General features: G+C 40.2%; 10 protein-coding genes and 1 long non-coding RNA gene across 31 annotated transcripts in view; 3 read left to right on the top strand and 8 right to left on the bottom strand.

Annotated features, from left to right (window-relative positions):
• wdr83os (WD repeat domain 83 opposite strand) overlaps positions 1-3,137 on the bottom strand; it is a 4,577-nt gene extending 1,440 nt beyond the window's left edge. The window contains exon 1 of the mRNA XM_062989697.1: positions 2,959-3,137. Within this exon, the coding sequence (XP_062845767.1) occupies positions 2,959-3,008 (50 nt within the window). The 5' untranslated portion in view covers positions 3,009-3,137. The remainder of the gene's footprint in view (positions 1-2,958) is intronic.
• Positions 3,138-5,481: 2,344 nt separating this feature from the next.
• On the bottom strand, positions 5,482-25,563 carry ttbk1a (tau tubulin kinase 1a). Its single transcript, XM_062989292.1, has 17 exons — positions 25,501-25,563; positions 23,118-23,270; positions 21,952-22,099; positions 21,785-21,858; positions 21,212-21,352; positions 20,761-20,865; positions 18,582-18,647; positions 18,221-18,313; positions 17,620-17,745; positions 16,803-16,927; positions 16,443-16,647; positions 16,194-16,282; positions 14,922-15,366; positions 11,336-11,621; positions 11,036-11,091; positions 6,027-7,786; positions 5,482-5,777 (listed from the first exon to the last, which is right to left on the bottom strand). The coding sequence occupies exons 1-17, from the start codon at positions 25,507-25,509 to the stop codon at positions 5,498-5,500; spliced, it is 4,161 nt and encodes a 1,386-aa protein (XP_062845362.1). The 5' UTR covers positions 25,510-25,563; the 3' UTR covers positions 5,482-5,497.
• Positions 25,564-31,219: 5,656 nt separating this feature from the next.
• On the bottom strand, positions 31,220-42,828 carry tpcn3 (two pore segment channel 3). Its single transcript, XM_062989753.1, has 19 exons — positions 42,528-42,828; positions 41,189-41,271; positions 40,659-40,773; positions 40,389-40,517; positions 38,436-38,552; positions 37,637-37,755; positions 36,851-36,952; positions 36,636-36,762; positions 35,783-35,990; positions 35,433-35,577; positions 34,636-34,821; positions 33,913-33,977; positions 33,508-33,595; positions 33,352-33,421; positions 32,948-33,167; positions 32,520-32,610; positions 32,314-32,427; positions 31,681-31,793; positions 31,220-31,597 (listed from the first exon to the last, which is right to left on the bottom strand). Exons 1-19 carry the CDS (start codon positions 42,633-42,635, stop codon positions 31,473-31,475), a joined length of 2,325 nt encoding a protein of 774 aa, XP_062845823.1. The 5' UTR covers positions 42,636-42,828; the 3' UTR covers positions 31,220-31,472.
• Positions 42,829-45,664: 2,836 nt separating this feature from the next.
• On the bottom strand, positions 45,665-49,609 carry pgap4 (post-GPI attachment to proteins GalNAc transferase 4). The gene is made up of 2 exons (XM_062989737.1): positions 49,525-49,609; positions 45,665-47,048 (listed from the first exon to the last, which is right to left on the bottom strand). Exon 2 carries the CDS (start codon positions 46,980-46,982, stop codon positions 45,825-45,827), a length of 1,158 nt encoding a protein of 385 aa, XP_062845807.1. The 5' UTR covers positions 46,983-47,048; positions 49,525-49,609; the 3' UTR covers positions 45,665-45,824.
• Positions 49,610-59,747: 10,138 nt separating this feature from the next.
• On the bottom strand, positions 59,748-64,916 carry LOC134304358 (uncharacterized). Its single transcript, XR_010007831.1, has 3 exons — positions 64,756-64,916; positions 60,083-60,176; positions 59,748-59,998 (listed from the first exon to the last, which is right to left on the bottom strand). It is a non-coding gene; the product is annotated as an uncharacterized LOC134304358 (long non-coding RNA).
• A 58-nt stretch (positions 64,917-64,974) lies between these two features.
• On the top strand, positions 64,975-66,959 carry LOC134304259 (myelin and lymphocyte protein-like). The gene is made up of 4 exons (XM_062989850.1): positions 64,975-65,052; positions 65,639-65,806; positions 66,305-66,457; positions 66,885-66,959. Exons 1-4 carry the CDS (start codon positions 64,975-64,977, stop codon positions 66,957-66,959), a joined length of 474 nt encoding a protein of 157 aa, XP_062845920.1.
• Positions 66,960-68,748: 1,789 nt separating this feature from the next.
• On the top strand, positions 68,749-72,514 carry LOC134303840 (myelin and lymphocyte protein-like). Its single transcript, XM_062989290.1, has 4 exons — positions 68,749-68,826; positions 71,444-71,611; positions 72,199-72,330; positions 72,440-72,514. Exons 1-4 carry the CDS (start codon positions 68,749-68,751, stop codon positions 72,512-72,514), a joined length of 453 nt encoding a protein of 150 aa, XP_062845360.1.
• Positions 72,515-73,086: 572 nt separating this feature from the next.
• Positions 73,087-77,833, bottom strand: pecr (peroxisomal trans-2-enoyl-CoA reductase). The gene is made up of 8 exons (XM_062989518.1): positions 77,680-77,833; positions 76,108-76,241; positions 75,384-75,549; positions 74,962-75,043; positions 74,330-74,426; positions 73,990-74,100; positions 73,467-73,578; positions 73,087-73,386 (listed from the first exon to the last, which is right to left on the bottom strand). Exons 1-8 carry the CDS (start codon positions 77,789-77,791, stop codon positions 73,301-73,303), a joined length of 900 nt encoding a protein of 299 aa, XP_062845588.1. The 5' UTR covers positions 77,792-77,833; the 3' UTR covers positions 73,087-73,300.
• Positions 77,834-79,317: 1,484 nt separating this feature from the next.
• Positions 79,318-111,011, bottom strand: map4k3a (mitogen-activated protein kinase kinase kinase kinase 3a). Of its 2 annotated transcripts, XM_062989353.1 has the most exons (34): positions 110,824-111,011; positions 106,032-106,089; positions 102,302-102,392; positions 101,314-101,378; positions 101,033-101,088; positions 100,429-100,476; positions 100,119-100,161; positions 99,728-99,800; positions 99,358-99,489; positions 98,428-98,490; positions 98,208-98,289; positions 97,284-97,400; positions 95,238-95,316; positions 95,045-95,103; positions 94,725-94,787; positions 94,042-94,100; positions 92,284-92,322; positions 91,257-91,316; positions 91,108-91,159; positions 90,171-90,267; positions 89,448-89,551; positions 87,606-87,647; positions 87,414-87,498; positions 86,459-86,538; positions 86,319-86,379; positions 86,120-86,237; positions 85,007-85,065; positions 84,784-84,887; positions 84,421-84,592; positions 84,260-84,328; positions 82,934-83,026; positions 82,520-82,590; positions 82,355-82,410; positions 79,318-81,894 (listed from the first exon to the last, which is right to left on the bottom strand). In XM_062989353.1, the coding sequence occupies exons 1-34, from the start codon at positions 110,920-110,922 to the stop codon at positions 81,807-81,809; spliced, it is 2,637 nt and encodes an 878-aa protein (XP_062845423.1). In that variant the 5' UTR covers positions 110,923-111,011; the 3' UTR covers positions 79,318-81,806. The 2 variants fall into 2 exon arrangements, with proteins under 2 accessions (XP_062845423.1, XP_062845424.1); XM_062989354.1 differs by lacking the exon at positions 91,257-91,316.
• A 4,389-nt stretch (positions 111,012-115,400) lies between these two features.
• On the top strand, positions 115,401-125,741 carry tmem178a (transmembrane protein 178a). Its single transcript, XM_062989830.1, has 4 exons — positions 115,401-116,011; positions 122,988-123,101; positions 124,316-124,453; positions 125,429-125,741. Exons 1-4 carry the CDS (start codon positions 115,588-115,590, stop codon positions 125,653-125,655), a joined length of 903 nt encoding a protein of 300 aa, XP_062845900.1. The 5' UTR covers positions 115,401-115,587; the 3' UTR covers positions 125,656-125,741.
• Positions 125,742-129,047: 3,306 nt separating this feature from the next.
• On the bottom strand, positions 129,048-143,515 carry slc8a1a (solute carrier family 8 member 1a). 20 transcript variants are annotated; one of them, XM_062989254.1, is made up of 10 exons: positions 141,705-143,515; positions 134,756-134,862; positions 133,912-133,932; positions 133,385-133,402; positions 133,246-133,260; positions 132,832-132,900; positions 132,526-132,644; positions 131,894-131,993; positions 131,071-131,340; positions 129,048-130,757 (listed from the first exon to the last, which is right to left on the bottom strand). In XM_062989254.1, the coding sequence occupies exons 1-10, from the start codon at positions 143,504-143,506 to the stop codon at positions 130,381-130,383; spliced, it is 2,898 nt and encodes a 965-aa protein (XP_062845324.1). In that variant the 5' UTR covers positions 143,507-143,515; the 3' UTR covers positions 129,048-130,380. The 20 variants fall into 20 exon arrangements, with proteins under 20 accessions (XP_062845324.1, XP_062845322.1, XP_062845323.1 ...); XM_062989252.1 differs by having other exon boundaries at positions 132,526-132,653; positions 141,705-143,506; XM_062989253.1 differs by lacking the exon at positions 133,246-133,260 and having other exon boundaries at positions 132,526-132,653; positions 141,705-143,506.
• Between the last annotated feature and the right edge of the window lie 664 nt (positions 143,516-144,179).

Here is a 144,179-nt window from a genome sequence, read left to right as displayed (position 1 = left end):
TGTAATCAAGCTGGGGTTCAGAGGGACTGTGTCTGGGTAAACAAGCTGGGGTTCAGAGGGACTGTGTCTGGGTAATCAAGCTGGGGTTCAGAGGGACTGTGTCTGGGTAAACAAGCTGGGGTTCAGAGGGACTGTGTCTGGGTAATCAAGCTGGGGTTCAGAGGGACTGTGTCTGGGTAATCAAGCTAGGGTTCAGAGGGACTGTGTCTGTGTAAACAAGCTGGGGTTCAGAGGGACTGTGTCTGGGTAAACAAGCTGGGGTTCAGAGGGACTGTGTCTGGGTAAACAAGCTGGGGTTCAGAGGGACTGTGTCTGGGTAATCAAGCTGGGGTTCAGAGGGACTGTGTCTGGGTAATCAAGCTGGGGTTCAGAGGGACTGTGTCTGGGTAATCAAGCTGGGGTTCAGAGGGACTGTGTCTGGGTAAATAAGCTGGGGTTCAGAGGGACTGTGTCTGGGTAAATAAGCTGGGGTTCAGAGGGACTGTGTCTGGGTAAACAAGCTGGGGTTCAGAGGGACTGTGTCTGGGTAATCAAGCTGGGGTTCAGAGGGACTGTGTCTGGGTAATCAAGCTAGGGTTCAGAGGGACTGTGTCTGTGTAAACAAGCTGGGGTTCAGAGGGACTGTGTCTGGGTAAACAAGCTGGGGTTCAGAGGGACTGTGTCTGGGTAATCAAGCTGGGGTTCAGAGGGACTGTGTCTGGGTAATCAAGCTGGGGTTCAGAGGGACTGTGTCTGGGTAATCAAGCTGGGGTTCAGAGGGACTGTGTCTGGGTAAATAAGCTGGGGTTCAGAGGGACTGTGTCTGGGTAAATAAGCTGGGGTTCAGAGGGACTGTGTCTGGGTAATCAAGCTGGGGTTCAGAGGGACTGTGTCTGTGTAATCAAGCTGGGGTTCAGAGGGACTGTGTCTGTGTAAACAAGCTGGGGTTCAGAAGGACTGTGTCTGGGTAATCAAGCTGGGGTTCAGAGGGACTGTGTCTGTGTAAACAAGCTGGGGTTCAGAGGGACTGTGTCTGGGTAATCAAGCTGGGGTTCAGAGGGACTGTGTCTGGGTAATCAAGCTGGGGTTCAGAGGGACTGTGTCTGGATAAATAAGCTGGGGTTCAGAGGGACTGTGTCTGGGTAAACAAGCTGGGGTTCAGAGGGACTGTGTCTGGGTAAACAAGCTGGGGTTCAGAGGGACTGTGTCTGGGTAAACAAGCTGGGGTTCAGAGGGACTGTGTCTGGGTAATCAAGCTGGGGTTCAGAGGGACTGTGTCTGGGTAATCAAGCTGGGGTTCAGAGGGACTGTGTCTGGGTAAATAAGCTGGGGTTCAGAGGGACTGTGTCTGGGTAAATAAGCTGGGGTTCAGAGGGACTGTGTCTGGGTAATCAAGCTGGGGTTCAGAGGGACTGTGTCTGGGTAATCAAGCTGGGGTTCAGAGAGACTGTCTGGGTAATCAAGCTGGGGTTCAGAGGGACTGTGTCTGGGTAAACAAGCTGGGGTTCAGAGGGACTGTGTCTGGGTAATCAAGCTGGGGTTCAGAGGGACTGTGTCTGGGTAAATAAGCTGGGGTTCAGAGGGACTGTGTCTGGGTAATCAAGCTGGGGTTCAGAGGGACTGTGTCTGGGTAATCAAGCTGGGGTTCAGAGGGACTGTGTCTGGGTAAATAAGCTGGGGTTCAGAGGGACTGTGTCTGGGTAATCAAGCTGGGGTTCAGAGGGACTGTGTCTGGGTAATCAAGCTGGGGTTCAGAGGGACTGTGTCTGGGTAATCAAGCTGGGGTTCAGAGGGACTGTGTCTGTGTAAACAAGCTGGGGTTCAGAGGGACTGTGTCTGGGTAAACAAGCTGGGGTTCAGAGGGACTGTGTCTGGGTAAACAAGCTGGGGTTCAGAGGGACTGTGTCTGGGTAATCAAGCTGGGGTTCAGAGGGACTGTGTCTGGGTAAACAAGCTGGGGTTCAGAGGGACTGTGTCTGGGTAAACAAGCTGGGGTTCAGAGGGACTGTGTCTGGGTAATCAAGCTAGGGTTCAGAGGGACTGTGTCTGGGTAAACAAGCTGGGGTTCAGAGGGACTGTGTCTGGGTAAACAAGCTGGGGTTCAGAGGGACTGTGTCTGGGTAAACAAGCTGGGGTTCAGAGGGACTGTGTCTGGGTAAACAAGCTCCTTGAGCGATTATGCCATTTGCATCACAGACCGAAGTATTAAAACAAGTGTATAAATAACCTAAGAATAGAATTATTTGGGGCTTTAAACTAAGGGGAAATTTTGATCAGCGAATAAACCTTCAGCATGTTTTTGACAGGTAAGAAAACAGCTTAGAGAATTCTCTTACCATAATAAATAGTCGTGTTACATCACAACATGGACAATTAAACCACAATATTTCTTTCATATTTGTAAATCTAACACCAGTGTATCCTGACTCTGTCACAGCCACAACAACAACAATAATAATAATATAATAATAACAATAATAATAATAACAGTAATAAGTTTTGTGTAATAGCGAGAAACAGATTAAATATCTGAGCTACATTCAGAACTAGTCAAAACACAACAAATACTTGCGTTATTTATTAAACAAACACTGTTTAATCTGTTAAAACAGCAAGTCAAACTAAGCACAGTCATATTTAGAGTAGATTTAAAGATTATTTGCAGTAGAACGGAATAATTCGGAGGTTAAATGTGCTGAGGTGGCTTTAAACAGCTTTAAAGCTACATTTAGCTTAGCATTTAGCTTAGCACATTTCACCTTCAGATCTAATCGTAATTAAAAACAACACATCTTTAAATAAAGAGTAACAACCATTAAGTTACCTTCAAACCGAACAGACTAGCTGTATGGAATAAACTGCATACATTATACCTCTTTAAATAGATATTTACTCGTATTTCTAGTCCTCATTTAGCTACAGGACTATTAGCCATAAAGCTAATAGCAGCAGTTGGTGTAACAGGCGGATAAAACTCACCGGAAAATCTTGTTAGGTCTTCGTGGATCCGCCATATTGTTAGAGCTCATAATAATAACTACACAAATAAATCTGATTGTATATTATTATATTATATATCAGTTTACACTACACCAGCCATTGAGCGTTCGTTACCCAGAGCGAGCAGCACCGTTCTTCTCTATTACAGTACAGAGTCACCAGGGTTCAGTGCTGCCTCCTCCAGTCAGGGTGGGCGGATCGATCTAAATATCGATAATATCGATACCAACGTTGATATTGGAATTTGATCGATACTAGTGTGATTGGATTGATACTTCAGTTTCACTTTTCTCCGCTACATTCAGTATGTTTCTCCCGTTTCATAATAATGCAAACCACATGTAATGATAGTCCATGGTTTTGTTTTGTGTCGTTCTTCTTTCATTTTTTTGAATAATCTGCACATACAGAAATAGGGGCAATTTTTATGGAAATGATAGTTTAAATTATACATACATAAAGTACAAACGCATGTATGAAACATACGAAAGTATGAAAACATGAAGACCACCTGTCTCCGTGAAAATACATTACTGTACCATAAACTTACCTAAAGGTACAAAATATACTTCTAAAGTTACCACCTCAGTGACAGGAAAGATACACTATATGGCCAAAAGTATATTTGTAGATTAATTCATAATAAAGTCTTTCAGTCACACATACGACATGCTTCCAACTTAGTGGCAACAGTTTGGAAAGAACCTCTTTATGTTCCATCATAATTGTGTCCTTGTCCATAAAGAAAAGTCCACAAGGACTTGGTTGACACATTTAATAAGGAGGAACTGGAGAGGCTTAGGTAGAGTCATGACCTCAATCCTATTGAACACCTTTGGAATGAATTGGATAGTCGACCACAAGTCCTCTCACAGACACGCTTTTAAGTCTTGTCAAAAGATCTGGTATTATTTTGGTGTTACTTATAAAGTGACCAAAAGTGTGTTGTGTGTGTGTGTGTGTGTGTGTGTGTGTTTGTAGGTCAACACAAAACACAAATAGTAAAAATGACAAAAATGCGATATGATTTCTGAGGTCCTGAGTAGAAATGGAATCCAAGTGGAGCTTAGGGGACAAAAATGGAATTTTAGTAGTTTTGTAGTATTTAAAAACTACAAAAAAAATGTATTCAACATGTATTTTTACTGGGTCAAATTACATGTCCAGGGAATCTTAATCACAAAAATTAAAACGTCATGTATAGCAATAAAATCTTTTAAAAATACCAAATATACATGTGACAAAATAACAAATCAGAAGCATGCACAGTAACACTGATATAATAACAAAGCTCTATTACTAATGACATTATTGGAACGGTTACTGTATAACATGTAGATTACAGTATTAACATTTCAGTGATTATGTATAAACAAAACTAATATAAACTAATCCGAATTCATTCTGTGTGCATTCAAGTGATACATGATCCACAGTCACATACATGGTAAATAGCACCACATTCGCTAAACATGACACTTACTCTAAAACAATTACTGGAAGCTCTTGTTTTCGCAGGGCCCAAAACAAATAAATAAATAAAATAATGACTATAGTGCTGAGTAAATCAATTAACAAACATGATAAGACAAAAGTATGCACTGTTTTACTATTTCTTGTAGTTTTACCAGGATTATTTACACAGTTATTGATATAAGTAAACATACACTTGTAATTCTGCAACTGTTCTGCTAATATTTTACTGTGAAAAATAAAATCAGCTAACATCTAGCTGTGAAAGAACCGTAGTTTGGTGAGTTGATGTTGGGATTACGATAACTAAATGTTTATGATTCATGGTACATTTATAAATCAGCTGTTATACTGCTCCTGACAATCAACGAGTGGACTTCTGTAACATATTAAAGGAGTAATTTAAGTGAATGCGTCTAGAAACCCGAGAGGCCTGTTTAATGTTTAAATCCATAAAGGAAGACGTGAAATAAAAATGGAACGGCCTACACATTAGAACTGAACAAAACTTGTTCCAAACAACAGATGTGCAATTATTTTAATTTACATTTTACATTTTTAGATGAACTCCCACTATGTTTTCTTTGGGATTAAGCACATGTGGGAATTAACAGAACAGAGTAAAAGGAGGTTAAAAAAGTATGTAGAGAAACAGACTACAGTCAGTAATTGTAGAACTAAAAAGTGCTTCTGTATGGTAAGTGGAGCTGATAAAATGGACAGTGAGTGTAGAAACAAGGAGGTGGTTTTAATTTTATGGCTGATCGGTGTACAATGCCAATTTTCTCTATTTGTACATGGTTTCAGATTCTCAAAATGCATCTTTAAAAAATGAACCCAGTAAGAATTGAAGACGATGAGAAAATGTACAGCACAGATGGGCTTCACTTAAGTGTAACTTAAACAGCTAACGTACAAGACAGGTGAACCTAATACATTATAAAAAATATAATACACTTTTCAGCCAATAGTGGTATTGCACTTGATTACCAGTGTGAGTGCAGATACTGTGTCAGAATAATAATAATAATTATTATTATTTATATTATCTAGGTGCAGTTGTGCTTTGTTTCCTCTTCAGATTAACCGTGTGTTTATTAGATGACGCAGCTTTGGTTTGTTTCCCACGGTGCATCACAGTGTGCATCTGCGAGCTTGTGCTAGTTCTGATGATCGCCCGCTGAGGGGAGGGGCTAGAGGTCCTGTGGGTGGAGCTTAAGCTGCGAGACGTGGTGAAGATGCAGCGTAGCGGCATTCGAGGACTCCCGGAACGAGTGAGAGCAGATTTAGACCTCACGCCCGTTCCAGATGACTGTGTTTTCAGTCTACAACACACAAAAATACATTCAGCTTCAAATCACACCACAAAAACCACAAGAACCTTGTGAGCTTTAGGTGTAAAGCTTTTGGGGTACAGGAGGAACCCCTACAGGACTACAGTCAAGAACCACAAGAACCTTGTGAGCTTTAGGTGTAAAGCTTTTGGGGTAGATGAGGCTGTCATTTCAATAAAATACAAAATCAGTCATTTCACAACATCAACAAGAATGGTAAAGAAAAAAAGAGGAGCATACCCATTGTTTTCAGTCTGTATTCTGCTCTCTGCAATTGTTGTGCTTTTTCTCGGTAAGGTTAAAGTAGACGTAGCAGCACCCATCAGCCTGGCTGAAGGTCTTCGTTTGGGCGTGGCTGGTCGAGGGATCCTGCTGCGCCATCCGTCACACCCTTGCGCCTGCGTGTCTTTTTTTACTTTACTAGACAACTCATCTGACTGGTGAATGTCCTCCTCTGAGGCAGTGGTTGACAGAGTCTCTGAGGCTTTCCAGGGCTCGTCTCCAGAAGACATGGATGAAGACGTCCTCGAGTTTAGCCTGGTCAGGTGTGACGGTCTCTGTCTCTCCAGCACCACTCGGGATAAGTCATAGTGCTTAGACCTTTTGTGCATTTGTTCCCGGGTCGAGACGGTTGGGTCAGTGCTGCCATTGTCTTCTGGCACCAGGATGGGAATCCGACTCCTGCTCCTTGGGCGGAAAAAAGGCTTTATGGTTTTTGCTCTAGTATCATCTCCTGCCTTAACGTGTCTTATCTCTTCTTTGGGCTTTTCTGATAAACCTTCCTTGTGTGACACAGGAGGGACAGTGTGGTCAGTTTTGGTACGCTTCTGACTCTGCATTTCAGACTGAAAACCTCCAGTTCCCAAAGGTATGATGGTTTTGTGTCTGCTGTTCTTGGGTTCACCCTTAAATTGATTGTCTCCAGATACTTTAAGGTTACCCTCTTGGACAGGCAGACCTTTGGAACACATGATGTTGAGATGTGTGGTCTCAGCTACGTGGATAAAGGTTTGCTCCACTTTTGTAAAAGGAGGAGATGCAACAGAATCAGTTGGGATCGGTAAAGTAACTGGTGGGTTACACATTTGTTTCACTGTCTTGAAGGTCCCAAAATCATCTTGATAGCATTTGCTGTTTGAAGGTCTTTGTTCTGGTTGATTTGTGTCCACCTTAATAAATAGAGAAGATGCAGAAGAAGCAGATGCTCTGTGGTTGCACTCTTGTTTGTCCAACCTTTTGGTTCCATCATTTGACTCATTCTGACTCACTGACGAAGATACTTCTGTTTGGTTTGTCTCCACTTTATTCATATAAGTGAATACAGAAGAAGCAGTTTTCTGTTTGACTAAGCAGGAGATCCCAAAGTCATCTGCATTGTCCTGAAAGTTTTGTTTCAACTGATTCTTCTTCCCTGTGGTCAGAGGAAAAGATGCTGCAGAGACAGTTGAGCTTAATGGGTTCCAGTCCTGCTGGAGTGAATTTATGATTCCATGATCTGTACCGCACTGAAGCTTTGTAGGTCCTTCCTCAGGTTGGTTCTTTTCCAAAAGACAAAACTGATGGTCCACAGCAGCTTTTTCGCTCGAAGGAACTTCTGTCCCAGCTCCATCTGCCATGTCTCCAGAATGTGGAGACTTCCTCACATCTCCGGGCGAAAACAGAAGAGTTTTGGATATGTCCTCAGCCACTGAGCCAGGATCTCTGGGTTCCTTTAGTGGGTCGTCAGCCAACAGGGTTGAAGGAGGTCCGTCTTGGCTTTGGTCCATGCTGTCAGAATCGGTCTTGGTCACGTCATCATCTCTGGGTCCTTCATCCTGGGTGTCGGGAGGCGTAGCCATGAAGCCGCGACGCTGATGAAGGCTTCCGGTAAGCATGACGGTGAGAAAATCAGCCCTCTTGGCCTGAAGTTTTGGAAGGATGTGGAATATTTCTTTCTCAGAAAATGGAGCTTTGGTCCGATAGTCTGTTGGGGAGAGGAGAGTTTCGCTGTCGACTGAGACCTAAAAGAAAACGAGAAGTAATATTATTACTGAGGAGTTTTACATTTAGGAACTTTGTTTAGACTTTGTTAAACACTTTGACAAAAGAGCGATATTCTATATTCGCCACACCCCTCCCTAAAGTTGTCATATATTTCAAACAGCCATCTTCCCAAAACACATTAATAACATTAACTGTAGATTTTTACCAGTTCCACCAGCCTTGTTGTAATATAAAAATTAAATAACATTATTTACTTTCCCAAACACTTTAATATTCTTTTGGTTGCACATAATCATTTCAAGATTGTCTGGATTACATATATGTGTAGAAAAGGCACAAAACTGCAGTTTTTCATCTTAATATCAGAATGAATGCCAAAATATAGGTTTATTATTCAGCACATACACACCATAACCATTCACGTTACATGCTTTTACCTACAGGAGACTTTATAGATGTGTTGCATGTATATACAGAAATATAGTTGATAACAAAAGTTTATACATGCTTTACCTGTATACAGCATACACAGTTTATACAGTAATACTGCTGTTATAAAAAGAATCTGTATAGTACATAATTATACATACAGGCATAGACCGACTAATATTTATAAGGTCATAATATCCAGCTAATTGCTGATGCTTGCTGGATAATTGATAATCTGCAAGCACATACGAGTCTGCTCATCAAAATGTGAACTTAGGTTTATAAGAAAGCTAATCATGGATATAAACGCTGTCTGTAAGGAAACCCGCTTCCAAAACAAGTACAGAGATAGTAATAATATTCTGAAGCATTAGTAACAATAGTAATGATACAGAGTGTAAATAATTGATTATCGAAACACAATTTTGAATATTATTTTCCTTATTGAAACAAGTTCTTTTAGTGATGATCCTTGATAATTAAATCGTCCATCTTTTCAAACTGTTAATTCCAATTTGGTTTTCTGTACACATCAAACATCAGCCCATGCACCAAACTACTGTGTACAACAATCAAGGCAGGAAGTGCATGTGTTCATAAAAGTTGTGTTCTGTATATGTAGGATATTGGACGTGAAGCAGTAACATGTATTTCTACTTCAGATACCAAAACTCACATCTAATCCTGACACAGCGTACCAATATCACTGCTCATTCATTTAATATTACATTTTGATCTGTATCACTGATAAACATGATAAGCTTTAATTAATAGATTTTACAGGATCATTTTACAATACAGTTGGCCAAAAATTATTAGAACTTTGTTTGTATTGGTCAATTTTTATATCTATTACAAGACAACAGGGACATTCTTCAGAATCAACCAGACTGCATTAATGCTTATTGATTACGTGCATGTGTTGTGCTGCATTTACGGCTAGTTTACTGTCGATTACAGAAAAAAAGTTTCTGTTCAGTAGAATCATTAGAATGAATTCCCCTTTATCTCCCAATCTGGTCATTTCCAATTCGCAATTCTCGGACATGGGGAGAACATGCAAACTCCACACAGAAGGGACCCGGACCGCCTCACCTGGGGATCAAACCCAGGACCTTCTTGCTGTGAGGTGACAGTGCTACCCACTTAGCCACCGTGCCACCCAACAAGTTATTTTGTTGTATTTAATGTGGCCCATTGATTTAAACTGTAGGAAGTAAGATTTGAGATTGACCTTCGGCCTTTTGTAGCCAAATATATTCCAAACATATTACTTTTAGCATAATTATTTAGCAGATTCGCTCTAGTTTGATCATGCATTTTATTCTAATTGCAGAAAGCAATGAAAAGGCCAGTCCAAAAGTTATGAAAATATTAATAAAAAAATGAATCAATCAACGAACAGTTTCGTAGCTTCACCACGACGGGCCTGAATTCAACTTACAACAAACATTGAATCAGCTAGGAAATGTGATCCAACCCAATATTCAGAACTTTCCATTGTCCATTTTCATTTGGTTGAGTTGATTAGAAAAAGCAATGTAAAACAATTCTACGCCTATGTTTGGTAGGGTTTTCCCAACCCTATGTTTACGTGCTATGCTTTGTGTCTGCTAAAGCCCTAGTTTACATATACGAGAATTCACTGTATCGCTGCTTTCTTCTTTATTGCAACCTTCTGTATAGTATCATCGTTCCAGAGAGACTGTTTTGCCTCGGACTCGCTGGTTCCTTATAAAGTGCGCGTGTAAAAGTACAGTACTGAATGAAAGTCTAATACCCCACAACGTAACAGTCACATGACCTTATTCATATCCAGACACTCCATTGATAAACACATCAGTCAGTTCATTCACATTCTCTGTTTAGACTGAACAGCTACTCAAAATGAACTGGAAATGGACAATCCTCATATTTTATTCAAACAGAAGTGAAACACACCAGATGTCAGACAAAGTGGTTTCATGTAGCTTGTTAGTGGCGTTATGACTCTTTGGGGAAAAAAGACTCCTCTCAATCACCTGTTTCACTTGCATATTTTCCTTATTTTTTGCAAAGCACCTTTAGATCAAGTCACATCTGTTACTGTTATAGAGGTTCCACTTAGCTAAAACACACATTTAGCATACCTTTTAGCATCAATAGTAACACCGTGAGCCTCCAACCATTAGTAATATCACTTAGTCTACCTTTCATTTGTAATACTCCACTGGAACTTCAAACAACAGACATAGAACATATTGCACTTTTAAAGTGCAATGATTTTACTTAGTACACATGTAAAGTGCAATATTATCACTTAGCCTGTTTTTTAAAATCAGTAACATGACTTCTCTCACGTATGAAAGGTAATATTACTTGCCTGCATTTCACTGGCAGTAATATCACAACACACCCTTAAACATCAATTATACTACTTAATGCAACATTAAAGGTCAGTAATATCGTTTAGCACATCTTTAAAATACAGTAACATTACTTGAAATCACTTATTTACCCGTTAAAGACCATTGCTTTAAGTAAGTGCAACTGCCTCAAAGTTAGTAATATTACTTAAGTAATATAAGTAATATAACCCAGCATTAGTAATATCACTTAAGTAATATCACAAATGCAAGATTTATATATAAATAATATAATTTATCATCCCTTAGCAAATCCTTATGCCAGTAAGATCACTTTACTAACCTTTAAATGTCAAAAATATCAGTGCACTTTTGAATATCAGTACTTGTAAGGCAAAAAAAATTGAATGACAGGCTGAGTGCAGATTTACTAGTTAATAAAAAAAAAAAAGAAAAACCGTATTTGCATAAATGCTGGGCCTGACCGCTCACCTCTCTCTGTATTTCAGGACCAAGAGCATGCAAAACCACATGATGACTGAGGACTGCTGCATATAAAGTAGATTTTCAAGAATTTCGGGTGAATTTCTAACGCAGTACGCAGCCTAAAAGCTGAGAAAAAAACAGCCCAATAAGCTCAGTCAACAAGAAACAAGTTAAAATCACTTAGAATTGCATTCCTTTATGAGTTTCCAGCAAACCCCTACCACTCCACCCCACCCTGTGAGTTTATTGCATTGAAGAACACACACACAGTGTGTATGAGGAGTGCGTGAACCGAATGTGCTCAGCTGTTTTTGTTCATCAGTTTGGCAATAATGTGCTGGATGTGGGCACGGGGGAAGTTGAGGCCAGAGTGTCGCTGCGTGCGAAGCACTGCTGAGTGCGGGCGGGGCATCCCGCTATGGGAGCGGAGTCTCTGGTTGGCGTGAGCCGGGCTGCTCTCGGCAGAGCGGCTCCTCTGGATTAAAGATGAGTGAGGATACTCCTCCGTCTCCAGGGTGGAGGACGAGAACATGTAGGAGGCAAGGCGGCGCAGCTGATTGGGACGAGGGGACAGAGGTCTGTCCTCATCCACCTGAAACGAAAGCAGAGAGAGACGACAAGGTTAAAACAAATAAAACAAACGGAAGGACTGTGTCATTATTTAAAGACGTGTGCCGATATTCAGTAATGTCACTTTCCACTATATTAACTGTAACTTCAGAATATTGCTATTGAGTTTTAAAGGTACAATAAGTAGCAATATTATATGCTGTATGTTTCAGGGATCTCTGAGTGATATTTTTTACATTTAAAAATACTTTAATTAATTAGCTCATGTGGCACGGTGGCCAAGTGGGTAGCACTGACGCCTCACAGCAAGAAGGTGCTGGGTTCGATCCCCAGGCGGGGCGGTCCGGGTCCTTTCTGTGCGGAGTTTGCATGTTCTCCCTGTGTCTGTGTGGGTTTCCTCCGGGAGCTCCGGTTTCCTCCCACAGTCCAAAAACATGCAAGTGAGGTGAATTGGAGATACTAAATTGCCCTGTAGGAGAATGGGTGTGTGTATGTGTGACTGCCCTGCGATGGACTGGCGCCCCGTCCAGGGGGTTACTGTGTGCCTTGCGCCCATTGAAAAGCCGGGATAGGCTCCAGCTCCCCCCCCCCCTTCCCGCGACCCTGATTGGATAAGCGGATAAGAAAATGAATGAATGATAATTAGCTCATCTTTAAAAGAGTAATAAGAAATGTCACTGATCTTAAGGTGCACGCTTAGTCTTAAAACTAACTAAGTAAATTAGTATTAGTTAGGAAGCGATAAATAGTAAACAAACGCAACACTGGAGTTTGGGCTTCAATTACCTGAAACACAGAGTATCTTAAACAATTACAAAACTGTTATAACATTTTCACATTTACTGTGATAAGACTGTAATATCAGCACACGCCGAGTTACGACATCATCTCACAATACACATGCAGCAAGGAGAGACGAACATTTAGAACAGAGAGGAGCAGGGTCTCTGTTTATTTAGCAGATATTATTTGAAAGGTTTTCTTATTGTGGTTGAGCAAAACTCTTTGAAAGTGCCAATTTCCTGCAAACTGCAGTGCAATGAAAAAAGTATTTGCCCTTTATCCGGATTTATTCACTGTGTTCATACTTAGTTCTTTAAGATCCTCAAATGAATTCAGTCAAGTGGAATCTGAACATTACTCAAACAAAACCTTTTTGTAAAACTTTGAGGTGTGTTTTGGGTCACAATCCTGCTGCATTATTAATTCCTATTAATTCCTAATTCCTATAAAGGGTATAGAAAGTCTCTGAGGAATGATACGTGTCAGGGTGTACTTAATTCTGTGTAGGTGCCCAACTCAAGAGTAGGAAAAACACCCGCAGACTTGTTTATTTCTACCACCACCATGCTTCAGTGCTGTTTTAATACACTGTGCTAAATCTTAATCTTAATCCTTCTGCTATTAATCTCAAACTTGTATTTATGTTAACTCCAGACAAATGTTTGGTCATCTTAGCCCATGCCAAGTGTTGCTACTAGCTACATGCCAAGACCACTGCTACTATTTAGCACATTCTGTATCTGTGCAGTAGTTGCTATTCTGTCTCTCAGTAAAGAAAGCTTTATGTATTGGTCTTTCAATGGTGGTCACATTTGGCCTGTCTGAGCGTGTGCTGACCATGTGACCATGAAAATGTGACCTTTTGTACAAATCTTCATTTGCCAAATACTACGAAATTCAGAAATTCATGCTTATGTCATGTCATTCAGATTTTCACTCAAATTGTTATGCAGATTATGCTTTGTATTGAAAAGAACTGTATTAAATTTGGCAAAAAAAATATGTCACCCTAGGAAAGGTGCAAAACAAAAACCCCTGCTAACCACAAGCAACGTAAAGGCTGATCTCACATTTGTTAAAAAAAAAAAAAAAACACCCTGATGACTTTCCCAGCCATTTGTGATGTTCTATAGATAAATTGAAAATGGAACCTTTTGGAAGCCACTGGGTTGTGCCATCTCACAGCATTCCACAATAAGAAAACAACAGTTAAACCATGGTGGTGCCAGTGTGATGGTTTGGGGATATTTTGCTGCCTCCGTTACACATCTATTTAGTGTGGAAAAAAAAGAAAACAGAAGGGGCAAATACTTTTCACAGCACAATGAATCTGCAGGACGCAAGAGAACTGCCTGAGAATCCTGCCTGAGAACTGTTACCTCAACAACACACAACGTACAAACATACAGACAGAAGGAAAGTAGCCCGACATGGGAAAACAATGACGAAAAAAACAAACACAAAATAGTGGTGAGGTGATACAGAAAGAAAATGACCATCCTAAACGGTGCTTACCCCAAACACCTCTTTTCTCCTCTCGTGCCGCTCCATGTGTTTGCTTTTCTTCTCAGGGCAAATAGCGTCATACATTTGAGCGTTCTAAGGACGCGGTTACACAAGAGAGAAAAGAGACTGCTGGAGGGGGAGAAACGTAAATGATGCGAGGATCTGATTCTTATACAAAGTGAAAAGTCTGGGCTCTCTCACTGCAATGGGACTGTTCATACAGTAAAAAGCTGAGACAGGAAATTTATGAATGGGGGAGAAAACACTGGATCTGAAAAGGCTAGAATGTAAAATAAACTTCCCAGTAAAACGCTTGACTGAAGTTATTTGGAGAAATTATTAAAAGCACAGCGAGCCATAATGAGCATTTTAAAAACATGATATTGATCATCAACTTTATATGACTGAAAAATGAAGTGTGTGTGTGTGTGTGTGTGTGTGTGTCAACTCACAAATGTAAATTACAACTGTATTATCAATACACAAATATCATAAATAATATTAGCACCCGGGGCTAGCATTAGTTTGTGAATAAAATACACACACAGAGCCATCATATCTATCCTAGAGTAAACAAGTATTCAACCAAGGAACACGCAGAATTCCTTTTGACTTTATCAAAATTGTAGGGAGTCGTTTAGTAATGAAATTTCAGGGTCAGGGTCCTTTCTGTGTGGAGTTTGCATGTTCTCCCTGTGCCTAATTCCTTCGGGTGCTCCAGTTTCCTTCCACAGGCCCAAAGACATGCAACTGGAGTTACTAAAACTGCCCTAAGTATGTGTGTGTGTGTGTGTGTGTGTGTGTGTGGCTTTTCATGTCATTTCATGTAGTTCTATTAAAGCGTACACCTTCTGATTTAAGGCTGGGTCCCAAATGTCTCCTGTTAGTGTCTTCAGTAGATCATCAATCAATTTAAAGCTTTATCTCAAACAACAGAATTTATGTATAGCTGGGTTATGAAATATAGCATTTGGGACACAGCCTAACCTTTTTAGCAAGCTGCATTCAGGTGTGTGTGTGTGAATTGTCGTACCTGTCTGTGAGGTGACGATGAATCTGATGGTCTGGCTCGACACAACGATGGACTGTCCATCGATGTCCCTTGACCCCGCCCACTTCGCCGTGCCATCTCTGCATCGATCGCGCTCCTAGCGTTCAACTTGGGCCGAGTGGCCGTGTCCTCCAGGGGGCGGAGCTCCTCAGGCTCGTCGTCAGTGGTGCCGGACGTGGTCGGCTCTGCCCCTGGTGGACGATGGTGGAAGTCCCTAAGCTCCGTCTCTTTATCGATAATGACCCACTCCTTGCTGTCAAAGTCCTCCTCCTCAGCCAGAGGCACGGAGCGGATGAAGGCGTTGCTATGGGCCTCCGACCCATCGTTGCGACAGCGGTCGCCACGGCAGCCGTCAATTGACAGCATCTGGGCGGGCTGGGATGAGTAAAGATGGCGGGAAGGAGAGCCGAGAGCATCCATTCGCGACCTGAAATATAAAAAAACACATGAAAATGCTTCAAACACAATTTACATTCGGAATTCAATAATTTGTGGATAACTGATTTCAAGCCAATTGGGGACAGAAACAATCCATTATGTGCATACAATCCGATATCGGCTTTACATTTTATCAGCAACTGCACCTAGAAAACAACTGGTCGAGCACTGTTTAGAGAGTGCCACGCCTTGAGGCTATTCAGAGAAAGACCTTCTCTCTCTCATCTGAGGAAAAGTAGGTCACATGCTACTGCACTTTGGTTTATTTTGGGCTATGCTAAATGCTCTACCTCTCTATTGGGATGTTCTCTCTGTGTAAAACCCCTTCATACACTCTTCTAAACTGATTCTTACATTGTATAAACACGAGGCAGGGTTAGGTTTAACTATGCTAGGTATTTTGGAGTCCAGAGCTTGTGTCCTAGTGACAGCACTGCTTCATTAAATGGACGAAGAACTAATTAATGTACTCATCCAAAATGTGGGTCCAAAGCCTTAAGAAAAACACTAGGTGCCACAGTAAACACAGTAAAATCATTATTTATTTTAATTTCATTTCCATCAACCACTTGATTCTGGTCCTGGAGGGTCTGGTCTTACTGGAAAGCACTGGGAGCCAGGCAGAAACACCCTGGACAGGGCGCCTGTTCATCACAGGGCTTCCTAAGACATGGCTGATCATAACTGCCGGCAGTTAGCACTGCTAGAATTCAAACCCTGTCTAAGCAGAAGTGGGTTAGCAGAATAGATCACTAATTACCTGTTTAAGCGCAGTGTAAGGTAATCCTGTACGTGCGGATCCTGTTCGCTTCTTACCTGAGTGAACGCATCTGTGCACTGGGAGACTCTGCCCCTCCACCACCTCTCTGTGGAGACACAGGACATACCCGATTCCCCTCCTCCTCCTAAGCAATTCAAACACAGAGCTTAGCTCAAGTACACAGCATTAATTCATCTATTAACACTTACTTTTCTGACAACATCTAGATTATTACGTAATCATGTACAGTAAGCTCAGCATTCACTAGTAATTGAAATGACTACTGTAATGTGTTTTCCTGCTACCTTTCCCAGGCTGATTCGGAGTTTGTTGCGGTTGAAGTCGGTGTTGTCCCACTCGTCTCCATCAGCAGGTGCTGCGCCATTTTCTGCTGGGGTGGGTGCGGGATTGGGTGGAGCGTTTTCCTGGTCGCTCAGATGCTCAGCCTGGAGAACATCGTCCGTGTTCTCCCTATGCAGGTCACCAGGGATCGGGGTCATGTTTATGGCCCTAAAGATCAAAGATCACAGTAGCAAATCAGTGTATGTTTTTGTTTGTGCTTGTAAATTAATTAAAACTTGTATTTTGACAATAATACTGTTTAATTTTGCTTAAATAATGACAATCCAGTGAAATGTGTATGTGTGTGTGAGTGTGTGTCTCACCCCACTATGGCAGCAGTTTGTCGTTTGTGTTGTGCACTTTGTAAGATTGTCATCTCCCAGTCATAGAGCTCATTCTCAGTGATGAAGCGGCCCTTCATGCTGTTGTCAAACACTGACATCAGCAGCTAAACACACACACACACACACACACACACACACACACACACACACAAAACCACATTTTATTAAAGGTGTACAATATACATTCTGATCACTGGGTGGCACTGCAGACCATTACAGTGATAGCTCAATGGTTAAGGTACTGAACTAGTAATTAGAAGGCTGCTGGTGCAAGCCCCACCAATGCCAATTTGCCACTGTTGCGCCACTGGCGAAGGCCCTTCAACCTAAATTGCTAAATTAAAAAATTGTAGGATAAACCGGGTCCCTGTTAAGTGTGAATATATAGTAGGAGGGAAAGGCAATCATTAACATTCAATTATGTTTTTTAATAATAATAATAATAATACTATTCAATATAATACAGCTAATCCTGCAGACTGTTAGAGAACTGACATGAATATTTATTTGATCTTCGGCATCGGGCAAACAGTCCATTTATTATTACACTTCAGTAAACACACACAGCCCTGTAAAAAGTAATGCCAACTCACAAAAATAGAAGATTAAGCATGTCATTAGGTATAAATGTCATCAAAACAACACATTACAAATGTAACCCCAGTTCTCTGGAACACTGAGCGTATAGATACAGCATTTTAATTTGACCAGAGCACTCTTTTAAACAATATAATATAAAGACAAATCAGTCTTTTAAAACAACACTGGATTTTTATTTAAGTGTTTATTTGTGTACCTGATAATCAGGTTTAGTGTAGTAATCCAGGCTCAAGATGTGCTCGAGGAAGACGTTAAATTCAGAAGGCATGTGCTTCAGCAGCATCCTGTGATCATAACGCTCCTTCACCTGACCCACCTGCTCCTGCACACATACACACACACACACACACAACCCATCACACTATGCATACTTCATCTACAACAGAAGGTGTTTGCTGCAGTGGTCTATTACGCTAACCCACCACCACTGGGCTCCAGGTTTAAAACTCAGCTGTGGTGTCTACATTCGACATAATTGCCTATGTCTGAAGGTGGGATGGATGAAGCCCTGCTCTATTCCAGCCTTGGATTCTGTGACCAGTGTTTGCATATTTTTTACTTCATCTAGCCTCCATCTGTCTTGGCCTTTGTAGTCATGATTTATCCCAAAAGCCACTGAAGTTGTTTGGGCAGCTTGTGGCTACTTTGTTTATTGTTGTACATACTGTAGATGTCACAGCCTTACTGATATTATTCTGATACTTGATTTTCATTGTCATTAAATTATTTAAAAGTACATTAACACTGCAATAACAAAAACATGTGTTTGTGTGTATGAGGGTTTACTTGTCTTGTACCTTGTCTTTGATCTTCCTCCAAGGCAGCTGACCAACAGCAAACTCAACCAACATGTAGAAGAGAGACCACAGATCATCATGGCGACCCATTTCCTGATAAGGAGGAAACAACATGGCTATTAGAAGCTTGTCAGGGTGTGTTCAATAGTTCAATATTTTATCTGAATTACAGCTGTCTTCACCAACAGTTTTGTATCCAATTAATAAATACCACTGGTATTCAAAAATTAGGGGCATTATAAACTAATAGAGACTACAGACAATTTCTCCACACATAATGATAATCCACTTACTGTGACTGGAGCCCGGTTTTATCATCACCATTGTAAATAAACATTGTATAACTGGCTAGTCCACTTACTTTGTTTTTGTGAGCGTTCACCGATGCGTAGCGGACGGTGCCACGAAAACCGGCTACAGTTCTGGGCTGTAAAATAAGCACAACAGTACATCAGAACACACATGCACAGAGAGTCTGCATCGATTAAACCCAAACCCCAATCTAAACGCACCCAACAGTATGAGCACAGACTAAAATCAGCTCAATGTAGCATGGTCAGAATCTTTACTGCAGCCCTAGAGTCATCTGTCACTTCTGGATTTGTACTTGCTGCTCTAGAACCTTTTTTTTGCATATGCACGTTGTACATTCACTTCACCCTACTTCCTTCATTTGTATTAGTTTCTTTTCTTTTGCTTGTTCAACTACTGGAGGCCAATAATTTCCCTTGAGATAAAAAACTATCCATCCATCCATCCATCTAAACACAAGCCATGTTAATTAGGTCATTTAAAAGACTTTGTCCTTCACAGGAAGTCAACGTTTACGTTTTACAAATCAAGCCTCGTGGAAATCAAAGCTTCTATGCTGGTCTAGATTCCTCAGTATAGCTGCACGATCAGATATTGCAAGCTAAAGTGACCGCAGAAGGGCAGCGTGGACTCCCCCACCACACACACACACACAAACACACAAACACACACATTCTCTCCCTCTCTGCAGTGAGTAAAATGTCCATGCCTGGGGCTGGATACAGCGTAATGTTCTTCCATAACACTGAACAGATAAACCCCCCATCTTATAGTGTGCAAGAGACAGTGAGTGTTTCATTTAATGATTAAAAGCAAACGACAAAACTGCTTTTGTTAACCCCGCCTCAAACACTCCACTCTAATAAAAAAAAAAACATTAGGAGCTAATTATCCAAATTACTCTATTAAACTCTGTACAGCAGCGAACAGATTTCAAAACGTGCGTCTAAGCTCGTGAGTTGGTCTTGTACAGGAAGAAATATGAGGTGAGACAGTGGCCAAACTGGCTCAGTCATTTAAGGAAGACATTATAGATCAAACAGAATACACACAAATAAAATGATACAGATGATTTTAACCTTTATAAACTTTCCTACAAATTCAAAAATGCCCATATCCTCTGTCCAGTTCTGCTTGGAAGATGCAAGTGCTTTTCTCACCCATAAATTATGTACAATTCTACAAATCTACAATTCTACACCATCTTCATGCCAACAAACCACTTCAAATGGGTGCCAGAAAAACTCATTTTGCTCATCTTGCCACTATCAGGAAAACTTCACCTGGTACCACCTACGAATTGCAATCTGCTTGGGGTGCAGAGTATAAAAGCTGCTGTGCATGTTTAAAATGGTCAGTCTGAGCTGAAAAACAGTGTAATGTAATACATAATGTAAACAGATCCAGCTTTGCTGGATGCTAAACAAACCTATTTGACAAAAATAAGGACAGTGTGGAAAACTACAAGCTTAATGCTCCCGACAAACAACATTTTATCCAATAATGAAAAACACAGCTTTTTAAAAATTGCTGATGTTAGTGGTGCACTGTTGATCAATGGCTGTCGGTATCTGGTGAAATTCACATCCTTCCTCGCAACACAGTACTGACCAGCGCATTGAACAAATGAACACACCAAACAGCACAGCATGTGTACACAAATGAGTCTATGCTTTGAGATGAGATGCCATAACAGAAGAAAATAAATGGATAACAATAAACTCACAGTGACATGCAGCGGGCAGTGTGTGGGCAGCACATGCACGCCTGAAATCAAAACTCCAAAACACTCTGAAACACAAAACATAAAAGTAAAGCAAGAGCGAAAGGCACATAAATCATAAGGAATGACTGAAAATCAAAAACACGCTTTAAGGCGCTCAAGTGGTGCAGCGGCAAAACACACTAGCAGACCAGAGCTGACATCCCGAACCCATCGGTTCGAAACTCAGCTCTGCTGGGTGTCTACACAAACAACGATTGGCTGTTTTTTAAGGAGGGAGCCGAAGGGGATTCCTCATAAATGATACGACCTCTGTTGGCTAATTGATGGCGCCTGCACAGAGACGAGGGATAATGTGATCAGGGTGTGACGCTCCGTACACAAAGCTGATCCACATATGAACTCTCCTCAGGTACAAAGATGCAGTCGACTACTGCACAGTTGTTAGTCACACGCCTCTGGTGGAGCTTAAGCCCTAAAGTTGAGTGAAACGTCATTTACTTACTGGTCGCACTTCTCCATTAGTGTTAGTATACTGCCTTGCAAGCCCAAAGTCCAGCATGTAGCACTTCCTGTATGTGGACGGGAGTCTCCCCATGGCAAAATTAGACTGAAACACAAACATAAATTAGTTACCACCTTACATATGGTTATACATTCTTGCACAATAAAAAACTATAAAAATTAGATAGCTAGAAGAACAATACAACATTGAAAGTCCTTAAAGCAATTGTTATGCTTTCTAAATAGCTGGAGGCTTGGAAGTGGCACTGACTGAAAATGCTGACCTGAAAATGCTGCAAATCTCTTGTCATATCACTTGGAGACATTTTTGCCTATCTAACCATCCTCTTCACTAAGTTAGGGAGCAAAATACACTTGCATCCTTTTTTGCATTCCTGTTTTATCGATTTATACCTTTGTATATTACTTCGCCTGCGTGTAAGCACACGTACCGGTTTGATGTCTCTGTGCAGAAAGCCGACAGAGTGGATGGCTTCGATGGCCTCCAGGATTTGCTTCCCTAGACGCAGCGTTGTGCTCATGGTGAAGGTTCCTTTGGGCTGACTACGCCTCATATCAGCCAGGTTCCGGCCCTGGACATACAACAAATAAACGTAATACATATAAACGGGAAAGGTTTGCATACACTTGTAGAATATTTTCCATGTTATTTCACTTTTAACAACCGCTTCATCCTGGTCAAGGCTGCAGTGGGTCTAACAGGGAATCACCGGGCCCAAGCTAGGATTACCCTGGACAGGGCACCAGTTGATCACAGGGCTTGGCCATCACCCCAGACATGGATATTCCTGCCTTGAGCCCAGTGTTTTCCGGTGAAACCAGACCTGCCGTGACCCTGACCAGGATAAAGCAGTTGATGAAAATGAGAGAAGTAAAAGTAAAATCATCAGACAATAATGCTTTTTCTAATGCTCCTTACACCTTCAGGTTACAAGGCTGAGCTCAGACAAGACATCCCTGCTCCATACTAACTACCATGACACGTGTGTGAATACGTTTGTTACCTGAAGCTGCATGACGACGTAGTTGAACTTATCGTTCCTTCCACACCCGATAAACTTACACACGTGGTTTTTACCTGGAGGAACAAAGTTAGAATCCATCCATGAGCTGCTCAAACAGTTTCTAACAAATTGTTATTTATTATACTCGGTGGAGTCACATCTCCTACCTTGCAGTTTTTTAAGCACTGCTACCTCCATCTTTAGCACCTGTTTGGGTTGCTGAGCTGATTCTACTTTGAGAGCCACATTCTCTCTGGTTACCTGATCCAGAGCTTCATAGATCTCACCAAACCCTCCACCGCCAATTTTCTTTAACTGAAGAACACACCAAAACATAAAGTTAATAACAATTTGCTCAATAGGCACTGCTAATTTATATTAGAGCTGGGTGATATGACACTATCATGTCTGCAATATATTAGCATTATCATACATTGTTAAGAATATGTTGTATATCTTCAGGTTTGATCAGGTTTTGGAGTAATATAATATGAGCTGATAATTGCATTTGGGTGTGAGGGCCATAGTGTCAAAAGCCTGTAAGAAGTTATTTGGAACTTGCTCTCTAGCGTTTGTTGTCTCACATGAGACTACTCTATAGAGCCCCTAGGTGTAAATAAGTGAGTGATTGCATAGAAATACACATCTTCCAGGGTGTATGTCTGATTTGTTTCCATAGCAGTACACATAGCAGCTTTATGGAACAAGTAAGAATGTAGAAGTGCTTCCACAGTAATTTCTCTAGTTTAGTCTTTCACCATCTACCATGCATAATACTATAAAAAGAGTCTGGAAATCCAGAGAAATCCCAGTCAGTGTAGAGCAAGACTGGAAACCACTCTTAAATAACTGTGACCTTTGAGTCCCCTGACACCATTGCTTTGGGTCACATACAGCCATATGAGCTCATATGAGAGTAGCGCAGTTGTAGCTTAGTGGTTAAGGTACTGGGCTAGTAATCAAAAGGTCGCTGGTTCAAGCCCCACCACTGCCAGGTTGCCATTGTTGGGCCCCTGAGCAAGGCCCTTAACCCTCAAGTGCTCAGACAATATGCTGTCACAGTACTGTAAGTCACTTTGGAAAAAAGTGTCCACTAAATGCTGAATATGTAAATGAGTACTTCAAAAAAACGTCGTCACCTAACCCAGTCTGCCACTGCATCAAGAAATACAACCTGAAAGTTTATTATGCACATAAAAAGCTGTACATCCATTATATGAAGAAACATTATAAATTAATCATGTGTGCTCCAAGCATTGTCACAGTTAAAATTCCAGGACTGCTCTGACAATCGTATGTTACCTAAATGCTACATAAATGTGAGTATTCTCACCACTTTCCAGCGCTCCTTCACCATGCAGTTTGGAGGAAGTATGTCCTGCAGCTCTGTTGTTCCGTTCATGTTGTCGTTTTCCCGCAGAGCAGGAACTAAACACTGCAAACCCGGTAACACTCGGACCGCCCCAAGCTTAAAGGATCCATTAATCTGCAAAACACAAAAACACACACACACAAAGACACATTGTGCAAGTAAAACATCGGCCTACATGTAAAAGCTTCTAGTTACTGACACCGAGTTGTTAGTGCTGAGCGAAAGTCTGTTGGGTGTGGCCTTTATTTTGAGCTGTACTTACCTATGTGACCTCACAACTCACCTGTTCTCCATTGGTAACACACACAAAGATCTACACACTTAACGTAACGCAGCTGACTTACACATCAAATAGTCAGACTAGATGACAAAGCAGAAACTCAAACTGAAAGCCATGCTCTGCTGCATGCCGTGCAGGTGCACCAAACATGCCAGTCCAGCAGCAGCACACGTATGCATTACAGATATACATATTAGAAACAGTGACAGAACACATACTGGTGCTTCAAAGATATCTTCATCTTTACCTTGTGCACTCATCAGCCACTTTATTACATCTATCTTCTGTATACATTACTTGGCATGCCATAAAGATGCACTTTGTGGCTGTACAATCACTGACTGTAGTTATTCTGTACATTGCCGCTCTATTCCAGTGTGTAATTATCCTTTAGCAGCACTGGTGCTCTTATACCTCGCATGAGCACATAAACACCCTCATATCACGACAGGCACAGAGAACAGGATGTCTATTATTTCCATGAACAAACCCAAACATTGACTCTTCAGAGTCAGACCATAACACTAATTTCATTTAGACATTTTAGACATAGATGTCTTTTTAAAACACTATGTAAAATTCTATGTAGTCATTATTGTACGTTGTTTTTGCACGAGTTTATGCCCCTGCATACCCAAATGAGTACACTTTTTTGAAAGCTCTTATATGTTGATTAGGGATGTTTAACCGGATAACTGATAACGACATAGACAACGTTTTCCGATTGATGCGGTGTGTTTAAAATGTCACATTTCAATTTCTGCAACAGCTGACGCCTGATTCCATTAGAGAGTGAAGCTGCAGCTCTTTACAGGATGCTGATTCAAAACACACATAGGCGGCTTTCACATGATAAGCGTTTTACGTACGTAGCAGAAGGGCTTTCTGCTGGCTGCGCCACTAAGCACCAAGCTTAAGAATAATACACAATATTTGCAGCTTATTCGTATGTAGTTTTGTATGATCTGCATGTAAAATTAAAGTGGCTTTAATTGAAGGGTGAATTATACCATATTGAAGCGCTACGAAGCCATGCCGAGCGATTCCAGGATTAGGAAACGCGGGATTGTTATTTAAAAGGCAAACCTGGTCTCACAGTTTCACAGCTCACAAGTCTTCATGCCATATTTTCTACAAATGCCAAAGCTGAATACATATTGAAAAGGTTAGCAGCAATTTGGGTTGAAGTTTGCAGTGGCAAGCGGTAAAAACAGGGCGTCAAAGCCGTACATCTGTGCGCTACACAATGCTCGGCGCAGTACAGGTCTGTTTTCAGTCCATCGAAAACAATAGAAAACAAATAGTTGAAACAAATTCCTTGTCGCTGATGTAAGAGTGGACTTTGCTGAACGATCGAGGCGTCTGCATTGGCTTTCATGGTTGGGGGTGGAAACGGCAGCGACAAAAGCGACATTAGTTACAACTGGCCACAACTGAACTGGGTGCAAAAAGGGAAAAAAATCAGAGTACCAATACTTATATATAAACACAGAAATCTTAATCAAGCTCACTGACAGCCACAAAACACACATGCAAGTTGAGCATTAGCCTATTAGGTGATGTTAGGTAAGCTAGATAACTCGTTAACTATGAAAATGGTTCATAAGCAGCCTACAAACACAAAAGTACGTGTTAATCAGAACATTGAACAGTGTTTGCCATTAGTGGTACAGCTAATTCTCATTCAGTCCGAGCGATGATTCTGTCCTCTAGGTTTCTTGACTAGTAATTAAAAACACTGGACTGTCTTGACACTATTTCGGTTGCACAGGATTTAATGCTGCTACCCTAACAACGTTTTCCTCCTCCAAGCTGAAATGAAGGATATGTTACTAAACGTCTTTGTTGGCGATATTGCACGTGCCAAGTAACCCGATGTATTAAATTCCAGATCGCTGGAACATGCCTACGCAGCAGGGCGAGGCTGAAGTGAGCGCAAAGCGGTGAGGAGGGGACAATCATCCATTCCTTATCTCCTAGGGAAGAGAGGGAAGCTGCGGCAGCCATTTGTGCTCAGTCTTGCCAAAAATAGTGAAAGTGCACTTGGCAAAAAGAAACTCTCACCATATTCATTAATCTCTTCCAAAACCTCACAAACTCAACCGAATTAGTCGACGCCACAGCCCTCCTCTGCTGGCCTACAAGCCAAACACACAAGAGAAGAGATATTACAGCCTGAGTGTATAGTTCAAACCCAGCGTTCAGTGCAGATGCGTGGCGCAGTGCGAGCACGGGCTTAACGCCTCATTTTTCATTGTCACATTGCCTAAATGTCACTCACCGTCAGAGAGCCGAGAGGCCGCGCACCAAGAAGGTGAAAAGCAAAGGGTCACACGGTTAAAGTAAGCCATAAAAACACAACACACAACACACACACGAATGCAGCAGCACACAGCGAGAAGCAAAGGTGCAGAACAGAATACAACACTGCAGGTTCACAATGCAACGAATGCAACCAAGTACAGGAAATACAGTGTGCAAATACAGCAAACATAACACACATAGAAACAGTACGCCAACGAATACCGCTCAACACTAAATACAGGCCACACTCATAAACTCATGAACACAATGATCAGGGCCATTTTACCACAGGTTAACCAAAACCAGTATTGTTGCCAGTGCTAAAATTTCTTTAATTCAAAAACAAAATCAGATTAGCAATAAAAGGTTTCAGCTAACGTGCTGGTCACTGGCTTGAATCAGACTGATAAATTAAAGATTATGTTTAATGTAACCCATTCATGACTGCAATACCTCATAATTACACCAGAGGTCTATTCGATTATTCGTGTTTACCACCTGTTCAGAGATTTCTTATAACGCTAAATTGTACAGCCAAGTAAACACAGTATTAAGCTCTATGTTAGCCTATTTTAACCTGAGCATAATTTGAAATAAATAAATAAATAAATAAAAAGAGCTAGAAACAGTAGTTGTTGAAATATATTAATTATAAATCCATTTTTAATGCTCTAGGGCTTCTGCAGCTAATGCCTTGTTCACACTACACGATTTTTGCCCTGATTTTCGCTGGCCGACTGGTCGGTGCTAGATTTGCCGGCTGGGGAGCAACTCGGCGTTCGCTCGGCGATCGAAACTCGGCTCTCAACCGCTATGTGTGTACTTGTTGAACGACTCGATCCGAGCAGCTCGCCGAGCGCTGAAGTTATATATCTAGATTCATGCAAACATAGAAAGAAAAAAATCACATTCTATTAACAGATTAATTAAAACTGTCGAACGCTAAGAAGAAATTTAGGTTAAAGAGCAGAATCAGGATCCATAAAACAAAATCAAGGTCACATTTGAATGGCTGGAAATTTTTTGACGTAGCCCAAAGTCCTGACTTAAACCCACTAGTGATGGCATGGCAAGACCTAAAACAAGCAATCCATGAACAACAAGCCAACAGAGTGTCTAAGTTGAAGCAGTTCCACCATAGCAATGTAAAAGACTAATATCAAACTTGTTAAAGTAAAGGAACAAAAGAAAGCCATTATAATTCTTGGATGCCTAAATAAATCAAATTACGTCATGTAAAACGAGTTAATTGCCTTACTGACGTCAATAGGAGGAATTAAAAAACAAAAAACAAAAAAACACAGGTCGCATGTACCTGAGCTCACCTGGCAGACGGACTACAGTGGCTCGGTCTTTTCCGTCTCTTAGAAATCTTCATTTGGGATGCGACCATCCACCGACTCCTTCTGTACAGCCACACGCAGGACGAGGACGCAGCTGCTCCTCTGGGATGATTCGGCAATGATCAATACTGTTTTAAAGCCAAAATACACGAGTCATTCATGTATCAGTTAATGACGTTTCACAGCATGTTAAATACAGTGCCTAGGAAAACTAAAAGTTTTTAACCCCCCTATAAAACCCAGACAAGAATTCAACACTGTCAACAAATCTCAAGTATGTACCACCATTCTTTGAGACCAACTAAACTGAAGTCTTGATAAACATAATTTTCCAAACATATGGAGCAGTTTGGGCTCAATTTCTCGTCCTAAAATTGAACTCAAGCGGCTCGGGTGGCACAGCAATGTATTACACTAGCGTTCAAATCTCGGTGATGCTATCAACTGGTCAGGCATCTACACAGACATGATTGGCTTGCATCCAGTGTTTCCTGGTGGAATGGGGCCCATCTCGCCCCTGAACAGGATAAAGGTAAAAAAGCAATTTTAGAGCTCACCACATGTTTTGGGTACATTTAGGTCAATACTGGGCTAAAAGGTGTAACGGATCATGTAACGGCTCATTCATAAACGTTAGCTTTAGTTAAACCACTGACTGAGTTATGATTTCTTGTGTTCTTGTGTTCTTTGTGATACAGAACTGAGGGTAGGTTTTGTGTCTTAATGATGGTCTTGAGTAGTTTTAAATGTTTCTTTGACTTCATTTTTAGAAGACGGTCTCTGCCATACTGATCAACCACATAAAGACATGTGCTGTGCTAAGCAGCTGATGTACTAATGTATCACACTAATAGTCAACATCTGAGTGATACATTAGTGTGATACATTAAAGTGAGTATGAGTACATTTCACTTTTTCTTATCGAATTTAATGACTTTAAAAGCTTTGTTGTATTCATTAGACAACACACACAAAGTAAATAATAAAATATTAAGCCGTTTGGAGACAGAATATTTTTTAAAGGCACTGCATATCAAAACATTGTTTTATTATTATTATTATTATTATTATTTAGCATTCATCCTCACTGAAAAAATGTGACCTGATCATCAAGGCCTGCGTGACTTTTAGGCTACTCCAAACAGAACAATATGTATCAAGTGCTTTACCCCACAGAGCAGATAAACACATGAAACCCCCCATGAAACCTAATTGTTTAAACCTAAAATTCCTCAAGAATCAGACTGTAAACACAATATTTATAATCGAGCCTGGCATCTCCTATACCAACCTTCCCCGCACATACTGATGCTTAGCTTTAACACACAAATAACAATAAAGGAAACAAAAGAACAGACTATTTACCTCGAATCTAGATGATCCAAAATTCTAAATAAAGCCAGAAATCAGGGTCCAGTGTGAAAGACCTAGTACGGGACACATGTCAGTGCTGAGGGGCAGCATCGTCCTTCTGCGTTTATCCGCACTGCAGCGCAGCCTCAGCTCAGCTGGACCAGTCCTACCGGTTGCCAGGTTACACAATATCCCACTTGATCCAGACGTTATATTTAACTGCAGTTTTAGTTAACTTAGATCTGTCATTACTACTTATTATTACTGGTTTACCAAATCAGAATTACTGAACTGATCCTGATCATCCTACATTTTAATGCACTGATGAGGAGGATGGTCAGAGAGGCAAATATTTCCTCAGGATTATTAATAATTTTTATGCTTACAAAGAAATGTTTTGGAAATAAATTCTTCTTTTTTCCTGACCCTAACCTAAAGATAATTGCAGGTCAAAAAGTGCAGGTGTAGCCTAGTGGTTAAGGTCTCTGGTTCAAGGCCCACCACTGCCAGGTTGCCACTGCTGGGCTCTAAAGCAAGGCCCTTAACCCACAGTTGCTTAGACTGTATTCTGTCACGGTTCTGCGAGTCGCTTCGGATAAAAGCGTCAGCTAAATGTCAAAAATGTAAATGTTAAAAAGCTTAAATCTTCAACAGACCATCACTGCTGACTTTTCTGGGCTCATATAAACAAGGTTAGGTTGACCAATCCCCAGACACTCCAGTGGATCGCAGTAAACAGACAAGGTCAAGAATGTCACTTCAATCCATTTTCGTGCAACTACAGGTCCCAAAAATCGTCCTCACAAACGGTCATCTGCAAATATAAAGTCCAGCTTCTAAGTTTATGAGATCAGCAACACACTTTAATAAAGCTTTGTGGTTCATGCACAGCAGATTTTAAGCCAGCTTCTCTTTATTGCAGATCTTAATTGCAATATATTCTGACCATCTAGACACATTTATGTCAGCCTAAGGTTTTTTTTTTTTTTCACTTATACCAGCACATTGATCCCAGTTGCTGTACATATGATTTTGATTTAACTCACTATAGACTTTATTATAATTATAGACACTATAGACATACATCTGTCCTACAGATGCATATAAACTTTGGCTTTTGCTATAAGCTGTAATAAGCTGTAACAGTAAAGGGTTATTTGGATAGCGCAATCTGGCAACCTTGTTTAAACCCCAACGTCTCTCAATATCGTAGCATCATGTAATTTTTCATATTAAACCGAACAGCCTGCTGCTACCTCACATATTTTTACCTATAAATATATATACACTGAACATTTTATAAGAACGTGTTTAAAACGAGTAAAATAATACATTTCATACACCAAAAGACGCATTTCAATTGAGCTCATGTTAATTGTACACCTTTGGTTTAAGTAATCACATAATGCAGCTACTGTCAAGCTAAGACAGCATATTAGCCAAGACCTAAACAATAGCCAAATGCACCATAAATAAGGTTTTTAATGAAAAACAGCGTTTTCTACCTGTTCATTATCAACCCAAAAATTCAGCAAAGGTTCCAAACATCCTAATATTTCTGGCGTGGACATTTTACTCCACCATGCAGAGGGACGCTGTCCCCCGCATTGGCATCACTGGCTAGAACTAGGAGTCGATTCCTAAAAGAGTCGACTCTCTAAAGCTTCAGAGTCGGCCGGATTCCTGGAGTCATGAACAATGCAAGTACTGCATTGTTTGGGAAAACCCTTGTACAAACCAGGAGAACGTTGATAAATGCATGAATAAATTGATTTACTTTTTGTGCTAAGCAGGTATTGGTGTATCACTGCTCCAAAGGTTTATTCTTTGCCTTCAGTCCTGGAGTTTGACATGTTCTCAGTGTTCACATAAGCTTCAATTCAAGTACCCAGATTCCCTTTATCCTGTCAAAACCAACACCAACCCTAAACAAAATAACAAATTTAGTAAACATAAATAAAAAAATCATACATTCACAATAAATTACTAATTAAATTAGAAGAATAAGTCAGCTTGGGTTGTTAAATCTCCCTATGTAGAGAAAATTTATTAATTAAAGTCTAAATTAACACAGTAATTTACTTTAGTTCTTTTAGTTAATAGTCCTCAGCTGAAATTTGTGCACTGAAGGTACAAAAACCCAGGTTTAACAATAATACCCCCTTGTGACGGTTTAAAATTCGGTGTTTCCACCTTGCAAAGAGGTCAGTAGGTGGACTGGCTATTTTAAATGACCCCTAGATAGGAATTTCTAAGACTGACTCCGTGTCACTGCGGCCCTGACCATGACCACGCGCTTACCTAAGCGAAGTGACAATAGTTTTTACATTACAGTGTGGAAACGACTCTTAAAAATTGACTCATTCGATTCACAACTGAGTCGAATTAAGGTGAGATGAGTAGGATTGAATCAGAATCGACTCCTAAACCAAGCGGCTCTATCACGGCTCCCTGTCCGCCTGCTGAACTCGGCATTTTTTAACACCCGTTTACTTGTAAAACCACACCCATAAAGCGGCATTGCGTAATCGATCAGTCACCTACACTATATAGCCAAAAGTATGTGGACACCTGACCATGAAATTGTTTGACATGCCATTTTAAATCATTGGTATTTAGGCACCATAAAGGACCACACCCTAAACAGGGCACCTATCCATAACAAGGCACTACGAAAAAGTAAATCTAACAAATTGAGCCAAAAAAAAAAACTGTATAAAAGCTAGACAAAATTAAAAACTTGTTTCAGAAGGATTAGGTAAAAATTTACATACACTAGATAATTGTAATAAATTTATTTTATTGTAGTATAAATGTTATGTGAATAAATGTTTTTCCTTTTAATTCTTATCTATAAAGTAAATCCTCTTTTCAAACAGCAGCAGTTTCATTTACCAAAGCTGATTGTTCACAGTCCAAAAGTTGTCAGTCTTATCCAATATTACACAAGTAGAAAATAATGCAATATGCATTTACATACATTTCATATACGAGTAGAAAAATTAAAGCTTATTTTAAACATTTTGTCTTTTCTCGTTAGGAGCTGAAAGACGGATTGGAAAAGTTCTCATTTTCTTTTTCTTCTGCCTCGAGGTCATCAGCGCTGAGGTCCATCTCGGTTTCAAACATTCGCTGTAACAGGCCGTCCATGGTCCTGTATCCTGTCGAGCACAAATACAATGTTACTGATATCCCAAACCCCAGGGCTGAGCAATGGATATGACAATTAAAAGGCGGTTGTTACTTGTGGAGCTGATTTTGAACATTATCGTAGGCTTGGCTTTGACTCCTTCACTGGGACCAATCTCATTGTCTTGGGTTTCCATCGCATCCACTAGATTACCATCAACGATATTCCTAAGCACAACAACATGACTTATTTGAATGAAAATAATGGGAACACATTAAAACACAATGGGTTTGATTTAAAGTGATAAAACACAGCTGCAAACTCTGTTTACCAGGACGCTACTAAAGTGCCATAAGACAACTAACAGAGTTCCTATAAAGCCAAATAGTGGGTGCCCCATTGTAGGAGCAGGAGTCAAACAAACTGAAAAATATAAACAGTGGATCCAGTACCATCCAGCATCACCTCTGCTGGCTGCAGGGTATTAATCCGCCCTAGACAGGGCACCACACTCAATCACTCACTCAGTAACTGACAGGCTAGGAACAAATCTAAAGCAGTCAAATCAACTAACAGAGTTCCAGTCAATCTGAATAAATGGTCCTCTTCTGATCTTTGATTAATAATGTCCCCCCACACACACTGCACATCAAATATCCTGGTGCTGACATTCAGTGTGTTTGTTAAAATGGACCAGCAAGGACCAAGGGGTTTAAATTGTGCTATTTCTCTCATAGATACACTTACTGCTCCACACACAGGTTAAGCTCCTCGATTTTCTTCTCCAGCGACGTCTGCAGTTCACTCTTCTCCAGGATGTACTCCACAAAAAACGCCTCCAGGATAAAAGCCACGAAAATACTGGAAAGCAAGTACCGGAAAGAGTTCAGACTCCTTTATTAACACCAGTAAAGCATTAACATACTACATAGTAATGAATACAATGATCTTACTTGATGATGATGATGACGACCACAATGTGAAATAGGATGAAGAATATTCTAGCTGAGCCATGAGTGACGGCAGTAAAGCCACCAGTCAGGAGTAAGAAAGTCAAGGTAATAACACACAAACAAACCCTGGTTTGTTTAATATTGTATCACAATGTTTCACATTGTTTACTTTAATTTACTAGATTTTTGAGCGGCATTTTAAACTTAGCATTTATTTTTACAGTAGACATACTGATGTGAAGAACGTCAAGTACCTGGACTGTAACATAATTACATTTGGCTGGTCAAAGTTTCCCCACCAGGGGGAGACATCGGCACTACAGTAGTTCACATCAATGGTACTATGTGTCTGCTTATTAAAATATTTAATACGCTATGTCTTATAACAAATGTTGTCACACAAAGCATTTTGTCTTAAGTAAGGATATCATGCCACTGGTTGACAACAGTGAGCTCCAGCAGCAGGATAAAGGAGGACACCACATCGTTAAAGTTGTTTTTGCAGTAATTGTTTCTGGCGAAGGCCGAACCGTTAAGCCGCAAGTTTCCGCAGTACTCTCGCGCAGGGTCGGTCGAGTCAGCTCCGAAAAACTGCACCTTTCCTTTAAACAGCTCCATTCCAACCATGGCAAATATATAATACACCACCTGGAGCGGTGTGAAAGAAAGGAGTGTGAAGTCACACAACTGCTAATCTGGCTATTTAGAAACAGCAGATTATTCAGCACTCAAGCATTAACAACTGGCGAATGCCACACAATGGACCCTCAGTTCAACAATCACTGGTGTAGTTTAAAAACCTTAAATTTAAGTGTACATCTCAAACACTCACCAGAATGAGCTGACCAAAGGTCAGGATCGGTGCGCCGATCTTTATCAGAGTGTTAATAATTGCACGGAACCTGAAGAAAACACACACACACTTTAATTTCCAATTCATCAAACTATAAGATTTGCGGATTAATCTACAAAGCACACACGCACACACCTCTGAATAGTATCCACCACTCGGATGAGTCTCAGCACTCTCAGGATGAAGACAATATCCAGGATCTGACGACTGGTGTATCCTCCAGCTGCAGAACAAACACAGCAGCTCTAAACAAACTAAATCATTTTAAAGATGTGTAACCTGGGCACCTGGTGTCTGAGGATTATTGTTTTAATTCACATTTCCATGTTCATTTAGTCATTCAATTACAGAAAACATTGCTGTTATAGAAATGACCAAGACTTCCATGTCGCTAAAAAGTGTAAATAAACAATATAATTAAATAACTTACATAACTGTACATTTTATCATTTTTACATGCACACAACACATTTAGTCTGGTGCCTGGAGCTTGTAGATTAAACAAACTTAAATAAGTCATGTGTTTGTGTATTTGCTTACAGGATTTTAAAGCTGCATTGATGATAGTCGCCAGCAAAGCAGAGACGACGATGATTGTATCAAACCTGCAAGAAATCCAAACCCAAAAATGTGACTGCCTGGTGCTCTTTTGATAGTTACTCGTGACAAATACTGTAGCTGTGGCTGCATCCTTAACCACTAATCATAATGCAAAGAGTATCTGGAGTATCTGGTGGGGTGTGATTTTATATTGGGTGTAACAGGAGGAAAAGTCTAGGTTCTTTGGTGAAAATGTGGACCTGTTGTCTACTACATAATGATAAAATATTGTAGCTTTTACATTAAATGAAGCAAACATAAATTACTATGCATAACTGAGACATACAATGCTTGGCCTGGAAGGCAGCACAAATCTACACAATGCTGTCAAAGGCCACACTACAAAACTGCATTGTGTTTCTCAGACTGCACTGCATAAACTGGATTGAGTCGCATTTGCACTGCACTGTGTAACTGAGACTTACCTAGAAGTGCAGAGTAGAGAATAACTCAGACTACAGTGTGTCTACACATCTTGTGTAGATTTGACTGTACTGCATTTTAAAACAACACGTTTAACCTTGAACTGAACTGCTTAAAATTCTACTGCATACTGTGTATCTAAGACTGTACTGTGTTAGTTGGACTGTACAACGTTGACTGAATATAAATCTAAACTTTAAACCTAATTCTGATGCCCACTGATTACCCTTGTATACATACCAGTTCCAGAACTCATGTTTGGCAAAGAAGGCACGTGGTTCAAAGGTATAGAGCTTGAGAAGAATCTCCAGAATGTATAACGTAAGGAAGACCCACTCAGCAGTGGACACAGCAGGGTTTTCTTCATCCAGACCGATAAATACAGCATTAATCAGGATTATAACATCGTACACATACACAAACGCCCTAAAACACATGACACACAGTTGTATAGTGATCACACTGCAGCATATTACACTGGAACAAGGGGCTGTTTAGTTACTCTGCTTAGTTAGGGTTCTACAGCATTGTTTAGCCTTAAGGGCATGCAGCAGCATTAACTAGCCAATTCCAACAATTCCAAATGGGCAGTGGTAGTTCAGCCGTTAAGGTACTGGACTAGTGGACAAGCTAGGCCACTCAATAGCTTGCATTGTATTCAGGCACAATTGTAAGTCGTTTTGTTAAACACATCTGCTAAAGGCCATAAGTGTTAATTTTAAATGTAATGTTCATGTTTATAGTACAGGGAGTGGCCGAAAGCCAGCACGGTAACTGATACTCACATAAATCATAAATACAAGTAGTACTTATAGTATTGGCGCCTTTATCTGCATTATTAAATTAACTAACTTATTTAAAATAAGCCAAACATGAACTATTTCACAACCATGACTGTATGTAATTGCATTAGCACAGAGCCAAAGCTTGCTGTATGCACAAATGAATACGCCATCTAATTACTAATTTAATTTGTACGTGAATGGAGGACACACTTTGAAAGATTTAACACAGAATGTGTTTGTGTGTGTGTGTACCTGTGGCGGACCATTCTGCAGATGCATTTGCTGGCAGAAGATACGTAGAGAGAGGGTATCCAGTTCTGCAATGGGTGTGGGTGTGATTTCAGCGTGATCACCTGTATATTCAGCAAATCAGCCAACTGCACAAATGTCACCTTCCCTAAAACACACACACGCACACATGGTATGTGTAGGTAATCAGAATAATTTAACTAGGATCTGCATTTCTACTGGACAGTAAAATGCATATACACAACCATTTAAACACTAACAAATGGCTCCGATGAGTCAGTAGACAATGAAATTAATGTGCTATTGTATTGTTTTACTATAGACTAATAAACAAAGTAAAATGTGATTCAGACCAACGCGTCCTTCGCTTTCAGGATCCGAAACGCTCCAGAGAAGCTCGCGGTGAGCGTTACTGATGTCAGGCTGAACGAGACACACTAACTGGTTCCAGCATGTTTGAGTAACAGTTGGCTCCTCTTCTGCCCTGGTCACTTCCTGTAACAGAGAAAAGGCACGACCCATCTTCTGCCTTTTGGCCCTCACTAGCTGCCGTACCTCCTCCTACAAAACAGGAATCCATAAAATGTATTCTTAATTTATGTTAATAATAAAATTAATCCACAAATACTACACTGAAGATTCAAAATCATGAATAACACACCTATTCTGGGTGAATGTCACAGTCAAGGATTTTATTAAATGTTGAGCTGATGGTGGTTAAGGGCTAAATCCCAGTAACACAGCTACACTAAGGACTGGTTTCATGGTGGGTTTTTTTGGGGTGTTTATTGCATTTTATATTTGCATTTTTCCCCACTTTTTTCCAATTGAATCATTTTTAATGACATTTTTTGCTGCTTCCACCACCCCCATGCTGGCTGACTCCAACACGTATAAAGTCAGCAGTTGCTTATTTGCACTAGTCAGTGATGAATTTTTACAGAGAGATGCACGGCGTATGAAAAGTCGCGCTATGCCCTGTGTGTACCTCCACAACCCGCCCCAGCAACTCAACCAGACAGCAGGAATCACTGATGCAGTAGCAATAAGAAAAAAACCTTATTGGACCTTACCACCCACAGACACGGTCAACCGTGTCTGTAGAGCTCAAAGTCTCTGCAGTAGTACACCAGCATATTACACTGCTGCAACACTCAAACATTTATTAAATGACTGTGCCTCTTTAACACATTTGATGTCAGATACCTTGAGGTACTTTTTGTAGTTGTTGTAGACGACAGCCAAAAACACAGACATAAACGTGTAGGTGTTTATGACGATGTACAGAATGAAGAAAATCGCAAAGAACGAACTGTAGTTGTACGCAGGCATCCTGCAAGGTAAAACAGAAATAAATCAGAAGAAAGAAATACTCCAACACAAATACAGAAAATATGGAAACTGTTATGGAAAGAACTTACATGACATCAGGGCTGTTGGCTGTGGTGACTAAAACATACAGTTCAAAAACAATCTCTAGATAATCAGAAAAATACGGAGCTCCATCTATGGTTTTAAGGTTCCTAATGAAGAAAGTAAGAAAAAAAGGATTAAAAACAGTTGTGTGAAAATGTAGCGAGTAGCTCTTTTACAATTCACACATAATGATTTTAGGCCAATAATAAAAAACATGAGTTAAGAAAATGAGAGTTCAAACAACACATTTTACGAAATATATATATATATATATATATATATAGTACTATGCACAATGCCCTTAACTTTTAAGAATAAATAACTAAGTGTTTTTGCAGATCTGGATTTAGCTTTAAATTACATCTTTATCAGATGAATTATGCAAAAAAAAAAAAAAAAAAAAAAAAAGTGCTGTTTCAGAGCAGCTGGATATTTTATTAATGCTGCCATGTCACAATAATTCAACCCCAACATAATATTACTGATTTTAAAGATTACTACTAATTTGTAGGACCTGAAGTTGGGTTACAACATGATTTAACCATTATGACTCAATAGCCAGACTTCACTTTGTGTTATATAAACACCACTCTAAGTGTTCAAGGAGTGTTGTAACCATGGTGAAACTAAGGAGCTAATATTTTTGGGTGTGTATAGGACCCTGAAACTGAGATCGAACCTTCTGTACCAACAGTGCCAATAACTGTATTATTGTTGACAGGCCAATGCAGCATTTACTGGTCTGATATTACTGTATGATGACAAAAGTAAGTGTGTGTGTGTGTGTGTACCGTTTGCCCAGCAGTTTTAGAGCCATGAGGGAAAACATCAACACACTAAACATGAAGAGACAAAACACCACCAGGATCTGAGGCAGCGCATTACGGATACTCCTGAACGCTCTGCGGAGCTGCAAACACAAACACACACAAACCAGAGTGACAGGAGGGCTGTAACTATGCAAAAACGTGATGTGTGATTAGGGATACATTTATCAGGGTTAAATTTATGTTAAATGTATCCCTTATACATTCAATAACCACCAAAAACAAACTCTGTTCACAGTCAAGCAGGTTTAACTCTATTAACGTTGACGCTGCTGCAACAATATGAGTTACCAATGCTTGCATACTCTACCCAGGACCTTCTTGCTGTGAAGCGACAGTGCAACCCACTTAGCCACCGTGCCACCCATGCATAATCTATGTGATCAGAAACAAACTTCAGTCGAGCTTTAAGGTTCCAATTTCCAAGCATGGCAACCTCTTGGCTCAAGACATTGGCTGCGTCTGAAATCGCATACTTCCACACTAAACAGTACGCGAGAGTGGGCAGTGCGTCCGAATACGTCGTATTCATTAAACAGTACGCGAAAAGTACCCGGATGACCTACTGCATGAGCAGCCATTTTTGAGTATGCAAACATCCCGATAATCTATCCCATAATTCAACTGGAGCTGCAAAGGCTTGTGAATAGATGTAGTTTATTTAGGCGCAGAGAAGTCACCAGCTGCAGTCAATCAAATGTGAAATGACATTGCAACAGTACTAATAAATACTAGATACAACAGTAATAGAAACTGGTGTTACCTGTCGTCCCTCTGTGATGTTGATCAGCAAAAGTGGCCTTAGCACTCTGGACCATCTCACACCAGAGACACCACACAGTTTCAGGATCCCATACACACCCAGGTCCACCGTACACAGCTGAAACAGTAATAATAATAATAATTATTATTATTTATTTATTTATTTAGGATTTTAACAGCATGTTTTACACACTTTGGTTACACTTATGACAGGACAGATAATTACTGGATAAACAAGATTCACCTCACTTGCACGTCTTTGGACTGTAGAAGGAAACCTAAGCTCATGGAAGAAACCCACACAGACACGGAGAGAACATGCAAACTCTACACAGAAAGGACCCAGACCGCTCCACCTGGGAATCGAAGCCCGGACCTTTTTGCTGTGAGGCGACAGTGCTACCCACTGTGCCACCATTAATAATAATAACAACAATGTTCTTTAGCACGGTTTCATGACTAGTAGGCGCAATAACGGTCACAATTAAGCCTTACTATAAATATGCCACTACTGTGCCACAGATGTTTGTTCATTTAATAAAGCATCAAGACATGTTGATATGAAACAGTGATGTGTTATGCATGTCGGTTTATGGTTAACTGACTAATAATGGCTGGTTCCTTGGCTAAAAGAACCCAAAGACACTTACATCCTTAGTTTGAACTTTACCATTCAGCTCTGCTACAGGATCTGACTGATTTATGACCGAACTGTTTTACTCATTAACTTCCTACAGAGGCTGATGGGTCACATTTCCTGACTGTCTGACAGCAGAAGTGCTGATGCAGTGAAAGCTGGGGTTAAAATTTACTCAGCTTCACGTCTCTTCTTGTCTCTTTTACTCTCTCTCTATGTCTCACATACTGTACTGGGTCAGTGAATCTTTATAATGTGAGGTCTGTTTTGGTGGCACAAGGAAGATCTACACAATATAAGGCAGGTGGCTAGTTTGGGATCTTTAGTGTGTGAAATTTTACTAGCATTTGTCAATAAAAGTCAATAAAATCTGATTGTGAATGTAGTCCTAACGTTTATGCAGGATTCAGGTTTGTATATTCTTGTTTTTTTGTTACCTAACACATTTGACAAACAAGTGGTATATGTTTATATTATTAATTACATACTAAAATTAACACTGAATACATGCAAAAAGCAAAGAAAGCACCGACAGTGCAAGTGGGTTTGCATTACAGATAGCAATCCCACACTAATCCAAAAAATGGCAACCTCTGCAGGGTTTTGTAGCTCTTTCTGTAGCTTTTTTTTTTTTTTTTTTTGCAGTCCCCCCCCCCCCAATTTTCTCCCTAATCTAGTCGTATCCAATTACCCTGATTGCATTACACTTCCCCTCTACCGATACAACCCTCCACTGCTGACTAAGAAGCACCACAACTGACACACGCCCCCTCTGACACGTGTGCAGTAGCCATCACCATCAGCTTTGTGTACGGAGAGCCACACCCTGGTCAATGCATTATTCCACGACTCAGCCCAGATGTGCAGCCCATCAATCAGCCATCAGTTATGAGGAGCCCTGGTCCTGCTTTCCCACCCTGTGTGAACAACAGCCAATCGTTGTTCATGTAGCCCATCCCAGCTGGATGGCAGAGCTGAGATTCGGAATGATGTGTTCGAAATCCCAGCTCTGGTGTGCTAGCGTGTTTTAACACTGCGCCACCTGAGTGGCTTTCTTTAATCTTCTCAGGTCTCTATTTGACGCCGCAGCAGAGCGTACATTTATTACCTAAATTACATTTCATACAAATCTGCAGGTGAATAAACTGTCAATACTGTCAAGATTATTCTTTCCAAATTTGCCCCCAAGTGGCACAGCCGGAAAAATGCAGTTCTGCTGGCATATCATGTGAAAGAAAACGGCACTAAGTGGCAATATGAACCCAGCCATAAAAGAATAAGTATTATTTAATCATGAGAATGAAATAGCGATGTTACCATGATGATAACAATGATGAAAATGTTTTTGGGATCTCTGATGAAAACACGTTGAGGAATTATTTTAGCAAAATGTACAATCCGCACCGTAAACACTGTGAGACAGAGCAGCTCAATCACCGAAGTTGCCTAAAAGAACAAAACAAAAGCATTAAAGCATTAAAGAATTTGTGTTTTTAATTCAGTGGCCGGTAAATGCATATGTGTAAGCTTGTTTGTGTGTGTGTTTGTGTGTGTGTGTGTGTGTGTGTGTGTGTGTGTGATACTGACCCACAGGGGCAGTGGGATGAGAGCAGGATCCTCAAACAGCGCAAGTGCCAAATACACCATGATGAAGACGTAGACGCCCACACGCAGCAGCCAGTGATTATACAACTGGTACAGTCTACACACACACACAGACCACAAAGTATAAGTAAAGGTAACAGGCCACATCTGATACACTTTTCTGATTGGCTAATGCTATGTTGCTCTGTGATTTCCCCAGTGCCAGCCAGCAGTGGTCGCAGCAGAGGAACCCAGTCGCCCCACTTCCCTCAGACACAGCCAAATGTGTCTGTCATATACCCAGCCAGAAGCTGATTTGCTTTTATGTAGGGCAATACATGAGAGCCCCTGTGGACAGGCACATTATGCGCAATCCCAATATCAGAGCTGGAAATTAGCAAATAACATTGTTTGCTAATGTTTATTGGTTTGCTGCTATGGATTACCAGAATAGTGTATTGTGACACAACCATAACACACACAAATACAAATACAGACAAATACATATATATGCAAACTGGTTGTGTTCATACCTCACTGCCTGCGGTGTTGTGTCGAAAATTATGTTCCTGTTATGCTGAGCATCTGATACATAAACAGCAGCAAGATTTAACCTCTAAATGCACACACACACACACACACACACACACACACACACACCACAACAACAAAACTATATTAGATTCTAATAACACACAGTGCACTAATAACACACAGTGCTGCACTAATAAAACACACTGACTGAACAATCGTATTGACTGCAGATGTTTCCAGCTGTGTGTAGTGCACAATATAATCAAAAAGGGAGGAAATGTTTTTATTTATGTCACATATAAAATTAAATGTAAAAATATGTGGCCACACCTCGTAAATAATGAATTCAGTTGTTTTAGATCATCTAAACCAGCCAAGTTAATATACACTGATCAGCCATAACATTAAAACCACCTCCTTGTTTCTACACTCACTGTCGATTTTATCAGCTCCACTTACCATATAGAAGCACTTTGTAGTTCTACAATTACTGACTGTAGTCCATCTGTTTCTCTACATGCTTTTTTAGCCTGGTTTCACCCTGTTCTCCAATGGTCAGCACCCCAACAGGACCACCACAGAGCAGGTATTATTTGGGTGGTGGATCATTCTCAGCACTGCAGTGACACTGACACGGTGGTGGTGTGTTAGTGTGTGTTGTGCTGGTAGGAGTGGATCAGACACAGAAGTGCTGCTGGAGTTTTTAAATACCGTGTTCACTCACTGCCCACTCTTTTATACACTCCTAGTTAGTTGGTCCACCTTGTAGATGTAATGTCAGAGACGATCGCTCATCTATTGCTGCTGTTTTAGACATTCATCAGTGGTCACAGGATGCTGTTGGCTGGATATTTTGGTTGGTGCAGCAGTGACAGTGAGGTGTTTAAAAACTTCACTCATACCAGCACAACACACACTACACACCACCACCATGTCAGTGTCACTGCAGTGCTGAGAATGATCCACCACCCAAATAATACCTGCTCTGTAGTGGTCCTGGGAGAGTCCTGACCATTGAAGAACAGCATGAAAGGGGGCTAACAAAGCATGCAGAGAAACAGATGGACTACAGTCAGTAATTGTAGAACTACAAAGTGCTTCTATATGGTAAGTGTAGAAACAAGGAGGTGGTTTTAATGTTATGGCTGATCTGTGTACATGTCTCTAACAAATGTATGTAAACTTTATCTGTGTAACTGTTTGAATACACAGTTCAGATGATCTAGACTGAGCATGACACGGTTCAGTAGTATCGTGATATCCGTTGATAAATGATACATCACACCACCATCAGCTGTGACATGTAGCAAACAGGTTTGAAGCTTAATGTTGACTTACGTGTTCCATGGTGACAGGATTGTTTCTGTCAGGTTGTGTTCCCTCCACCACGCCATTATCTTTGGGTTTTTCTGTGTTTTTGTGCTCAGCCATTTTCTCCTCTAACATCCACCAAACTTTTACATCCACCTAATGTTTCCCCTCCGCTTCACTTCTCTCTCTCTCTCTCTGCAGGAAATCCCGTGCCTGCGTCCCTCCGGAATTCCTCAGGATTCTGTTTCCTTCTTTTTTATTTAAACCTCTCTCCTGTTTTCTTTCTTATGTAGATAAAATAGCGAGCACACTGCCCGGATTACAGAGAGAGTGTATGGGGTGTATGGTGTATGGTGTGCCGGGTGTGTGTGGGATCAGTTCGGTTGGGTTTGGTTTGGATTGTGAGCGTCATGTGACTGAGCGGAAATAACGGAGCACACAAACACACTTTATAGCGCCTGAAACACTTAGTGCCACATTTGCAGAAATGTAACGTTTAAATTCACTAGTTTGCTCTTTATAAAGGCACAGTACTTTTCTTTATAATAATACAAATTACCTGGCTGTGTCTGAAGTCAAAATGCACTAAATAGTGCCTCAGAATGTTGCACGGCCTCAGGTCTGCAGTTTCGGACTGTGTTATATACTGAGATGTACCAAAACTTACAGTTGTGACAGTTTATTAAGCAATTGAGAGTTAAGGCCCTTGCTCAAGGGTCCAACAGTGGCAACCCCAACAGTGGTGGGGCCCGAACTGGCAACCTTGTGATTACTAGGCCAGTATCTTAAACACTAGGCTACAGTTTTCTCCTCAGGGTAATGAAAAAGCCACATAAAACTTGACCAAACATCATTGTGTCTATTATTCTATATGAAATTATGACCGAACATCATTGTGTCTGTATTATTCCATATGAAATTATGACCGAACATCATTGTGTCTGTATTATTCCATAGGGAATAATAACCAAACATTATTGTGTCTGTATTATTCCATATGAAATTTTAACCAAACATCATTGTGTCTGTATTATTCCATATGAAATTTTAACCAAACATCATTGTGTCTGTATTATTCCATATGAAATTTTAACCAAACATCATTGTGTCTGTATTATTCCATATGAAATTTTAACCAAACATCATTGTGTCTGTATTATTCCATAGGGGATTATAACCAAACATCATTGTGTCTGTATTATTCCATATGAAATTTTAACCAAACATCATTGTGTCTGTATTATTCCATAGGGGATTATAACCAAACATCATTGTGTCTGTATTATTCCATATGGACCAAACATCATTGTGTCTGAATTATTCCATATGGACCAAACATCATTGTGTCTGTATTATTCCATAGGGGATTATGACCAAACATCATTGTGTCTGTATTATTCCATATGGCCACAGAAAACTTGACCAAACATAACTGTGTATGTATTGTTCCATATGGACGAACATCATTGTGTCTGTATTATTATGATATTACAAATTATCATATAGTTTTACTGAATGTAGCTCTTGCTTGGTTGGGATAAAAGGCCTTGTGAGATAAACCTTAACTAAACTGGCCAAAGCTAAGCTATCTTCTGTTGTGTTGTGGATGCATGTGTGTTTTGACAAAAAAAAAAAAAGACAAAGACAAAACCCTTCAGAGAAAATATAGATCATTTATTTTCCAGCAGGGTAACAAGATAAGCTTTATAATGTTCTATTTTTATGTATCTATGATAAGTATCATTGCTAAATGTAAGGGCTAATGTCCAAAATAAAAAATACATTATAAGCAATACATACATTATGATCAAGTGCAATTGTCATTTAAATCTGATTTTTGACAAAAACATACCCTAAAGTAAAAAAATATATTTACACAGCATGCTCAGAATTACTTAACATCATTTACCTCTTAGACTACTCTAAGCATAGAACGATGGAGCGGCTACCAAAGTTATAAAAGTGCAAAATTATGAAACTCCCTGTCTAAATTACATAATAAAAAGGCAGTTAAGGCAAAATCTTTATGATATATAGAACTGCTTGTGTATTTGCACAAAAGGCAAAGCAAAACCTCCAAATAGCTGTTAAAGACCTGCAGGGAGGAACTGACACAGGACTACTGATGCACCGTTCAAGGTTTGGTGTGGAGAAACTGTACAGAGCCCTGACTTTAACCCTGTTCAGAACCACTGGGTTGCGAACATGGCCTTCTTGTTTAACGTGGGTGTTCTTGTGACTAAATAGGCATAAATTCCCACAGGCACCCTTAAGCAAAGACTTCCCAAAAGAGTAAAGGCTGTCATTGCCTTACAAAGTGAACTAACTAATCTGTCTAGCACTATCTAAAGAAAGCTGCTTTGCAGTGTCCATAATATTGCTGTCTACACTTTGAACACTTTTCAAAACCCTTGTGATATCCAGCACCAATGCATGAAAAAGAGGAATGAGAAGTGTGGCATAACATTGCAACATTAGCCCAAATGCATGAAAAATGAAAGGTGTAGAATGAGACTGCTAGATTCAGCCCCAAAGGCATAAGACATAAGAGGTCTGATTTAACATTCATTGTTTAAGACCTTTATAAGAAGAGTGGAGACTGTTAAGGAGAAAAGAGAGTAGACGGACCAGGAAGCTGGATGAAGATCAGCTGTTCAAACGGAGGCTGTTCATCAGTTTTACGTAAAATAAACGAGTTCTGATTGTGATTCACATTCCGCCTGATTCTGTTTCCAAATGATTCTAATTCATATTAAACCAATTTTGATTCTTACTGATTCCGATACAGATTTTGATTCTTCTGGCAGTGATAGGTTCTGTGTCATTGTAACAACTTATTAGGACTGATTCAAATTCAGATTCAAATGGTTACGAATTCATTTTTAGCCCATTTTTATTTAGATCCTTAACAGATTAGTATTTGGACTGATTCTTGTTCATATTATTACCGATTGATTCGATTTGGATGAAGATTCAAACCAATTCTGATTCTTGCTCATACTGAATTAAATGTAGACTTGTTCTGATTTTGATTCTACAAGCAATTACTGATTCAGAATCTAACATAATTTAAAATATACACATATAGTATACATTATAAATAAATACTATTTAACTAATTAGTATTCACAGTGATTGAAACACTTTCCTAATTTGCTGATTTATTTATTATTATCATTATAATTATTATTTTATTAGTAGTAGTATCATCATTAAGGCGTTTAACAATAGTAATTAACTAGCTAAAGATATTTAATATCTGAAGTTCATTGATTATGCTATTTAAAGCTTGCCATGTTCTGTTTTGATTGTGTTTATGATTGTTCAGAGAAGTCTGGGATGTGATGGATTGAGTCTAATGGAAGAAAACGTGCCAATGTGCTGCACAGCATTTGGTTCAAGGCTGTGAGCGTGGCTGGCTTGGCGGTACAGCACTATATCTTTGGCATTTCCCTTTACACACGTGGTGGCATCCAGCAGAGCAGCAACACGAGAGGACGTGTTTCCTGGGAACAGCATGGCAGGAGTGCAGCATTCGGTAGCTGGAGACACAGCGTACAGCTGAGGTGACATACGCCTGAGTTCTAAGAGGTAGTGTCTTCCTATAAGCTCTGCACCCACCATGAAATAAACAACCAGAATGAAGAAAAAAGGCACAGAAAAAGGCTGCGAGAAATGTGTGAAGAAAGCCAAGAAGAAAAGAATTGTTGATGCCACCACTATTCCTAACCCCACCCACTCTAGAATACGGTATGGCTCTGGATTCCAGTAACGCTGTAACCTTTCTGGATGATATAACTTGACATAGAGTGAGTTTGAAATGAATCTGCGACTCAGCAAATTGCGTATTATGGCAAAGAAGTCACTCCTGGGCAGTGCATCATCTTCCAGCATCAATAAATTCCTTGGTTTAAACATCTCCATGCTTTTCCGAAGGCAAAACACATAATCTCTTTTCTCCTTTTCGAAGATGTTTACATCCTTGTTGGTGCCTTTCGGTTGCTTCACCATGAGAAACTGTTTCTCCACGAGAGCTGCATCCTCATGCTCAAGGAAGCCGCTTTCCACGTTGCATACTAGGACCTCGGCACAAGGAGCTTCCCCGCACCCTTGTCTGAGAATTTTCAGTTTCTGCATCACCTGCAGCAGGTAGTGATACTCTTGCCCCATGGTCCTCTGTGCTGTCACCACAGTCACTAACAGCTCAGGATGCTCAGGAATGATTTTCTCCGCAGGTCTCGCATGCGACACATTTTTCCAGTATTGCAGTGCCGCCTGGCCCCGCTCGTAGCTCCTCTGCAGAGCCTCATCACTCAACTGGTCCAGATACAACGACTTCAAGAAGTAGTAAGAGTACAAGCAGCGATGGCAGCACAGGGGCAGGATCACGCCGAATGTCAGCACACACACAGCCAGTGCGCAAGTCACAGAGCGTGCATGTGCTCGCATGTGCTGCTGCAGGGCAACTTTCCATCGACGCATTTGAGAGGAGCAGCGGTTCAATCAGTGACTTTCAGGCTGCTTTAGGTTTCTGCACCTCTGACACAACTGTATTAACACACAAAGCACCATATGATGAACATTACAGACATATCCAGCATCATGCTACCAATACCAAATTGGTTTTCAAAACCTGTAGACAGTAAAAGTGCTCAGGTGGTGCAGTGGTCTGTTAGGCTAGCTCACCACCTTTGAGATCCGAGGTTGAATCCGGGTTTGAAAGTGGCCCAAGCCCTGCAATAGATTAACGCCCTGACCAGAATATTCCTGCTTTGTCCATGTAGCCAGGACAAAGTGGTTGATGGGAATAAAATAAAAATGAAAGGGTACATACAATATAGTGTAGTCAAGCTTAACTCATGCAGATGTACAAATTTCTCTTTTGCAATCCTCCCCATCTTTCATTTTTAAATTCCTAATGGATGAAATAGGTGGATGTTTTCTTTAACAGCTGTTAATATTTTCCCCAGAGCTTCAGTGAATAACAGATATAAGCACTCAAACGTTTGACAACAGAAATGGTCTTTTTCTTTTAATATTTCATCCTTTCTCCCAGTGTCTGCGTGGGCTTCCTCCGTGAGCTCAGGTTTCCTCCCGCAGTCCAAAAACATGCAGTCAGGTTAATTGGAGACACTGAATTGCCCTGTAGGTGAATGTGTGTGTGTGTGTGTGTCTGCCCTGCGATGGACTGGCGTCCTGTCCAGGGTGTTGCTGTGTGTCTTGCGCCCGTTGGGCAGTGGCGGAGCCAGACAATTTTCATAGGGGTGGCCAGACTGAGACCATTGCTCACACAGGGGTGGCACAGAAACTGATAACTTTTTTTATGTGGTCACTCACTCATTTACCTATACAGGCAGTAAGTGCCATGTAGAATTACATCACGAAGAATAATAAGCTTTTTTTCCTCTCTTCATTTTCTCTGACAAGTGAAAAACCAGAATATAGCCTATAACCTTAACGTTATGAGGAAGAATTTCAAAGATATTCCTTTGCAATACTTTATCATTTGGCTGCCAACTTGTGTGTAATGATGAGACTCATTTGAACACCAGAACATGCTAGTGTGAATGCATGGCCAGTGATAGCTCGGTGGTTAAGGTACTGGACTAGTAAGCTGAAGGTTCCCGGTTCAAGCCCCGCCACCACCAAGTTGCCACTGTTGGGTCCCTAAGCAAGGCCCTTAACCCTCAATTGCTCATTGTGTAAGTCGCTTTGGATAAAAGCGTCTGCTAAATGCTGAAAATGTAAATGTAATGTAAATGGAAAACAAATTTTAATTTTCTTTCAAGAATATGATACAGACTGACCAACACTATTAAGCCAAATCAGCATTAAAAATAGACTTTACTTTTAATAGCCTTCTACAATGCTGGAGCTTCTTAAAACGGAATATATTCTTTTAAATAGAAGTGTTATTTAACTGCTATTAAATTGTTTTCCAACAAAATCCGCCCAATTAGGATGATAACCGCCCAATCTGGCAACACTGGAACGCGCAGAGCCCGGTTGCGCCTTTACTCGTAGCTCGCCACAAATACTACTAAATAGTAATAGTAGTACTAGTAGCACTAAGTAATACTTCTTCTGTAATTGTGTTGGTGGTTGACATTTATGTCGTGTATTACTGCACTGTTTTGGTGGAGAACTACTTCTTTGAGGTGCGCTGTTGAATTGCGTCCCTGTGAGAACACCTGCGTGCAGAAATGCTTCCGCAAAAAAAGTTGCCGGTGATGGGGGGGCCGGAGGGGTGGCCGAAGATTCATTTATCACCACCACTGGCCACCCCCTGGCTCCGCCCCTGCCGTTGGGGAGCTGGGCACCAGCACCCCCAGCGACCCTGATTGGATAAGCGAATAAGACAATATATAAATGAATGAATAAAATGCTTTTCTATAATAAAAAGAATGGTTTAACTAATACTCATTGCAAAGTATTGTGTGTAGGTTTAATGTTTTTCATCCAGATGCTTTGGAACTTTGGATAAAACATGTGGCCTCATAGACTTAATTAAGTACCAGGTGTTTTCAATACAAATCTGAGTGCATTTGATAATAATCTAAAACTGAGCTGCTGTAGGATTTACCAGCAGGGGAATGATTTAACATGTGTAACACAAAAAACCCACAAATCTGGATATTTCTATCCCCAGCTCTGACTCAATCCTATTTAAAATGCTGTGTTGAGAGAGCAAAGTCCATCATGAGCAAAGCCTGCATGATCTGGGAAGATTGTGTATTTCAGATTCTTTATTTTAGATGCTCTGATAGAAGAATCCAGATTAAATTATATAATTGAGCATCACAGGAACAGAGTCAGTGCCGTTATTATACTCTTATAATATTTCCTCACATCCGCTATTCTGTGATCCACTACTCCCACTTATGAGGTATTTAACACTGTCTGAGCTGATCAGTAACCCTACCGTTCACTAAATAACCGCAAATAGAAATTAAACTCGAATAACTATAGCAGATCAGCGTAATTACTGTTTATCTGTAAAGTATTAGTATTTATTTCCACTCACCATAAGTTCTGCTGTTTTCCCGTCTACACATGGCGACCGAGTGACGTCACGGAAACATGGCCGCGTCCATGGGAAAGTAAACACACCAATGTAAACAATCACAATAAAGAGACTTTTAAATCTTTAAACACATCGTTTGGTAGCATTTGAGTTTAAGTATAATAAAAGGACGTAGTTGGTCTGGGAATGCTTAGTGTAGGAGTGATCTAGCTTGTGTTGCAGACTGAACAGCACCCAAAACCCCTCTAAAGCAGGGGTGTCAAACTCACGGCCCGCCACGTCATTTGATGTGGCCCGCGAGAGCTTAAACGACTGTATAGGCTTGTTCGAGATGAACTGCGCCTCGCCTTGGTGGTCAGTGAGAGCTTAAACGACTGTATAGGCTTGTTCGAGATGAACTGCGCCTCGCCTTGGTGGTCAGTGAGAGCTTAAACGACTGTATAGGCTTGTTCGAGATGAACTGCGCCTCGCCTTGGTGGTCAGTGAGAGCTGCCGGTTGCAGTTGTGGGAGGAGGTTAAAAGAAAGCCGTCAAGTCGGACAGTCGCCGCCTGCAACCCACGTGAGCTACAGCGGATCTCGCGGCGTTTGCGTTCTTCGTGGCTGATGAAGTGGATGCTGTAGAAATCGCTCTGCTTTTGCGTGAAATCGAACTAAACATTCTTGATCACTGAGCAGGTTAAACCCAGCGTTTGTTTTCCAAATCCATAGTGGTGAATATAGATGACCATAAAGTGTCAAACTAAGTTTCTGTAAAATCTGTAAATAAATATAGTTTTACTCATCATTCATTTATATTTACATTTACATTTTCAGCATTTAGCAGACGCCTTTATCCAAAGCGACTTACAGAATGAGCGGAACACGATGAGCAATTGAGGGTTAAGGGCCTTGCTCAGGGACCCAACAGTGGCAACTAGGTGGTGGCGGGGCTTTAACCGGCAACCTTCTGCTTACTAGTCCAGTACCTTAACCACTGGAGCTATCTCATTTATCTTGTAGATTGGTGAAAAAGAAAAGTTCTAACAAACATGTTATCAAACACATATTTATGTGATTGAATAGATTTAAATATTTGTCTACAACAATTTAAATGAATAGACCTAAACTAAGTAGCCTATTTTTCAAGACTGTCTATTGAAACATTTCACATGAAAACGTGTGAATACATAATTCCAAATATACGGTTTGTTCGAGGTAGAATTAGTGAATATGATAAACAATGTACGTAAAAGTGTTCTAGAAATAATTAGATGGAAATTATAAAGTGCACTCAATCAGACCTTAATCATTATGTTTGTGTATATGGTAAACAGACTGCAATTATATTGTGTCAAAGTGGCTTAAAGTCCAAACTGTCTAATTATATTGTCTACGTAAGGACTTAATCACATTTACCCTTTTTTAGGCTTGTTCCAAAAATACAACATTTTGTAGAGGATGTTTTCCCCCTCTATAGTCTCTCAGAATTTAGGGGTCATTTCAGACTCTCCAAAGGACAAGTGGAGGTACGATATGATAACCTTCTTTTCTCTCACTTACTATGTAGGATCTTATAAGCACCATTGGCCCTGTCTATATGAATCCACAGCAGACAAAATTGCCACTGACAAAGAGTGTCCTAGCCTGTCTATGGACACTGTCGAACCAGGAGTCATATAGGGGTATTTCAGACAGATTCAATATCACAAAATCCACTCTTGCCAAACATCTCCATGAGTTTTGTACTCTGGTAAATACACACATGGCACACCACATTTCCTGGCCTTTAGGACAAATCCTGCACAATTCTTTGTTAGGCTTTCAAGCAGCTGGATTTCCAAACACTATCTGTGCAGTAGATGGATGCCACATTCATATTCAGAAGCCACACTGTGACAACCCCCTGGCATATTTTAACAGGAAACAGTTCTATTCTATCATTCTCACTGGATTTTGTGACAGTCACCGGCAGTTCACCCACATCAGCGTGGGTCATCCTGGTAGCTGGCATGATGCCAGAGCCTTTCGCCTCACAGAGGTTTCTTGTCTTTTAGAAGAAGATCCCCTGTCCCTGGTCCCACAAGGGATGTATATAATTGGGGATTCAGCCTACCCTCTATTGCCCCAACTGATGACGCCTTACAGAGATAATGGGCACTTGACAGCTAGGCAGAAGCGCTTTAATAGAAAACTAAACACTGGCCGTGTGGTCATTGAGCATGCCTTCGGCAAAGTTTAGGAGACTCTGATGCCTGCACATGAGGAATGTCCAGTCCATCAGCTCAGCAGTGTCTGTTGCATTCTACACAGTGTTTGCTTGGAGCCAGGAGACCATGGCGATGATGTGCAGGATGAAGAGGATGATGAACAGCATTCACTACAACCTCACAACCAAGATGCAGTTCATTATAGAGACATAATAAAAAAAATGTTTTTGTGTCATCTTTAACTTCATGCCTTTTGGAGATAATTTTATCTTCAACTTGCTTAACTGTTCACAGTAACAGTAATTTTGACTGGGGTGCCCAAATGTTCGCATTCCACTGTATTTTATAGATGCATTGTTAAACCAATGTGCCCAGTATGAGTCACTAATGAATAATGTGGTTAATATGTACATTGTACAATTGTGTAGAACTTTGTGCTTCTTCGAGCACTGACAAATCAGTTATTTAGGCATTGATGATGAATAGTGGCTGTGGTTTATTGAAGATGAATCTCTTAACACAATCATCTTCTGAACAACACATTGTTTTGTTCTTCCAGAACAGCTTACCTTCTGGCCTTGGTTCTTGTAAAGAAACATGACACCAAGCTCATCCACACATTTTTATTTATGTAGCATATTTTAAAATGTTTACAAAGTTTACAGAGAATAATGAAAAATAAATCAAAGTGTAATAGTGATAGTGGTATTAAAACAGTTAAGATATAAAATATTAAAGCAATTTACGGTGGCGGCGACGCAAGTCGGACAAAAAAAACTAACCGGCATGCACCGTACCGAGCCAGGCGGCGATCGGTCTGCGCAGCGCCGGGTTAAGTCGAACAAGCCTAAAGGCAGACTACTCTGCGTCATACCGCTGTCTTGAATCTATCGGCCAATCCGAAAAATAGAATTTCTCAGCCAATCAGAAGATAGAATTTCTTGTTGCTGGGTGAGGTCTGAAATAGATTTCGGCTGCAAGCACGCGTTCCATGAATGCGCAGTGGACCTGACCTATGCTCTGTGCTGGAGGTGGAGGAGAACCTAACCTATGCTCTGTGCTGGAGGTGGAGGAGAACCTAACCTATGCTCTGTGCTGGAGGTGGAGGAGAACCTAACCTATGCTCTGTGCTGGAGGTGGAGGAGAACCTAACCTATGCTCTGTGGTGGAGGAGAACCTAACCTATGCTCTGTGCTGGAGGTGGAGGAGAACCTAACCTATGCTCTGTGCTGGAGGTGGAGGAGAACCTAACCTATGCTCTGTGCTGGAGGTGGAGGAGAACCTAACCTATGCTCTGTGCTGGAGGTGGAGGAGAACCTAACCTATGCTCTGTGCTGGAGGTGGAGGAGAACCTAACCTATGCTCTGTGCTGGAGGTGGAGGAGAACCTAACCTATGCTCTGTGCTGGAGGTGGAGGAGAACCTAACCTATGCTCTGTGGTGGAGGAGAACCTAACCTATGCTCTGTGCTGGAGGTGGAGGAGAACCTAACCTATGCTCTGTGCTGGAGGTGGAGGAGAACCTAACCTATGCTCTGTGCTGGAGGTGGAGGAGAACCTAACCTATGCTCTGTGCTGGAGGTGGAGGAGAACCTAACCTATGCTCTGTGCTGGAGGTGGAGGAGAACCTAACCTATGCTCTGTGCTGGAGGTGGAGGAGAACCTAACCTATGTATTAGGAACATTGTTCAAAGGAATATCATATATAAACTGCTGCAGTATTCTTCAGGAATAACTTTATTATGATATAGATTGGAAAATAACATGGCTTTTACCAAATCATTTTTTAATCACAGATAAGGTAAGGGAAGTAACTCTCAGGATTCTGCATAGATGTTACCCTATCAATAAAACTATTGCTAAATTTAAAAAAGATATAAATACTGAATGTTCATTTTGTCACAAATATGAAGAATCCCTTACTCACTTATTTTGGGATTGTTCATTTTGCTCATTTTTGTGGACTGATTTAAATAATTTTATTAATAGAAAAATTAGCTATAACTTTAAATTGAAAACTGAATTTATTCTATTTGGAATAACTAAAAGTGACATTGAATTCAGATGAGACTGATATTGTCAACATTCTCTTAATATTATCCAAATATCACATTAATTGTTGTAAATTTATGAATAATAGACCAAACTTCAACACTTTTAAGGCATCCTTTATATCGTACATTAATTCGTTAAAACGCTGTAAAAATGTGAAGGCAAGACGTACTTTAACACTGTTAGAAAACTTCTCTATCCCTTAAGGTAATTTTAGAACATCATTAAATGGTATTATCTATAAATTTCTGCTTTAGCAAATTTTATTGATAGTTTATTTTATTTGTATTTCTATAACCTCGAGCAATTTTTAGTTAATAATTGTCTAATGTTCATTGTGTATGTTACATCTGTTACATCTTGGCTGTGATTGATGTATTCTCTTGTAATATATTTGTTGTTCAATAAAGTTCATTACAAAAAAAAAAGGTGGAAGAGAACCGTCAGGATCATCAGGTAATACTGACCGCACCCCCCCTCCCCCCCGGAAAAAAAAATGGGACATCGACAGAACAACCTCTGACAACCCCGAGAACTCAACTCAACTCAACTCAACTTTATTTATAGAGCACTTTAAAAACAACAACAGCTGTGACAAAGTGCTGTACATAGATAATTATAAAACATAAAACAAACACTAGAAACAATGAGAAGTCTCATGCTGGATTGAAAGCCAAGGAATAAAAATGGGTTTTAAGACTAGTTTTAAAAATAGCCAGTGAAGAGGCCTGTCTAATATGGAGTGGTAGGTTGTTCCATAATTTAGGGGCAGCGATTGAAAAAGCTCTATCCCCTCTGAGCTTACGCTTTGACCTTGGTACCTCCAGGAGCAGCTGATCAGCTGACCTGAGGCACCGAGCAGAAGTGTGGGGATGGAGCAGTTCAGCGAGGTAAGGCGGGGCAAGTCCATTTAAAGATTTAAAAACAAACAACAGAATCTTAAAATGTACTCTGAAATGCACGGGCAGCCAATGGAGGGAGGCCAGAATGGGGGTTATATGCTCTCTCTTACGTGATCCCATTAAAAGTCGGGCCGCAGCATTTTGCACTAACTGGAGACGTTTGAGGGAGGACTGGCTGACTCCAAAATAAAGTGCATTACAGTAGTCCAGCCGAGATGTGATGAAGGCATGGATCACTGTTTGAAAGTGCTCATGTGAAAGGATTGACTTCACCTTTGCCAGCTGCCTCAAGTGGAAAAAGCTGGATTTGACTACTGCACCAATTTGACGGTCCAATTTAAAGAACCCCCCAAGAGACACAAGAGACGCACCGTTTTCTCTTCCTGAAGCACAAACTTGTTTTCATTTTCATTACATTTTCTCCTTCTGCTTAATTTTCTTACTTATCTTCATTTTGGGATCATGTGTAAATATTTCTTAACATCATCTACATCACTTTGCAGGTCACAAAATCAGCCTGCATTCTGAGAGATGCAGTTAATGTAGGATTTTACAGTGTATTTTAAGACAATTGTTCTGCCCTCACTAATAGTTTATCCCCCTTGCTCAGCTAGACAGACAGACAGACAGACAGACAGACAGCTCTGTTCAGAATACAGTCGGTTTTATTTGCTTCCCAGCTGTGTGATACACTGTGTGCACCAGAATGAAGTAAAAATACAAACAATAAAAACAATAAAGAACTTAATACAGTAAAAGCACACAGCTGTAGTCAAGTGTTACATCTGGTACAATATGAGATTTAACCAAACGTAAAATAGAGGTAAGGAGTTAGCATTTTGTGTAAAGATACTAGTTGCTATAGTAACGGTATTTAATTACGGTAAATTTGTAACTAAAACGCAGTGATATACTCACTAAACATTTACAAACAACTGAGAATATAAATGCCACTACTTACAGACGATGCTTTGGTAATATATTACAAGATAATGATTTATATTTATTTTTATTGTTTACATTACTACCCGCGTTCTTTTGCCGTAAAAGTCACATGGCTTCTCAGCGAAGGTCAAAGTTAGTTGCCATGACTACGATGTCAACAGTTAAAGGCTTAAAGGCGCAGGAATCCCATTAAATTATAACTGCGTCTCTGTAACGACTCGAACCATCACAACAATCGTAAGGCTTGTTCGACTTAACCCGGCGCTGCGCAGACCGATCGCCGCCTGGCTCGGTACGGTGCATGCCGGTTAGTTTTTTTTGTCCGACTTGCGTCGGCGCCACCGGCGCGTCACGATGACAGACTGGTTATAATCTCGCGAGAGCGGGGCGGCTGCAGGCGGCGGAACCAGTATAAACCAGTCCCTGCAGTTTTTTTTTTTTTTTTTTTTTTTATAAATAAGCTTTATGGACAGAGAAGGAAATAAATAGTTTACAGTTATACAGTTTACAATAACCTAATAATACATGTTTTACATCCATAAAGTGGAATTTACTAGACAAAAAATACATTTTTATAAATGTAATTTCTTTAAGTCATTTCTTTAGTTGTCAGCTATGCTTGATGTGAAATGTAAAAAAATAAATAAAATAGATAGGACACTCTCCGATTACACAAATCATAGAAAAAATTGGACATGGTATCTGAAAGGATTAACAATGTTATGTCCACTAAAAGAAACGTAAATTAGTTTCACACAACATTGACTTTTTGAAGTTAACTGAAATTATATCAGCTTAATTATTATCTGAAATACAAGTGACATTTACAATGGAAAATAATATATTTCTGTGAAGAGTTCTAAAAAGAACCAAATTTTGTGGACATTTCAATATTATCTTTATTTAAGACACAAGCCCTCAGTGCACAATCAGTATTTGCAAACATACAAATTGCCTGACTTACTTGATTGTATTTTGTAAATATAAACAGATTTTGAACTTGGTGCCTGAAACATGGTTCAAAAATAACATTCCTTAGCGCAAAACTGCAAATACTTAAGGCATTTCACCATCTGCTGTGCATAACATTATGAAAAGGGAGTTCGGAGAAGTCTGTGTAGGACAAAGCCAGAAACCATTGTTAAATGTGTGGGATCTTTGAGCATTTAGGCAGTACTGCATGAGAAACCATCATGCTGTTGTGATAAATATACTCACATGGGCTTGAGAGTACCTGACACTAATACACAAAACAAAGGCTGTACAATAATTCTACGCAGAAACACATTAAAGAAAGAACCTTATGTTATTTCAGCTTAAGCTCATGTAAGAAAATCTGTGAAAAGGACCAAAAACTGCAAAAACTAACTTCTGTTACGGATGGGTTGCATGAGTGTAAGTATTCACTACATAATAAGATGAGATAAGATAGAATAGAATAAAATGCCTTTATTTGTCATATACAGATGTACAGTACAACGAAATTCTTTCTTCACATATCCCAGCTTGTTTGGAGGCTAGGGTCAAAGCGCAGGGTCAGCAGAGAGGGTTAAGGGCCTTGCTCAAGGGCCCAACAGTGGCTGCAAGGCAGAGCTGGGATTTGAACTCTCAACCTTTCGATTGATAGTCCAAAGCGCTACCCACTAGGCTACCAGTCCCTGCAGTTGCTCTCCACGGGCTGCGCTGCCTGAGAGACGGCTTGATGACGACAGAGCTTAATCCTCATTGGCTAGAAGCTCCGCTGAATCCTCTGGCGGTTGTTTCGTTTCATTCTAAATCTCAGTTTATTTGTCTTAAAGACCTGATATTTTACTGTTTTAAGTTTCTCATTGTATTATTGTATGGCTTGTTCCTCTGTTTTTTTTTAATTATCTTATTTTCTTTTTTATTATTATTATTTTGCACCCCCTAGATTGTAATTTATAGGTATGACATCCTCCACGAGAATTTGTATTCTTTTTTTATTGTTCTGTATGTTATGTTGTTTTAAATAATAAAAATAATAAAAAAATAAAAAAATAAAAAGACCTGATATGTGCGAAATACTATCATGCTTTCTAGTAGCATGACAGTTTATTTTCGTACAAATTGCAACATATTTTATAATTATCATTCCATATCATGAAAAGACTCAAGTAGGCTACCTGATATTTCTTTAATGTAACAGATCTTTTTATCTTGATGTTTTTCTAGAACTTCTGATGGTTCTTGTATTTCAATTTTATTAATATAAAGCAATCTGAATTGCTGTAATATTTTATATCTTAACTGTTTTTAATAACACTCTATCACTATTACACTTTGATTTATTTTTCATTCTTCCTTGTAAACTTTGTAAACATTTTAAAATATGCTACATAAATAAAAATGTGTGGATGTGCTTGGTGTCATGTTTCTTTACAAGAACCAAGGCCAGAAGGTAAGCTGTTCTGGAAGAACAAAACAATCTTGTTCAGAAGATGATTGTGTCAAGAGATTCATCTTCAATAAACCACAGCCACTATTCATCATCAATGCCTAAATAACTGATTTGTCAGTGCTCGAAAAAGCACAAAGTTCTACACAATTGTACAGTGTACTTATTAACCACATTATTCATTAGTGACTCATACTGGGCACATCGGTGAGCATACTGAAGTTTACTGTTTAACAATGCATCTATAAAATACAGTGGCATTTGGGCACCCCGGTTAAAATTACTGTTACTGTGAACAGTTAAGCAAGTTGAACATAAAATTATCTCCAAAGGGCATAAAGTTAAAGATGACACAAAACATTTTTTTTATTATGTCTCTATAATGAACTGCATCTTGGTTGTGAGGTTGTAGTGAATGCTGTTCATCATCCTCTTCATCCTGCACATCATCACCATGGTCTACTGGCTCCAAGCAAACACTGTGTAGAATGCAACAGACACTGCTGAGCTGATGGACTGGACATTCCTCATGTGCAGGCATCGGAGTCTCCTAAACTTTGCTTTCAGAATGTCTGAAATGACCCCTAAATTCTGAGAGACTATAGAGGGGGAAAACATCCTCTACAAAATGTTGTATTTTTGGAACAAGCCTAAAAAAGGGTAAATGTGATTAAGTCCTTACGTAGACAATATAATTAGACAGTTTGGACTTTAAGCCACTTTGACACAATATAATTGCAGTCTGTTTACCATATACACAAACATAATGATTAAGGTCTGATTGAGTGCACTTTATAATTTCCATCTAATTATTTCTAGAACACTTTTACGTACATTGTTTTATCATATTCACTAATTCTACCTCGAACAAACCGTATATTTGGAATTATGTATTCACACGTTTTCATGTGAAATGTTTCAATAGACAGTCTTGAAAAATAGGCTACTTAGTTTAGGTCTATTCATTTAAATTGTTGTAGACAAATATTTAAATCTATTCAATCACATAAATATGTGTTTGATAACATGTTTGTTAGAACTTTTCTTTTTCACCAATCTACAAGATAAATGAGATAGCTCCAGTGGTTAAGGTACTGGACTAGTAAGCAGAAGGTTGCCGGTTAAAGCCCCGCCACCACCTAGTTGCCACTGTTGGGTCCCTGAGCAAGGCCCTTAACCCTCAATTGCTCATCGTGTTCCGCTCATTCTGTAAGTCGCTTTGGATAAAGGCGTCTGCTAAATGCTGAAAATGTAAATGTAAATATAAATGAATGATGAGTAAAACTATATTTATTTACAGATTTTACAGAAACTTAGTTTGACACTTTATGGTCATCTATATTCACCACTATGGATTTGGAAAACAAACGCTGGGTTTAACCTGCTCAGTGATCAAGAATGTTTAGTTCGATTTCACGCAAAAGCAGAGCGATTTCTACAGCATTCACTTCATCAGCCACGAAGAACGCAAACGCCGCGAGATCCGCTGTAGCTCACGTGGGTTGCAGGTGGCGACTGTCCGACTTGACGGCTTTCTTTTAACCTCCTCCCACAACTGCAACCGGCAGCTCTCACTGACCACCAAGGCGAGGCGCAGTTCATCTCGAACAAGCCTATACAGTCGTTTAAGCTCTCACTGACCACCAAGGCGAGGCGCAGTTCATCTCGAACAAGCCTATACAGTCGTTTAAGCTCTCACTGACCACCAAGGCGAGGCGCAGTTCATCTCGAACAAGCCTATACAGTCGTTTAAGCTCTCACTGACCACCAAGGCGAGGCGCAGTTCATCTCGAACAAGCCTATACAGTCGTTTAAGCTCTCACTGACCACCAAGGCGAGGCGCAGTTCATCTCGAACAAGCCTTTTTTTGACTCGTGTGTAGGACAGGTTATAGTCATTTCTGTGCGGCGAAGTTCATCATTTCTCAGTGTGAGCTTGTTGAACTGCGTGAGACTTGAGAGCCCTGCTTATACACTAAAAGAACACAAATACAACATAAACACTGAAATACAATGAAGTTAAAATGTAATAAAGAAAACAATAAAACCTGCACTTTACCTTTACTTCTTTATTGTTTTCTTATGCTTCTCAAGGGCTTTCACGAGTTTAGGGGACGTTGAGTTACAAGGTGCCACTGTATTGACAAACCAACCTTCATGCATGAAAAAATTAACAATAAAATAAAACAGAAAAACAAAAAATAAACAAAACATACAAGGGTGGCAGGGACTGAAACTCAAGTAGAAGAAATGATTAAGTAATTACAATAAACATAGAAATGCAACAGCCATGGCGATGGATGACTAGGTACCATTACATATTGAAAATATAAAGTACTAAAATAAATAAATAACAAATGTACAGGTAGATGTACTGGGGAGTTTAAATTGACATTTCAGTACATTTTACATAGGTTTACATATTATGTGCTATAATTTAATATGTTGTTTGCTTGCTATAGAACAAATGGAGGAGTAAGGAGGTTTTATTCACCACTGCTTTTATTCAGTTTGAGATCCAGTTTCCTTGGAATCACTTCAGAATAATATACAACTATATTTTTCTTAGCAAAAACATAGTTAACACATTTTCTACAAGTAAATTTAAGAGCACAATTTTTATTTATTTGTTAAATTCACAAATGAGGTGGCAAAATAAATGTTCTTTAACGTTTGCTCATGGCACATTTGTGGGCATTTAGGTGGCACAGTGATTTATTACACTAACCCAGCATTATTCAAACCTCTGCATTGGGTTTAGTTTTCCCTGGTGGAACTAAACCTCCTGCAACCCTGACCAGGATACACCAGTAGATGAAAATGCAATCAAATGAAAACCAATCAAATGCGTTCATTTCAACAAACAGTAATAACACGTGTTGAAGTGTGTTCCCTGTACAACTATGTTTTCTTCAAAAATCTTTTTCAAGGTAAATGTCTAAAGTTGATTGTTTTGGTTATAAGTAAATGTATTTGGAATAATGACCACCAGGTGGAAGTACAAGCATTATGTTGAAATATCCAGGTTGTAATGGTTTATGCAGATTGTGTGTAGATGTGTATACAAAAGTGATTCTCTCTCCAGTAGTGATTCTCTCTACTTAATATGATACAAGGCCAAACTTATTCAGTTAGGCTGTTTGCAGTGTTCTTATGTGAATTTTTTCACTGTACAACATATTAAGCTGTCAAATCCAGTGAATGATGAATTGATAAAAAAAAAGTGTTCATTAATCTCTCTGTGTGTATACAGTGTATCACAAAAGTGAGTACACCCCTCACATTTCTGCAGATATTTAAGTATATCTTTTCATGGGACAACACTGACAAAATGACACTTTGACACAATGAAAAGTAGTCTGTGTGCAGCTTATATAACAGTGTAAATTTATTCTTCCCTCAAAATAACTCAATATACAGCCATTAATGTCTAAACCACCGGCAACAAAAGTGAGTACACCCCTAAGAGACTACACCCCTAAATGTCCAAATTGAGCACTGCTTGTCATTTTCCCTCCAAAATGTCATGTGATTTGTTAGTGTTACTAGGTCTCAGGTGTGCATAGGGAGCAGGTGTGTTCAATTTAGTAGTACAGCTCTCACACTCTCTCATACTGGTCACTGAAAGTTCCAACATGGCACCTCATGGCAAAGAACTCTCTGAGGATCTTAAAAGACGAATTGTTGCGCTACATGAAGATGGCCAAGGCTTCAAGAAGATTGCCAACACCCTGAAACTGAGCTGCAGCACAGTGGCCAAGATCATCCAGCGTTTTAAAAGAGCAGGGTCCACTCAGAACAGACCTCGCGTTGGTCGTCCAAAGAAGCTGAGTGCACGTGCTCAGCGTCACATCCAACTGCTGTCTTTGAAAGATAGGCGCAGGAGTGCTGTCAGCATTGCTGCAGAGATTGAAAAGGTGGGGGGTCAGCCTGTCAGTGCTCAGACCATACGCCGCACACTACATCAAATTGGTCTGCATGGCTGTCACCCCAGAAGGAAGCCTCTTCTGAAGTCTCTACACAAGAAAGCCCGCAAACAGTTTGCTGAAGACATGTCAACAAAGGACATGGATTACTGGAACCATGTCCTATGGTCTGATGAGACCAAGATTAATTTGTTTGGTTCAGATGGTCTCAAGCATGTGTGGCGGCAATCAGGTGAGGAGTACAAAGATAAGTGTGTCATGCCTACAGTCAAGCATGGTGGTGGGAATGCCATGGTCTGGGGCTGCATGAGTGCAGCAGGTGTTGGGGAGTTACATTTCATTGAGGGACACATGAACTCCAATATGTACTGTGAAATACTGAAGCAGAGCATGATCCCCTCCCTCCGGAAACTGGGTCGCAGGGCAGTGTTCCAGCATGATAATGACCCCAAACACACCTCTAAGACGACCACTGCTTTATTGAAGAGGCTGAGGGTAAAGGTGATGGACTGGCCAAGCATGTCTCCAGACCTAAACCCAATAGAACATCTTTGGGGCATCCTCAAGCGGAAGGTGGAGGAGCGCAAAGTCTCGAATATCCGCCAGCTCCGTGATGTCATCATGGAGGAGTGGAAAAGCATTCCAGTGGCAACCTGTGAAGCTCTGGTAAACTCCATGCCCAGGAGAGTTAAGGCAGTTCTGGGAAATAATGGTGGCCACACAAAATATTGACACTTCAGGAACTTTCACTAAGGGGTGTACTCACTTTTGTTGCCGGTGGTTTAGACATTAATGGCTGTATATTGAGTTATTTTGAGGGAAGAATAAATTTACACTGTTATATAAGCTGCACACAGACTACTTTTCATTGTGTCAAAGTGTCATTTTGTCAGTGTTGTCCCATGAAAAGATATACTTAAATATCTGCAGAAATGTGAGGGGTGTACTCACTTTTGTGATACACTGTATGTGAGTTTCCTCCAGACTTATTTCCACCTTTTAAATGCCAAATGTGGATGTGACATTTTATGCCACACCCATTCTGTGAACTTGTGAAGTGAGGTTCTAATGCCCCTAGACATTTCTACTTTACTGAATGCTAAATGGAGTGAAGAATGTGACTCTGCGACTGTGGCACCTTTGTGTTCTTGTCTAAAAAAGATTGTCTGAATGCTTGAATTTACGCATGGTTTGCAGTTGGGTGTGGATGAAATAGTTCTTTGTTGTGTAAATAGTGGTTAAACTTGAAACTCGAGCTTTTGAATAAACATGTGATATTTATCTAAGTGACTTGACTAGAGTATGTCTAAGTTAAACCCTTCCAGGATGAAGGTATCATGGTATGTTTAGTATGTGTGGTGTGAATGTGTGTACGCGTGTGTGGTGTCTGATAAATTATATTATGTAACTCTGATGAAGAAAAGAGAACATAGTTTTGTACTGAGTAAGGATCTGTGATTTGTTCATTCTTTTGAATCTTTATTTAACTGACAAATGTTCGAAGAAAAGATTTCCAGTGTTTTTACTGACCATTTTGTACATTTAAACAAACTTAGAATTTGAATCCTGCGACAAACAAAAAAGTTAGGATGGGGACATCAATTAAAATTATGATACTAATTGTTGCAATTTTGCACAAGGATTGTTTGCTCCTTCTGGCTTGTTACAAGAGGAGACAGATCTGGTCTAGAGACAAGCCAGACAAGCCAGACAAGCACACACACTCTGCGTCTATAAATCTCCGCATCCCGTGACAGATGTTGGCTTTTGCACCATTCGCTGATAACAGTCTGGATGGTCCTTTTCATCCTTGGTCGATGTCTGTTTTCCCAAAAACAAGCTGAAATGTATACTCATTAGACCACCGCATACATTTCCACTGTCTTTCCAGCCATTTGAGATGAGCTTGGGCCTAGCAGGGTTTCTGTATAGAAGTGATGTATGGCTTTCTCTTTGCAAAAAAAATAAAAAAAATTGTGGCTGCATTTTTTGTTGTTGTAGAGGTGGACTGTGTTAAGTAACAACAGTTTTCCTAAGTTCTCCTAAACACATTTAAATTTATTCATCACAGTAGCATAATGATTTCTCATGGGATGCAAAACAGTGGGTTCCTCCCTTGTCCTACACAGACTGAGATTTGTCTGGATACCTTAAATCTTTTCACAATATTATGTAAAGAAGGTGATAAAAGACCTGAATTATTTGCACTCTTGAGTCAAGAAATTTTCTTATTTAAGTTATTGACAATCCTCTGGATCCTCCTTTTTATCCAGTCATTATAACCTCACCTGTAATCCAACTCACTCACTTACTGTGCATCAGGAAGGGCATCCAGCATAAAAAGGATCAGATGCCAAATCATGTTAGCGGACCAGAAAGATCCACTCCGAGAGACGCTGGGAAATGTTTCAGAATGCTGCAACCAGAATATTCTAATGAGCCTTTTAGCCCTGTCCCAACTGTGCTGCTGGCATAAAATTTAAATGCTTATGTCTACAAAATACAATCAAGGTTGGTTAGTCAAAACATTAAAAGTATTTTCTTTGTACGTTTGCCAGTTTAAAAAAGGTTCAATAGAATAAACAAATCACAGATTCTTGTCCAAACTTTTTAGTAAATGAGGTTTGTATTTTTATTGCCAATAAAACAGATATGTCATCATCAAGATGTACAACAGTATAACAAAAATGGACTATTTCTGAGGGGTGGGGTGATTTTCTGTAAGGACTGTATGTAACATTGAATTCTTAACGTAATTGTTGTCTGTGTCATAGCAGATGAATAGATTCACGATTGTGCCCCTTACCATCTGTTCTGTTGTCCCACACCTTGTCTATCAGGTTTCGCAGGAGTTGGGCAGCATGACACCACAAACATGCATTTTTGCTAACGCAACATTTGCCACAGTTACGTCAACATAGTAGGGATCTGGTTTTTCCACCTTCTTTTAAAACCCATTCAGAAGCATCCATTCCTGCTCATTTAAACCTGCTGAGATACGAAACGCAGACACACATACAGAGCAATGGCAAGTGATGGGATTCTGCCGAGTGGAGGATCTATCTGCTGTTCCTTCCCAGACCTACTGTTTCTGCCTGAACTAGTAAGACTCACTATTGTGCTTTTTTATTTACCAATGTATGAGAAGATATGAATGAGGGAGTTCATCATAATAATGATGCTTATCTATCTTGATATAATCTTAAAAGGTTTTTGTTGTGTGATTATCATGGCATCAACGTTCATGGTATTTGATTTTCATTTTTCATGTCGTTTTTGTTTTCTACCATGATTTTATCCTGGTCAGGGTCATGGTGGATCCAATTAGTTAGTTATACCAAAAAACTGTAACAAAGAACAGAAGATTAATTTTTGCAGATAACTGTAACAAACCTCTAAGCAGTTTTCTTTTTTTATTTCACTGAAGTTAAAAAAATAATAAGTCCATATTACTTTAAAATTAAAATCTGAAAACGGTTTGTAAAATGTTAAAAAGGTAAAAGGCCAGTCTTCTGTTAGAGGAGAACAACCATCTCTACACTTTTAAGACAAAGTTTATTTGTTTAAGCCTTGTGTTCTGTTGATATAAATTTTTACTGCCTTTTTCCTTGGGGTCCCAGAGATTACAGTGTTGTGAAGATTACACTGAGTTTAAAATTAACCAAATTAATGGCTGTGTGTTTGTCCAGGTGTTTGGTGGGCTGGTGTGGATTTTAGTGGCATGTACGTACATCAACCCCAATAACCCTCAGGCCTACGTCATGGCCGTCTCGCTGTTTTGCTTCATTTTCACCTTCATCTGGATGTCGATCTTCTCCTGTGGGGCTCACGGGAGCCGCAGCTCCTGCGCTGGTGCAGTAAGTCCTATACAGAAAAATTTACTCATGTACACACACACACACACACACACACGACTAAAGTGTTTGCCGTTCATACATTAATAATACATAAATAATACTTTTTTCCTTTTGCTATATTAAGCTCGGTCAGCTTAGGTCACCCAGGCCCGTATACACAACACAGATCAATCATTGCTCATTTACCCATTTTTACTTTCAGTTGTCAGCTGTATTGTAACTCAGCTGTATTTTAATTCAATTCCTTTTCACTAACCCCTTTATCCTGGGCTGGGTTGCGGCAGGGAATCAGTAAAGCCTCCCACCCCCATCAGACACAGACAATCTAGTCTGGGTAGATGCCCAGCTGGCCTGTAGCACTATTGAGATTCAAACCCTGATCTCAGCTGTGGTGGGCTAGGGCATCCAGACCTTCTACTAATCACATGTATTTTTATTTCTATATTATACTGTATATAGTCATAAATGTGTGTGTATAAACGTGTATCTCTTTTGTAGGATGTGTTGTATCACGGTTTTGCCGCTTTGCTGTATCTAAGTGCTTCAGTCCTGCTTGCCTTTACCACTGTTGTTATCGGATTTATCTTTAACAACTCACCAATTCTAACTCAAGAGTATTACAAGTTTTACAGACTGGACATCTCTGCAGTGGTAAAGCAAATGCTTCATCTACATGACTTACGTTCTCAGTATCTCAGTTTCACACACTTTTTTTATCACTATAGATTATCTTTATCTCTATTATTTGAATATCCCTCTTTTTTGAGCTCCAAATGTCCAAATTTAGCAGTAGTGGTTTGAATAATAAATCATACAATCGATACAAGTGTAAATAACGCTGGGAGCAGTGATGTACAGCAATTGTAGGCTCTCACAACCCACAATCAGAACCCTGCCTATTTAAAACTACTCTGTCCCCTCTGTCTTTGTATTGCTGGCAACACTTTGTAGATATACATTTTCTTTATTTCTTAATGAAGGTGTTGGTGAGGTAATGTGTAACATTAGATTTGAGCTATTCTTACACATACAAGAGGTGTGAATACTGAAATAGTTTTTGTGTGTTTGTGTGTTTTAGGTCTTCTCCTTCATAGCCACGCTGCTCTATGTCATACACACCATTTTCTCAGCCATCCGGTGGAAGTCCTTTTAAACCAGCGGCATCGAAGCAGAACACTGTGTGTGCACAAACAGATACAAATGTTTGGTGGGTTAAATAGAGAAGAGATTATTTAATATTTTCTATAATGTATCCATTTTCTTGCTCAGATTTCTATGTTGCATTCATTCAACATTATGTGAAAAGTGAACTAGGCAGTAATTTAACTTTTGAATAAAGATTCTAACTCAAAAAGTGTGTGTGTGTGTGTGTGTGTGTGTGTATGTGTATAACTAATTATTATATTAAACAGTTAAACAGCATCCTATGATTCACTTTTGATTAAGTAGTATAATTATTTTAGGGATTTAATCATTTAAAAATATATTTTTTGAGTTGAAGTACCAAGACTGTAGACATGGTGGGTGGGTGGGTGGAAAGTTTCTGTGCCATTCTAAAACATTCCTGCCATATCAACAACTGATAGGAACACTAACAGATCCTATATATTATGTTTACCTATAATATACTGTATATTTGAGCCAGCTTACCAAAAGTTAGTGATCTGATTCTTTGGGGTTAAAGTGAACTGAATATTTACATTTATTAGTAAATAAATGTAATAAAATTTTATGTTTCATCATGGACATGAACTCTGGAACAGGGTTGCCAGATTGCATATTTCAAAGATTGCCAAAATGCATGGAAAACTGCCCAAACATACTCACGAGAAACAGCCGATGATCAGCGTTTGAACAACATTAAACCAGTTAAACATGGCCTACTACTGCTGATATATTACATATCAGTGATTACAAATTATGAGTGGCATTTGAAATAATTTTATTTGCAATGTCTTGATACTTTAAAACGTGGAAATGACCCTGCCATCTTCGAATAAAATCCGCCCAATCTGGCAACACTGCTCTGGAATACTTGTCAGTTAAAATACTTGTCAATTTGTCACTGCACCAACAATGCAGACTATGCAAACTACACAAAGTGAAAGCCACATATCAACTGCACCCAGAAACTGAGCTGACTTCTCCAGGCTCAAGCTTATCTGAGATAGACTGACACAAAATAGAAATATGTGCTGTGGTCTGATGAGTCCCCCATTCAATTTGTTTGAATGGACCATCCCAGCTGTTGACCACACAAAGTTCAAAGCCAGTGTCTGTCATGGCATTGGGGTTTGCTAGTGCACATCTGTTAAGGCACTATTAATGCTGAGGGGTATAAACAGATTTTGGAGCAATTGATGTCTAGATGGCATCTTTTCAATCAATGTCCTTGTTTGAGCAAAGTTGCATCATAATAGAAGAGCGCAGGTGTTGGACTAGCCTGCCTGCATTATGAAGTACAATATATGACAATGGATACCCAGGACTGTTTGGCAGCTGAGGGGTTAAATCAAGCAAGAATGGGGAAAAATCCACCCAACAAGGGCAAGTTAGACGGAGTGGCCCCTCCATCTTCTTCATGTTTTTTTGGATGGTGTGAGGAAACCCCTCTAGAACTTAATGCATAGTCACAGTTACTAAAGAACTAAAGAACAGGTTTTGATCTTGGGGCTGTGCAGCACCCACACTACCTACTGCGCCTCACCACAGTGCCCTCAGGCAACTATTTATTTCACAAAACAAGCAGTTAAGGTTAGATAAGAAACTCCTTTTATGATCCTCTGTTCCTTATCAGATAGGCATGGGTGTTGTCCCTGAGCTTGTCAATAAGGCTAAAAATGACACATCAGGATTTGAGATCAGGTTTTTCAACTACTCATTCTGGCACACCCATCTTTCTTACCTGTTGTGGTTGGAAGTGTAGACATAAGCACAGAACCATGGAGAGTGGTAGGATTCTGCCGAGCGGTTTCAAAATCTTCTGCTCCATTCCAGATGTGCTCTTCCTGCCTGAACTGGTGAGACATAAACTTGTGTTTTTCTGTTATTAACATGTTTGTACGCAGGCAAGAGAAAGTAATTTTATTAGCCGTGTGTGTGTGTTGTGGTAAACACATTTATTGTTGTTTTATTGTTATTTACTTTTTATAATAAAATAAGCATTTGTATATAAATGATAGAAATTCACTTACTGTTTTATCCTGGGTTGAGTGCTACCGAAAAAAAACCACATCCTAACCCAACATCCTTCTGCTTCAATAAAATAATTAGCCGATCATACTTTAGTGACTGATGTACAGTGTATCACAAAAGTGAGTACACCCCTCACATTTCTGCAGATATTTAAGTATATCTTTTCATGGGACAACACTGACAAAATGACACTTTGACACAATGAAAAGTAGTCTGTGTGCAGCTTATATAACAGTGTAAATTTATTCTTCCCTCAAAATAACTCAATATACAGCCATTAATGTCTAAACCACCGGCAACAAAAGTGAGTACACCCCTTAGTGAAAGTTCCTGAAGTGTCAATATTTTGTGTGGCCACCATTATTTCCCAGAACTGCCTTAACTCTCCTGGGCATGGAGTTTACCAGAGCTTCACAGGTTGCCACTGGAATGCTTTTCCACTCTTCCATGACGACATCACGGAGCTGGCGGATATTCGAGACTTTGCGCTCCTCCACCTTCCGCTTGAGGATGCCCCAAAGATGTTCTATTGGGTTTAGGTCTGGAGACATGCTTGGCCAGTCCATCACCTTTACCCTCAGCCTCTTCAATAAAGCAGTGGTCGTCTTAGAGGTGTGTTTGGGGTCATTATCATGCTGGAACACTGCCCTGCGACCCAGTTCACCCAGGGAGGGGATCATGTTCTGCTTCAGTATTTCACAGTACATATTGGAGTTCATGTGTCCCTCAATGAAATGTAACTCCCCAACACCTGCTGCACTCATGCAGCCCCAGACCATGGCATTCCCACCACCATGCTTGACTGTAGGCATGACACACTTATCTTTGTACTCCTCACCTGATTGCCGCCACACATGCTTGAGACCATCTGAACCAAACAAATTAATCTTGGTCTCATCAGACCATAGGACATGGTTCCAGTAATCCATGTCCTTTGTTGACATGTCTTCAGCAAACTGTTTGCGGGCTTTCTTGTGTAGAGACTTCAGAAGAGGCTTCCTTCTGGGGTGACAGCCATGCAGACCAATTTGATGTAGTGTGCGGTGTATGGTCTGAGCACTGACAGGCTGACCCCCCACCTTTTCAATCTCTGCAGCAATGCTGACAGCACTCCTGCGCCTATCTTTCAAAGACAGCAGTTGGATGTGACGCTGAGCACATGCACTCAGCTTCTTTGGACGACCAACGCGAGGTCTTTTCTGAGTGGACCCTGCTCTTTAAAAACGCTGGATGATCTTGGCCACTGTGCTGCAGCTCAGTTTCAGGGTGTTGGCAATCTTCTTGTAGCCTTGGCCATCTTCATGTAGCGCAACAATTCGTCTTTTAAGATCCTCAGAGAGTTCTTTGCCATGAGGTGCCATGTTGGAACTTTCAGTGACCAGTATGAGAGAGTGTGAGAGCTGTACTACTAAATTGAACACACCTGCTCCCTATGCACACCTGAGACCTAGTAACACTAACAAATCACATGACATTTTGGAGGGAAAATGACAAGCAGTGCTCAGTTTGGACATTTAGGGGTGTAGTCTCTTAGGGGTGTACTCACTTTTGTTGCCGGTGGTTTAGACATTAATGGCTGTATATTGAGTTATTTTGAGGGAAGAATAAATTTACACTGTTATATAAGCTGCACACAGACTACTTTTCATTGTGTCAAAGTGTCATTTTGTCAGTGTTGTCCCATGAAAAGATATAATTAAATATCTGCAGAAATGTGAGGGGTGTACTCACTTTTGTGATACACTGTACTTTTGCTTTACCTCAACCATCAGCCAAATTGTTTATTACATAAACAAAATGATCTGCCAGTCTTGTGGTGGATAAATAATATAATAAAGCAATTAAAGTTCAGTTTAACAACAGATCGCATCAGTGGCGCAGTGGTAAATTTTGCTAGCCCACTGCCTGCCGGAATCCAGGGTTTAAATCCTAGGTGGTGCTGATGTCCAGTCGGGTTTCTGCATACAGACATGATTGGCTATGTCTGAGAGGGCAAGGGGTGTTCACGCCTAAGCCGTAGATTATCACAGCTGTCAAACTCTTACATACATCAGTCTTGTGAGAAGCCTCTCAAAAGAGTGGCTCTTGTTATAGCTGAAAAGATCACAGAGAGGTCACTCTATTTTAATAGCATTCGTTTTTTAATTAGGATGTCCAACAAGTTCATGGTCAGGCATCCAAATACTTACACAGTGGTTCATAGTGTACATGTCACTTACAGGTGTAGGTAAACTTTTGACAGTGCACCACACACACACAAGCCTGCACCTCCTTCCCCCACAGTTCCTTTATTATCTGCCACACCTACTGGCAACTATTGTGCAATCTCTCACTTAGTGTAATACTAGAACGTTGGTGCTCTTGGTTTATTCACGAGGTGACATGTGACTGTTGGAACTTAATGCACGTATTTAAGTTACACTCTTGTGTATGTGTGTGTAGGTGTGTGGAGGTGCAGTGTGGATTTTGATAGCTTGTGCAAATGTCGATCCCGCCGAGCCACTGGCCTACGTCATTTTCATCTCAATCCTTTGTTTCATTCTTTCGATCATCTGGATGACGGCCTTTATCTGTGGGCTTCATCGCAACCATGAGACTTGGGTTGCTGCGGTGAGTCCTTAACAACAGGCAGACGTACAGAATCAGAGACTCTTACATAAATATGAGTTACGCAACTCGGCCAAGTTCTCAAAAATGTCATAACGTACCGTCCCAAACCACCTATTAACTAGAGCACGATTTTGTTTTGAGTCTTGTTTTTTTTTTTTTTGGAGTTCTGTGGGGAAGCGTAACGTTAACATGCTACATCTAAAATCTTTATTTATTTATTAATTTATTTACATTTTTATTGTTATGGGCTAAGGCCTCGTACGAGGGCATTGTCCTTTGCAAAAATCATTATTGTTAAAAAAAAAGGGTGGCTCAGTGGTAAAGAATGCTAGCTCTCTACTACTGACATCCATGGATCCGGGGTTCAAATCTCAGCAGTGCTATCGGCAGGTCGGACGTCTGCACGGACACGATTGGCTAATGTCAGAAAGGTGTGTGGCCGAAACAGCCTAGTCAGTGTCAGTGCACTCTTAGTGCTGATCCCTAGCCCGGATACAAACACAGAATACAAATAGAAACACAGAATATGTCTATTATTAAGAGTTGAATAAACCAGACTCATGTACTGTATTTGACTGTGTGAGCAGGACGTACTGTATCACGGGGCCGCTGCTCTGCTGTATATGAGTGCTCTATCCCTGCTCGCCTACATAGTCACTGTTCTCAGACAGATTGAGCAGCTGGACGTAAAGATCTACAGACTGGACGTTGCTGCAGTGGTAATTCTCCCTCTCTCTCTCTCCCTCTCTCTCTCTGTGTATCTGTGGACAAAGGAAATTGGAGAACTGGAATTGGAGAAATTTAATATTTCTATTTTCTTTTTTTCAGGTGCTTTGCACTGCCACCACAATACTGTACATCATTCACACCCTGTTCTCAGCCATTCGGTGGAAGTCTACATAAATGGACTTAAACATTTAAAAAGTATATGTATATATATGAATTCATACTTTGCAATGTAAAAATACAATGATTTATATTTATAAATTACATAATGTGTAATAAAGTGTTCTTGTTTTTTATGAATTTAAGTTATTTTATAAGTTTACAGTGGGTTTTTGGTGTATTTAGTTTCATCATGTAATTTGATGTTGCTGCATGGCCTCCTAGTTAGTCGTTAATGAATATGATCAACTGCAAAAGAGATTAACGGCTCTTCCATTGTCTGCATGAACACAGATACACAATCTAGCCAACGCTAATGATACATCTGCTAATTATTTAATCTAGGTGTCTAGCCAGACTCACTGTAAATCGAGGTTTAATATCCATGATATAAATTAAATAATTTGTGCTTTAATGTTGAATTTAGGGTTGCCCTGGGTTCAGATTGTGCTATAGCATAGCATCTGACGGCCCATGGCTCCATTCTACCTCACATATGTAATCTGATTGTTTAAGTTTGTCTATTTTGAACCTATTATGCTACCCATAAATGCCTTTAAAAAATAATAAATAAAAAAACAAGATACAAGTTCTTATTGGAGCCATTTATGTTCATTGCATGATGTTAATTCCCCATCTTGATCCACTGAGTAATGGAGCAATGTCTAAAAATGTCAGAAATATAAACAGAGGTAGATATTAAAAACTAAAGGTTTAAATGTTTAATCACACTGCCACTTAAAGAGGCTAAATCAGTCCTTATTATGTCGGGGGCTGCAAAGCTGTGTCGCAGCACGTTCTGCATCACAGTTTTGATTTGTGCTCCTTTAGGATTTTCTCCAGAGCCTGAGCGTTCTCTCCTTCCGGGGCTTGAGGCCACGCACTGTGATCTGAGAGAGAGTAAATATTTCCATCAAAATAAACAACACTCTCATAGCAGTGATACAAGTGAATGGATTACTGAGGGTACCTGGAATTTTCCACACCGAGTTGTACAGGCTCTGTCCTGCATCCACTTTCAGAGTGGCTCCTGAGATAAATGATGCGGCCGGAGAGAGAAGAAAGCACACGGCCGGAGAAATCTGATGAAGACAATAAACGACAGATCAAAAACAGATAAAAGGATATGCAAATACACTATATGGTCAAAAGTATTTGGACACGTGACCATGACATCCAATCCCATTTAAAATCAAATACTATTAAAACAAAGTGACCTTGTGATTTTTCAGGTATAACAAAAGCCACTTTTCTGAGAAGGCTTCTCATAAGTCTTTGATGTATGTTTGTGGGAATTTGTGTCTATTCAATCAAAAAAGCATTTGTATGGATGGGCACTGTTGGTCAAAAAAGCCTCAACTGATGTTGCAGTTCATTTCAAAGCTGTTGAGTGAGGCTGAGGTCAGGGCTAATATATTCATATGAATAAATGAAACAGAAGCAGACCTTAGGTGTGATGTAACCTACATTTATCCTCACACAAACACACACACCTCCTCTGGAAAGCCCAGGCGTTTTGCAGGGATGCACGGCACTGCCATCTCAAAGATCAATGGCCCGAGCTCTTTATAGTTCTCCATTGCAGTCTTGGAGAAGATGGTTCCCTGCACGTAAAACATACGCATTGTTAGACTTCTGTACATATCTGTACAGCGTGTACACAGAAATTATTGTTAGTAAGGTGAGGTGCAGTAAATGTGGCCAGTATGTCCATATCCAAAAGGCATATTACAAAGATTTACATCTTTATTGTGGAAATATTGCAATAGTTGAACTAACGTGCATTTCAGGATAACACTTGGATTATCTGTTTAAGAGTACAAAGAAACTCACCGGTGCGACAGAGTTGATGCGCACTCCGCTGCTAGCCCACTCGATGGCCAAACTCTTGGTCAGATTCTCCACCGCGGCTCTGGCTGCACCTGTGTGTCTGATACAGTTGTTTATACACACCGTTACTGGATTCGATCATTATGGTGCGTAAGAACTAGCACCACTCGAGTACCACAATCAGGGTGTAACACCCTTCACCTTGTTTATTTGATTTTAAAAGTTGAATAATAAGGAATGGCTGAAAATAAGCACTTATTTCATCTGGAGTAAAATAATAACCACCCCTAAAAACACACAAAAAAATCTCTCCTATCAGCCAACCAGGCACCTACACAGACCCACAATTGGCTGAAACAGGGTTCCAAGTCTCTGGGGTAATTATGACCTCTGTTGACCTGAGGCACCTGCACATGGATGGCATTGTGTATCTCCGCACACCCCTGACAGGTGAAAAAAGCCAATCAGTGCATGTGACAGAAGGGGTGCATGGCAGCCTCAGCCCTTAAAATAGGCTGGCAGCAGCAATAAGAGAGATAGGGTCAAAAAGGGGGGGGGGAAATCTACTTTTATATTATGTGCTGATTACCTCACACAAGCATAAAGTACTTCAAAAACCAAGAACCATTACTTACGCCATGCCTGGAAACCCTTTCCACATATCAGCGATGATATTAACGATCACACCACCATGATCCTTCATCCACGCACTGTACACTAGGAAACAAAGGCCACAAATCAGACAAAGGTTCCAGAAAAAGCCTCCTTGTTTGTTACTAAGTGTGACCACATCAAACAAAACTGCTCTTTTCATTTATACAGCAACTTCCACAACCGCCTGAAGCGTTCTCTTACAATATCCCAGTTTGCTTTGAGGTATTGTTATGTACAAGTATGCACATTCATGGATAAGTACTTTATGGTCAGGGTGGCACATCCATAGAAAGAAACTAAGGACTTTATATCTCAGCCAATCAGAACAAGACATATTGTGTTACTGAGTGTTCAGGTCAGCAAAATGACAAAAATCATTGATAAGTCGAATACAGTAACAAACCTTCCTTGCAGCAGAGGAAAGTTCCATTGAGGTTGGTGTCGATCACGGCGTTCCAGCCCTTTAGGCTCATGTTGGCTGCAGGGCTGCTGAATTGTCCTCCTCCATTATTAACCAAAAAATCTATCCGCCCATACTTCTTCAGTGTAGATGCTACTAGATTCTTGACCTACCAATCACAAACAATAAGAATTCTGGGTTACTCAGCCAGCAAGTCATCTGTTTGTTAGTAGTAAAGTCCGAATGATTAAGTGAAAAAAAATAAATCAGAAATAAATCAAGTGACTAAGTGTCAGAACTGTCCTAATAATTCCTTTTAGCTGCTGCCGTTAGAGCTCGCCAAACAGTATCATTCATCCCCATATTTGATTTGCACCAGGTGCCCTTCCCGAGGCAGTCCTTCTATTTATCCAGGCTTAGGGCCGGCACTAAGGGTGCACTGATATGTGTATTATGTATTTGTGACCCCAGCTCGGAATTAAAACCCTAGGAACTCCAACACTGCTGTTACCAGCACTGTGGCTATTACTATTACACCACACCAGCTCACAATATGCCAATCCATTACAATACCTACATTCGCATGATCATCTGAACATGTCAAATCTGATTCAATACTGATCCAGTATTTTAGGTCTCTGTCAGCCCAGATACAAGTACTCCCTACTGGATCGGGACCAGCCTTAAAAATGCAATAAAATAGCAGAAGAAAGGATTAAAACGTAACCTCCTCTTCATGGCGGATGTTACAGCGTAGTGCAGTCACGCTGGCTGGATTTGAGGAGCCGATCAATTGTGAGAGCTCGGTTGCTGCAGCCTCCAGACGTTCCGCTTTCCGTGACGCAATCACCACATTGCAGCCTGAGAGCGCACACAAACACAAACACACATTTTATTTCCAAGAATGTTTTATTAGGTACACCTAACATAAACTATATAGCTAAAATGATGTGGACGACCCTTAACAAAATCATGAGCATTATTATGGGTTTGGTCTCTCTCTGGAGCTCGACTTTTTTTAGGAAGGCTTTCCATAAGATTTTGAAGTGTCTATGGAAATTTGGGCATTTGAGGGGTCAGGCATTGATGTTCAGAAGGCCTTTCTCACAATCAAACTTCTGGGTTATGCCAAATGTGTTGTATGCAGGCCACTAAAGTTTCTCTACAACAAAACACAGCCCGATTGTCATGGTCAGGGATTTATTAAATGTTGGGCTAAGGGTAGTTCTTAAACACAGGACGTACGATCAGCATAAGGACCTGAGGTTCATTTAGAAAGGCCAAGTAGTTAAGGTCAGATGACTGGGTTAAAGTATCGCCAAAACAGTAGGTGGTGAGTACCCACAAAGTGGTCTGAGGAGGGACCAGCCACAAACTGCCGGCAGGTGGTTGGGCTCAATGATGCCAGAGGACATAAAGGCGGTGTCGTCTGCTACTGTGGTTTAAGATCCAGATCATTTAATTTTGGTGATTAGGTGAATGTGTCAACACACCATGAATTAAACCCTTCTGTCTACGTGCCTACATAGTCATATTTATTTATTTATTAGGATTTTAACATCATGTTGGTTACATTCATGACGGGTTACAAAACTCGTTACACAAGATTCATCAGTCCTGGACAATTTTGTATCTCCAATTCACCTCACTTGCATGTTTTTGGACTGTGGGAGAAAACTGGAGCTCCTGGAGGAAACCCACGCAGACACAGGGAGAACATGCAAACTTTGCACAGAAAGGACCCAGACTGCTCCACCTGGGAATTAAACTCAGGACCTTCTTGCTGTGAGGTGACAGTGCTATCCACTGAGCCACCGGCGACATAGTAATAGACCAGTCAAAGTGACCATGCTTCCTCCTGTCCGCTGTCCAACAAGAAGAAAGTCGACTGGTCAACAGAATCCTTTTTTCTCCAATATTACATGAAGGAGATGGTACCAGGGTGATCCACCTCAGGACCTGCTGGTAATGTTCTAGGACTTCTGTTTGGATGTCTTGTGGAGTCCATGACTTGTCAGAGCTGTTTTGACAGGTGGTTCTAATGTTTTGGCTCTTCAGTGTAAGTCACATTAACTTTTTTTTAGCCCAGCAGTGACACAGTTAAGTAGTTTTAAATGTTTTAAACGGGTTTTGTTTTTAACAATTTATTGTAAATAAGAAATGAACACAGAGTGTGTGAGGTCAGTACAACACTGTGTGTGTGTGTGTGTAGGTTGAAGTTCACTGACAGAACTGCTTGTAAATGACCTGTACACATGAGGTGATGATTTAGAGATGATTTAGAGATGTAAACACATACCCAGGTGCAGCAGCTCGGATGTGATCGCTTTTCCGATACCAGTCGCTCCCCCAGTTACTATTGCCACTTTATTATTAAAAAGTCCTGGTTTAAAAACACTGGATAGCGCCATGTTGCTCACACATCTGCACACATGAACTCTTACAGGTCTGAGAGGAATCCTGTCAAAATAAAAGTATAAAAAACACTTCAGACTGTTCAGGTCAGAGACCGAGCTGAGATTTACCTCACAGTGGCTACTAACTACTAACTACTAACTGCTATTAACTACCAACTACTACTAACTGCTGGGCTGTTTGTGTCCTCACTCACACCACCGAAGTGAAAGAAACACTTAAAGTTATTTATTTATTCGTTTTAATTATTAGTTACCATTGGTAACGGTTTTCTACATTTTAGTCCATCATTTGTAAACGTCATGTTTCTACATTTTTGCTCTACATTAATTTGTGTACATAAATAAATCACGTGTCCCACATTTAACTCTTTTATTTCTATAATCTGTCTACACAAACATTCTTGATTGTACAATAGTTTAGCCCCTCAAAAGTCCCTGGTCGTTTCTGCTCTTCAGGGGGTGCCATACACTTTCAATAATAGACAAATCTGGACTGCAGGCAGGCCAGTCAGGCACATACACACACACAGGCGCGCACACACACACACACACACACACACACACTTTAGTTCTTATTACTGCTTAAATTTAGTTCATGTCACTGTTACATTTTATTTCTTAAATTGTTTTTACCATTTGCACTATTTCTCTTACATTTTTATCTGTAATTTTTACATATTGTATATTTTCTAGTACTATTACCTGTATTGTTGTTTTTATTTTTATTTAACTTTATTTTTTAATTATATTTCCTAAATATGTAACTAAGCTCTGGCAATACGAATGTCCATATTTTGTCATGCCAATAAAGCTAAGTTTGAGTTTGACATCACCTTGAGGGCAGCAAGTGTCTCTCTAAAATCCCAGTATACAACTCGGTCAACACCTTCACACATATGCAAGTCACCCAAGCCGTTTGCACTGATGCACCCATATACCATGACAGTTGTTGTCTGGGTGGTCCTTCTTGTGTTTTGGGTTGGTTAGAACATAGTGTGTCCATTTTTGCAAGAATAAAGCTGAAATTTTGCCTCATTGACCACAACATACAGTTTCAACTATCTTTCGGTCCATTTGAGATGATCTTAAGCCCAGAGAAATCTGCATGGAGGTTGATGTGTGGCTTTCTCTTGCACAAAAGTCACAGAGTCAACAAGTGTTTCCAGTATGGTCCCACATTTATATATATATTTTTATTTCTACACTCCTGTTCCACATATTTTGTAATTATACATTACCACTTATATTTCTGTCCTAAAATGATCTTTTCATATATTTTCCATAATTTTTACAAGTCTACATTCTATATTTATTTTTAAAAAATGAACACTATTACTAGTACAGTTAAAGTCTTTATAAGAGAACCTACTTACACTGTAGATAGTTATATATATAAATTCACTCATACTGGTACGTCACATCAATGGCAAAGCTTTTTTTTTTCTGCAAAAATGGATTGTGTGTTCTGAAAAAAAAAATGAAAAAAAATCCAGATCACAATAAAACATTCCATTAAGCCATTTATGGAACATATTTTATTAAACAATATATACAAAGCAAACTATGAACGCTAAAGTTCATACCTTCTGTAACGTTACAAGCATCAAGTAAGACACCAGCCCACACAGTTCTGATTATAGATTTCCAATACTATCACAATGTAGTGTGTTTTTACCCCATAAGAATTTAGAAATGTTTTAGTGTTTGAAATGACGTTATATTAATCAGAACAAAAATGCAAAAGCTGGAGAAAACAATACATTTAAAAGTAGCAAAAACTAAAATTTCGATGAGAAAATTTACAATTTGAGACAACACAAAGATTTACGATGAAGAATGTGGATTTGTGGATGTGTTTAGTATTTAGCTTTAGATTTAAATACTGTAAATGCTTTGGTTTAGCTTAGCCACCCCACAATCTAGATGGTGTAGCATTAGCATCACTAACAAAGCCAGCTGGCTAATTTAACAAGCCAGTAGTGAGGTCAAAATATTACAAATTATGCCAAGTTAAACTTTCTATCACATTCTAATGAATCATGTGGTTGAAACATGACAAATGTATAAAGATCTGTAAAGGCAAACATTATAAAGAGCAAATGCTTGATTCTGTTTTTTTTACATCCAGATAAAATTAAAATACCTGTAAAATAGTTAAAAGTACAATACAATATAAAATGTTTAACAATAATAGTTAAAATTTTTTACGTCATAACACTGAACAATGAAATGTACAAACACGCACTTACACATACATTGTAAAAATGTGCAAATCTTTACTGGTGTGCGCAGCAACACTAACAAGAGCAAATAAAGAGGCATTGTAACATGTAAACAAGTTAAATGATTAAAATTAAGACTTAAAACAAAATTACACTGATGAAAAGGCCACTTCAGCTTGGATTTTCTCAAACACAGTCGAACACATCACAGTGAAGCCCTTCAATAAACATTACAGGCCAAAGAAAAATCCACACGCTCCCATTAAACTAATGCAGACCATCAATAAGCTTCGGTTTTACTGGTTAGCACTTTGTAAACTGTATTGCTAAAGTAATAAAAAATACATCAATCCATGTGTGTTCCCTGTGAAATAACACTGCCTCACATAATCATGCTTTTCTGCTGTATTGACCATTAAGGGGTCAGTACTTCATAACGATACACAGTTAATCCAAGATGGCAAAACACTTAATGTTCCAAGATACTGTCTGATATTTAAAATATTACCCAACCTGTTTATAAACTATTTTATTAAAATTCAGCACCAGTTTGGGCGTTTGGCTGGTGTGGCGGTCTGATGTGCTCGCCCAAAACCACAGAGACCTGGGTCTAAATCTGAGCAGTGCCACCAGCCTGGTCGGGCAATCAGTAGACTTTATAGATGGACAATCAATTCTACAGCTTTTTTGGTCCTAAAATTACGATGTTGCAGGATGCTACTAATTTTCTTTATTTGTTAGCTACACTAGCCTGCTAAACTTCAGACAATAAGTGTTGGTAGTCTGGTGTGGTAATCTTGTGCACTAAAATGGTAAATGGTTCATCTTTTGGTATGGATAAATTATTGCTTTAAGATGTAAGTTAGTACCAGAGTAAATGAAAACGTAACACACACTTCCGTACCATACACACACTTTACATCACTTATATAATGAGGAGATTGTATACTGTATGTACATGACATTAAACACAAGGCAGCACGTAACTGATAGACGACATTCTAAACGTGTGTAGTGATAGTGCAAGCCCTACACTATATAGGTTGTACTCTAGCTCTTATTAAATGTAATTTATTATTCAGCCCTTCATTAGGTCTATTTAGGATGCTCGAGCGACGCAGCCGTGTATTACGCTAGCCCACCACCGCTGGGATTCGGGTTTATATCTCAGCAGTGCTATCAGCCAGCCGGGCATCGACACAGACATGATTGGCTGTGTCTGGAGTGGGTGACCGAAGTCTTGCAATGGACTGACACCCAGTCCAGATGATCCTGTGTATTCCTGCACCCAGTGTTTTCCTGTAGTACCGGACCCACCACTGTGGGTTGCTGGACACAGGGTGGGGTGCAAGCAGCAAGGGAACTAAAATAAGGGAATTGAAAACAACTAGACCAGGAGAAAAATCTCCAGTTTTAATATACAGCAGATGAAACTGTAAATCTAACGGCCATTGCTAGTGGCAGTTAGAGTGTATAAGTTCCAATGATTATTAACCTTCTTAACTTCTTAGAATCTGTCAAATATCAACTGATTATGCTTATAAATTATTAGAAAAACTGCATAAGTGCTCGTTAAAAATCAATTCAGAAATAATTATAATAAAAAGCTGCTGTGGGGTGTAAGGTTCTGTTTGCATAATGTAGGGTGTGTAGTGTCATTGTAGTTAAAACCAGTCTCATTCCATCTGTAAACCCATAGAGTATTCTCCCAACTGGAAGTTGCATCACAAGGCTGCTTCTGTGACCTCCACGCAACACCTGAAACGGTTTCCCATCACGCTCTGCATTCAGTAGCTGTTCTCATGGCCGGCAAGAATGTACAGGTTACTGTGTGCTGTGGGATTATCTGTGGGCCGACTCTCCAGAATCACCACTCTGTCACACACACACACAAACACACAGTGAAATAAAACCTGCTTCTATACTTAACTGTGTGCCACCTAGGGAGTCTAAGCTTGGGAACAGGGCCCATAAATATCTGGAGGTGCTTTATAGCAAAGACCCCATAAATGTGATTAGCAAAATAAGCCCCTTGTTGGAGCAGAGCCCATAACCATAATCATATAAAAGTGTATTAAAATAGCATGTGGTTTGTGATGGTGCCTCTGACTGTCATCACCTGGAACTGCGGTAAAATAAGTAAGATTTACACTGTAAGGTTTGGGGACTTAAGACTCTATCGAATGGGGCTGTAGTATAGAGGTGTGTGATTTGGGATACAGCTCACAACTACGAGTTTCTGCAGGTGCATTACACCAACATGTAGGTTGGAACAGAAGAGCGGTCATGAGCTAAAACTTCAACATGGCGAACAGTTTGCAGTTGTAGATGTTACCTGTCTGATCCCAGTAATCTGAATATCCTCGAGTGGTCTGAAATCTCCTGTGTGACCTGTGTGACAAAAGCATTATTAGCAAGTGCGTTATCAGATACACACCTCAAGTCGCCGGACACCTAGTCATGAATTGAAGCATTTTGGGATGGAGTCTATTCGACTCACCTCATTAGATTTAAAGCTTCGCCCCTGCATGCCATGCCTCCAAAAGGCCAACACGCTGTCCTGTAAACACACTATGAGAGACAAAAAGAAACACTGTAGTTAATGTATTTATGTACGTAAGCATGTACAGTCCTGGTATCTGTGATCAGCCACGCCCATGCTGGCACTTCACCCGGATGACAGATGTTGTCACTGCTGCACAGCTGTGATTTAAACTTAAGAGCACTGTGCTGGGCTAGCACGTTAGCCCCAAATGCATAGTACCTTAACCCAAAGATAAAAAATCACGGGCGCTCAGGTGGCACAATGGTAAAACACGCTAGCACACCAGAGCTGACATCTCAAACTCCTCGGTTCGAATCTCAGCTCTGCTACCTGGCAAAAAACCTGAATAATACTGAAAGAAGTTCTTACCAATCGACTCGATCTGAAAGTTAAAAGTGAGCTCGGCTGAGAGTTTCCTGCTGGACTTTAACTGACCTTGAAGATTCACGATTTTAATGCATCCTGTGAAAAAGAAAGCACAGACATTATAGAAAACCTGGACTGGTGGTCATTACTATTGTTTTTATTCTGTAATTGCACAGTAAAAAAGCTCAGCAGTCAGTGCCTTAAGCTGCTCCCTGAATGGTTTTCCATGATGGCAGATTCTTTATGTGAAATCAGCGGTTTTTTATGAGAAACGGTGCAAAATTCACAAGTTTTTACTGCATGTACGCCAGGTAATTTCACTAATCTGACACTAGATGTCGCCAAACACTGTCTATAATGCAAACGTAATCGCAGATAAATCTCAGATAAATGTATTAATTGCAAACATGGGGTCTAAACGGAGGCACTAGTGTGGTGCAGGGGTCTACTACGCTAGTCCACACTATCAGCCAGCCAGGCATCTACACAGACATGATTTGCTATATGTGAGGAAGGGGTGGCCGGCGCCCTGCGATGGATTGGCGCCCTGTCTACGGTGTTCCTGCCTTACGCCCAGTGTTTCCTGGTGGAGCCAGACCAGTCGTGACCCTGACCAGGATGAAGCAGTTGATTAAAATGAGAAAGAGGAATAATTTTATTCGTGATGATCTCTAATAACACTTTTGTAAATGCCATTAAACTGCCCAGTTTAAGCAAATCTTGGAACTGGACTACATTTTCTTTGCCTGTTGGACAAGTGAAGCTGCTGACATATAAACTATAAACTATCACTAGCATCTTTAATCCTGTTGTTCTAGATAATAAAAATGTACTTTTTTTCATTCAATTTGTTAAAATCCTTATGTCGAAGTGTACTGCACGTTACTGATCCACACCCCCATAAAATGATCACTTGGGAGGAGTACAGGAACTTCTGTACCACTTTAGACAGGGCATCTACATCTATAAATAGCAAATTATGCTTGCTCCTTAACCTAACTAATAATTCACAGGATGTCTTTAGATAGGATTTCCCTAAAGTCTGCTAGCACCTTTAAAACCATATGAAGTGGTAAAGCTCCTGTGTTCCAGTCTCTGACTCTGTAGACTTAGTTTCTGTAGAGCAAAAGTCCATGTATTTTTATATATAAATGACTGTTTGTATTCACATTTTATTGTTTGGTACACTTTTACATCAATTCATGTAAACTATATCAGACAAAATTGCAATAAATCATCAAGTTGATGTATTTTATTTTTATCCACCCCTGCTAATCTAATGCAGCTTTAAAAATGTGACAAAAATGTGTCGTCAGATATGAAACTCACGGTCGAGGCAAACTAAAATGGTGTCTCTCTCCAGCTGGGTCACATGGTTCGCACAGATTTGCAAAGCATCTAAGTAAGCAAAAAAACAACAACTCCTAAACAACTCTGATGAAAGGCATGAGTTAAAGATTAAAGGACTGAATAAACTGTGTAAACCTTACTGGACTGAGGGAGCCAATGGGGGGTGGAGCTTGGATTCAGAGTTTCGAATCGCACCAGCTGGCTGGACTCTGTACCTTTACTAAGAGCCACGCAGATGAGCGGGTAGTGATGCTCGGGAACCACCAACATCTCAAACACCTCCAGCGGACTGGGCAGGGAAAACTCTAAAGTCTCCACACAGACAGAACCATAATTACTATTATAAAGAGTTTGAGGTTGTGTCACAAATGCAGGTGTTTCTTGGTATTGGGATGCCTAAAGTTAGCTGGAAGTCTGCTTTGTTACTACTGTGCTAATAATAAAGTGAGATGAGTAATAAATGAAAACCAATCAAAGCCCAAGACACAAAGAACTCGACTTACCTTGACCAGCATAAACTTCTGCATGGGCTCGACCCACTCCAGCAGGACCACGCTGCTCTGTAGTGCCCCACACAGATACTTACGGTCTGTATACGGGTTCCTCACTGCAAGACAAACACACAGACCAACCTAACCTTTCCTGTCTGGATAAACAGTACATTTTTAAACATAAAATGAGCACAGACCATCAGATATTGGTGTGTGCTATAGGAGAAGTGCTCACCTACACAACACCTCTGACAGCCCTTTGTGTCAGAAATCCTATTGGACACTGAGAACTTCCTGTAAGAAAAAAGCAATATGGTTACAGAAAGCATTAATTTGTAAATTGTCATTAATGATCGCTTGGGGGTTAAAATTAAACTAAACCAGGTATGAAAAAAGTCTACATATAGAGCCATTGTTGTCATATTTGGAACTTAATAAAGTAACAGACCTTTTTTAATAGAGAACAGATCTAAAGTGCAGGCAGGACAGTCTAGCCCTTGCACTCTCTGATTATGCAGCCATGCTAATATACTGTGCATAGTATGGCTTAGAGTTGTCATGTTAAAATAAATAAAGATGGATGTGCACATAATGCATACTTACTGTACATGCACAACTTCCAGTGTTAATAGTGCCCTAACAAATGTGCAGGGTACATGTGCCATGGGCACGTATATCATCTTAATACAGACTTTAATTATTAAAAACAAGTCAGCATAGTTTGATAAGGTAAAACATTAAATACACTAAGCTTGTACTGTTTTAGTTAATTAAATACATGATTCTACATGATTTTGGGTCTGTCTTAAACCTAGTGAGCTGTCTACATAGACGGCATTTTACGTCATCCTACACTCTCCTGAGAAGAAGTCTAAATTCTATGATGCCTTAAAATGCTGCCTACTGAGGTGCCTTAATTTTGAGGGATAACCTGACTAAATAACAGGGAAGCTTTCTTAGCGGTAAAGCCAATCCCAGCATCAGTGGTTTTTATTGTACAGTATAATGGTGTACAAGTGTCATTTATTTGCAAATTCAGGCTTGTCAGTGATAATTTACACAGATGGAGGCGTTAGCTGGCATGCTAGCGGGTTGTGTCGTCTCAGCCTATTCCTTTGAATGGCCTGAGGCTAACTGTGTTAGCTTAGTATGCGAAAACTGCGGTGATATAATCGCCATCTAAGTAGTGCTCTAAATAATAATCTAAATAATCCGCCTTATGAGTTTGATGTCTTATTAGAATCCTCTCTAATTAGGCAGCTGCCCAGGTAGGCAGTAGGCAGCAAGGCAGCTCACTAGGTTTTCAGACAGACCCGTCTGTAGATGTGTGTCTCTGTCTTTCAGGTACCTGGGGATGATTCTATCCGGCAGTCTGTGTGTCGGTATAGCAACATGAAGCTTCTGCATCTGCCTCGCATGCCCGAACAATCCCATCAGGCTGTGTGAGTGCAGCTGAGATGCTTTGCCTGCAAAATTCACATATTTGTACTTAATTGCGCCCACACACACGAACACACCTACAAACACATGATACAAGCAAGATTTACCAGAAACGGAGATTAGGGTGTTGTTCATCACATACAGCCACGTGCATCTCCGAGGAAACAGCTGCACAAGTAAAATCAAATTACACTTTCTTGCACACACACTTGCTATCTTTTTTACATGTCTGAGCATGAGTTCACACCTGATCCATGGAAGTCTCGTGAAGTTCGTTAAGGTTTAATGTGTAGATTCCTTCCTCTGCTCCGAATATCAAGTACTGATCTAAAAATCATTAATGCAAAAGACACATGAAACACACTTTCACACAGACTAGCAACTCAACCAGATGTTTTCTTTAGCATTTTCCAGTTTCTACAGCCTCCTAAAACATGCAGACGGTGGACTGGCTGCTCTAAATCTACCCTAAATAAAAGTGGATGAATAAATGTGTAAGAGGTTTGAATGTTACTGCCTTGCATTGTGTCCCTAGGTGCTGTTGGAGCCACCGTAACTGAGTAACTCTACATTTTGCTCTTATTTAGTGCCAATGTCAGGGTCCAGTAATTAAGGACCTGTGTTGAAGACTTCTTCATTTAATTAGGGGTTTGTTACCAAAGGTTCCAATCAATTACAAGACAAAAGAACTGATTCCGTTTAACCTGGGACCCTGTAGGTCCCACAGCAATAAATGAAAGTCCAAAGAAGTCCTAAGAATAGTTAAACATCCAGGGTCATGGACTGGTATTTTCATGTTTTACCACCGCTTCATCCTGGCCAGGGTTGTGGTGGATCCGACTTCCCCAGAATCAATGGGTGCAATGCGGTAACACATCCGGACAGGATGCCAATCCATCGCGGGGCCTCGGCCATCCCCCAATCAGACATAGCCAATCATGTCTGTATGTAGACATTAGCAGAGATTTAGGCTGCAAGTCTTTTTGTATACATCCCTACAAGTTGCACAGCTAGATTTGGGCTGCATTTCACAATTTATATGGCAGATCCTTTCAAGCCCAGTTCCAATCCAAGATTCCGATCAAGAAAAATCTGGGACATTATGTAAAATAAAATGCGGTGATTTTAAATCCACTTTGGTCTGTATTTAAAAGTGCAAACATGTTTTAGTTCCTGAAGTTTAAGGGAAGACATGGGGGTACCTCTGGTATCTGGATTAATCCAGGATGTAGCACAGTTGATCTTCAGTGGACAGCCATTAAACACTTTAGAGAAACATGCCCCCATCTGTTAAACACACACACACACACACACAGTGGAAAAAACAACACACTTTTTATCTATTTCATCTCCACAATGCTTTAACAAAAGCTACTTAATCACTGCTGCCTTACATGGACTTTTGGAGTCGGAGGAAGACCATTACTGCTGGGTTTCTGTAGAAAGAAAAGAATAACACAAAGCTTTTGGTATTAATTATTTAATTACATAAACATCACAGATTCTGATCCATTTCTGATCCTATCCCAGCTTTTCAATGGGCGCAAGGCACACAGTAACACCCTGGACAAAGCGCCAGTCCATCGCAGGGCAGACACACAAATACACACACACACACACATTCACTTACGGGGCAATTCAGTGTCTCCAATTAACCTGACTGCATGTTTTTGGACTGTGGGAGGAAACCGGAGCTCCCGGAGGAAACCCACGCAGACACGGGGAGAACAAACTCCACACAGAAAGGACCCGGACCGCCCCGCCTGGGGATCGAACCCAGGACCTTCTTGCTGTGGGGGAAACATTGCTACCCACCAAGCCACCCTAAGATCTGTTCTATTAACCATAATTTACAAATGAAAAGCAAGGACAAACATCACTGGTCTGTAAAATAGTCTTCGATAAACAACGTTATGTTCACAATTTTTTATTACTCTTACTTTTTAATTACCTTGTTTAACATTTATTAACACTTAAGTGTGACACTGGTCCAGTAAAGCTCACTGGCCTCTTATACATAAATGTCCAGGACATCTAGAAGATGCGTTTGGCTCAATGGTTAAGCAAGTTAAGCAGATTTGAGGCTGCTTCTTTGCTAAAAGTGTTTTGTTAAGAGCCTTTAAGGACACTACTGAATGTGAGTCGTCTTTAAACACTCAACAAAGAAGCCATTAAAATAGCAACAGCTTAAGAATTAATTAGGCATTCTCTTCAGTAATAATGAGGAGGTATCACACATCCAGCCTGTGGATATAAATACCTGCTAATGTTTTTTTGTCGTCTCATCAGTACCACAGATGTTTTTTTTAGGGTCACCAAAAAAAAGCCTTGTTTTTTAACATAATTCTCACTTACACAGGACCAGGTAAAAAAGCAACTTCAATCCTTTAACATGTTTTAAAATAAACACTATTAGCCAATAAACTGTATGAGCTGAGCTCTGATTCTTAATGATCAGTGTCAATGTGCATCACGTACACAGGTTTTCCTTTTTCAATTTCATTTTTATTAATTGCTTTACCCTGGTCAAAGTTACAGTTGGTCCAGTTACTCTGAAAAACACTGGGTGCAATGCAGGATAGATAGATAGATACTTTATTTATCCCGAAGGAAATTATTGAACAGGGCGACAATTAATGACAGTCTGAGATTCGAACCTGGTTCTTGGCATTGTTGGACTAGCGTAGTAGACCGCTGCACCACCCAAGCAGGGACAAAAGGTGATGAATATATATTTTAAATTAAATGGGCATATTTACTCTTCTATGATCGATATACACTATATGGCTAAAGTATTGACACACCTGACCATAGAGTGACCTTTCAGGGCTCTGTGCAGGCCACTGGAGTCTCTTTAACCCAAGCGGTCCTTCATGCCTTATTGATCTTGCTCTGTCCACTGCTTGAACAGGACAGGGCCTTCCCTAAACCGTTCCTGCAAAGTTGGAAGCTTATAATTTGTTAGCAGCTGTTGTGACACTTTTGTCTACATAGTGTATTTGGATTCAGGGCTTTAATGTCTTTCCATGGGGAGTCGCAGCAACTTGAAAACTCCTCTTCTTAGCCTGTTCTCTTTAATCTTTAATCTTCTTAAAATCTGTGCAAATCGATCTGTTTAAACAAAGAAATTTAATGGGATCTAGACAACCCAAATCCTTATCATACCCAATCCTGAGGTGCTTAAAGATCAATGAAACTACACAGAAATAAGCTTTCAGGTGTGTCTCTATTCTTACCGGAATGTCCTTCTTGTCTCGACGTGGTGTGACCGAGGAGGCGGAGGCTTGTTTGTCCCCTGGTCCAGATGCACTCTCAGCACTCACGTCACTCACATCATTTCCTGTAGAACGAACACTGCTTAATCATTTACACCCATACACATCTAGAACCCCCTTCAAACACCACCGCAGTGTTAAACAAACAGGGGAGCTGTTAGCATGTGACTCCAAATCTGACCTGTGGCCTGAAACACTAAACTCAGAACAATGACTCAGAATGTTCCGGTCATTTCCCCTTTTAATCCGCCAGGCCGAAAGACCTGGCATTTATTTATTTATTTATCAGATGCTTTTATCCCTGGTGACTTCCAGCCCTAATCTGAAAGCACAAGATTAATTAAATAAAGTCCAGACAAAGATAACTGTAGAATGATCAGAGACTGATTAAACGAGCTGACCTGCTAAAGACTGGGCTAATTAAATGAAGGATGCTAACTTAATTGAGAGTGGAGAAAAACATGTGGATGGAGTAAATGAATAGCGCGACAAATTTCTTACTCCATGCGTTACCATCCTGCAGCATTTTGTTCCTTAGGGATTTTCTGGGTTGGCACGTGAAGAAGAAACGCTTACATTTGCAACACTGGACATGAAGTTCCTTAAAAATGGGGTGAATGATGCCCCTGCTTGTGCCCATCTGCCCATTTAAAGGGCATCCATTGTACTGTTGAGTATTATTACCTGTAGTGCTGGTGTTGTGGGATGAGAAGCTGACCGGACATGGAGCTGGACTCTCACTGTGCTCTGTCGAAGCATGATCGTGATCTACAGGTCTGGCCTGCAATCAAGAGACAAACTTAGTCCACAGAATTTTACAGGCTTTGCAGCCTGGCATAAAATATCAATAATAATAATCTTTTGTCCGTGTGATCAGCGACAAACTATGATCAGCAGTTTCTAATTCATGGCAGCCTTTTTTGGTGGCTCTAGGATCTTATCTGATGCTCAAATGTTATCTCAGCATGAGTTGCCACTTTGCATTTTCTTCCTGACCTTGGTAAAGACACCACTGTTCCATGTGTATAATGGGCACTGAAAAATTAGGAGAACATGACACAAAGTCACATGTCATTATGGAACACCAAATAACCTAAGTTGCTGTGTTTATGGCCAAAAGTATTTGGACACCTGACTGTGAGCTCGTTGGACATCCCACTTTAAAAACAAATTGTAATAAAACAGAGTGACCTCCATGTGATCTTCTCAGCTGTAACAACGGCCAATTCTCTGAGAAGGTTTCTCACAGGGAATTCTGAGGGAATTTGTGCCCATTCAGTCAAAAGAGCTTTTATATGGCTGGGCACTGATGTTGGTCAAGAAAGCCTCAGTAGATGCTCCAAGTTTATTCCAGAACTGTCAGTGGAGGCTCTTTAAATCGAAGTTTTCTTCATGTCTTTATAGAGCTTGCTTTGTGCACAGGTGCACAGTCATGCTGGAACAGGAAAATGCCCTTCCCTAAACTGTTGCTGCAAAGTTATAAGCATATCATTTTCTTTATATAAATGATTTATTACACCTGTTAGTAATTGTTGTGGCTGAAACATATGCTTTTGCCCATATAACATACATGCTCACCACAAGTATTTGTGAACTTTATACATGTTAAGTGTTGTTTTACCTCAGGAGGCGGTGGTGGAGGCACTGTGGGTTTGATGGTGGAGTCTGTTACACTGAAACACAACAGAAAATCCATAAGACCTCAAGTGCACATGTTTATCTGTAAACTGTTCTACACATCCAGATAGGGAAAACATCTGAGACATTTACTTTTGCACTTTATCCACATGCATCTCCTCTTTATTGTCCTCCAAATGTGTCTCATGTCCCCTGATCAGAGAGAGACAGACATAAAAAACCACAGGCACACACACTGTTCCCAGATTCTTATTAATTTTAAGTTTGACTGACACTTATTCCAATCTGATTTCTGACTGATGGATAACCTGGTGGACTCAAAAACTGGCTTTTAATTCCAATACTTTCTATTCTAATTCTGATTGATGATGATTCCTTTCAGCTGCATCATTTGTCCCCATAGTTCATTTGGCACTGTTTTTACACCCAATGCCCTTCCTGACACAACCCTTCTATTTATCTGGGCTTGGGACCAGCACTAAAGGACCAATATGTGTCCCAATGACTAGACATCTACCCCCTGCGTTTGTGATCCCAGCCCGGGAATCAAACCCCCGGAACTCAGCAGTGTGGCTCATACCATTACTCCACACCAGCTCACTTATTCTTATTCTGACTCCTCCCTGTTATTATCCTGATTAGTTAAATGATTCAGATTAAGCCCTTGACTAATTTCAACCCTGACTGGTTCGAATTCAGCCACTGATGCTGGCTCATGCTGATTGAGCCCTATTTAAATTTGGATAAACTCAGATTCACACTGACTCCAATTCTGATTCAGAATTCAGATTCTCAGCACTTTATCAAACACAACTGACTTTAAAATCTAATGCCTTTTTTGTTTCACACCTTACCAGGGCAAATCAAACACTGATTTCTTACGCGTAATCGACATACATGTACACACCGGGGTTTTAGAACAGTTGATAATGTAGACAAATGTTTAGTATGAACATCAAGGTAAAACTGAAAGAGTGAAGGAGATAGAAAGTGCAGGAAAGACACTGCTGATCTGCATCCAAGAAACCAATCCTTCCGTCTACTCAGCAAGAGCAGAAAAGCAAGGTCAGGACACATCAAATATTGATCAGAGACAGACGCAAAGAGAGAGAGAGAGAGAGAGAGTAAAAGCAAGTGAATACAGGACAGTGCCTTGTACCTCTGCTGCAGCTCCTCTTCTACAGACTTTAACAGACTCCTGTAATATAATCATGTAAATTAATACTTCCTTTAAACAAATATTTAAACAACCAAGCTTATTCCTGTCTGCAATCAGATCTTTAAATCCCATGAGTCAAGAGTAACATACTGCACTGTTATTCTAGCTTTAGAAATGTGACGATTTCAGTGTGTGTGACAGTAAGAGCAACTCCAATTCCTTGTAAGCGAATCATTAAGACGTCAAGAAGTGATTCAATTTTTTCTGTATTCTGACTGTAATCATAAAACACTAATTTTTTATTCTAATTATTACTGTATGCAAATAGAAAAATCCGAATCACAGTGTGACCACTGCTACTAAAATCCTCCAGTGAGGGACGACGAAGAATGAAGTAATGCTGAACACTGACAATGTTATATTAAGTATTATTGCTTGAACAAGTGATTTTTTTTTAAATAGCAGTTTAATTACATAAGTATGTATGTATGTATGTATGTGTGTGTATATGTATGTTATCCTGACCCTTCTTTCTATGACATGAAGACAGGCTTCAAAGTGTTTGCATTTTCATGTTTATCTAGCCATAACAATAAACACATTTAGCAGACGCCCTCATCCAAACCAATTGACAACAGGGGCACAACAGTTGCAACCTGGCAGTGGTGGGGCTTTAACCAACGATCTCACGATCGCCAATCCGATACCTCACCAGCTAAGCTAGCACTGTCATACCATTAGTACTATTATATAAAGGTCTTGCAATTACTTTTTTTGTGACTGATGGCATGACCTGACGATAAACCTGGCTTAATTCTGATTCTGATCAAGCATTTTATAGAAAACAGGCCCGAAGCACATGCTTTAAAAACTGCCACATTACCAGCATGTGTTTCTACCTATTTTAGTCCAAATGATTCAGACAGGAAGGCATTCGGAACAGACACCAATTAACTGACAAATTTAGCAGATAAAAATAAAAGCCATGTGTGCAGTGTGTGTGTCTGTGTGTGTGTGTGTGTGTATGTGTGTGTGTGGAATTTTTCTCTCAAACCTGAAACAAAAAAAAATGAAAAAAGAAACAACATAAGCACGTCAACTCACTCTCTCTCTCTCTCTCTCTCTCTCTCTCTCTCTATATATATATATATATATATATATATATATACTGCACATCTGAATGTATTTATAGCAGTTACAGCATGCTCCTAGCTTTTGACATTTACTGTTCAATTTTGCAGAATATGCTACGATTTAAGATAATACATTCTGCTCATCAGACCTACAAGTAACACTCAGCAAGTAAATTTAAATAATAAAAACAAATAAGCTAAAACGACAAGTTTGCAGAGTGTACACTTGATAAAGTGTGGCAAAAACAGTCAGCATCACAGTTCCTTATTACAGCCTAGTGTGAACCTCCTAGAACACTAATTTCACCTCTAGCTACAGTCAGGGGGTTTGAGTGGGTTTGAGTGGGAACGGGCTATGGCAAAATCCTGATGAATTCACTCACTCACTCACTTTCTTAACCGCTTATCCAATTAGGGTCGCGGGGGTGTGCTGGAGCCTATCCCAGCTTTTCAATGGGCGCAAGGCACACAGTAACACCCTGGATGGGGCGCCAGTCCATCGCAGGGCACACACACACATTCACCTATAGGGCAATTTGGTGTCTCCAATTAACCTGACTGCATGTTCTTGGACTGTGGGAATAATAATAATATAATCACAAGATTTAATAATTAAATAACTTACTTTTTCTCTCCAGGGAGATGACTAGTGGAGGGATCCTTTTCATAATCCAAACTTAGTTCCTACAAGACACAGAAAAAGTCCTATTTCAAATTGTAAAAATCTTTAAAACTATGCAATCGGTATGAAACAGTGTTCGGTTTAAGAGACATAACTAATATTTAAATGTCTGAATAGTCGATTAGCCACATTCTCTGATTTCTATATGTTAACATATGCAAAGCACAATCACTGCGTGTTTTGCATCACTACTATGTACAGTGTATTTACTTCATGCATAATTGGAGGAGGGTTGGTTGATTAAATAATGCTTTAGAGTGCCACCCAGTGGTCACAAAGTACACTAAGTACCTTTATCACGTGCCTATGTATTTTATAGACTGTAAACACCGATAACCATCACACTAACATTATATAATTGTGTCAAATTGTGTCCGACAGGAAAATTTTCACCTGCTGTCAGTAAGCGGCTTAATGTACAGGACGGCAATTAAAACGGGTGCCAAGGGATGAAAGGGGGTATAAAGCTCATGCAAATTCTCATTGATTTTCCACTGCGGATTAACAAATCAAATTTCCCCTCACACAGCACAACGTCCGCGTACACTGCCAGGAGGAAACTATCAATAAGACAAAACGATAGAGAGAGAAAGAGAGAGAGAGAAAGAGAGAGAGAGAGACAGTACCAGGTTAGATCTCGCAGTGTAGTAAATTTCTTCCACACAATCCAAAAAATCGTCTGTGTCGAGCTGTTTAATAAACACATAAAAAAACCTGTTAAATACACATGGGCTTCACTGGGGTCACACCAGTAGTGTCATCTATTTCCAGCACAGATTCTGAAACATTACACATTAAAGTCAAAGTTATTTGACTCTATTTGAAAGTTATAAGGTTGTTTGTAAATAAAAATGCCTTAATAAGATGTAAAATTTTAATATAATTTTAAGCCAATAAAACTGTGTGTGTGTGTGTGTGTGTGTGTGTGTGTGTGTGTGTTACTCACTGGGTCATGATGAGGTTCTGTCTCTTTTCTTAAAGGCCTATCAAATTTCACCTGATCAACTAAAAGCAAACACACATTTCAGCACAGCAAAAGTTTAATGTGTAAAAACGTGTTTTTTTAATATATAAGACTAAATTATTAGTGTGCACATGCTGCAGTAAAGCACAGTATAGAAACACACACACACACTTACAGTTGATCTCTGACAGGGTCCTCTCCTGCCGGGAGTTTCGCTTCTTTGACGGGATGCGTTGAGGAACGTTGACCAGAAGCTGTAAAACAAACAGTGTGTGTTTCAACTAAGAGTTTAAAGTTAATATCAATTCTTAGATGTTAAGACAATCTCTCACACCTTCATGTTTACACTCAGGAAAAGCATTATGTGTAAGAACAGCTAAACCAAACCCAACTCACCACAACTTGAATATTATAACTAACACCTAGAAAACAGCTGATTCAGGCACTCGGGTAGCACTGCGGTAAAACACGCTAGCCTACTACTGCTGGGATCAAGGGTTCAAATGCCCAGCTGCTTATCCAATTAGGGTCAGTGTGCTGGAGCCTATCCCAGCTTTTCAATAGGCGCAAGGCACACAGTAACACCCTGTACTGGGCGCCAGTCCATCGCAGGGCAGACACACATACACACACTCTCACACCCATTCACCTATAGGGCAATTAACCTGACTGCATGTTTTTGGACTGTGGGAGGAAACTGGAGCTCCCGGAGGAAACTCACACAGACACAGGGAGAACATGCAAACTCTGCACAGAAGGGACCGCCCCGCCTGGGGATCGAAACCAGGACCTTCTTGCTGTGAGGCAACTGTGCTACCCACCAAGCCACCATGCCAAGGTAAAAATAAACAGCCATAATATATTTTTTTCGCAGATATTAGTAAATTAGTGAAAATGCTGGAGCTTGTATGATGCATTTGGCTCCACCCTTTTGTGACTGATAAACAATGCAATCAAAGAGAGTCTGGAATATGTAGTCAGCAATACATATGTGTCGTTAATTTCTATTTTTTTTTCAGAGAACTAAATATACACACGGTTTCAGGAACCACATGGAAATCCCAGGACTGCCATGAAATGTGTCCATTAACCATAGTGAGTTTTAAAATCCATACGTAAAGTACTGCAAGTCACATGATCTATAATGCAGAGCATGCACAGATTACTCAATGCAGGTGCACACACACACGCACACACACACACCTTTCTACGAGCTGCTGCAAACTGAAAGCCTTTACACAATGGAAAAAAGAGACGCCTGTTTTTAAACTGCACAGGAAAACAGAACACAAAAGAATCAAGAAAAAATACATAGTACTTAAGCCACATCTGCATTATGGTGGCCCTCAAAGGGCCGATTGTAACATATCCTGCTGTGATTGGACAATTTGTTGACAAATTCTGTGTTTGGTGTCAAAATGCCAAATTTATACTGTATATTTATAATGTATATCTACATTTATAATGTACTCCACAGACACGGCCTCATAACACAAGAGACGTACCGGTTTTTCTTCTCGAAGCACAAACTTGTATTCACTTTATTATCCATCTTTCATCAAATTACCCCCTTCTGCTTCAATGAATGTACATGACTTCTTGTACATTTTGGGATTATTTGTAAATATTTCTCAACATCACTTGTTGGAAAACCATCTCAGTTAAACACTGATGTGGAAACACTGCCATCTAATGGTGGGATGGGGTCACAAAATTGGCATGCATTGTGGGAGATGCAGTTTATGTACGAGTTTACAGTGTATTTTAAGACAATCATATGTCTTTTAAGCTCTCGTGGGCCACATAAAATGACATGGCAGGCCGGATTTGACACATGGGATTTAAGCCCTTTCATGACTCACCTTCAGGTTACGTACAGATAATCTTACACTTATACTAAAAGACTACATTACAACAACCTCCACTCTTTGGGAAGGCTTACACACGATTTTAAAGTGGGTCTGTGGCACTTTGTGCCCTTTCTATCCAAAAAGCCTTTGTAAGGTTTGCAATCAAAGGACCAATTCAATCCAAAACAATAAAAGTACCCAACAGTGTTTGAGTGGACTGAGGTCAGGACTTCCTTTACTCCAAACTCATCAAACTAGACCTGTGTGGCTGAAACACCTGAATTTAACAATCAGGAAAGCTGTTAAAATATTTGCCTTTTCAATACAGAAACTGTACACAGTGTGTATTGTGTATTTTATTTACTGCTCACCTCAGACTCCGGCTCCTCGTCCTCCAGACCATTGTAGTGAGAGTGTTCAGGATTGTTCATTTTAGCCAGCAGCTCCACAGCTAACACACGATTCAGAGGCTGACTCACAAATGGGTGCTAATAAAACACACAATATCGTTGTTAGATTATTACAGACTACTTCATTAAACAAAAACTGCCTACATTCAGAACTGCACAGCAATGCATGAAATAAGAAATGGTAGTCACCTCATGGACCATCCCAAACATTATGCCAAACACCATGCCATCTAGGCCTCATAAGTGAATACTAGTGGCTAAATGGTAAGTAAAATTAGTAAACCACCTTAGGAACGCAGAGTTAAACTGTAAAGTTAATGATGCTCGGGTGGCGCAACGGGTAAAAGTGACATCTCAAACTTGTGCATTCAAATCTCAGATCTGCTAGTGCCAGAAGTGATTTCTCATAACTGCTGTAATTACGACCTCTGCTGGCTGGAGGCCGGTGTGTGACTCTCCATGTGCAATACGGATCTTCATGCAAGTGAAAAAGAAGTGGTAAGCTGCTGTACATGTTCGTTAGTCATTGTCCTCCTCAGTCTTGAATGGAGGTCAGCAGCATGAGAATTAGTGAATACGATCTGGTATTTGGATACGACTAAATTGGGAGGAAAATTGAGAATAAATGTAAAGACGTAGTAAAACACTAAGTAAATACCATGTTGGTTTATATGCGCAGAAAAGCTGATGCCGAGGCGAGTGATTGTTGACTTAAGTAAAGAGACACATCTGTATTTAAGGGCATGTCCAAGTATACACAACATTAAGATTTGTCCCGAACCACGAACTGTACGGAGTCTGGGTCACAGCCACAAAAAGTAGGCAGTGGTCACTTGACCTGAAGCACTGTGATACACAATATAATGGAAGATTTCTAACAATTACCTGCAGCATTTTGTCGGCTGGGGGCCGTTTCTTGGGGTTTTTGGTCAGCGCGAGTTTGACAAAATTGTGGAAGTTAGTTGACCTTAAAACACAGTACAGGGATTCACACAAAAGCATTATTTGTTACAGAACGTGTTAAACCGACTTGATACCTTCGTGACCAAACTACAGTTTTATGTAAATAATGAGGATTTAAGGTTCTCATCATTTAATCTCTCACCATTTCAGCTTCTCTTTCAGTTTGGGTGGCTGGAAGTTGCTCTTCGTCATCAGGAACAGGGCACTAGAAAACACAAGTGTTCTATTTATCATGACGAAATACATACTGGTAGAGTGAACTCTAAATGTTGTAGCTACAACACAGCACTGTAACTGTGTGAACTGTGAGTGATGCTAGATTAATGATAAATTGTAATGTCAAGCACTGCTCCAGTTATAATATTTTATTACATCTGATATTATTTAAGGTAATGTTTAATTATGTATTTTATGAAATGTTATATTGTAATGCACTGCGATTACATTCTTGTTTTCATGTGATTTTCTGCTTTGATCTAATGTTACTGTATGTAACAATGTGATGATACATTTAACGTTATCTTGGATTAACTGTATCCAATGTAAACGTGATATTTTAATTGTTGTGATTTTATACTATTAATTTATATTTAATGTACTGGTAACTTGGGATGCAATAATGTTAAATGTGATGCCATGTGATGTCTTTTATATGTCATACTGTAAGGTGATGTTTTATTGTGATGTCACAGTGTAATGCCATTTGATATGTCATATTGTGAAGTAATGTTTTATTGTGAGGTCACAATGTTATGTCATATAATATATTGTGCGGTGTTGTTAATCAATATTGTGACGTAATATTTTTGAGATGTTATTTTTAATGAAACGGTAAATTGTGATGTTCATATTTAAAGAGAAAACGTTGTGATGTGATATTTGATGTTATGCTGTAATGTCACATTTAATATCACCTTAAATTGTGATGCTATCTCAGAACGTTGTGTCATTCTTGTTTGGTTTGTTGTTTTTTGATTCTATTTAATGTGATATTGGATGTGATTAGTACTCAGATGTTAGACTGTAATGAACATGACCTAGTCATTACAGTACTTGTAAAAGGTGAACTGACCTCATGGGATGCAGCTCGTACATCGGCGGCTGTAATTCAGCTAGCTCGATGGCTGTGATGCCCACAGCCCAGATATCACACAGATGGTTATATCCTCCTTTCCGCTCCACACAGGCCACCTCAGGTGCCATCCTGCAGAGACACGCCTGTGTAAACCAACCATCACCCGATCCACCCAACTATTTATTCATGAATATCTACCCAGGCGTCTAACAACTTACCCACCATCAGTCACATCAATCTACTGTGTGAAACTAAAGCTAAACACTGGATCTGATTCTGTTTTCAATAATTGATCCTTTAATAAAAGTGATCAGTCAAGGGAAGAGGTGAGTTAGTGTTTGCTCACTTAACAAGGAAAAACATTTACCAGTATGGCGTCCCGATGAAGGACTTCCTTTTGGCTACAGTGGCTGTAATTTGAGCTGAAACACCAAAATCAGCTGTAAAAAGATAAAATTTATTTTACTAAATCAGGTAATACACAAGAATATAAGGCTTTATAAGGCTAAATAACACCATTCAATGACACTTGAATTTTTTGCACTGTTAATTTAATATGGATCTGTCTTTATAGTTATATTTAATAGTAAAGATTCAGACAACATTAGAATGTATTCTCCTACTTAACTATCCTCAACTCTTAACAATAAATGAAACCCAAGGGGTTCACACAGGAATAAGAAGTGCAAAAGTGATACCAGCTTAAACGCACATTACTTAGAACATAAATGTAGAGTAAATGTAGAGTGTTTTATTACCAAGTTTGACGTATCCACTGTCCGTTAAAAGAATATTGGCTGCCTGTTTATAAAATATAATAACACCAATAATAATTAATAGAATAATTATTTATAAAGAGGCTTTCTGATACAATTTCCCACAAGCTTACAATTAGACATACACTATGTGGGAAAAAATACTGGGACACCCCTTCTAATTATTGTAATCGTAAATAAGAATCCAGATAATCTCACCCGCCCATCCATTTATTAATCTATTCCTGTCTGTTACATTCATATTTAATCCACATCATCAGTCAGACAGATAGCAGGTGAGTGCTGGGATTACCTTGATGTCTCGGTGCATCTTTCCTTTATCGTGCAGGTAATACAAACCCTGCAAAAAACACGGGAATTAAATGATGGTTACGACAGTGGTAAGAGCTCAGTGGGTAGAGCTCTGCCAAACAGCCACTTTTGGGCCCTTAAGCAAGGCTCCTAACTCTCTCGGCGGTGCAATGGCTGACCCTGCACTTTGGTCCCACTTTGCATTCTTCTTCTTCTAGCTGTTTTGGTCACATCACTGGTATTTGAGGTACAATTTGTTTGTTTATTAAGATTTTAACACTTTGGTTACATTCATGACCGGATCGGTAGTTACTCATTACACAAGATTCATCAGTACACAGGGTTATATCAAACACAGTCTTGGACAATTTCGTGTCTCCAATTCACCTCACTTGCATGTCTTTGGACTGTTGGAGGAAACCGGAGCACCTGGAGGAAACACACTCGGACACGGGGAGAACATGCAAACTCCACACAGAAAGGACCCGGACCGCCCTACCTGGGGATCGAACCCAGGACCTTCTTGCTGTGAGGCGACAGTGCTACCCACTTAGCCACCGTGCCGCCTATTTGAGGTACAAACAGAAATATACACACTTACTTACCTGAAGGGTTTCTCGTGACACATAAGCAATCTGTGATTCTGATAGCGGTCCAGTAACTAATGACAAAGAAAATACATGTATGTGAATTAGACATACAATTTTTATCTATTTTTATGTTTATCTGGACTAAGTCTAATAAATTACTCTATGTTTACATCTTACGTCATCTGAAACACTCTTTATGGCTCACTAGTGGTCATGCCAGCTGGTGGTCGCTTGGCATCAAGAGTATGATTGCCAGATTGGCATTTATAAGTGGTACAGTAATGTATCCAACCTACCATGATAGATGTCCTGCAATGAACCTCCTCCGCAGTACTCCATACAGATCCACAACTTATCTCTCCTAAACACAACATATCCGGCAGGGTTACAGTTTTGGAATTTAAACATGATAATGAGCCAATTTTGTTTATTGGAGCTCCATCGTATTACTTAATAATGTGCGATTGCTTTGCACCATGTAGATTGACTACAGACTAAAATAAGCTCTAATAGAGCCCAACAAACAGTTGTTAAACCCAACAGTATGAAGGCCTTAGAGAACTGGAGACACAAGTGCTTCCCACTTGTGTCTCCAGTTCTCTAAGGCCTTCATACTGTTGGGTTTAACAACTGTTTGTTGGGCTCCATTAGTTAACTGAGGGCTTTTTCATAGCATGGAAGGTGACTGATTTTCATCCAGGTGCAAGAGTGTGGGATTTAGGGTTCGTACATAAATATGTGAGCACACTACCACTGGGATTTATGGTTTGGATCCCTATCTGTGCTACCGGCCAGTTATGTCTGCTAAATCTGGAAGGTTGTAGCTGAGGCCACGCTTTGGATTGGTGTCCTGTCTGGGGTGTGTTACTGCATTGTGCCCAAAGATTTGTAAGAAACTGGACCCAATGCAACCCTGACCACAAGGTGTAGACCTGGAATACACTGTACAGCTTTAAAATAGTCAGTGAGGTTCTAGAATCTTTATTGCATCTCCTGGATGATCGGTACAGTTAGAGAATCCTCCCAATTTCAAGTGCAGACTTATGGGCAACCGTGGCACAGCTGGTAAAGACCTAAGTGTGATGGTCTACAGACAATTGATCTCTATCTGAGTCGGGATGAGTTTCTTTGGGATACTCTGGAGTTCTCCAACCTCCCAAAAACATGCAGAAGATGACTGGCGTTCCTAAAATGCCCCCACTGCTTTAGGATAGTGTGATGACCCACCAGAACCCTGGCCAGGATGCAGAATTGATTGCTGAAAAACAAAGATGATTGCTGTACCGTAAGTAACTGCCGAAGTAGGCTACGATGTTGGGGTGTTCGCACTCTTTCATCATAGTGATCTCTTGCTGCACCACCGCAAAGTCCTCACCTACACACACACACACACACACACACACACACACGGAGTGAAAAACATCTTGCAATTGTAAGGACCATGATGCAATAAAGCTCCAGGTTATGACATCACAAAGGATAATGTTATTTACGAGTATACGAATATTAAAATAAAATGTACCCCGTTATCGCAGTAAGATGGACCAGTCTAGAGTAGATGATGATCATTTCCAGGGGGAAAGGATGGCCTACTTTTTTTACTCACACATTCGCACGCACAGCAGCCTCATTAGCATTCTGCAGGTGTCCAAACCTTCATACAGTTTACACGTTCACTCCTCCTCGCGTCCTCACGTTCACTTTTCTCCTTTTATCACTCTCTCGCTCCTACTCCCTCTTTCTCCTTCTCTTTCTCCATTTTCTCCTTGGAGTACTTGGACCAAACCTCAGCATTACAAGCCAACATTACAAGCCCTATCAAAACATCTTGAACATCTTTCCATTGTGGCCTGACTTTAGGCAATGAGAGCATGGGCAAAATCTTGCAAAGCTCATTAGAACCCACTAAGGGCTACTGGCATAAGGTTTGGGCATCTTGCCTGTCATAACCAGGAATTGATTTTTAGCTGCCCGTGGAGAAACAAGCCCCCTTGGTCCAGCCCACAACAGGCCCGTACAGGTCTAGTGTGGACTGGTTTGCTGGGACAGCACAGCTCAGTAGTAATTGGACAATTCTGGCTCACTCTGTGGTGCGGTCAGATTTATGAGCCTCCTTGTTAATACAATCAAAATTAGAATTTGATGCCTGCGACACAAGCTCACGTCGTCTTTCTGCTTTCTGTCTCTTTATGTATGTAAGTCTTTCATATTGCACAGCACTGTCTGTCAGCACTTTTACTAAGCGAGCGAGGTTCATCGACCTGGCGGCTGCGTTCTGGGGATCAGGCAGAAAAACCTGCCGACTGATTTATCAAAGAATAGAGAGACAAAGAGAGAGAGAGAGACAAAGAGAGAGAGAGAGAGAGAGAGAGAGAGACTGAAATCAAAATTGTCTAGCCCTGTTAGTTCATGTCTACATGCTCCTGAAAACAGGGCTGTGTCCTGATTGTGCCAGCTACTCAATGCTGCTTGTTTTTCCTGACACTGTAATCACAGATTTAACCTTTAACCTCTGCAGCCCTGCTGCCACTGGCTGATTAAATAATGAAATAAAGCAACAGATGTGCAGGTGTTCCGAAAAAAATAACAGCTGAGGGTATATAGTATAATTATTAAGTAGAATTTACAACGTTATTTCACCCAAACCTCAGCATTACAAGCCCAATCACTCACTCACCCACTCACTCACTCACCCACTCACTCGCCCACTCATTTACTTACATGCCCACTCACTCACTCACCTACACTCACTCGCCCACTAACTCGCTCACCCACTCGCTCACTTACCCACTCACTCGCCCACTTACACACCCACTCACTCGCCCACACATTCACTCACCTACCCCACCCACTTACTCGTCCAGTCCCACCCACTCATTTACCTACTCACCCAATCACTCACCCACCCACTCATTTACCTACTCACCCAATCACTCACCCACCCACTCATTTGCCCACTCACCCGCCTACTAACTCACTCGCTCACCCACTCATTAGCCCACTCACTTGCTCACTCATCAGTTTCTTCCTTTCAGCTAACATTCCTAACAGGTGTATAAAATAATCAAAATTAAATAATGTTTAATATTGTGGTAACAGTTTAGGGAATGTCTTTTTTCTTTTCAGCAAATGTCTGAACCAACTGCTCCAGCTGCTGGCAATCTACAGCTTGAACATCAATAAATGCGTCCCTGTACCAGGGCCCGTACTGCTTTAGATGTACTCTGTGTGTGTGTGTGTGTGTGTGTGTGTGTGTGTGTGTGTGTGTGTGAGACTATGGGTTACACATACACTGTCATCACATTTTCACCATTATCAGCACCTTCTTCACAGATATATTTAAAGTCACATGCACTTTCACCTCCACATACACTTTACACCTATGAGAGTTCTAAAACAACCACAACCACACACACGCACACGAACACACACACACCTACACTCTGCTGGACGCTGATACAACAGACGGTGACATTATTGTAAATGACCTCCAAACCCATGCATTATATATGAACAAGGGAAACACACACACACACACACACACACACAGAGAGAGAGAGAGAGAGAGAGAGAGAGAGAGAGAGAGATTGATCTATTTCAGTTGTGCATGTTAGCACTTTTTCAAATCCAATATCACATCTTCATTCATTTTAAATGAGATGTATGACACACACACACACACACACGCACACACACACTGCGGTACCTGATTTGATAAATCTGACACCATTCTAACACGTTCTTATGTGACCATGAAGGACATTTCAACCTCGGTGTGTGATGTCACACCTCCGATGTCCATCAGACTTGTTAAGGTTACGTATCGTGGGGGTGTGAGTGAAAGTGTAAAGGTGTTAGAGCACCACTAAAGCTGTGATCTGCTTTTTTAAGTATTCATCTGAGAGTACCCTGACTAACATCAGTGCCTAGCCATACAAATGCTCTTTTGACTGCATGGGCACAAATTCCCACAGACATACTTCAAAGTCTTGTAAGAAGCCTATTCAGAAGGGCTAAGAGATCTAATAGAGGTCACTCTATTTTACTAAGTACGAGTTAGTACTGGATTACTGTCTCTGCAGTTCAGTTTATGCGCTTATATCACATGCCTTCTTATACCACATAAATGCCAGGGTTCCTGCTGTGCGATAAAACTGCAGAAGAGGGACTGTGCAGGAACAGAAAATCTAAGAATTCTAGAAAAATTCCATAATATTAAAAAAATAAAGCCTCAAACGCTTAGACCCAGCTGTTACAGTGTGGTGGTCTGCTATACGGTCAGTACACACACCCACACACTTGCACATACTGATTGCCAGGGTCTTTCGCAGCAACCCCCCACTGGTTGCCAGCAGATAATGAGGTGGAGATGGAGACAGAGACGGACAGACTTGCTTTAGTGTCTTACTTTAAACAGGACAGTTTGACCCCTACTGTGCAGCAGCACATAATCACATACAATCAGAAAAAAATGCACATATTTTAAAACCTGGTGCCACCTACTCAGACCAATTTTCAATCATCAGTGATGGTTTATCGTTTTCCATGTGCCACTGGAAAAAAATAAACTAGATTTATTTAAACAAAATACAAAAGCAGCTTAAAATATGAAAGGCCTGTTAAATGTCCACATACTTTTGGCCAAATGGTCCATGCCTCAGAAACATTGAACTGTTGCAACAAAGCTGTGGTCTGTTCCTGTACCAAAATGACTACAAGACAAACTCTAGTGGCCTGCACAGAGCCTGGACCTCAACCCCCTCACTGAACACTTTCAGAATGAATTGGAATGTCGACTGTGAGTCCAGGCCCTCCCATTCGACATCTAGTTTGACATTACGATTGCTCTTATGACTAACATTAACAGAATCTTACAGACACACTCTGAAACCTTTCAGAAAGGAAGCCAAGTAAATACTGTATAAAGACCCGTTGTTCTGGGAAGGGTTTACCAACACGCTCCTGGTCAGGTGACCAAACACTTTCAGCAAGAAAAAAGCAGGATTAAACTCACCAGGTTCCAGTTTGATGACCTTGATGGCGGCCACTTCGTCTGTACTGACATTTCGGACCTGAAAGAGAAGGACCAACACTTTAACAATTGCAGCCAAGTAAAGTGTTGAGTGATAACTACTTCGTTATCTGACACGACAAGGAGTAAAGGCGATTTCATAATGAAATGTTATAAAGAAACGCAAAAGTAAAATAGTGGTAAGCACACTGGTATGGTAACCCACTGGCCTGACAGTGCCCAACAGTAGGCGTAGATAGAAGGGAAGGCTGGCACAAGCGGCAGAAGAATACAGAGGAAAGCAACATGGTCTTCCAAAGGTATCTGAGAGGCTCTAGAGCAGATTGTAGGGTTAAAATTTCTCCGTCACCGTCTTTGCAGTGTTCTACGCAATCAACGTATTGGGCACCCCTGCTCTAGAGGAGTCCTTTACCCACTTAATTGGGGTAAGGATGTGTCCAACGATTTTACGGCCACAGAGGGTGTTGTGCAAGAACAGAATTTGCATTTACATTTGCAGCATTTAGCAGATGCCTTCATCCAAAGCAATTTGGGGTTAAGCACAGCTGATTTTAGATTTAAAGGATTTTAGAACACACCCTAAACAGGACGCCAATCCATCAAGGGGCCGTGTGATAAATACGGCCCTCCTCAGCCTGGGTCAGGGTCTGTAGTAGTAGACAGGATACAAATGTGTAAAAGCATTCGAGTACATTTTTACCACCGTAACGCATGGCTGCTATATACAAAATAAATAAATAAAAACACATCCTGAATCTCTGCAGTGCTGTCAGGAGGGATGTGAGGTTTGAAATATTGAAATATTAATCAGCTGTCCCTGTCTGACATTCACAAAGCCCCCATGTGCAAACAGTGCGTCTCGTATCACTAGACTGAGTCACATCTCACTAAACATTTCATTATTTCGCTCATAACGGACACACACGGACTCGCACATCAGCTGTCTGGACAAAAACACAACTGAAACAGCTTTAATTACACCTCAAAACAAACAAGTCACGTCCGATCTGTTCACTTGATGAATCTGTATGGCGGATGCCGTCTCGTCAGAAAAGAGGGGAACTAGGTTCTTGTAACTTGCTTATCAATAACATCATTAAGCTGCTGATCAGTCCCATGAATAATAAGGACAAAACAAACAAAGTCAAATGATAATAATGTTTACTAAGACAGAAATCATTATTCCACGATATTATTGCGTTAACTCCTCCAACTAGGGCTGCCCATAAGTCCACAATGAACTAATACACTGATCAGCCATAACATTAAAACCACCTCCTTGTTTCTACACTCACTGTCTATTTTATCAGCTCCACTTACCATATAGAAGCACTTTGTACTTCTACAATTACTGACTGTAGTCCATCTGTTTCTCTGCATACTCTTTTTACCCTGCTTTCACCCTGTTCTTCAATGGTCATGACCACCACAGAGCAGGTATTATTTAGGTGGTGGATCATTCTCAGTACTGCAGTGACACTGACATGGTGGTGGTGTGTTCGTGTGTGTTGTGCTGGTATGAGTGGATCAGACACAGCAGCGCTGCTGGAGTTTTTAAACACCTCACTGTCACTGCTGCATTGAGAATAGTCCACCAACCAAAAATATATCCAGCCAACACCGCCCCGTGGGCAGCATATGATGAAGGTCTAGAAGATGACCAACTCAAACAGCAGCAATAGATGAGCGATTGTCTCTGACTTTAAATCTACAAGGTGGACCAACTAGGTAGGAGTGTCTAATAGAGTGGACAGTGAGTGGACACGGTATTTAAAAACTCCAGCAGCGCTGCTGTATATATGACAAATACACCGACCAGGCATAACATTATTACAACCGACAGGTGAAGTGAATAACACTGATTAGCTCTTCATCACGGCACCTTCAACAGCAGTTTCTCTAAATTACCAAAATCTTTCCATCCTGTTATGTACAGTAGATGGTGAAAGATCTAAATTATTTTGCACTGGGAATGGTCTTTTTGGACTGACATACAAACATATCTGAAATCCTAAGACTGTCCACTATGACACGTCCCTTACAAGAATATGTAACGTTTTAACTCCAACAGTAATTAAAAGAGTGCAAAAAGTTATATCATTTTAAATAAGAATGCCTAACATGGCAGAGAATTACCTGCACAGGTGCAGCACACAGTAGGTAATGACAGAAAGCTGAAAGGGATGGGAGGGGTTGTTAAAAAAAAAGGGTTTGGCAGACGGTCAGCAGAAATTGGGCCAGGCTTGTAGCGTTGACACAGCAGATTTGTCTCCGTCTACAGAGAATTTACAGAGGATACATAACTCACCCACTGCTGCCTCTCCGCTGCATTTACACCTCTTCTGCCAAATTGATTGGACATTTAATTTCATTCATCATCTGTAATGTTTGCCGGTTTGAATATTGATGACTGGAGGTACAAGGCTGTAGGCTGTATTCGATGTAGCTGCAATCGGCACCTAAAATCGATTTACTCAAGCTGCAGCTAATTTTGCAGACGTGCCTGGTACTGCTTATTTAACCGATTTAATAATTAATTAGCTGAGCACAAGTAATAATCAGCCACAAAGCTGGTAAAATGCTTATGTTAAAATGCAAAAGGGGGACTCGGAAAATCTGGTTCCATTGTAATTAAGTCAAACAAATCTGCCAAGCTCCAAGCTCTCAGTGGTGTTGGGTTAGCCCGTTAGACCGCTGCGCTGTCTGAGCACCCCTCATTTTAGCTTGAATTTGCTTGCATGTAGTAGGGGTGTTTCCTGTAAGATTAACAAATATGAATCAAATCTTACATCCCATTTATTATTAGGACTGCTCATTATAAAGCAGCCACTGCTGATTGGGACTTATCACAGGCTGAAAGACGAACTGAAACACTTACACCGATCAACCATAACATTAAAACCACCTGACACCTGACCTGCCAGAACAGCCATTGAAGAACAGCATGAAAGGGGGCTAAGAAAGCATGCAGAGAAACAGATGGACTACAGTCAGTAATTGTAGAACTACAAAGTGCTTCTATATGGTAAGTGGAGCTGATAAAATGGACAGTGTGTGTAGAAACAAGGAGGTGGTTTTAATGTTATGGTTGATCTTGTACTTAATAGTGAGGTTCATTCCACTGGCTAACTATTACAACCTTTATTATATTTACTTGAACATACAGCCATGATTTTTTACTATATCTATATGACACCACTTTAACTCTGCCAGTGTGGGATGCCACCATGTATTGTAGAACAAACACAGATGTTTAAGTGCAGGGGCTGTCTCTCAAAAACTATACAACCCAGCTTACAACCAAAAACTACAGTGTTTGGGTTCTAGTTAACATTGCTTTATGCCAGCCGTGTTTACAAGCCTTCTAATTCTGGTAACTGTAAAGTTGGAGTGGACAGGGGTATCGTTTGGACATTTAATGCTACATAAAGTCTCCTGTCTTCTCATTTTTCAAAAGGCTGCTACAGCAATACTGTTGTTTTTTGTGATGGGAACTCACTCTGGTTGGATAAGTTTTATGCTTTACTGAACATCATCACATCCAGTTTGATGATCATCATACCAGTCATTCCAGCTTCACTTCCATCCTGTTCTTGTGGTTCTTTTCCCCCCTTGATTCCTGCTCACTTCCCCTCCTGATCCTGTTACACTGACGTTTCCAAGGATGAAAAGAAGCCCAGTGCTGAACCCACTACATTATTAATGACCAAATGGAGCGTGATCGTTCTCCCCCTCGGTAAAGAGTCGCCTCAGCACTAAGAGTCACGAGCAAAGAAAAAACATCGACACATGGATCAGAGCAAAAAGAGAATTCCATGAAGGAAATATTGTCAGATGTCACATTTCTGGGGCTTTAAACTGGATACAGTTTATAGAAACTGAGAAGGACCTTGTACATCATGGCGCAAGCTCATGTCAAATGAACCAAAAGACTGTGGAAATGTGTGCTGAGGTAAGATGAGAACAGATATTGGTCAGAAAACACCAACAAGTGTCATGTTGAGACAATGTTGAGCTTCATTTGGCATGCACTAAAACTAGACCCAGAGTGTGTGCGCTTAACTGGCCTGCCTGCAGTCCAGATCTGTCTCCTATAGAAAATTAAAAACGGACAAAGCATCACAAAGCGGGGAATCAGAAAATGGCGATCAAATGGCAACTGTTGAGCAGATTAAGTATCGTAACAATCAAGAATGGGAAAAAATTTCAATATCATGCAAAACTGCAACAATTAGCATCTTTAGTTACCAAACGATTAAACTGAGTAATTAATAGGAAGGGTGATGGAATCCCGAAACATGAAGGACCTCACAGTGTTTTAGTGGCACTGAACCCATCGCAACCCTGACCAGGATCAAGCAGTTATTGATATTGATCAAACGGTGATCAGTTCGAGTCACACAATAGCCCCGCCCACGGTTTGTGACGTCAGTCTGTCAGGTTGATATGCTGGTAAATGTTAAATAATATAGTATAGAATATATAGAATATAGTTCCTATGTTGGTTATGGTTTGGTTACTATGGTGTAAATGTGGAGGGTGGATTTACTACAGTAACGCTTAATACACTAACAGTTACAATTAGTAAACAAAGTCTGTTCATCACTCAGCCATCATTGTTATTGTGCCGTTATTCACTCTGCACTGATTTAAAAGTGTAACTCAGTTAATGTGAATTTAAATAATGAAATATAAAAGCGTGCATGTATCTCCAATCTAATATTTACCAACAATATTCAATAACAACAACAATAATAAATGGATGTCTATTTACCTTGTAAACATCTCCGTATGTGCCACTACCTATTCTCTGTAACAGCTCAAAATCCTCCTGCGGGTTTCTTCTGCTTAAATTCGCTCCACAATTCATCATTAAAACAGCCGGTTTTATTTAAATATAAAAGAGATAAAAATATAAACAACAAATAACAGCAGAAATCTCAACCTGGCTTTACTTTTACATTAAACATGGCTTCCTCCGAACGCGAAGTGCGCATGCGCAGCAGGAGACTTTTTTCCATTGTGAGAGAATTAACGTGAAAATCGGGAAAATGGCAAATAATAGTAATAATAATAATAATAATAATAATAATAATAATAATAATAATAATAATAATAATAGTAATAATAATAATAATAATAACAGTATTAATAATAACAATAACAATAATAATAACAATAATAACAGTAATAATAATAACAGTAATAATAATAACAGTAATAATAATAACAATAATAATAACAATAATAACAGTAATAATAATAATAACAGTATTAATAATAATAATAATAACAGTAATAATAATAATAATAATAATAACAATAATAACAGTAATAATAATAATAACAGTAATAATAACAATAATAATAACAATAATAATAATAACAGTAATAATAATAATAACAATAATAACAGTAATAATAATACTAATAATAACAATAATAACAGTAATAATAATAATAACAATAATAATAATAACAATAATAATAAAAATAATAATAATAACAATAATAATAATAAAAATAATAATAATAATAATAACAGTAATACTGTACTTTAGGTTCAACTGTGGATTTTGAGATTTTGAGAAGATAAATGCCAGGTCCTGTTCCATTACACTTCCTCCACCTCAGTTTAAAAATTCTTAAGGCCTTTCCCATTACTATCTCAGTTCCAGTAAAGTTAGCACAATTAATTAAAATGAGCTGAACTAAGATGGAAGGTAGAACAGAGTCTGAGCCATCAAAGGAAAAAGGAGGAACAGCATGTCTGGTTAAGGCTAAATCCAAAACTAGAAAAATGTATTGAACACAAATGACCCTACAGAAGAACAGTAGCTTTATAATAACTTGTAACAAGTACCAGAGTGCTGGTCTATGCAAGAAAACGTAAATTAAAAAATACACTAAACAGCACCGCAGCTCAGCGGTTATCATACTGGCCTAATGAATAGTTGGTGGTTGTTTATCTTTAATTCCATCTGAACATAACAGCTGATAAAACTGTGTTCATTGACTTTGCTAGAGAATAATAAGGCCAATACGACTGTACAGAATGTAAAAGAAGCTAAGTGGGTAAATCTCAGAGGGCAAAGCTTCATCTAGGCTAATATTACAGTGAGCTGGAGTGTGCTACAGCTGAAAGTTAGCCCAGCATTGTAGTGATGATGTTATAAAGAAAAAAAATACCACTGATTAATGAGCAAGCATGCGACCCACAGTAATGGCTTTTATAAATCAATCCTAATCGGTTTCAGGAACTGCTCTATGTACAGTAGAGCAACAGTTAAAGGTTTGTAAATCAGCTAGAATATCGATCCTTCTCTGAAACTGGAGCAGGAGAACAAACCATGGTGAACCTCAAAGATTTTATAACCCAATCAGACTGCTCCTAGAGTCGAGTTAAGTTTATTTAGCCCTTTACAGGTCAGGATCTCTGCCTTAAATCATTAATGAAGACATAAACACACAGGCAAGTGTGATTCTTCATTTACTGAGCAAACTGCATAAAGAATTAAGAGAACAGCTTGTGCTGTTCAGGATTCAGCAACGAAAAGCATCTTTAGAACTGAAGTGATGGTGTGGCATACCAGCAAGTCCAACTGGAATCAATATGTTGTCAATAAGCTTTTGATAGAGTTGACATGTTGTTGAGGATATTATCAGACCATTTTGATTAATAATAATTTATTTTGCACTACTGTATTTTTAAATGATGTTAAGATGTGAATTTTGAGTGTTGAAAATTAATTAAAAAATGTAAAAACTAAAATATGTACAAAGATATTCATTCATACCTTTTGCTGTGGCACTCTGGAATTTTTTATTTATTTTTTATTTATTTAATAAAAGATGAATGAATGAGTGATTGTGTTTTGCCTTTGTGTTATTAGCATTCCTCAAACTAGCCAAAGATGTTGCTGTATTGACACCAAAATTCGCTGCGGTGCTGATGAGGCGACACACCCATCTCTGTCAGTGCCAGCAGCTTGTATAGGCAGGCGCACAAGCAACCTGCATCCCCCATCAAACACAGTGCATCGTAACCTGAGAGTGTAACAAGATACACCCTCACCGACTCTCACCCTACCGCGACATGGACCAGGAGGACACAAGCAGTAAGAAAAAAAAAACTGGAGGTAAAGATCGAAAAGGATGCTGAGTGGAAAAATGAGAAGCAGCTTATACGAGATTATGAGTCAAATCTCCTGAATCGATTCATATGATTCGATGGATTTGATTCAGCACCAAAGCAGCCTAAAGAAAGAGCCTATTGAGTGTGCGTGTCCCATCTTATCAAGCATTATAAGTAATCATTTCATTTATTCACTGTCTGTTTTATTGACGCTTTGTGCTGTTTAGGGTCATGGCGGGTGCAAATCACTGCAATTCCATCACAGGGCAAACACACCCACACACACACACACACACACACACTCACACTCACACACACACACACATACACACACACTCACACACTCACACACAGAGAGAGAGAACAATTTAGTATCTCCAATTTACCTAACTTTGGACTGTGGGAGGAAAACAGAGCACCTGGAGGAAACCCACACATCTGCATGGGGAGAACATGCAAACTCCATACAGAAAGGACCCGGACCACACCAACTGGGAATTAAACCCAGGACCGTCTTGCTGTGAGGCGACAGTTCTACCCACTGAACATTATTATTATTGTTATTACTATTATTGTTATTAATATTATTAATAAACATCCAGGTAAACATCCAGGGAATGGACATTGAGAGAGTGGACTCTTACAAGTACCTGGGTGTTCACCTCAACAACAAACTGGACTGGTCAGTTAACACTAACGCACTTTATAAAAAAGGTCAGAGCAGACTCTACCTACTCAGGAGACTGCGGTCATTTGGAGTGCGGGGGGAACTCTTGAGGACTTTTTTTGATACAGTGGTGGCATCAGCCATCTTTTATGGAGTGGTATGTTGGGGCAGCAGCATATCTACAGCGGACAGGAAGAGACTAGACAAACTTATTAAGAGGGCTGGCTCTGTCCTGGGGAGCCCCTTAGACCCAGTGCAGGTGGTGGGAGACAGAAGGATGTTAGCCAAGCTGGCATCCATGCTGGAGAACGACTCCCACCCCATGCATGAGACTCTGGCAGCACTGGGCAGCTCCTTCAGTGACAGGCTGCTTCACCCCAAATGTGTGAAGGAGCGGTATCGCAGGTCCTTCCTTCCTGCTGCTGTTAGACTGTATAACCAGCACTGCTCCAGACAGATCACACACACACTCTAAAACATTCATTATTCATAACAATGTGCAACTTTTTCCCCATGTAATTATTACAATGTGCAATGTGCAATATGTGCAATATTTTTTCCCATGTGCAATTATTATTTGTAATTATTTTGACTTTTTATTATTATTATTGTTATACACTGTACTTTTTATTGTCTATTTTTTGTACTGAGTGCTTTACTGTCCCTTCGCTGCTGCAACACTGTGAATTTCCCCACTGTGGGACTAATAAAGGATTATCTTATCTTATCTTATCTTATTATTACTATAATAATATTTTAAATACAATTTCACCCTGAGTTTGCCAAGAATTCCAATGTCATCTTTAAATGGCAATACATTTACATTTACAGCATTTAGCAGACGCTTTTATCCAAAGCGACTTACACTAGTGTGACAGTATACAGTCTGAGCAATCGAGGGTCAAGGGCCTTGCTCAAGGGCCCAACAGCAGCGACCTGGCAGTGGTGGGGCTTGAACCAGCGACGTTCTGATTACTAGTCCAGTACCTTAACCACTATAGGCTACAACTGCCCTACAACTCCAATGATTTGTCTGATTACTTAATATAAAAATGGTGGCTTGATGGGTAGCACTGTCGCCTCACAGCAAGAAGGTCCTGGGTTCGATCCCCAGGTGAGGCGGTCTGGGTCCTTTCTGTGTGGAGTTTGCATGTTCTCCCTGTGTCTGTGTGGCTTTCCGCCAGGAACTCCATTTCCCCCTACAGTCCAAAGACGTGCAAGTGAGGTGAATTGGAGATACAATATTGCCCATAACTGTGTTTGACATTAAACATGAATGCAAAGTGCTTAAAACATGACGTTAAAATCCTAATAAATAATAATAATAATAATAATAATAATATAAAAAGTATGATACACTACGGAAATTTAATCACAATACACAAACACAGACTTTGGATTTGCAACATTAATTTTTGAGTTTGAATCGATTCAGCTCCGCATATTGGTTTCGAACTAGTTTAAACGAATCAAGAAAGAACCGATTCTTTTGTGAGTCTGTATCACTACAGCGAGCATCCTAGAAAGAGCGAGGAGGAGGAGAGAGGGAGAGAGAGAGAGGAGGAGAGAGGGAGAGAGAGAGAGAGAGGGAGAGAGAGAGAGAGCAGGTCACCGGGCTGGTACCGGAACGCGCGCTGCAGTCGGTAAATAAACGGAGTAAACGGAAGGATGCGCTGAGGAAACAGCCAGAGAGGATGAAGGCACGGCGGACCGGTAAAAGCGCTGATGTATAAACCATGGAGAAACGGGTCGTGGTGACGGCGGTGAGCCTGTTTATGAGCGTCCTGGCGCTTGTCCTGCTGGTCACCGCCATCTTCACCGATCACTGGTACGAGACGGACACGAGGCGGCACAAGCGCAACTGTGACCGCTACGGAGCCGAGTCCACCGACCAGAAGAACCGGGACATGCCCATCTACCACCTGCCGCTGGTGGACAGCGGGGTTAGCGGGGGCTCGAGACGGAACAGTGTGGCTCTGATGAAGCCGATACACGTCGGGAGTCGCGAGGAGGAGCTGCTGGAGAACTGGAGAGCGATTTTGGGCATGGGCATTTTGGAGACCGAGTGCGGGCGCCCGCTGTTTCCAACGCACTACGGGCTGTGGAGGAAATGCTTCTTCCGGGGCGTGGATCCCGACATCGACCGGCTCATTTCAAAGGGTATCTGCACCTTTCTCTAGCTTGGTTGTGCACTTTATGGTGCATGGTTACTAAGTGCACTCAGGCTGTTGCTATAGACAATTACATCAAGGGAAAGGAACACTATAGGACCACCAGTGACCAGCTATAATTTGGGTGGTGGACTGTTCTCATAACAGTAATGACACTTAGATATTGCGGACTATTCTCAGTAGAGTAATGACATGTAAATACAGCTAGAGGTTTATGCTGTTTATGAGTACAAAGGACCACCAAGGACCAGCTATAATTTGGGTGGTGGACTATTCTCATAACAGTAATGACACTTAGAGATTGTGGACTATTCTCATATCAGTAATGACATTAGAGATTGTGGACTATTCTCAGTAGAGTAATGACATGTAACGATAGTTATGCCGTTTATGAGTACAAAGGACCACCAATGACCAGCTATAATTTGGGTAGAGTGTTTTCAGCACCCTAGTGTCACTGACATGATAGTGACGTTGGAGGTGTACTCTCTCCATGAGTGCTATGAGAGTGCTATGAGGGTTATGGACAATTCTCAGTAAAACTGTGACATGCAGCTGGACATTTAACTTCTGCTGACCAACTGATAATTGGGTTGCTGGACTGTTTTTAGCACAGCAGTAACACTGACAGTGCAGTACTGGTACTAATGCACCAGTGTTGTTTAGTTGTGCTGGTAATTTGCTGGTCACTATGTAGGTGTAGTCCGATGAGGAACCAATGCTGAAAGGTTACTATATGGCTGGTGGACTATTCTCAGTACAGTCATGACATGGTACTGACTGTTAAAGGCTTACATTCTTAATGAGTGAAAAACGGACCGACCACCATAGGACCACTACTGACCAGGTCTAATTTTTGTAAGTGACTGTTCACAGTGATTTTGACATGTTATGGTTCTTTATTGGATGTTTAACATGGTAAACTAGGTGTCCACTATTAGAAAATGTAAATGCCTTGGTATCCTGGCTGCGACCTTGTTGAGGATGAAGCAGTTAGTCAAAATAAATGAGTAACAACATGAACGAATGGATTAATGAATAAACTATCATAAACTAATCATTTTATCCCATACTGCCTCTCAGTGTGCTGTACAGCTGGTGCCAGGCCATATTGTATTTTTAAAAGCATTCAGGGGTCCAGATTTAGTGCTGCTTACTGCAAGTTGTGCTTCATTGCGGATTTGTCTTTGGTACAAAAGGTTTTAATGGCTCTGCTGTGAATTTCAATTTTGTAAAGCTCACAATGGACAGTTTTTTGTTGAGACTTGATCATATTAGCAGGAATCGTTTATTCCTGTGGTTAATTTGAAGCATTTATCCTGATAGGTGGCATCTATACTGATAATGAGAGAGCTTTCACTAGTGAAGTATTGTTTCAAAGTATGTGGACACCTGACCAGGTGCTTGTTAGACCTCCTATTTCATATTGCAGTGACTTAAAATCAAGCTAATTCTGCTTTTAGAATTTTGTCCGCCAATTGTGTATCTATATTAGAGGCCTATAGAGAAAGAGGAAACAATATACTTCAGTGCAAATGCCCATGGTATTGAAATGGAATGCACAACAAGCTCATGGTCAGAGTCCACATACTTTTCCTATTTAGTATATATCAAATAAAATAAATACAAAAGTTTTCAATCGCAACCTTGTTTCCGCCGGTGCTGCCACCGTCTCCCACCGTCTCCCACCTCTGACCATGGAGGGCTGTAAAAGATCATGCGTCCCTCTGACTCACTATGTAAGGTGACAAGAAATGTTACATATAACAAAATAAATTAATCATTTTGGACAACAAAGTCTTTGTTACAAAATTAGTCACAGAAAAAGAACAGCGGCAGAAACACCACATTGAAATACCAAGACTGCCATGACATGCGTGTTCCATAAGCATATGTGCATCTAACTTATGGCTCAATGTAGAACTGCCTGTGAATGTGGGTGGCCTGGTCTTAAAACTGTGGTATTTTAACCCTAGCGTGGTAACTAAGTGAACTAAAAGTTAGTGGATCCCTGATGTCATAAAGGTCTTTAAAAGAAGGAAAGGTCGTAGCTGCTGAGCCTGTCTGCTGGACCAGGTGATGCACAGCAGTTTTCCATCTGTGGTTAGTAATTAGCACAGTAATTACAGACTGTCCACATGGTGCCTGGTGTCAGAAGACAGGATAAAAAAATGATTCAGTATTTGGTACACAAAACGTAGTTTTCTATACAGATTCCTTGACCAAAAGGTTGTGATTCAGCTGCATCAGTTTAGGAATGTGATCAATAACAGTCTATTTTAATCTACTCAAGCTTGTTGTTCTCCGCCGTTGTGAAACTTGAAACACAAATTGACCAATTACCTTATTGCTTGGCCTGGAGTAACGTTTAGACATGGTGCAACCTGCATTAGAGTTTACTTGAAGTTCCAATGCCCAGACTGGGTTGAATCTCTAGTGCTCATGCTAAACAGTCCTGTATAAAACACAGTTTGGGCAGAGGTCACGTCTTACTCTAACACTGTCATGATCTGACGTTTCTTTAAAGTGTTTCTTAGTAAAACCTGAACATTTGAAGGTGAGACGGAGTATTTGAAGCTGAATCCTGATCAATAGAGATTATGGAGATAAGAGGATGTGTGGATTAGATATGCAAGTCTCCAAAGTCACCCTTGTCCTGTCGACCTTCAACAGCTCTGCTTTGATGTTTTAGGATATTCTGGACAATTACTATTGGCTCTAAATTTCTAAATTCATTAATGGGAACTGAGGAAACCAAGAAGACATGACCGCCCCTGCTTTTTTGGTGGTAGGAAACCAAGAAGACATGACCGCCCCTGCTTTATTGGTGGTAGGAAACCAAGAGGACATGACCGCCCCTGCTTTATTGGTGGTAGAAAACCAAGAGGACATGACCGTTCCTGCTTTTTTGGTGGTAGGAAACCAAGAAGACATGACCACACCTGCTTTATTGGTGGTAGGAAACCAAGAAGACATGACCACACCTGCTTTACTGGTGGTAGGAAACCAAGAGGACAAGACCGCCCCTGCTATATTGGTGGTAGGAAACCAAGAGGACATGTATATTTACCAGAAGTGTATTAATTAACAGGATTAAAAGTGGTTAAATACTTTTCCCCTTACCGTATGTTGCGGTCAAGTTCTGGAACTGGCTAAAAAAACACCACTTGACCTGTTGGGTGTAAAGAAATCAGAAACAAAATTAGCCATATGCATTTCTGATTGGTGGTCCTTTAATATTGTAACTCTTTAACAAAACTTTCATTTTTACATGTATGCTGGTAACTGTAAAGACAGAATTGATGACGTTTCTCAGTGGGAGACTCCTGTAGACTTACCTGTATTGCAGTTTAAAGTGAATAACATTATATAATTTTTAGATTGTGAATCATTACATAATGAACTGGGGATTGGAGGCAGATTTAGTGTAGGAGTTTTCACTAGTAAAAGACTGAAATATATGAAGCTACTCTCTGTACTAAAAGACATTGGCTTTCTCATCTTCAGTGCAGTATTATTTCAGAGCTTCATGCTAGATTCTATTTTTGTCCCTGCAACCGTTGCGGTGCTTCATTATTTTGGTGGTTTTATCCAAGAATAAGCATGAGCTACAGCAACGTATCCTTCAAAACCCTGGTCAAACATGTTTTTTTGTAAGATTGGCTTCACTGCAGCCAATATTATTATCCTAGCAAACTGTTACTACCTGCAAAAATGTGTCGTAGGCTTATTACAGACCTGGTTTGCTGATTCAGCCTCTAAAAAGTAGACGCTTAGAGTTGGCAAGCACTTTATTTCTGAACGTCTAACACCTCATAAAATACAGAAAACTTCTCACTACACTTTTCCTCTCTAAGGTTTTTGAACATTCCATCTAAGATCAATGATCGTCCTTGCTTCATGAAAATAACCTCCAAGATTAAAACCAGTCTGGCTTCAAAGCAGCAGACTACACAGAAGCAGCCATTAATGTTAGTGAGAAGTGCCAGGCCATTAGAGCATTCAAACCATCCTTGGTTCTAATCATTCTTGTCTTGGAATCACTGAGAAAAGTCATGTCTTGTCTGCTCCATGCAAACTCACGACTGGCGTCCCACAAGGATCCTCGTTGCCCTCCCACCCCCACATGCCTTAAAAAAGCTTTTAGATTTACCATTAGAACATGACTCAAACAGCAGCAATAGATGAGCGATCGTCTCTGACTTTACATCTACAAGGTGGACCAACTAGGTAGGAGTGTCTAATAGAGTGGACAGTGAGTGGACACTGTATTTAAAAACTCCAGCAGTGCTGCTGTGTCTGATCCACTCATACCAGCACAACACACACTAACACACCACCACCATGTCAGTGTCACTGCAGTGCTGAGAATGATCCACCACCCAAATAATACCTGCTCTGTAGTGGTCATGTAGGGGTCCTGACCATTGAAGAACAGGGTGAAACCAGGCTAAAAAGATATGTAGAGAAACAGATGGACTACAGTCAGTAATTGTAGAACTACAAAGTGCTTCTATATGGTAAGTGGAGCTGATAAAATGGACAGTGAGTGTAGAAACAAGGAGGTGGTTTTAATGTTATGGTTGATGGTGTATATATAATTAAATTAAATAAATGATTATTCTACATGGCATGTAGCTAGTTAAATTTGGCAAACTGGTTGACTGAGTAACCAACGTATACAGTAGTTATTTTTTTCTTTACCGCTGTATACTGTATATGGCAGCTGTGACCTACTCATTGGTGTGTTTAGCATATTTTCGTTTGTCTTTCATCTATAATTCCTTTCATTCATTTGAATTATACTGTGTTTGGTTTTGCTGCATTGAGTGCATAAGTGCACTATGCAGAATATTCTCTCATGGATCCCTAACATGATTTTGATTAAATTAGCAATGGAAATTTCACATACCCTCATTTTGTTGATATGAATTAATTTAGAGAAGAGTCCAGGAGGGGTGGTAAGGGTGGGTAGCATGAGATTGCCTATAGAAAATTCTGTGCTTTTTAAGCTTTGATGACGAATTGCAATCTCACTGTGTTTACTGTCATTAAAAAGAGGTGCAACGTGGTGTGGCAGATTGCAAACAATAGATAGCGTCATTTCATATGACTGGAATGTGGGTGTACAGACTAATGAATTTTACCAGTGCTTAGGCAATTGTCTATGTTTTCTATGCCATGGACCAGTGCAGTGTGTGGGTACTAAGTCTGTAATTGTAGCCAGACATGGGTGTTAAATACTAAGGATTTTGGTTGCTATGGGTTTTGCTTGTCTTGGTCTCGGTTGTTCAGCCTCTGTTGGTACAAGTCTTGCCGTGGTTGGCACTGGTTTTGCTCCGTTCTTGGTCTCAGTTTGATTAGGTTATTTTGGTTGGTACAGGGTGGCACGCTGGCTAAGTGAGTAGCACTGTCGCCTCACAGCAAGAAGGTCCTGGGTTTGATCCCCAGGTGGGGCGGTCCGGGTCCTTTCTCTGCGGAGTTTGTAGCGCATTGTAGTGCCGGTCCCAAACCCGGATAAATAAGGAAGGTTGTGTCAGGAAGAGCATCCGGCGTAAAAACTGTGCCAAATCAATAACGGGAGCAGCCAAGGAAATAGAGATTCTTGGTTGGTACAGATCTTGGTATTGTCATGGTCGGTATAGATCTTGTTTGTCTTGGTCATGGATGGTATAGTTTTTGCTCTTGTCTTATTGTTGGTTTAAGTCTTGCCTAAATCTGTTGATATCCTTGTCTCCTGCTTTTGGACTAATCTAGGTTGGTGTGTATCTTGATCTTGTTTCCGTCTTAGTTGGTATGGGCTTTTTTCTTGTCTTGGGTTTGGTTGGTGCCAGTAAGTATGGGTGTAGCTCTTGTTTTGGTGTTATTACTTATTACTGGTCCCTATCTTCGTGTTGCTCTTCTTTCTCTCAATGATACTGATCCTTATGTTGTCTTGGTTTCAGTTGGTATAGGTCATGATTTTGTTTGGTATGGGTTCTAAAGTAAACCTTTGCACTAGCACTTATCTATTTATATTTAGTAATTTGCTAGTCTGTGTGGTGCTTAAAAAAATTGTAACCCGAAGCACATTCTAAACATTGGTATTCAGGGAAGGTAATATTAGCAGACTTAAAGAACTGTTATTACTATTCGCTGCAAAATGAGATGCAGCCAGAATCATGACGGAGTGAGAGAAATAATAACAGAAGGTCACACAGTAGGGGAGAGTGAGCGCTAAACAAATACAGAATAATGAAGACACAATTATATCCTTAGAACAAAAATAATAATAGAGCAGATACTGACTGGTCCAAAAGCTGAGTCCACTGCAATAAAAAGCAATTCCATTAGTTATGAATGGGCATGATTTGAGCAGGATATTCTGATTTCAGTCTAATACAAGGGAGTACACAAACCTGTGTGAAATAAAATAAAACACTTTTTGTAACATTAAGAATCATTTTGAGCTAAATAAGCAGAACAGTGTGTTTGTGCTCTAGTCTCAATTGTACATGGGTAGCAGAATTATTTGTGTGTGGGAGGAAGACTATGTGCGATTGAAATTTCCTAATTAAGCATTCCTTATGTTCACTCGCACGAGTGTGCTGTTATTTTCTGCTTGTTCACTTGATAATGGAATTGGATAGTTGAAGTTTTTGTACTATTTTTAATTATTGAAAAGGCATAGGCATCTGAAATCCAGGTGATCTGTTTGATAAAACTCTTCCTTGATTGATTCCTGCAATATGGGATTTATATAAAAGTATAAAACCACATAAACTCACTCACTTTCTTAGCCGCTTATCCAATCAGGGTTGCAAACTCCGCACAGAAAGGACCCTGACTGCCCCGCCTTGCACAAACCATGCAGAGACCTTAAAACTGCTGTTACAAGTGTATGTAAAAGTTGGACTGTTTACATAATCTAATATAGATTGTGTGTGTGTGTGTGGGTGTGTGTGTGGGTGCGTGTACCATGGCAGGTATAGCAGAACGCTGCACTCCTGTTAAATATCACTTCTCTCAGCCGATCCGACTTAGGAACATCCCGCTAAATCTGACCAGGACCATTCAGCAGGATGAGTGGCACCTCCTACGTAAGTCATTAAACATTTATTTACATACAGTAAATGCACACACTAACACACACACACACACACACACACACACAAATGCTGTTGTGAACTGATGAATCTTGTGTAATGAGTAACTATACACCCCTTTCACCTTCTCCACGTTTAATTACATTACAGACTCATTCTATAATAGCCTCAAATATGCACATACAATCGCCAATAATTACGACATGAAAACAGGGTTTAGAAAATATGCAGTTTTATTTTACTGAGGAAAATGGTTCATTTAGGGGTCACATATCTAATAACTGCTTGATGCACCTTTGGCAGCGCTTACAGCTTCAAGGCATCTTGGGAAAGAAGCTATAAGCTTGGCACACTTGTTTCTGGACATTTTTGCCCATTCCTCTTGGCATATCCTTGCAAGCTCCGTCAGTTTGATGGGGAGCGTTGGTACACAGCCATTTTCAGCTTCTTCCACAGATGTTCGATTGAATTCAGGTCTGGGCTCTGGCTGGGCCACTCAAGGACATTCACAGACTTTCTCTGAAGCCACTCCTTTGTTTTCTTGGCTGTGTGCTTCGGGTCGTTGTCACATTGGAAGGTAAACATTCGCCCCAGTCTGAGGTCCAGAGCGCTCAGGAGCAGGTTTTCTTCAAGGATCTCGGTGTACTAGTCATCCCGGTCCCACTGCTGAAATACATCCCTACGTCATGATGCTGCCACCACCATGCTTCACTGTAGGGATGGCATTAGCCAGGTGATGAGCGGTGCCTGGTTTCCTCTAGACGTGACGCTTGGTATTCAGGCCAAAAACTTCAATTTTGGTTTCATCAGACCAGAGTTTCTCATGGTTTGAGAGTCCTCTAGGTGCCTTTATTGTAATGTAATAAAACGTGGAGAAGGTGAAATGGGTGTGCAGACTTTCCGGCTTGACTGTATGCTTTGAATAAAAAACAGCAGAAACAAATGTGGATGAACAGTGCGGCTCCTTCCACTGTTAAACGTTTGATCAGTGTAAAAAAGATATGAACGATTTTGTGTTTGATGTTGAGCTGTTGCCCCATATGTTTCAGTTACACACCACTTACACACGAGTGTTAATTATGCAGCATTTTCTATCAAAGATGCTGGAAATAAAGTGTTACCTCTCACAGTGTGGGTGGAAGTCATGGAGACGCTCTCTCTCTCCCTCTGTGTGTGTGTGTGTGTGTGTTGTGTGTGTGTGTGTTTAGATCTGAGAAGAATAACAGCAGGCTTTATGGGAATGGCTGCTGCTGTGCTGCTTTGTGGTTCAATCGTCTCTGCAGTTGGATTTTTCTGGGAGGAAAAACTTACACAGCATGTGTCAGGACTGTTGTTCCTAATGGCAGGTACGTACCTAAGTGTACACACACACACACACACACACACACACACACACACACACACATACAGTGAACAAACCACCAGCCCCCACATATAAGTTCCTCCCCACACACACATTTGCTAACCAACTCACTCAACCCCTTAACACACTCAGACATACACTGACCACCAGCCCCCACATATAAGTACACCCACACAAACAGCCACCCACACACACACACACACACAAGACTATGAATATGTTTTTGTTCTAATACCTGAATACCAATAATTGTTACGGGACAGTGGTAGCATAGTGGGTAGAGCTTTGGGCTATCAACTGAAAAGGCTGAGAGTTCGAATCCCAGCTTTGCCATGCAGCCACTGTTGGACCCTTGAGTAACCTAGCAATGCACTTACACGCACCTGCAGTACTATAGCAACCACCTAGCAACATCCTAAACACAGGCAACTGCAACCACCTAGCAATGCGCTAACACCCACCAGGGGTACTATAGCAACTGCCTAAGAACATCCTAAACACCGGCAATATTACAGCAACCACCTAGCAATGCACTAACACCCACCTGCAGTACTACAGCAACCGCCTAGTAATACAGTCACGCCCACCTGGGGTATTATAGCAACCACCTAGCAACACCTATGGTTTTTAAAATCTAGCTCTGACACCTTAATGTGTTGAGAGTCACTTTTTTGGATCAGTGCATCAGCATCTTTTGCTGTGACTGTTGTTCCATCAGAGAAAAAAAGGAGTAAATATGAAACTACAGCCACACTCTCTAGGTCAGCCCGCTCATCCAATCCTCATCAACTCTACAGTACAATAAAGGGAAACCTGGTACTTGCTGTAAGTTGGATGGAATTGTGCTACAGATTCAGCTGGGTACTGCCTATACTTCAGACAAACAGAACTGATGCGTTGCTTTCGGCCATTGTATAGCTAACTATGGGTTGTTTTATCTTGTCTTAATTCCCTGCAGGAATTTTCTGCACCATTGCCCTGTGCACATACTCATCCAGCGTGACATACGACCTCTCGCGGAACCCTCCGTTCATCTACGGTCTTCCGGGCGATGTAGATCATGGATTTGGTTGGTCGGTTTTGTGTGGGTGGACGTGTCTCGGGCTGACAGCAGTGTGCGGTTGCATCAGCACTGCCTCGCCCTTCATCACACGGCAGAAAAACACACACACGTCAGCCGTGTGAGCGCCACCTAAGAGGACTCCAAACATCATCCTGTGTGTGTGTGTGTATGAGAGAGAGAGATCACATGAAATGCAAACTTTGAAGAATCTGAGATGTGACAATGTTAAAATGCTGGCAGCAGTGTGTGTGTGTGTGTGTGTGTGTGTTTATAAGTCATCTCAGACTGTTTTCATAGACATAGCAATAAATTCAGTGAACTTCAGTAACCTTCCCAGTCACCAGATCTGAATCGAATAAAGCCCCTTTGGGTTGTGATTTGATAGAAGAGCTAATGAATCTCACTTACTCACTCACTTTCTTAACCGCTTATCCAATTTAGGTCGAAGGGGGTGCTGAATCCCAGCTATCCCAGCTTTTCAATGGGAGCAAGGCACACAGTAACACCCTGGACGGGGCGCCAGTCCATCGTAGGGCACACACACACACACACACACCCATTCACCTATAGGGCAATTCAGTGTCTCCAATTAACCTAACTGCATGTTTTTGGACTGTGGGAGGAAACCGGAGCTCCCGGAGGAAACCCACACAGACATGGGGAGAACATGCAAACTCAGCACAGAAAGGACCCGGACCGCTCAGCCTGGGGATCGAACCCAGAACTTTTTTGCTGTGAGGCGACAGTGCTACCCACCGAGCCACCCCACTGTGCCACCCTTTATGGAATTCATGCCACATAAAACGTAGGGTCACAGTTTTGGTATAGGGTTCTCAGTGAAGTGATGCATAAATACTGCCCAATAAATCAAAAAACGATTACTTGAAAAGGTTCCTTTTGGAATCCAAAAAGTACAAAACACATTACCAAAACACACAGTCTGAACAGAAGCTCAAATATGAATTTAACGATTTCTCTTTTCTGAGCATTACTGTCATAAAAAGAACAAATGATGTGGTCGTTCACTGATACACAGTTTTTTATACATTTAAATCATTTATCTTTTTGAAAAACATTTAAAATATAAAAGCATTATGCTGTGACAAACAATGCAAAGCTCCTTGGTCCCCATCTACACTGTAAACTGATCATTTATCTGGAAATGTGCAGTGACATGACAGCATATTTTGTCACTTAGAACAATCACCTAGATTGTTCCTAGATACAAAAATATATATGGTATAAATAAACACACACATACACACACAGTAGGTGTGAATGTGAATAATGTATTTGGGATGTGAGGGTTTACAGATTTGTTGTTTGTGAACTGTGATTGGTCGTTCTCTGGTTCTGCTACAAACACAATCAGGTGGAAGCGAGACGACAGTTACCATGAATAACATGTGAGTGTCATTAGTTTTATGCAATAAAAGTGAACATAAACATGAACACAGATAATAAGCATATACAGTATGAGCATACAGTGTTGATAAATCTGATGATAGACACTTCTGAACTCTTATTATTTATTATTATTTTATTATTATATTCCTTACCCAACTGAACGGGCTCTCATATTCAAATCAAACACAGCCAGCTTTAATTGGTCGAATTGTTAATTCATGCATTAATTAACCAGCACTCATTAGAGCTTCTACTAGTGATAGACACACAGCGTATATTATGGACTGCAGGAGGTAAATCCACTGAGCCCTACAAATGATAAAATAAAAATATTTGCCGTATGTTTTTTTGACTCAGACACTTCATGTTGAGTTCCTGAGTGTAAACTGTAAATAAAGTAAAGATGAAATAAAAGAATGTGAAGACTGTTACACTCGATGTTCAATCTGGATATTTATTACATTTAATTATTAACACAGAATAAAAATTTGTGTCACGTGTTGTATCTGCAACTGTTGTTTTTTTGTTTTTTTTTTGGTAGATGACGGACTTAAACACAAGTCCCTTGAACTTGTAATGGGGTGTAAGAAGTTCTACTGTACTATGATTTTACACTTTGTAAAATGGCCTCCTAATATGTAGTTGTTGTTTAGAGCTGGAGGATTCTCTGTGTCCATATGAACAGGACTGCAATACTTGACTACAGTAATGTTTTGCTGGGAAAGGAAGAAATACTAAACTGTTATCCTACACTGGGGGAAGTGTTATCCAGTGATCCAGGAATTGGGCGCCTTCAGTCTGAAAATATTGGGTGACACTGTTCACAGTCAAGCAAGCCCTGCATCATATGGGCCTAGAACTGTTGTCAGCAGACATGGTGGGTTTAAGGCATCAACTGGCATCTACTAAAAATGAATGAAGGAATTTAACCAGGTGTTGGAAATATGGATGTTTGAAGTGGAACGCTTGGATTATTAGAATTTATGTATTGCTCAGAGCTCTAAGTGTTGGGCACCCAGTTCTGCATCTTCACACACTGACCTTAGATACCCAAGGTTACTGAATGCCAAAGTGTACTAGATGTGCTCATTCAGTCATCGATACGGTGTTGATACAATATCCATATCAGTGAGTACCTGTTTATTGATGCCATTTGTCTAAACTGAAGATCAGGCATCCAGTATTTGGCTCTTTCAAAACTTTATTAGTTGCTTCTTGTTGCCTTAAAATCTCACATATTAAACTGTATTTATCTAAGCTCTTTCATAACCAATATACACTGATCAGCCATAACATTAAAACCACCTCCTGGTTTCTACACTCACTGTCCATTTTATCAGCTCCACTTACCATATAGAAGCACTTTGTAGTTCTACAATTACTGACTGTAGTCTGTCTGTTTTGGTCAGCACCACCACAGAGCAGGTATTATTTGGGTGGTGGATCATTCTCAGCACTGCACTAACATGGTGGTGGTGTGTTAGTGTGTCTTGTGCTGGTATGAGTGGATCAGACACAGCAGCGCTGCTGGAGTTTTTAAATACCGTGTCCACTCACTGTCCACTCTATTCTGTGTCTAATCCACTCATACCAGCACAACACACACTTACACACCACCACCATGTCAGCGTCACTGCAGTGCTGAGAAAGATCCAACACCTAAATAATACCTGCTCTGTGGTGGTCCTGTCGGGGTCCTGACCATTGAAGAACAGGGTGAAAGGGGGCTAACAAAGTATGCAGAGAAACAAATGGACTACAGTCAGTAATTGTAGAACTACAAAGTGCTTCTATATGGTAAGTGGAGCTGATAAAATGGACAGTGAGTGTAGAAACAAGGAGGTGGTCATAATGTTATGCCTCATCGGTGTATGCTGTTTATTGTATTTAAGCTGAATGAATTTACCTAAGCAGATGCATTTGTTAAGTCTAGTCCTGTTTCTATGTGCGTTTTCTGTTCATGGTGAGTTGTAATGAACTACTGCCATCTAGCGGCCAGAAACACAAAACAACACTAGGGTCATCAACAGGGGGCGATATAGCACCATTATAGCACAGTTAATCTAATTACTGATCATTAAGAAGTATTTATTTTATAAAACCCTCAAACTTTATTATGAAAATGATCAGATTAAACACAGTCATTACTTACACTCTTACAGGTGACATTTAAACACATTTAACAGCAATCAGTACATTTGAAAACAACACGTGACATCATGGCCATTAACAAAATCCAAAACAACCAAATTAGGACTGGGTTAAACCTGCACCAGGCTTTTAATATTCATATTTTATAAGAACTAAACATAAAGGTATAAAATCTATTCTGATCACTAAATAATAAATGTTTTGGCTAATCACAACCGGCACATAATATGATCATTGTGGTGACTCTGGTTATACGGAATATTAATGCTGCAATGAGACTAATGGTAACACACTTGAACCATTAGTAGTTGATTCTAACTGTTATGGTAGTACATTAAAACTGTTCGCACTGCCTGCAGTTAAACTAATGGTAGCTCACTTGAACCATTAGTAGTTCTTCCAGACTGTTAATACTGCACTCAAACAACCGAACCGATAGAAATGCACACACTTACACACACTGTTGGTAGGGCACTTACAAATGTACTACCTAATGAATTCATAATAAATATTAAGCTGTTTTTTTTAGAACGGCTATACACTTTATACAACATAAAAACCCTGTGTTTACAATTAAATGCACAATGTACACATTTTTATCCGGTACTATATACTGTAAATCACTAACTAATGGTGAAACTGTAAAAACGTGGAAATAAATTTAGCATTTTTAGTAATTATTAAACATGTATCTGTTTTACAAACATTGCTATAAACCTGTCTACCTGGCTATACGTTTCCTTATCTAAATGTTGAACTGTAGATAGTGCGGTCAGACCGCTGGTGATGCATTGGAGTTAGGGGCCCAACTCTATACGATTATGACCAAAGTGCAGGGAATTATGCTGCCAACTTGGCAGTGGTGGGACCTGAACCAGCAACTGTCTGTAATTCACTAATATTGTTGGCATTCAGTAGGTCGGCAGTTTACTATGGTTGGTAGTGGATCCAGACCGCCGGTGGAACTACACCACTGCTAGCAGTGCAATTAGACTGTCGGCAGTACACAATGATTGACTGTTGATGCACACTGACTGTCTGTAGTGTACTTAAACAATCTACAGTTTACTCTGACAGCCAGTAGCACACTTACTAACCATCACTAATGATGTCATTTTGTAGACAAAGCGATAATCATGCTCTTCTCTAAAGCTAACACAACTGTGTGTGTGTGTGATTTGTAAGCCTTAATGATGCAGCATACTTTGATCAAGATCAAGGCTATCATGTCCCTTCTTAATTCACGTTTTAAATCCTAATTTGGAAAATGTCCTCTTAGCGATGTGCGTTTAAAAACCCTTGATCATGCAGTAGGCTTCAAGCGAAGACAGGACGATGTAGAGGAGCCATAAACTGAAGAACAGGCCGCTGGTGATGCGTTTGGCCCTCCGCGGCCCACCCAACTCCCCTCCGATCTCGGGCCGGCGACGATACATGAGCACAGCGATGCAGACGAAAGCAAAGATGGTAAAGAGGGTGATGGAGAAGGCCAGCGTGCCCGGGGCTACACGAAAATACTGGCCGTGCCACTGGTGAAACATGGCAGCGATGGACCAGGCCACGCCGATGCCCAGAAACACATTCACAGCATTACTGCCCGTCACATTCCCGATGGAGGCGTCGGCATACTGATCCTGTATCGCTGCCACCTTACTGGCAAAGGTATCTGAGACAGAGACAGAAAGAGAGAGAAAGAAACGGAGAGTTTTATATAAGCTTTGTTATGGGCTGAATTCCAAATTCACAGCATTTTAATGAAGTAAACTAGCATTGTTAGTTTAGCTAGCTCAGGATTTGGCAACCACGATGAACCTTCACCAGCTTACTATAACAACTGGCAGCCAGTTTCCGCACCCTATAAAGGGGTTTAGACTAGGATAACACAAAAAATGCCTAAGGCCTATTTGGATACAAGTGGACATAAACTCAGGAGTGCCTCAGGGGTGGATTTTAGGACCTTTAAAATTTGTATGTTGTACCTGGGACAGAAGTGCCAAGAGCGACAAACACAACGGCCGTCACCGAATCCTTCAAGCCTATAGTGCAGCCGAAGTGAGAAGCCAGGTCTCCAATAAAAGCAGTTAGAAGACCGATCATGGAGATGGAGACGATGAAACACGCCCAGCCATTCCAGTAATCGGTTGGAGGAACAAATGCGAACGCGACCTTCCAGAACACCGTCAGAAAGTGCATGACGTAGTCAAAACAGGACGGCAGCTTTTCTTCACCGCATTCTTCATCGTCATCTCCTGACAAATGAGTGAAAAACAGCAATCACGATGATAAATCTGACACTGAAGTATTAGAAAAGCAGCTCCACAGTCAGCACATATCAACCTCTAACAATCCTGCAGTGCCACAGCCACTCTGCCTAGGTCAGGTCACACTAAACCTGGTCAATGAACTAGTTAAAATGCTAGAATGGTCAGTACTATATCACCAACTGTCACTGAGTTGCAAGAGTGATGTGTATGGATCATTTTGAGTACTGTTGTGTGTGTCAACTTGAACTCTAATCAGTATATGTGATGGAAATATGACAATGCACATGTGCGTGGTACCACATTTTCTACTGTAAAATACGGTGGTGGTAGCTTTATGTAATGAGGATGCTTTTTAGAAGCAAAGACTGCTGGTGTGGTCAGGATTGATACAAAAATGAATAAGAGCAGCAGCAGCACAGTTTCAGCTATTTAACCCCACATGAAATGTCTGACCATACCACCTTATACCCTTAGACCAAGTGAATGAAATCAAGGCGGCTTATTAATCTCAAAATTTGTGTCTAATGTGTGCGCATACCTGAATTAACTGTAATGGCCTCCACAAACTGTTCTCTCCAGCTGTTGGTCCCCACCAGAAGTGCCAGGTTGGTTTTCTTTATTAATTTATCTACTGTGCTCTGTAGAAAACACATCACATCATGTTGAACCACTGGTGCCAAACTTTTATTCATCACCTGGAATGCCACTCACTGGCCCAACACAAGCATTAATGTCTTTGAGTAATAGATTGATAGATAGACAGATAGACCTAGATAGATAAATAGAACAAGAACAAGAAGTGGTCCTGTGCCCACTCACCTCTCCTATTGTCCTGTTTCCACAATTTACTGCAACACTAACTACATGTTTGTGTGATATTTGTGTGGGTTTAAACGTGTCTATCTTGCCTAATCAAAAGCAACATAAATACAGAATTTAGTCTTGACTTTATTATTTTTTATTATTTATTCTTTCGACTGCATTAAATAAAGTTAAAGCTTATTTAAGCATCTGGCCCATACATTCCTATTTACTGACTGAATTTCTGAAATGTTATATAGATATAAGACAAGTGGCCCAAATCCTTATATTTCTAGCAGCAACCCTTCATCCATCCATTTATGTATCCATCCATCCAAAAACGTCTGAAGAAATAGTGCCATTATGTACCTTGAACTCGTACGACTCCTCAATAATGACTTCCAATCTGATATGTTCTCCAAGTGATGGCCGTCCCAACTCAGCAATCCTCCTCACATCCTCCTCCTTTTGAGAAAGAGTTCGCTTCGCTCCTTCATCTGTGGGGTAAAAATAGAGAGCGAAATAGACTAAAATTGCTCCACTGTTGCTATGATGAAAATAAAAGTGGAAACTTTAATATAATCTATATTATTAATGGTTAAACAGATAATGTGTTATTTAAAATTCAAATTAAAATACATTTATATATATAAATCAGGACAGCTGGATTGGTACCTGTGATGGTGATGATGTTGGGAGAAGTCAGGTTGTCTCTACCCTGCACTTTTCGGTACATGTCTCTCCCTGATGAGCCCAAAAACAAAAATCCACTCATTTATTCATTTTCATGTTTTACCACCACTTTATCCAGGTCAAGGTTGCGGTGGGTCCGGTTTCCCCAGAATCACCAGTCGCAACACAGTAACACAACCCAGACGGGATGCCATTCTATTAAGGGGCCTCAGCCACCCCACCAGACATGGCCAGTTTAGTGTGTATAAGCAGAACCCTGTTTTTCCAAAGAAACTGGACCCACTGCAACCCTGACCAGGATAAAATCAACATGCAGTCGTTATAAGAATGCAAATTAATTGTACATTTTAAATTGAATGTTTAAAAGTTTAGGCTAGATCATGTTTAATTTCTTACCAAAGAGCTGCGTATCTGTTAAAGAAAAACACAAAGACATTTAGAAGTGTAACATGGACCAGCTCTTTAGCATAGCTGGTTAGCATTGGATTTAGCGTTGGTTAAGTTGAAGTATTTTTTATTAAAAAATGGGACATACCTGTCTTCAAGAAGCTACCTACAGAGATAACATGGAAAAAAGTTACAGTCAGTGTTGTGCTATTGGAAAATGTAAAAAATTCTGTATTAGTACTTTTGTTACCCAGTACTCTTTTTTCTGACCAACTGTATAAATGTATTTTTATGGAATTATATAATTTTTTAATATTATATTTGTTTATATTATACAAAAATATAAACAAATGTAGAATTTAAATCTTGGTGCTAATTGTTCTTGTGCACTTATTCTAAATTGTTAAAATATTATTAAAATTTTTTTATCTATAATTAAATTATTGACTATAATCTTTGCTAATTCTTTAGCTGCATTACCTGCATTAAACAGTCTTAACTTATCAAGTAGTTTGGGATTGAGAAAATTTTTTACATTTTACTTGTAATTAATTTGGGTACTGACGTGTTTACATGCTTACAAATATCATTTAGCCACAGATTTGGTCATAAAACATAAATAATAATAAATATAACCTGCTAAGACACCAAAAATGGAAAATTAAGAGTGCTTACCACACTCGTTGAGCAACACAGCTGATGCAGAGAGATGAATTACAGGGAAGACAAGAGAGAGAGAATGATAAAAAAAGAGAAGCAGAAGCAAAATGAGTATAAATTAAACAACATGCATCTTACAAGAACATTATAGATGATGGTAAAATGACAGTAGACTTAACCGTATTATTGCAAGTAGTTTTAGTGGACAAATATACAAATGTGTTTTACAGAAACATACTAAGTATTTATTTATTTTTTAATAAAAAAAATAGCATTAACAAAGAGTAAAGAGACACCTTATACACCTATATATAAAAGAGACTTTGACTTCCTTTAAAACTATTCCTGGAATGTAAAAAGAACCACATGAACTTCACAAGGTTTCTGAGTGACAATCACTCCCCCCCCCCCCCTTAAACCAGATAAAGAGATAAAAGCACTGATGGTGGTGAGAAAGAGGAGCAGCGCAGGAGGAAGAGAGCAAGTCAGCGAGAGAGTAAAAGCTGTAGAGAAACAACCAGAAAGCTTTCAAAAAACAACTTTGCTCTCTTTCACCTGTCCATCCTTTCCTCCTCCATTCTGGCTCCTGCAGCTGGATGTAGAAGTTTGCCTGCTTGTCATACTCATCATGATCAACAATTTTAACCCTGATGGTTTTCCTGTGAGTGGGAAACAAAGCAATACGGATCTCTGAATGTTATTTATACTCCTATAAAGCACTATCTCCTATAGTATAGTAAAACTGAAATGGGGGAACAGGTGTAAAGATCTACAGAGATGCCCTAGCTCAGAGAAACGCAACAGGTCGTCGCTGAGAAGGTGACAATGGACTGGACTAGACTGGAGAACAACAGCCCACCTTTTCTCGCACTCATTTCGATCAGTTTCGGCTCTCCCATCTCCAGGAAGAAGTTCTTGTTTTTTTCATACTCCTCATCATCAATGATATTAATCTGAATAGTTTTGCTGGAAGAGAGACAGACAGAAATATAGAGACAGAAAAAGGAAGAGAAAGGAAACACAGGCGCAAAGTTAAGTGATGCAGGAGGAAATTATAGTTTCAGAAATGTGTGTGTGTGTGTGTGTGTGTGTGTGTGTGCGCGCAAGTTTTTTCTCCTGTAGGTGGAAATTCTGGTGTGAAAAGGTTGGAAAGTTTGAGAAGAATTAACACCAAAAGCAAAAGTATCAAACATTTTTGTTTATACTTACTTTTCCTAGTAAATATATCCACTTCAAATGCACATGGACATTGACTTTATATACACACGCAGTACACCGACCAGGCATAACATTATGACCGCTGACAGGTGAAGTGAATAACACTGATTACAGTATCTCTTCATCACGGCACCTGTTAGTGGGTGGGATATTTTAGGCACTAAGTGAACATTTTATCCTCAAAGTTGATGGTAGAAGCAGGAAAAATGGACGAGCATGAGGATCTGAGCGAGTCTGACGAGGGCCAAATTGTGATGGCTAGACGACTGGGTCAGATCAGAGCATCTCCAAAACTGCAGCTCTTGTGGGGTGTTCCCTGCTGGGTCTGCAGTGGTCAGTATCTATCAAAAGTGGTCCAAGGAAGTAACAGTGGTAAACCGGCGACAGGGTCATGGGCGGCCCATGTGGTCTGATTCCAACAGACGAGCTACTGTAGCTCAAACTGCTGAAGAAGTTCATGCTGGTTCTGATAGAACAGTATCAGAATACACAGTGCATCACAGTTTGTGGCATATGGGGCAGCAAAGTGGGACCAACACAATATTAGGAACATAATTAGGTCATAATGTTATGCCTGATCGGTGTACATTTACCTATAAAATATACATACAAAAGTATGTCTATAATATACGCTACTGGTTTGTTGGGTGTCTTGCCTTAGTTTTCTGTTCTAGTCTGTATAAAGATGTAAATTGTGTAACCATTTGTGCGAGTAATTTGCTATTAGCTGGTTTCAGATGTTTATTGTTGTTACTAGCTTCTTATCTCAAGGTGTCAATTGAGGGCAGGGCTTAACTAGGCATAACCGTCTAACAGGGGTGGTGGTACAGGTTGGTTTTATCTGAGGAATGGCAAGTCACCCCTGTTAGACCTTTCATTTCTGAACATATCATCATTTGAATTCCATAATTCCTCATGTTATCGTTGTCTATAGTCCTCCTGGATCTCAGGAAGATGGGACCCCTCTCATTTTTCTTGAAGACTTTAACAACTGCCCTCAGACACACAACCATATATATCCTTTTCCTACTAGCCCAAATCTTCACTCCTAATCTCTTTCCTCACAGACAGCCAACATCTTAACTTTCTTGCTACACCCTGACACGTTTTCTACATTTCCATATTTTTCAATTCTATCATGTCAGGTTATGTCGGTTGATGTGTAATTCTGCCACATGCTGGCAGAAATATTAAAAGTGCTAATGATGATAATAGATGAGCAGCTGACATGATAATAATTAAATAGTCTAAAGTGGATTTGAAAAGGTTATTATGTGGTTGTGCAGCAAAAGGCCAGTAACTAGTAACAGAAGAGTAACACGTACATATTTTAAAGCTCATATGAGTGTTTTATCATTGTGATGATTTATGTAACCATGGTGGATAAACAGCACACATTTCCTGTTATCTGATTGGTCTAGAAACATTCCAAGAAAAGTATGCAGTATGCAAAGTATGCAAACAGGGAAAGTGTCTCACTGCTCAGCCTCACATTTTATAAACAATTAGGCTATGTGCTGCAGGGCGACAGAGCAGTGCGCAAATTAGCTAACTGAAACACTCTATTTGTATTCAACCATCCATTTATCCATTGATTCATATATCCATCTAATACAGATGTGGACTGATGTGACTGTAGTAGGCTTTTATTCCAACAAAGCAAGAGTTAAACCTGGTAAAACGTTTAGAGACATCAGCCCATGGATAAAACTGCCCCCCAATCCATCATATCCACCATTAATTAAGGATTATCTCTCTTAATATTCATTTATTTATTTATTTATCTGTCAATATGGTTAGAACTATGTGGTAACTTTGGTCATAATTCTGTAATATTGTACTAAGGGTCAAATTAATTTACTTTGTTGCTAAACGCTTGCCATGTCCTTGTGTCCCTATAGTGTTGTCCTATACTGGTGTAAATACTGAAGTACAAATTATTTACAGGCCTTCAATTATAACTACAAAACACAGAAAGAAACCCTGAATAAGTGTTTATTTAACAGTGTTGAACAGTTATGTATGTGACCTGACCTTTTATGACCTGCACAAACACTCATCCAGGCCGCCCAGATGGCTGACTTTTAAAACCAGGTTGCTCTCCTAATCTGATCACATCTTTGTATTGCATTTAAACAAATGCTAATCTACTCTCAGAGCTGCTTAAGAAACACTGATTATAAGGATTCAGTTTACATAAGTCAACCCACAGTATATAAGCTAATGCCAAAATACTTACAATACTCATACAATGTAGACATCAAATGAGTGACTGATTAATACAGCATTAAGCATGGCAACGTTCATACAAGTATTATATAAAACCACACAGATTATTGCCCAGTAATTTTGTTCATCTATTTATTTCTATAAACAAGAACGGCACAGTGGTAGCCTAGTGGGTAGAGCTTTAGGCTACCGAAGATTATGGGTTCTAATCCTGCCTGTGCCTAACCTAACCCTAAAACTAACCCTAACCCCAAACCTAAACCTAGCCCTAACCCTAACCTCTCAATTCTCTAATTCTCTAACCTCTCTCTAATACTTCCCCCCTCTCCCTCCCTCTATCTGTCTGTTTATCCCTCTTTCCATATCACTCACTTCACTGTTCAGTATCTCTCATTTCTCAGCTTGCTTGCTTGCCTTCATATTACTTTTCTTTTTTGTTTTTGATGTGATCTCTTTGCCCAACCCTCCTATCTTCTTACTTTTCTCTTCATGCCTGTCCTTGTGTTTTCTCTCATCCCTGCCATTCCTCACTTCATTAACCTGTTAATGCTTTTCTGTTCCTATATCCGTCCCTCTATAAATTTACCCACTTTATACCTCACTTCATTGATCTCTCCATCTCTGGGAATAGCGCTTTCAATTTGATTATTTTTATTTTTTTCCATTACTTGCTAGTCAATAAATTCCTTTGGGAAATTACAGCTCTGCAGCTTTACACTGACAATGTTGCCTAGCTTTTGCCCGTATTTGTACAAACTGATAGAGTGCACTCCCTAGGGAAGCATGTTTTCTTTATGTAACCTACGTCCAAGAGCCAAGATAAACAAATCTATTTGTCTTTGTTTACTCATGCCATATTTAAACAGTACTATAATACATACAACTGGGTGCAATACAACAATACAACTGGGTGCATGATTGGTCCTGCGTGTGGCCCATTTTTACTTTGAGCACCAGCTCTCTGCGTGGTCCTGAATGGAGGTTAGGCCTCTACGACTGCCTCATGTCAACGGCACTGTCAGTCTTCAAAAAGAAGTCATACTTTGTGCCAACTAGCCTCAGCACCTGTTTAGTAAAGAAGGGTTTGGGTATACCAAGGATATCAGGTCCCAACAGGTCAAATCACATTAGCTACCTCTGTAACTGCTATAAAGTGCTGCTTGTTACCCTGCATGTTTATCATTCAGCTGGAACATCTATAAAGGCTTTAACAAACTGGATTTGGTTTATGATAAGGATTTACATACCCACAATAAATCTGAATTATTGTCCCCATCACATTCTAATTCTGCATCGTTTCCAACAAGCTTGAGCCACACACAAATCACACCGCAATCTGAAGCTAATTTGGGTTTACAGAACACAGACGTTGTGTGTATGTTTGATTTAGATCATCCTGCATGCTGTCCTGCACCATCTCACAAATTCCAAACACAATCCAGAGCCTGTCTATATAAGGAGCTTCACTGTTAAGAGACGGCCAGTAAAGCACACTTGGGTCATGTACATCAAAAGTGTGGTTATGTCTCGCTATTAATCAGCGATGAACAAGCTCCGCGTCGGGACGCTTTTCCATTCCAAACTGTTTGAGATCTGGAACTGTTTATTATTGGCATGTCAAATCCGCCCTGGTTATATCCTCCCTCGTGTGGAAAATGTCACATGATGCTAGCGATAAACGATGATCTGATAGTGTGTGTTCCATAACAGGAGACAAACATGAACTTTAAAATGACCAAGGGAAGGAACTCCTAAGAACAGAAGTATTTTTAAAGTGGACCATTTCCTTTTAAAGACTGATAAATCCCAGCTGTCAAAAAGGCCTGATGCTACACAACTGTCCAAACTCTAACTCTAGTTGCCTCAGTCACTGTCTTTGTAAAAAGACGATGACATGGATGAGCAGTGGCACAGCTGGTAGTGTGAAGGCTGCAACAAAAAGGCGGCTTTCCAGGTGGTGCTAAGAGTACTATGTTATTTAGTACAATGAACATTCTACTTCTGTACATTCAACACAGCATTCAAATCTATCAAATCCATTTAAAATCTTGAGAATTTGATCTCAAACTAGCACCTCCTAGTGTCTGTATACTTGAACTGAACAAACATGTATAGAATAGAATAGAACAGAATGAATTGAATAGAATGCCTTTATTTGGCATATATACATATACACTTGTACAGTACAATGAAATTATTTCTTTACATATCCCAGGTTGTTTTGAAAGCTGGGGTCCAAGCACCGGGTCAGCCATTGTACGGCACCCCTGGTGCCTTGCTCAAGGGCCCAACAGTGGCTGTATGGCAGAGCTGGGATTCAAACTCGCAACCTTTCAGTTGATAGCCCAAAGCCCTACCCACTAGACTACCACTGTCCCTAGTAGCAATGTGAAATAGCTTCATTCTATATGAAGCTTTGGGGTATGTGTTCAAAGAACACATGCATTTTGTTGATCATGATAGAGTGAATCTAGATATTACAAGAATGCAGTTTTGGTAAATGTTTGGTAACGTCACGAAGCCAAATGATATGAAATTGAAAGTATTCGGCAGACTTTGGCCCCAGGAGTACCATTACTACATATGTTACTGTGGAATTGTTGTAGCTGGTTGTTTTATCACACTATAAGTTTGGATGAATTGCGAGTTAATGGTTGTTAAAAACATGTAAAAGATGAAGATAATTTTTCAATTGCAAGTGAGTTAATGTGCTTTTACACTATTTCTGATTACGTAAGGGTGTGTGCCACTTCAGGCACATAAATCCAGACAAAATGGCTAAGGTCCATGGAGTTAACAGGTCATAGAAATGGTTAAATATGACCACAATCTATACCACAGTGAGCTCTTTCTTCTGCACTTCACAGTTTGTTACCAGAGCAAAGCACCAATAAGTGGAAGAGCACTCAAGCTAGAAACTCACTTGACTCCATGTTAATTTGATTATCATGGTGCAGGATAGCATGCTATTCTTTTATCTCATCTCTTGTTTACTTCAGCCAGGGCATTTTCATCTTCTTCCACTTTTGTATATGTATTTGTATTGTAAATGTATATTTATATAATGTAAATGGCTGGCACTTGAGATCTGAATATAAGGACTCATTTATCTGTTTGTCCTTCATCCACTGACCTATGGTAAAGGATTTCCTTTCCTACATTGGCCTGAGTATAAGCATTATTCACAAATCATGAAGGAAGCAGTTCTCTCTCTTGGCTCATGCAAGTAATGATAATGTTTCACATCATTGTGTAGAAATGATAACAAAGTGAAAAGGTTTTAGACGTGAGAAACCTTAATGAACGTGTTTTTTCCTGTATTATGACATATTTGTCATTGTAAATGGTTTTAGATCCTTATACATAATAAAGTCATAGGGATTTTAAAATTGTACTGAAGGCCATGCAGCAGCTATATCACTTATAAGTATAACTGTTCTCCCTGTGTCTGTGTGGGTTTCCTCCCACAGTCCAAAAACATGCAGTCAGGTGAACTGGAGATACTGAATTGCCCTATAGGTATATGGGTGTGTGTGTCTGCCCTGCGATGGACTGGCGCCCCATCCAGGGTGCTACTGTGTACCTTGCGCCCATTGAAAAGCTGGGATAGGCTCCCCCCCGGACCCTAAGTGGATAAGCGGTTAAAAAAGTGAGTTTGTGAGTATTTATTCTACCATTTGTATAACATTTTGTATGTATTATTAGGAAAACAACAACAAAGCATCAACTAAGTCAAATGATGTGTGTACATTTAAAGTGGATATATGCAAAATAAGTATAATGCTTAACCTCTGACCAAATGAGGACATGTACATTAAGTTTTATAATTAGGAAAAAGCAGGCGAAGCTCAGGACAAGAAGTAGAGCAGTAAAGGAACAGGAAATTGAGAGGAAAACCAGCATAATTCAATCTGAAAATTCAGAAATGAAGCTATAAACTCTGGAAAAACAGAGTAGCACACAATGCAACATGGGTTCAATCATGGAAAGACACTTAAATTATCTGCAGAGGTTGCCAGTTAATTTAATGTGCATGGTGTACCTTCTACATTTATTGAAATATAAGTTAATGTCTATGAAGGATTGACAGTGATACATGTTATTCCCCTCCTTTTTTATAGAACATCACTATTTTACTTGACTTTACACCTGTCAGTGACCAGACCAGCTAGAATTTGGACAATGGCATAATTCCACATTATTATTGACACTGATTTAAACCCCCTAGTAATACCAATAGTATGTCAAGATGACTAGAACTTGACTGCAACTGAACTGCCAATGCTCTAGGCAATTACAAAATTAGCACCATCAAGGGGCAACAACAAGTTTTAATAAATTAGTAAAGAAAAAACACTCACGAGATCTCATCGTTCTGGAATTCCAGGACTCCGTAGGTATCCTCAAAGTCTTCTCCTCCTCCTTTAGCTGTTCCTTCAATAGTTTTGTAGGGAACCAGCACAACCCCTCGAGCCCCAGACATCCTCACCACTTTCACTTCCATCACACCGATGCTTTCGCTAACATTGACCACTGGCTCCTCGAATGTAAAGATCCCAGCGTGATCGTCGTCAAAAATGGTCACAGTGGCTGTCGATGGAAGTCCCAGTCCTGCCAGGCTGTCTACATGATTGGACACAGAATTGTCATGGTTTGGTCCCTCAGAGACAACTCTGACGTTGCTGAGATGGACCAGAAAGTGCTCGTCCTCTTCAAAGATGTCATCATCAATGATCTTCACTCTAAGTTCTTTCTCAGTTTCACCTGGTTTAAAGACAATAGTGCCCTCTGAGAACTGGTAATCAGAGCCTGCGTTAGCGGTACCATCCTCCGTGCGGTAATTCACAGACACCGTGTTTGTCAAATCTCCACCACGACGAACCACATTTATAGCTACTGAGCCACAGTTTTCCAAACACTGGTATGTACCAGGGTCAAAGAAGATCTTAGAGGAAAGATCATTATCTGAAACCTCAGAGCGAAGTTCATATGTTCCAATAGCTTTCCTGGCTTGATCTGCAGCATGTTTCTTCAAGATGTTTCCAGCGCCAGTCATTATCCTAGTAGCCTGGCAGCGATAAAATGCTCGACTTTTCTGCTGCTGGTTGAGAAGTTGGTAGTTAGCAATCTCAATCAGCTGTTCCATCTCTTTTTCTGGATGTTTCTGTTTCAGTTCCTTTAAAATCCTTGCCATTTCTCTCCTGGTCTCCTCTTCACTCATTTCAAAGGCTGTATCCACTGATCCATCCAAAAATTCCCCTCCCTGAAAGTTTAGCATCTGTCCGTCCATCTCAACATCATTTTTTGGCGGGTTTTCTGGCTCTCCTTCGGTTTCAATGATTATTCCACGCTGCTTTCCGACTCTGTACCTTTTGTGGACGTACTTGTAGAACAGAAGCCTTCGGTCAGCAACCCATGCAAATACAACACATATAGGAAAGAAAAAGAGAGTAAGGAGACCCTCCCAAACCTCCACAATTCCTGGAGAAATCACAGCCAAGATCAAGTATAGCCAAGTGTAAGCAAATATACTCCAAGCTGCCGTTACGAAGAACACTCTAAGATGCTTTACCTTGCGATGGTCACCATCTGGAATGACGGAAACACAAAGTCCAATAATTACGAACATGTTGAAGGCTGCGCTGCCCACGATGGTGTTCGGCCCAAGCTCGCCTGCATCAAAGTTGTGTCCGCAAACCTCCACAACAGATAACAAGATCTCTGGAGCAGACGAACCTAATGCCATAAGAGTCAAATTTGACACGGTCTCGTTCCAAATGCGTACGGTAGTGGTTGTCGTTTCCCCGTTGGGTTTTTTAATAGTGATTTGTCTCTCCTGTGAGGTGATGACTTCGATAGATGCCATGAAACGATCTGCAATGATGGAGACCCCTAGGAACATATACACCATTGCAACAAAATAGATTGTGGCTCTTGCCAACTTGTCTCCAAATGATGGATTTTCTGGCTTCCATATTGGCAGAATCACGCCTTCCTTGCATTCATTACTCCCAGAGCATGTTTCTGTTTTATTGGAAAAGATCAAACCATCATGTGGCTTGGAGCCACCTGCAGTGACAGGTTGCAGATCATGGAAGAGAATCACGAACAGAGCAAGCTTAAGCACAAAAGGGCAGAAAGCTAAAGTGTCTGATTGTCCCATCTTTATAAGGAGGTATTGGTCTCTGATTTTCCTTTACCTTTCCCTTTAAAAAAAACAAAGACAGTAATTAATATAATTACTTAAGAGATTATAATATTACAAATGCATTTAAAACATAATGTGCACATTAGTTATGACATAAGATTTTGATAACATGTTAATGATATAAATTGCTATACTTTTTATATGATCAACATTTGCAAATCGTTGGTTGTATAGAGAAACCTGGGGTACAGCTTTACCCTGGCTCCTTTATCCTGGCTTTATCTGGGTTCTGGTAATGTGGCGTATCGGGTATCAGTGGGAAACACTGGGTGAAAGGCATAAATACCCTGGACAGGACACCAATCTGTCACATCAAACTGTCCATATCAAACCAACTGCTTTTCCTATTGAAATCTATTTGTCCCTGAGAACTTCAGGAAGCCCCTTTACTGCTCAAACTGCATGGTTTTTTCAGATTTTTTAGTAGTACTTGCAAGTTATTTACTATTAATTCTACAGTATAAAAAGGAGCAACTTTTTAATGAGAAACTTGGCTTGCTTACTGAAAGGATGCAAGTATTTATTGATGTTGGCCAATACTCATAGCTTTGGTACCAGAATTTAATTCAAAATAGAATATAAGTGAGAGCGGAGCATTACCAGAAAAAAAGTCAGTAAATGTTTTGCA

Source organism: Trichomycterus rosablanca, chromosome 27 (assembly GCF_030014385.1).
Source record: "Trichomycterus rosablanca isolate fTriRos1 chromosome 27, fTriRos1.hap1, whole genome shotgun sequence".
In the NCBI taxonomy this organism is placed as follows: Eukaryota; Metazoa; Chordata; class Actinopteri; order Siluriformes; family Trichomycteridae; genus Trichomycterus; species Trichomycterus rosablanca.
Note: the sequence above shows the minus strand (reverse complement) of the source record. Positions and strands in the feature narration are given on the sequence as shown.

Excerpts from the sequence above, each read along its gene's own strand:
- ttbk1a (XM_062989292.1), bottom strand. Across the intron at positions 21,353-21,784 it reads ACGTCGTCATGCAGCTTCAG|GGCCGGAACCTGGCTGATAT; the intron begins GTAACAAACGTA and ends TTGTATGTCCAG. Across the intron at positions 7,787-11,035 it reads GTCCTGAAATACAGAGAGAG|GTCTCAGTCGACAGCGAAAC; the intron begins GTGAGCGGTCAG and ends GTTTTCTTTTAG.
- tpcn3 (XM_062989753.1), bottom strand. The coding sequence starts at position 42,635 with ATGTTAGAGGAGAAAATGGCTGAGCACAAAAACACAGAAAAACCCAAA. Across the intron at positions 41,272-42,527 it reads ATCCTGTCACCATGGAACAC|AGGTTAAATCTTGCTGCTGT; the intron begins GTAAGTCAACAT and ends GTGTGCATTTAG. Across the intron at positions 37,756-38,435 it reads ACATCACAGAGGGACGACAG|CTCCGCAGAGCGTTCAGGAG; the intron begins GTAACACCAGTT and ends TTGTGTTTGCAG.
- pgap4 (XM_062989737.1), bottom strand. The coding sequence starts at position 46,982 with ATGCGTCGATGGAAAGTTGCCCTGCAGCAGCACATGCGAGCACATGCA.
- LOC134304259 (XM_062989850.1), top strand. The coding sequence starts at position 64,975 with ATGGCAAGTGATGGGATTCTGCCGAGTGGAGGATCTATCTGCTGTTCC. Across the intron at positions 65,053-65,638 it reads TACTGTTTCTGCCTGAACTA|GTGTTTGGTGGGCTGGTGTG; the intron begins GTAAGACTCACT and ends GTGTTTGTCCAG. Across the intron at positions 65,807-66,304 it reads GCAGCTCCTGCGCTGGTGCA|GATGTGTTGTATCACGGTTT; the intron begins GTAAGTCCTATA and ends TCTCTTTTGTAG.
- LOC134303840 (XM_062989290.1), top strand. The coding sequence starts at position 68,749 with ATGGAGAGTGGTAGGATTCTGCCGAGCGGTTTCAAAATCTTCTGCTCC. Across the intron at positions 68,827-71,443 it reads TGCTCTTCCTGCCTGAACTG|GTGTGTGGAGGTGCAGTGTG; the intron begins GTGAGACATAAA and ends ATGTGTGTGTAG. Across the intron at positions 71,612-72,198 it reads ATGAGACTTGGGTTGCTGCG|GACGTACTGTATCACGGGGC; the intron begins GTGAGTCCTTAA and ends CTGTGTGAGCAG.
- pecr (XM_062989518.1), bottom strand. The coding sequence starts at position 77,791 with ATGGCGCTATCCAGTGTTTTTAAACCAGGACTTTTTAATAATAAAGTG. Across the intron at positions 75,550-76,107 it reads ACATCCGCCATGAAGAGGAG|GTCAAGAATCTAGTAGCATC; the intron begins GTTACGTTTTAA and ends TGTGATTGGTAG. Across the intron at positions 74,427-74,961 it reads AAAGGGTTTCCAGGCATGGC|ACACACAGGTGCAGCCAGAG; the intron begins GTAAGTAATGGT and ends CAACTGTATCAG.
- map4k3a (XM_062989353.1), bottom strand. The coding sequence starts at position 110,922 with ATGATGAATTGTGGAGCGAATTTAAGCAGAAGAAACCCGCAGGAGGAT. Across the intron at positions 98,491-99,357 it reads TACGAGCTGCATCCCATGAG|TGCCCTGTTCCTGATGACGA; the intron begins GTCAGTTCACCT and ends TGTGTTTTCTAG. Across the intron at positions 84,593-84,783 it reads AGAAGTTTATGCTGGTCAAG|ACTTTAGAGTTTTCCCTGCC; the intron begins GTAAGTCGAGTT and ends GTCTGTGTGGAG.
- tmem178a (XM_062989830.1), top strand. The coding sequence starts at position 115,588 with ATGGAGAAACGGGTCGTGGTGACGGCGGTGAGCCTGTTTATGAGCGTC. Across the intron at positions 116,012-122,987 it reads CGACCGGCTCATTTCAAAGG|GTATAGCAGAACGCTGCACT; the intron begins GTATCTGCACCT and ends GTACCATGGCAG. Across the intron at positions 123,102-124,315 it reads GGATGAGTGGCACCTCCTAC|ATCTGAGAAGAATAACAGCA; the intron begins GTAAGTCATTAA and ends GTGTGTGTTTAG.
- slc8a1a (XM_062989252.1), bottom strand. The coding sequence starts at position 143,506 with ATGGGACAATCAGACACTTTAGCTTTCTGCCCTTTTGTGCTTAAGCTT. Across the intron at positions 134,863-141,704 it reads TTCCAGAACGATGAGATCTC|CAAAACTATTCAGATTAATA; the intron begins GTGAGTGTTTTT and ends TCTCTCTTCCAG. Across the intron at positions 131,994-132,525 it reads AGGAGTCGTACGAGTTCAAG|AGCACAGTAGATAAATTAAT; the intron begins GTACATAATGGC and ends TGTTTTCTACAG.